We start from the raw sequence: 118416 nt of genomic DNA, 5'->3' as shown, positions 1-118416 counted from the left end.
AATAAATTGACTTTATAACGTATTATAATGGGCCAACCCAAGTAACCTTCTCTGAATTACCAAGGGGCCCAGCATAATGCATTGTTAACGTGGAGTGATTTTCTAAAAGTCATCTCACCATTTTATCTATGCATTATTCAGGGCCAACGCAACTCTTCCTATTTCTTATTTATGTAGTAAGAACAGGTTCTGGATAGCTCTATAATAGGTTACACAGACAATAGGCACAAAACTGATATTAGAAGCTATGCAAATGTAGCTAATGAACAATAGTTTACAATTATAAGAAAAATAATAACATGTCCAGAGCTTCACCAATAAGGTGAGGTGCTTTCATCTATCATATAAAAAAATAAGAATGAAAAAACAGGTGCTGCACTGGAATATTACTAAAATATGACTATGAAATACATTAAAGGCCAGAGAGATGGCCATAGCAGGCAAATATATAAAGAAAACCTATTTCACATATGTAGAGAGACACTGCCATTTATACAGAAAACATGGTTTATTTATGGAGGTGGTTGGCTTGCTGGAGGAACAGGATTCCATGTTGCATCTTTTTACAATAGCAGAATCTCTCTCCTAATGATTACATACATAGAGCTGTCATGTGCTAAATTGGTTAATATATCGCCCTTTGAAGAAACAACAGTTAGTTGGAGCTTATACATGTTCTGTTATTGACAAAGCTCAGAAGAGAATTTGGATACACAGATTTGTGTGAGGTTAAGGATGTAAAATAGTCAAAATAGGTTATCTTTACATTTCGATTTTTACCCTCGTCAGGAAGGACAAAACTGTCCATTTGAAATCAGTAGAAAATTCTCAAGAGGAATCCAGGGTCAATAATGTATCAGCATTACTGTCATGTGTCATCTATAAAATGTCAAAGACTAAGAGAAGCTCTATAACCAGACTAGAATTTATAGCACAAAACAACAGTTTCATTTACAAAGATTACATTTAAGGATAAGTACAATTTTATCAAAGAGTAGTAAGTTTCATAAGAATATGTATTTACACCTGTACAGCCTGGCACCATATATGTACGACACTGTGGGTTCGATATAACAACAAAGACGACAATGGTACACAAGGACAACCGCATTGGTAAAAACAGCCACCTACATATATTTAAAAAAAAACACAAATGTTTGGAGACCCCTTCCTCAGTATGTATGCCTTGCTTGTTTCAGGTAAACGTTTTATAAAATCCCATAGGAAAACAATTGGGGGGAAAAAATATTTCTTCAAAGAGATATAATTTTATCAAATCATTCTCGTAAACACCATTTTCTACTGCATTAATAAAATCCCAAGGGAAATTTCCTATTAATTCTAAAGATTCATTGCTGTATTCGCTGTAGTATGTCTGCCATATATTTCTTTCTAATATCATTTTATGTGTGAGCAATAGCCATACATATAAATTCCCTAAAACCATCTTTATTACATAAATAAAAATGGTCTATAAATAGAGCCAAAGATCACATTTTCTGATTATATGAGGCATTCATTCCTACGAGAAGTTTTGTTTTAACATTTTATATCTCTGTGTGTATATTGCAATAAACTTTTATGTTCTTAATTTGCAAACAGACATCTATAGAATTAATCAAATGTTCAAAAGCTTTGGACGGTAGAATATATCAAATGTCTATTTTATTAATTACAGTAATATAACAGTTTGTAAATATAATTACCATAAAATACTCATGGTTTAGTTAAACCAAGAGAGAGAAAGAAAGTTTATAACAGGAAAATAGGCGACGCTGCATTAGAATCATGTTCTATTTAGAGTGCCCCATAAAGAGGTTGCATTTAAACTGTGTTCTAGCTATTGTGCAATGATGTAGCTACGTTCAAGTGGTGTTCTAGGTGGTGTGTCTCCTGAGGAAGATGGATTTGAATGGTGTTCCAGGTAGCATAACTACTGACAAAGTGTCATGACTGCTGCTGACGGATCAGACAGGAGTCTCTGCACACGGACAGGAGCACTTGATTGCAGAAGGTTGTCTGCTGCAGCCTTGGACTTCTTTTCTGGCACAGAGCTAGGACAGTGTCATGCCCCTCTCACCCTTACCTGTTCTCCCCAGCTGTCCTCTGTCACTGCAGGCCTCCCAAAAGCTCCACAGAGTAGGCCGATGCCGCAGACTGTAGTAGCGGCATCTACCCGTTATCGTGGACTACCATTTTCTCTGATCGCCACTGCTCCTGACTAATTGGACTGTTCCTGTCATTGATTTGGACTATCCTATGCTCTTACAGTCCAAACCCAATCCTGACAGACAGGAACTGACAGTAGACTGGGAACTAGCAGACGCAAATAAGATCAGGCTACCCAAGGTAATACAGGACTAGGCCAAAACATGGTATCTAAGTTTTAGATACAGGCAAAAACAAGTACAGTCCTGGAGCAATAGGCAGGTAAACTCAATTTTAAAGTACTAAAGGAGCAAATGAGGTTATGTCCACGCTTAGCATAAGAACGATATTCAGATAGGCTGAGACAAGGTACAAAAAAATAAAGCCCAAAGGGAAGGGTCAGAAAACAGATACATTAATCTAAGGTAACCAGGAACCAGCATGATGATCCATTTAACATACCTCCCAACATTTAAAAATGTGAAAGAGGGACACTTTTTTAAAAAAATCTTGCGGAACTCACCTATATTAGCAATTGCACTTTAAAATATTGCGCTTGCATCGCCACTTAAAACACGCTTCATTTTTGTCAGCACATTCATGCATATTAAAAATAATCAATAACCAAAAATAACCACATTGAATTGAATTCCCATGAGGCTCAGCCAGACATACTACTTCCCTGATGCTGGCTGAGCATCATGGGAAGTGCAGCAACAGTAAAGCTGCAGATGCTAGCCGTGAACTAAAATCCCCATGATTCTCACCCAGCCAGGTGTCCACCATAATGCTGGCTGAGCATAATGGGAAGAGTAGTCCACAGGAGCAGAGATTTTTTTTTAATTAAAAAAGGCTAATGTTAGCCTCCCTCCCTGGTTCCCTACACACTGCCTTTACACACACCTGCCCATAAACACACATATACACATACACTGCCTTTACAAACACATATACACATACACTCCCCTTACACACACACACATATACACGTACACTGCCCTTATACACACACATATACACTCCCCTTATACACACACATATACACTCCCCTTACACACACACACACACACATATACACGTACACTGCCCTTATACACACACATATACACTGCCCTTACACACACATATACATGCCCACTGCCCTTACACGCACATATTCATGTGCACTGCCCTTACACACACACACACACATATATACACTGCCCTTACACACACATATACATGTACACTGCCATTACAGACACACACATATACACTGCCCTTACACACCAGCTGACAAATAACTATACTGCTCTTACACACACCGGCCCATACACATACACAAGCTTACAAACACATACATACACATACACCCCTTTCTCCCCATCTCTTATCTATTAAGTGAAGTGACAGACCTCACGCTCCCTAATGTTGAGCCGACTAAAGGGAGATTGCAATCTCCCAACTAGTCCTGCAGCTGCACCTAAGGTGAGTACGGATCTCGCCTCACCCTTCCTCTGCCCCTGCTAAGCGGGACAGAGGAAGGGATAGGTGGGACAGCAGGAAAGAGACCCAAAATCGGAATTTACAGTTGATAACAATAGTTTTTTTAGTTTACAATTTCATGTCATGGATGTACTTATCACACATTGATTCTTAATGAATAATTCCCCCAAAACACTTAAAGGATATGCATTTCAACCTTTGTCTGCTGTGTACTTTAATGTGACATGGTTATGTGTCTATATATAACAGTATCAACTCGAAATTGGGGGTAACTTAATAATGGTTGTGGGACCTTTATAATCAGCACAATTGGATCAAGACCAAGAGTAATGGTATTTTTTACAATTGAATTTCTCTTATATTCAGCCTATACAGAATTGTTTGTTTATGCAGATGTGAATTTATGAGCCAGACCCTATAATCATTACTGAATATGGTAAGAGCTATACAAAGATGTGGTGAATGTTGTTCACTAGCCTTCTCTTGTGGAGGTCTGCATTTTATTTAGAAGCATTATCTGGGTTGGCAGATAACATTCAATTAATACTGTAATATGATAGAACTTTTTGACATCTTGGAATGGCTGGGGGCTACTAAAAACATTGAGGACAACATCCAGCTGTGGACCACCAGTTAGAAACTGTATAGAACTGTATAAGTTAGGTATTAGGGGTTTTCTGATATATTACCTATATGACTCCCAGAGGAGTGAATATCTTTCCAAAGGTTTAGCATTTGATGAGATTATGTATGTATGGGGTCCTTTTTTGTTACACATATTGTATTCACTAAAAGTCAGTTATTAAACTTGCATGGAAAGCTGAGAATCCCAATGCTGAGTCAATGATCGGCAACACTGTTTTACTCATCTGATTATGAGTTGTTACTCAGTTTTAGACTTGGGTTTCCTGCTGACGCCCCGTGAAGGTTTAATAATGCTTTCTGAGAAGCTGATGTTAACCTCAGACTGGGCTGCAAAGAAATACACTGATGTCCATCAGTGAGGTTTTCGTTAACAGGAATTGGGTTGTGTGACCCAACAAAAAATTGTCACGTTCTTGGTTTCTAGATACATAGACAATTCATGTTGCAGAGTTTATATCTCAGTGAGAGAAATCATTGTAGATCCATGTTCATCCTGTGAAATATGAAAGTATAAAAACAATTCTCTCAATTTAGCATATAAACTCTGTAATGTGGAAAAACAAAGGAAATTCCATGTTACTTCATACTGCACTAAAATATTTCTCACTTATCACACCTTAGACGGTCTGAAGAAGTGATCAAGATATATTCTGTGAATACCTAAAATTGAAAAATAAAGCCCGGCACTCTTCCCACTACATGCATCCAGCATCCATTTCCATTATGGGATTTTTACCCTGATAACGTAGCAGATCACTAATCCCCTGCCCCCAGTGAGTTATGTTAATGTACTGTTACAGTGATTGTTATATGGAACCTGGTTATAAATATATTATTTTTTTTGTGTGTACAACTGAAATCCTTCCAAAAATCCTAAATGCAAAAAAAGTGAATTTGTTCTCTGTCCTTTAGTCTGCATTTTATCTCCCATCGCTCCCTGTGCTAGTCAGCTGCTAGCACTAATGTGCTTGGAAGTCAGCTGCTTCTGTGGGATTATCCATCAGCAAAAATAGAGAGAAATGTCTTTGTGGTGGGGGAGGATGCAGACGTGGTCACCTCTGCTGTCTCTCTGTCTGTGGAACACTGTGACCACTCCTGTGTGTGGAACGGATACCAGGAATCACAGCGTATGCTGTCACTGTGGTTTACTTGGTATATAAAACAAATGAATAATGCTAATGACTTCTGTTTAGTCAGATGTTTTAGGAACACAATTTGCTGATCTTCTAATCCGTGCTGTTTATCTTGAAACAGTGGTTTTTAAAAATCAAAAGGTTAAACCGGTGGGTTATCAAGTCACGGAAGATCCTACCCATTACATAGCTTTCTGTGAAAGCACATCTGTGCACATCTGCGTACAAACACATCAGTGCCATTTCAAACTAGATGTTTTACAATCTAAAAAGGACGTGCCACAAACCACCTATACTTGCAATTCATTGTTTGTTTAAAGGGCCTATTATAATTCCTTAGGTTTCCTCAAATTACAGCAAAACAGAATAATATGGTTTTGCTCATATTAATCCATAAAACCTCAGTTTATTGCATCTATATATTCTCCTCTTCGCATCATCCATCTTTAAAACCTTCTATTGTGTCATGTAACCTCCATAAGTTCGGTTTCTGCAACATATAACCTATGCTTATAAGTGCTCCCTTGCAATAAACCTTCCATATTACTTCACATAAGGCTACAGCCCCCTATTCCATATAATATTTGCCCAAAATACCTGATTTTGCCTAAATGCCCACCCTTATAACTCTTCTTACTTATCTATTCCTTTCATCATGTATTATTTTCTCATACCTTCTTCCTCCCTTTATTCTCCACTAACATCCAATTTTCCCTCCTAGTTTCTACAACTTTTTTCCATCACTTAACCTTAACCTTTCCACTTGTAGTCTGTACATTTTTTCCTTCAGCTTTACTTTCATTCCTAAACTATACGCCCTAGTAAACAAAACAAAAATGGTGCTCGGGTATGATGCTTAGGTTTCCAGTAGGAAAGAGGGCATATCTGATCCCCCATGCACTTCAACATCCTTTGGTGCTGCCAAGAACCAGAGCAGGGGGGCACCTGCTAGCCTGCCACACATTACAGATATTGCACACCCATTCCACACAAGAACTAAAGGCAACATTTAAACCCTGACTGGATCCTATCTATTATAGGCACCTGAATATTTGCCATTGGTATTTGTTCTTAGCCCCAAACACTGGCTCATTATTATAGTGTTTGGAAGCCGGAGACAAGTATCCACACACATGCATCACTGCATGTTCATCCACATGTTCAGTGCATTCGTCTTTGGAACCACTTTGTCATGCAGTGGAGACATGATAGGGGTGGTATGAATTAAATGGAATCCAGGGCAAAATGTGAAGTACATTTGGCTTAATGCCTCATAAGCAAAATGATTAGCTTTGTGAGGAATGTTCAGATTTTTTTTTAGGTGAAGGCAACAAGATGAGCGACTGGATGTGATGAGTGACTGGATGTGATGGATGAAGGAGGGAATGAACTTGGTCTGTTGGTTGGAAGGAGTTGTCAACAGTAATAGAGATGTCGGGAATTTTGGACAGAGGGGATGGAGGAATAACTATAACCTTGAAGATGTTGGGCTCCAAGTAATGGGACAGCATCCATGATGTAACACACACTCCCTCCAACACACCCTTACACATACACACTGCTGCTAACACACATTTACTCCAACATACACACTCCCTCACTCTTTACCACTTTACCTTGCCCAGAGCCTTCTTTCTAGATGCTTGCACACACACACTTGTACACACAAGCTTTTTACAAGGGTTCTTGCCTGTGCAAATTTTTAGAGTAATCTGGAATAACCAGAAGGGGGGGGGGGGTGGCAATTGTCTCCCTGCGACCCACTCCAGCTTCCCCTTGCATCTGACTGGGTATTTCATAGGATCATCCCAGAAGGACTTGATCAGGACATCAGTACAATGGGCAAGGACTGTTCTTTACACAAAGAAGTGTACAAAAATTATAATTCCTTACAAAAATTTAACATCTAAACTTTGCTAGATATGCATCTCTAGTATAATTGCTTTTTCTGTCCCCCACACTAGATTGTAGACCTTTTCCCTACAAATCTGTTGTAGGATCAATACTTGCAGCACTCACCAATCATTCCTGCTGTTTAGTTGTGTAAGGAAAGAGGGTAGAGGAAAGTACAGCATTTTTCATTTGCCGTATTTCTGGTAATGAAAATGAAATTGTTTTTCACTAAATATAGAAAATTAAGAAACATGAATCATACATTTCCATATGTTTAATTAAATAACATAAAGCTCAATTTAATGAAAATGTTAATTGAACTTCATCACATCAAAAATAAAATGATTATGCACTTTCAAAATGTGGTCCTCGCAGAATAACTGGCATTTGATGGCATATGTTAAATTCCTTTTAGACCAATTTACAAGAGAAGTGGAGACATAATTCAATAATAAACATCAACTTACATTTTAGGAAATAATTATTATCCCATGTGCTAAATTCATCTCACATTTTACATGCAGAATGTTTGCAGAACACTTCTTCGGTTCTAAATTGTTACGCGAATGAAAATGTATTTTTTAAATGTGATATCTTCAAAATTATGATGGATCATTAGAAAGACAAATGTTCTCTGTAATGCTATAAGATAATTAATGTGAACTGTACAGTGGTGAACATTTAAATGTTCAAATTATGCTGTATATCTTTTATCTGTCTCTTAAGTGTTTCTAACTATGCATAAATATAACTGCTTCCTATATCGGAACATTAACATGCCTATTTAACTCATGACAGATCTAGAAGAAGCATGATACCAATTTTATGTCAAAAGGTTATAGTATTTGGCAACAAAGGATGGTCTGGAGACATTATAGGGCCAGATGCATCCAGGCAACCACGACTAAGACCATGTGCTCAAAAGGGGGCTTCTATTGATGTACTTTTAGTGTTTTGTGGGGTATGACAACAGCTTCAACAGCTCAGATATCCCCTCATCTTTGATCCTGGAAGACAAGTATATAGCTAGAAGTGTTGGTGTTGTTTAAAAGGTCATCCTTCTGCTTTGTCCTTAGCATGATGATGTTTTCTTCTTTAATAACAACCTGGATAACCGTTTATCTCCCCATGCCTCATATCTACCCCCAACCGCGTCACTCAACACATGCCATAGAAATGCTCATTTCCCTATCGGGTTTAAAAAGCAATGAGGTATCATGTTCCATTCACAGGCATCAGTAGCCACTCTTGTGCTTAATAGTTATCAATATTACAGCCTTCTGACATATATTGTAACATTATTGAACAGATGTTCAGCTCAATGGTATACCAGAGGAAACTAATTTTAAACATTTTTAGTGTACTATTTACTATCAAGTGTACCACTTTACACTTGTGTGCTAAGGATTAGAGCCCCATCAATGCCTATGGGAAATAAAACATTTTTATTGACATTACAACTCAAGAATTGTGCTTGGCTTCAGTTTGGTGAATTAGCTACAGTCGAGACATTTATTAGAAAGCTGATCTAGCATTTTGGGGTAAGCACTGCTTATGATCCTTTTAATAGCCAATCATTTTACTAGGAATAATGAATAGAGGGTTCAAAGGGAAACTATCAAGACTAGATACTGACTTGTTTTCCATTCCATTTTATAGTAATATTATGTTTATTAGAGAAATGCTACATATAATTATGGGACTGCAAACGAATACCAGATCCAAGGATAAAAACAGCTTGTTTTCTGAAAGGGCAATTAAGTTCTCTATGAGCTATAAGAGTCCATTATATACAGAGAACATTATAAAAAAATATGTATTGGACTAAATGCTTGCCTTACTACACTACTACTAAGTCCACTCAAACTGTTGAAACGCTGGCTCTCTGAGGCATTCTTAAATAATATTAATGCAAGTGTTCACAATTGGCATGGGTCATTTGCTGCGTTCAGTGTGCCAGTGCAGATTATGTGCTCATCGCTTATTTTATGAACAGATGAATAAGGTATATGCTAAACTGAAAAATACTATTAATTTTTGCAAGCTTCCCTAAACCATTCATTCATTTCTTGCAATTTAAAGGTTGTGTTCCACTTACTCTGGTGAAACGTAACACTTTTTAAATGTGGCATTAGAAAAATTATGTCTTGTACTGATGAATACACAAACTGTTTCCAAAAATAATACTTTATTCATATTTTTTGCTACTAACACTTCATTGCAAGGTGATACAAAAGCAGGCACCGATAGAATGTTGCCATAGAAGCTTTAAAGGCTTCTTATATGTTTCTTAGTTTTTATGTGCTTCGGATAATAAAATGACAGCTCTGCCAATGTTGTTAATCTAAGTGAAACGCCACCTTTTAAGCTATGCAAACTGAAAATAACAATGTAGACTCTAGTGGTGGATTTAAGAAGGGAACACAGGTTCCAAGTATTTTATCGATGTCCACAACTACTAAACATTGTGCTGAGATGGAGAAAGCAAAAGGATAAGAACAGCTGTCGGCTTGCTGAGTGTGATGGAAGTTATAGCTGACGGCAGTTGGCGTACCAGAGGCTGCCTACTTACTGATCATTACTGTCTTTCTAACCACCTGTTGAGACCACAGTCTGTGACACAGAATCAGTGAGCTTAGTGGTTTCTCTGCAGACTAGCAAAGAGTATGCTTTGCTGACTTTAATGTCTGTATTTGTCCCACTTCAGCTCAAATCCTATGACTTCTTTAAAATAGCTGAGGCAGCTGGTCTGGTGGGGAGTTTAGAATTATAATGGGATATCTGTGAAGGTGGATGTGGGCAGTCTACGTGCCAGATGGCAAGAGACAGAAAATGTGTTTTGTTATAAATAGGCATTATAGAGCTTAATATTGCTACTGATTTCCTGATCATGATTATCATAACAATATAAAGTGTATCAGTGATGTATTTTGGGCAGTATCCTCAGCCAGCCCTAGGACCTCTCTTAGTGATATGCGCATGGTCCTCACAGGTATGTGCAATGAAAGGGAAATGGTACTATGGAGGCTGTGCTGGCTAGACAAAGACCGCCATAGCTTAAATGAGTTGCTGAAAATCAGCCCATCGAACATCAGTGCATCAGTGCCCCAGTTTTGTGACAGAGCAGCTGTTGGTCTCTCAAGATCTGCAGTGTATAACACATAGTAAAATACAACACTTATGGGATTTTCTCTTTAAGATGATACATTGTAAGGCCTGCAGAACAGGTACCGACCACATCCTTCATAACAGAGGTTATTTTACTTTTACACATTCAAATAACATATTATCTAAAACTAGCATGAATTACATACTGGATAAAATCACCTCTCCACAAGTATGCCCCACTCCTTTTACACGGAACGTCTCCTTTACCATGTCTCCATGTAATTTTAAACTAGTGCAGCTATTTCGGATTTTACCAAGTCAACCTTTTTTTTCCCTGGCAGACGCAGCTGCTGAATTCTATGGAATTTGGAAGAGGAAAAAAACCCTCAATCTTTCAAAAAAGACAATTTGTATTCAACAGACCTATTTATTTCTCTCTGCCACCCTTTAAAAACAGTAATTACCAGAAAATTATAGTGTTCTTTAAAAAAGAAAATGAATTAAAAAAGTGTGGTTCTTGCATACCTTAAATATTTTATTGGTTATTTGCCTGGAAAACCCAACATGTGTTCCTTCGTTCCATGAGGTGGGCCAAATAAGTGGTTTCAGTCAGTGTATTTTCCATCTTAGCATTGGTATAGTGCTGAGCCTACATGGAAACTTTTTTTTTTGTTAACTATACCATATACCACTGGATCGTTGCATTGCTAAGCACATGAAGACCATAATCATACAGGTGCTGTGTCCTTTTTTCATGTGCTCATCCTATACAATAATGCATAATGCATGTTTCTTATTATTTTTGCTCATAAGCAAAAATCTTATTTCTAAATTTAAAAATAAAAAGTAAAAATAAATTACTCTGTGTCAACATTTTTCTATATTAATATGTATTTTAATATTATTTGTTTTCCAATTTCCCTGGGGATATTTGGATTGCAAGTAAGCTTTATTGCAAGTAAGAGTCTTTATTTTATTATTATTTTCTTTATTTTTTTTTTCATTGTTTTCATTTTGCTTCCTGGGTCTCCAAGTCAGTTTGGTCTTCCTCTTTCTCAGTTTTGTCTTTCTCTGGGCAATGCCTACTTCCCACCCACTCCCCTTTTTTATTTCTCTATTTTACTGACTGCTGTCGTGGAGCAATCAGCCATGCAATGCTGTATGCTCCGTGGTTCGATCTCTGCCAAAATGTATCATAGTTTACATAGTTTTACATTTTTTTATTGTTGGAGAAGCTGCTGACTGGTCTGTGACTGATCTGCAGCGTTATCGTTACTCTAGAGGATGCCTGTGTGTAGAACTGTGAAACTGAGACTTGGGCTGGGAGGGGGAAGATGGCTGCAATTCAGCTTAGGAAACGATTGGCAGCTTCACTGCAGAAAAAACTTTCAGCAATCACTTACAGCAATAGCTGACAGAGGACCCTAAGGTGCTGCCACAAACTAGGTAGGGTGTTGGCGTCCTGGACACTGAAAGAGTTAATGCGCCAGGGTCGCCTTGTGTGCCTAATGAATAGGCCTGTGTGTCAGTGAGTCTGTTAACAGGTAAGCATAGCAAGCAAGAAATACACTAGTAATACACAGGACGCCATGCAAAGGTACTAATGGATGAGGAAAAAACAGGGGAGGTCAATGCTGAGGTCAGGACTGGCAGGAAAAATTAATTAATGAGAGAAAGTCCAAATAAAGGTCAGAAACGAGGAAGGCTGTCAGAACAATTTAAGAACGGTTTAAGGGAGCAGGGTCCTGAAACGTCCCACCCATTTCCCCTTTAAATGGGGGTGTATCCTGCCGCATCAGCAAAAACGCCCAGTGACGTCGGCAGGACCACACCCTGACAACAGCCAGTAGTCCTGGCAGCATCCTGCAAGGAGAGGCTCCGGTTAGTCAGACACTAAAAGTTCCTAGGTATGATAATACCACTACAACGTTGCAGGGGTTGCAGTTAAATAATGTCAATGTTTTGACCTGAATCTCTTGTGGGGATGGGTCATCAGCAACCAGAACTCGCTTGACCTGAAGAATCTGGGTGAAGGATTGCTTCCTAAGACTTCAGGCCAGTTCCTCCAATCTCTGAGCATTTGGTTGCACTCATCTACCCAATAAACTGGGGCTACCCCTGGTCCAACGTGCAGCTAGTCCCACCTTGCACATGGTTAGACGGGGAAGGGACCAGGGAGATTAGTAAACGAAGACAAACAAAGAAGATTCTTCGTGTTGTGTGTCTTCGTCTTCGTTTTGCTGTCGTCATGTTCGTATGTTCGGTATTCGGGTTGAACAATGAAAATGCACCCTTCGTGTTCGTTTTCATGTTCGCCCGAATATAATTATTATGCTTTATGTATTTATATGATTTAAAAATAAATCTCTACTTGTCCTGATGAAGACAATGTCTAATTTGACTGGGAAAAACAAGATATGGAAAATGAGGAATTACGGTTTTACAAACTAATGGTAAAAATGTAAAAAAAAAACCTTCAGTCTTTAAGGTCTAAAAAAGTTTGCATTATACAAGAATTCTTGTTTAAAGGGCAATAATTTGATTACATTGTCGTTGTTGGTAGGTAGGGATTAGCACAGAGGTGAGCCAAGGGTCATTGGCGTCTCCCCGTTGTAACTAAAAATACATGCGTGTAGTAATATGCAGACTTGATCTAACAACCACTCATCCTAACACCATACATTTACACATATACACATGAGGTCCTGTCTTCACTGCAGCTCGCACTCTCCATGTGAGCTGCCGTGCTGTTGCCACCATACTACTGCATTTGTTACATGACCGCACTGGGCACCTTGATTGATAGTTACTGGGCACCAACGTTAGCATGCCTCTGGACTAGTAGACAGTACTTTATAGTGTTCATTAATACTTTTGTTACCCATGCCGTTTCTAATACAGGGGTCAGGAAATTAGTTTGAAATCTAGGAGCCAGCCAAAACAAATGTTGGAGCCAGTTTTTTCCAACAATAGTTATTAACACATGCACAAACACATTTATACATGCAGTAAGATACATACATACTGTGAGGCTCTTAACCCCAGATAATTAGCATGGCAGATGATTAGCATGGCATTTGGGTACAGTTGCTATTCAGATCATACATATGGGTCCCTGGGGTGGAGCAATTGGAGAGCAGTGTGGGCAAATGCTCCGTTCCTCAGTTCAGTGGAAAATCCATGCCGGCTTTTCCAAGGGTTTAGAGGTCTGCAGAATCCAGTCCAGATTAATCATGTTCAGACCAGGATAAAAGGGATAAAAGCCAATAGCTTGAAAAATAACCAAACTTATTCCCAAAACATAGTTCAATAACCACAGGAATGTCATGTATTACTCAAGGAAGTACTATGCACTAGGCTCCCTCTATGATAGATATGAATCAGAAAATAACCACCTTAAATCAACGGTGTATTGTTATTTTGAAAAATGGTACTACAATCAAATTCTCGATCACGTCATACATTGATGCCCTCTGATTGTGGTACAACAGAGTCATGATGGACGGCTGGTTTTGTAGAGGTTGTGACAGCCCAGGTTTATTGTATGGTGTTTGGTACAGTATCCTGTCATGGGGATATCCTGGAGTCCTCTCTGTTCGTGGTGGGAGTAACTTTATGAGGTGGGACTTATGTCATATATAGGTGGGAGTTACGGCATATGCGGGCAGGACTTATGATGCATGAGGGTGAGGTTAGCCCCAAACACCTCAAATTATATGGGGGGGTGACTCTTGTAACCTGGAGATTTAGCGCCTTGACCCAGGGAACCCAGACTTTACCGAAGTCTCCAGGCACAACCCAGAGAGTTCCAGGTATGCTCATGGGTAGAGGCAGTCCTAATACTCAGTGGTGCACATGAAGACATGGTGCTCCCCTGACATGGTGGTATAGCAGTACAAACATTAATTTGATGATGTTAGTATATAGTAGTGTTTCTTTCATAGAACTAATTTTTTATATATGTAAAGTTCTGCCAAGGTCCTTTTATTTCATAGTTAAAAAATAAATCTTGTGGTCATTTTTACCTACAATAAGTGTTTGGATGGTTTTGTGTTTGAAATGTGCCCTGCTCCCAGTATGACATTTGTGGAAAATACGATCAGGTTTAACAAAAATAAATAATTTGCCACCCATGTCACCTATGCATGCCATTTAGCCACAGTAACTCATGGCATCTACCTAACATTCTTAAACATTACTCAGGGTAAGCATAATATTAGAAAAATGAAGTCATTGCTTTTTTAAAGATAAATATGGGTCAGACACAGAAACACAGCTGTCACAGCATACAGTCCTTTCCGGTCTGTCTGTATACACGTGTAGAAATGTACTGATTTTAGGCTGTTTCAGTTTTTTTGGGACTGACTTTTTCACAGCTGTTTGTGGTTACGCTTTGCATTCAGTTTGTACATTTGGGAACAGCAAAAAAGTACTCTCTGAAACCAAAAACAAAGAATTTTACTGACCCTCGTTCTGTACCATTTATTCACAGCCAAAGAATACTCATGTTCACAGCACAAACCAATGGTTTTTGTATATATGTCTAAGGCAGAGTTTATTAAATGTATATAAGGATATTTTTAGAATTTAAGAGGGGTCAGAAGACTATGTATCAAGCAACAACAAATCCAGACTCTTTTCTTCCCTGTTAATCCTCACCTTGCTTCACAGAACTAGGGAAAAAGTGGTAACTTCTGCCCGTTTAGTTGATATTATTAACAGAATTTAATTTAATTTCACCACTAGGAAATCTCGTGAGCTGTATTTTAAATAAAAAAACATTGGCAGATCTGCCAATAGCATCCTCTCACTCCCTCTCATATGTTCAGTGATTGTGTCTTTCTAAAATATTTAATACCGGTATTAAGCACAGTATAAAAACAGTGTATGGCCCTTTAAAGCTGCCTTCATTAATGTAAACCTGCCCAGGGGGATTGGGAGGTTGATGGCAATTTAGTCCTGTTAGACAATAGAGTAATTCCTCCTAGTTTACTGTTCAGGAATACATGTCATCTCCTATTATCTATTACTGTGCAAGATCTATTAGCCCACTGTGAGCGAAGAGAAGGTCAGAAGGGAGTTCAGCATTTGCCTTACTTGGCAGCTGCTCCGTGTGTAGTTAATACACATAAATATATGGATTTAGAAGGATAACAGTAAAAAGAACAGAACAACTTTTATGAAAGGATTGATCCAGTTGTTCAACAGGTGTTTCTCCGTTTCTTTACAAAAGAGGAATTTCTAATTAAAGGGCCACTTTTAGTCCAAACATATAAAAAAACGTTTAACTTATGTATTGACCGTGCCACTGTAATATAAATTGTGTAGAGCTTTAGAAAAAAGTATTTAGCCTGTGGCGGCTTCCGACACTACTCTTCTACCCTCTTCAGGCTGATACTGTTCAAGGGCTCAGAACACTAATCCTGGCCTTCTGGTGGTTATACATGTGCCTGCCATATTGAATTTGATCTATAGTGTTGTTCCTGTTTCTGACCGGCTTAAAAGGGTATGACCATTAGTAACTGTGACATGTCACCAAAAATGTTACCAGCCTTTTCTGCAATTCATTTTTGTGTAAATGTAGGTAAAACATAATATCTAATAAATATTGTTTTAATATTTTGCATGTAAAATGAAGCTAGCAAAAATAAAAGCAGAAAAAAACTTGCGGCCTGCAGACAAGAAAGTATCTTGCAGTGCAACGACTGAGATCTTAAGTGCCTAGTTTTTCACCCCAGTGTCGTGTGGTATATGTAATATTATGATATGCCCCATATTATATTTTGTGACAATTGCCAGGATGTGAATGGGACAGTTTTGGCTTGTAATAATGTCCCATTTTCCAACAACTCTGTACAAAGGCAGTGGCCAGGCCTCATATTAGCTTAGATATATGTGATGCCAAATATAAACAGAGTGTGACATCATAAAGGAATGTAGAGGAATCTGAAATAAATATCTTTTTTTTTAATTTTACATTATATTCAATAGGTGTCGATGTAGAGATAAAGTTTAAGACAAGAGGGACCCTTCTTTATAAGTGCTCTGTGGTCCCTAGCACTTTAATATAACCGTGTCAGAGGTCCCAGGATACTTCTTACCATTTGATAGAATACTCTGAGGAGAGCTCACTTTGAGGTAAAGTCTGCCCCACCTCCAATGCAGGTGTGACATGCACAAACAAATGCGAGATGGACAGCAAAGCTATTCTTCTTATGACTAAGCTAACCTGTGTGATCGCAAAGATATAATGAACACCCTGTTATCCACAGCATGTAATTAGCTTGAGGTTACAAGCCATTTACAAAGCAGCTTCTCTGGCAGAGAAAGGTATCACATTACTCACAAACATGAAATAGGCACCAAAAAAGTGAGTGACTTTATGTGTGCTGGACAACAAGCAATGCTCTATATATAATGAGTTATAATAGTGATGATCCAACAACAAATAGAGTTACATAGGTGTGGGCATCAGGCTGAGTCACTTTTGTTGACCCCATGCACATACACATATACCTAAAGGTGACCTGTCACTAACAAAAATAAACCCATATAGCAAAGTTTTCACATTAAAATATGGAATTTTACCTGTTCTCCCTTGAAGCAACCATGTTAACTTACTGTTCTAATGATCTGCATTATTATTAATCGTCATTACTATCTTTCCACTCTGTCATTCAGCACCCTCAAAGTTCAAGGACCACTTAGAAATCACTATCCCAGCCCTGGCTTTCCCCAATGCTCGGATGCCTCTGATGAAACGAGGCAGAATGCTGGCAATTAGTCATCCTATTGTGACTTTTGTCCCTGTTTACAATCTGATCCGATTAACATATAATAAAAAAAGTGTGCACAAAAAATGGTAGCTTTCTTCTCAGTTGATTACTGAAAATATAAACCTGTTTCACCCTTTTGTTTAAATCTCTGGTTGGCTATTTAAATAGCCAGAAGGCAATCAGTAGTTGCAGTTATATGTGATACATAAAGCTACGTTCTAGTTACGGGTCTGGATTGGGAGCGCCATTGTGTAACCCTTGTTGCAGGTTCAGACCTGCCATGTGGCCTATAGTAAAAGACAGCTCTTTTAGGCCTAGCATTGTTGAGGAATAATACTCGAAGGAGAGTCATAACCTCTCTAATATCTTCTTAATAGGTTCAAACACTTTGTTCTGTCTTTGAAGATGTGTTGATGTCAGAGCTGAGTCATACAATGGCTATGTAGATTGCAATGAATGGGTATACAAGTATGGTTGCCATTCCTGTCCAAGTATTTGGAAAAGGCAAAAAATAAGATGCAAAGAAGACTGACGCCAAGTAGCACCAGAGGCATTTTTACAATTTTTGTGTATGGACATACTCTCGGGTATAATACACACAAATTTGCCCCTTTTTCATGAGTCCTAAAAACGGATTACATATTATACCGAAAAAGAAAAAATCTACCTTTAAACCACGGTGAACACCATACCTGGGAACGTATGGGCTCCGACTTCCTGAAGCCTAACCTTGCAGGACGTGGCCAGGACTGCCCACTGATATCATTGGGCGCCCCGCTGACGTCAATAGGGCATTACCGCTGAGATTGGGAGAAAGACCCCCATTTAAAGGGGAAATGCGCAAAGAGGTGGGGCGGGTCATGACCACGCAATCCAGAGGATTCAGTTGTCGTCCCTTAAAACCAGGGAGTTTCCAGGTATAGTGATCAATCCCAGCAAGCAGGCTGAGTTTGAGTGTCGTAATATGATGTCATTTCCTTGTGTTCAGACGCAGGCAGCATGTAAGGAATATGAGAGAGAAAGAGAACAGACCTGTGACCAGCTGCTGGACCACAAAGGATGAGCCTACAAAGGTAGGTAAACTGGGAGGGGGTCCTAAATGCAGATGTGTGTGCGTTGCATGGGGTGAGTTTATAACTATAAGTGAGGATATGTAAATGTGTGCACACTTGAGATAGTAGAAATAACCAGTAAGTACACAAGTAGAAAATGTAATGTAAAGTCATACCTGCGTGTTATACACAGGTGTATGATACCTGAGATTTTACGGTAAAACTAAAAATATTTTTGGCATGATGTTTTCTACAATGATCTAGCACAGACCTGGGCAAAGCACGGCCCGCGGGCCACATCCGGCCCGCTGAATAGCTCGGACCGGCCCGCAAAGAGTGTCCTGGTGACTCACCAATGAGTCCGGTGTCCCCCCCCCCGCCCCGGTCACTTACCTTAAACTCCTGTGTTGGAAGCGTTTGTCTCGGGTGCCGGCGCTTTACGCTGGGCGCCGGCATATGACGTCAGACGCCGGCGATCAGCAGTGAAGCGCCGGCACCCGAGACAAACGCCTCACGCTTCCAACACAGGAGTTTAAGGTAAGTGACCGGGGCGGGGGGGGAGATCCTGAGAAGGGGGGGTTAGGGAGTTAGAGGGGAGATACTGAGAAGGGGGGGTTAGGGAGTTAGAGGGGAGATACTGAGAAGGGGGGTTAGGGAGGGAGGTCTTACTGTGTGTGTGTGTCTTACTGTGTTTGTGTGTGTGTGTCTTACTGTGTGTGTGTGTATCTTACTGTGTCTGTGTGTGTCTCACTGTGTCTGTGTGTGTCTTACTGTGTCTGTGTGTGTCTTACTGTGTCTGTGTGTGTCTCACTGTGTCTGTGTGTGTCTTACTGTGTCTGTGTGTGTCTCACTGTGTCTGTGTGTATCTTACTGTGTCTGTGTGTGTCTCACTGTGTCTGTGTGTGTCTTACTGTGTCTGTGTGTGTCTCACTGTGTCTGTGTGTGTCTCACTGTGTCTGTGTGTGTCTTACTGTGTCTGTGTGTGTCTTACTGCGTGTGTCTTACTGTGTTCATAGCTTATTCAGTTATTGTAATAAATATTTTAGCCCATTTTTTAGCTCAAAATATTTTTTCCTTTTTTTTCTCCTCTAAAATCTAGGTGCGTCTTATCAGCAGGTGCGTCTTATAGAGCGAAAAATACGGTATGCACTCCGAAGCCTTGTTCATTTTGTTCACTTCTGTGCTGTGCTAATAGTTATTCAGGCCTTACTTATTCAAGCACCTCTACCAATGACGTAGGCTTGAATAACTTTATTAAACAGCACATAAGTTAACAAAATGGACAAGGCTTCGGAGTTTGTAGTTTGTAGAGGTCTGGCCCTCTAAAACCATTCCAATTTCTCATGTGGCCCCATGGGAAAATTAATTGCCCACCCCTGATCTAGCAGATAAGATAAAGTGTAGAGGCCTGACGTTTTGTACATAGTTTGTTATCCATCTTAAGTTACGCATTTGTCTTCACCTAAGGGAATCTAATATTTCATAACGTTAGGAGATTTTGTTTAACTGCCATTTAAAGTAGAGCACTAGCAAAAATGCTGACAATGCAAAAAAGTCATATTCTAATCATTGGTTGTTATAGAAAACCTACACAGATGTGAAAAAATCCACACAGATGTTTAAAAATAAGAGCAGTGATATTTATGTTTCTGCTGATCAATCTTCGAAAGAGCCAATTTGAGATTAAATGAACATATTGTCCTCTAATGCTTTATCTGGCACTCACCACCCTTTCTTGTTGGCTGGAGTCCTTGCCAAAGTGACAAACACCATCATTAAGTGTTTCATCAGCTCCCCTGTCTTCACCTGATGCCACTTATATCTCCGACTTCTCCAGGGACCAAGACAAGCTGCTGAAAATCACAAGAGCACAAGACACAAAACGGCTTGTGGTAACCTGTTCCCTGCCAGAGCAGTCTAGAGTTCACAGAATCAAAACACGTGATTCAAAAACACCTCAAAATCTACATACCAAATAAATAGAGCTTGTATCAACAAGGTAGCATATGGATATCCCACAGTGAGTTAAAGAACACTATTTATTTATTTATTTATTTACAGCTTGTGTGAATATTTATAAGGTACTTTTGTTCCATAAAAGGACTAAAATATAACCCCAACGTAAACAGAGATTGTTTTTCACTTGTTCACAATTCTGGTGTGCTTCCGTTACACACAACCTCATGCAAATATGGAAGAAAAAAACGTATTAAAGCAAATACAATGCAAATGCACACTGTATGTTATACATAACAAAAGAAAAGGACACAAGAAATACAAAAAAACATAACAACTATAAGCAAAGCCTGACTGGAGCAGGAAACCAGCCCCTTGATCTTTAACTGGTCACTCGGCACAAGTAATCTCACAATTTAGTGTGAGAGCTGGTTACAGTTGCAGCCTCCAGACATGAAAGTGTCTTGAAGTGCAATGACTGATGCCCCACAAGGCAATCCCCACATAAGCTGTATTCACCAGTACAAGCCAAGAGCCCCAAACAAATCTGATGCTTGGACGTTACCTAGCTCATTTATCACTGAGAAAAAATATAGAGCATGACTTCTATTATTACATAGCGAGGTAGACACAGATGGTGGTACGGCATAACTCCTATCATTATATAGTGAGACAGACAGTGACGGTGGTACAGCATAATTCCCACCATCATCATTTGCAGTTTGTTGTTTTTTCACTCACACTGTCCCACTCTTACTCATCCTCACTCATTTTCACACTCTCTCACACATACACTCTCACATACCTTCATGCTCTTACACTCACTCTTTCACGCTCTCTCACTCTTACTTAGACACTAACTCTCTCTCAATGACTCCCTACCTTCTCTGCCATGCCCTTTCCGCGTCCCTGTCACCTTTTCCACAGCTCTGCTTCCTCTCTTGTCGCTTATTGTTCTTCTGTTTTCTTTTTTATCCACTTCTCACCATGTCTTCTTTCTTAGTCCGCTTCTCTGTGATCAGGCCTTCTGGAGCACTTTCGCAAATTGTGGAATATTATTGTGGTATTCAGTCCTGCTCCACAGGGCTACATGATATGACATCATATGCCAGCCCAGGCCCAGTACTTTACTACAGCTGCTGCACCTCTTTGACTGCCCATACTGCACAAAATCTATAATATTGGTGAAATTCAGTCCTGCTCCACGGGGCTGCATGTTCCTATCATCTGCTAGTTTCTGCCTAACCCTACTGCTACTGCTGTGGCACCTCTTTGACCATCCTTATTTTGGAGGAACCTTTTTTTATTATTAATGAACGGTGAGTTCAGAAGATGTCTACTTGAAACATTATTTGTTGGTTTGCTGTAGTGCAAAATGGCCAGAATATTACAATAATTTTTTATGCATACATGTAATGTTCCAAGTAAGACTCATGATGTTTCATTAAAATTACACTGTATGGCAAAAAGTGTAAAATTTGGTAAAACTGTGATATGTGACTAACGTTTTCACTGTTTTGCAAAAAACATTAATTTCAGTATCGAGCACATTCACTTACAAAAAGGAAACTTATTAGCACATCGTGTTACAATTAGATTCCGGGAAAGGTCATTATCATACATGCCCTATTACTTGATATGCTTGCAAATTAGCACTTAATTTTGATGAATATACCCTCACGGGGCTTAAAGGAACAGCAACAGTTAACATGAAAGAAAAATAGATCAGCAAGATTTTAGAAACAAAGCACAAAGCACAGTTTGGTGGTTCTGAGAACACATCTTAAAACCTGTAGACATTTTCGGATCCACAACCTCAGGTTTTATTTCTTTCAGCCACGTGTCTTGTAAAATAATAAAATCCTGCTATATCTAAATTTCTGGAAAATGTGCGTTAGATGCATTTTGCATTTTGTTGACATATGAGTATATATATATATGTGAGTTTGTGTGTGTATATGTAGGTTGTAGACTGACCGGTTAAATATAGAGAGAGAAGGGACGAGATAATTAGAAAGAGGAGAGATGAGGATATATAGTGGCAGCAGAAGCACATGTGTTCCATCAGAATTTGGCCTATATTTAGTCTGAACGGACCTTTGTTGGATAACAGCATACATATTGTGAATTAAAATGACAGCAATGTGGATCAGCATGGTTTAATTTCCATCATCATCTCTTTGTAATGAGCAACATTATTTAGCAGATGTGATTGCAAGTCACATGTTAGATTATGTGATTACTTTCTTTTGCACTTTATTATGAGAACTACGTGAAATCACTTCTACATGGCTTCACTGTGAATGACCCAATATGACTCACAACCAGCCACTTTAAAGCAAAGCTCTTAACTGCAAAGTACATCTCTGTAAAAGAAATATCAAACATAAAGCAGGAGAGTCTGCACCTTTTGAGCCAGGGTTCATGTATGGTCACTTGCCCCAACAACAAAAAGCTATTTTCTTTCTCTGTATACCCACATTACTCTGCCAGGCTTTAGCTCCTATGACGTGTGTACAGTACCAGTTCTAGTGCAGGGTCACATGACATCATGTCACCGTGCTGTAAAATGCCACACTTTACAACTTGGGCTGGCCCTGGTATAAGGCATGACAGTGGCTGATGTACACATGTACTGCAATTGTCCGCTAAAACATGGACAAAAAATGTAATATCCAGAGAACAATATTTATGTTTTGTATGTACGTAATCATACCTCCCAACATTTCGAAATGTGAGAGGGACAGTTTTTTTTTTTATCGTTCTCGTGCAACTCAAGCAATTGCACTTTACAATGTTGCACTTGCATCGCCACTTAAAAGATGCTTCATTTTTGTCAGCACAACATTTTGAACTGCACAGACGCCCACACCAACCCAGAAAAATCATGTTTCGGTTAACATATTCCTTTTCCAGATCCCACCCCCCTCTTTTCCTTCAGCTGCTAATTAAGCCGTGTTGGTTACAGCACATCACCTGGAATTTTAACACTGGATGCCTAACGTCCTCCATGGGTGGACTCCAGTTTACAAACTCCTTAGCTTGACTGCCAACCTGCTGCATGGGGCTTGCACGTTGGTTACCCCTTTTGTTTTTTGTCTCTATTGCACCTGGCATTATTTCTACCAATATACATTGTGGGGAGCTGCCCTGTAAAGTTCTGAAGCATTACTGCAGCTTGGATAACCCCACATACATCTGATATCTATGAGCCTAGATGTAATAGGCTCTACATTTCCATATGGGCTATATATGTTCTAGTATCCAAGTGATATTTGATGTGCTGTACTATGATGGTTCTTATTTCTCTTTGTGACATATGATCTCTTTAAAATAGGATCTTAAGTGCTTTGTTTTAAAGTCACCTACACTTCACATATATCATAGCGGTGTTTGAAGGGTCCACATGCCTGAGGAGTTTTTTTGCTACGTATCAAATGTGGTAGTGTAACTTGCTATGATACAGAGCGCCCACACATTCACACATACTTAAACAGAAAATTCTAAGATGCTGTGCTTTTTTAGATTTCATGGAATGACAATGGGAACTGCTTTCTAACTAAAGGTTTGTTTCATTGCTTGATACATTATTAAACATAGACAGTGAAACCCATGCTCCATAAAATAACACCGCAATAAGAGAGCGCCTCTCTGACTCACCGATTAGATAAATCAAGGCCTTAACATTCAGAACAGATGGAGTCCTCAGCTCAGCATCTCTGCAATGGTCCCAGAATATCTCCATGAGGGATTAGACAGATTCCAATTAAGGAAAGCAGCAAAGCAAAGGAAAGGAAATCAGAACTGGAATGTGAAAAGCCATATGTATGCTCTTTTTTTATATGGCTTTTTCTTACCATCCATGTTTGTATTAAAATCTGAGTGACACTAACTACTTTGTGGTTATTTTTAATGATGGAAATTACATATTTTTGATTCTATATTTTTTTCCTTTTTAACATAACTCCTACATTTATTAGAGTGCGCTCTTTGAAGCCAAAAAATACCTTGAAATTGTGCATACTGGAGTACTGGCATAGCTGTTCCCAAACTGATTTAAATAACATTATCCAGTAGGCAAGCAAAAGTATACGGACACCCCTCCTAATTATTGAGTTTAGGTGTTCTGGGACACCCATTGCTAAGTATATAAACTCAAGCACATAGGCAGGCACCACCATAGACAAACATTGGTAGTAAATTGGTTGTACTGAAGAGCTCAGTGACTTTAAACATGGCAGTGTCATAGAAAACCACCTATGCCACAAGTCACAAAATACCTGCCCTGTGAATTCTGCCCCGGGCCATTGTAAGTTGTGAAGTGGAAGCATGAAGCAGTAGACCACACACACTCACAGAGCAGGGTTGCCAAGTGCTGAAGCACAGAGTTCCAAACTGCTTCTAAAAGAATCATCAGCACAAACACTGTGCGTTGGGAGCTTCATGAAATGGGTTTCAATGGCCGAGCAGCTCCACACAAGACAAAGATCATAATGTGCACCTAAAACACATCACATCTCACTTACTCACACCTATCACACATAACACACACTCCCTTCATACCTATTACACATCACATATATCACACATAACACATGGCTCCCTCACACCTATCACATATAAAAACTCATCCCTTAGCACATATAACACTTGACACTTTACTTCCTCACAACTATTAATATAACTCACTCCCTCACATATCACTTCTGGTGGTGGGAACCTTACATCCTTACCTTACCCAAGGCCCTTCCTTGCCGCCTCAATACCCCCTCCCCGCTACCTGAGTCAGCGGGCCCCTGATGCCTACATACTTACATACACAGAGTGATATACTTACACACACACAGAAACATTCTCACACAGACATACACATGCTCATTAATAGACTTCTGCATTTGAATCTTTACGAATGTTTAATGAAAGTTGCTTGCTTTGTACATTTGTAGGAGTCTCCGATAACGAGGAGGGACCCCAACAAAACAAACTAAAACAACTGGCAAAACTGCCGAAATTTCATTGTTTCTTAAATTTCTTTGACCGCAATAGATGAGTCATCTCTCCCTCACACAATTTCTGATGTTCACGCAGATGTTCACTGGCTGCCAGAGAGATCCAGGTCCCCTGTAGCACTGTGGGGTCTTTTCATTTCTGGCAGCCAGTCAACATCTGCACAACAACCTCTACTGCTGCCCCGTACTTCCGCTTGGGCTTCTATGGAGGTCATGTCACACCAGTGCTCCATCATAGAAGCCTGGCAGAAGTGTCTCAGCGCATCGTGCAGGCGTCCACCAGCTGCCAGAGAGGAGGATCCAGGTCCCCTGCAGCACTGCGGGGGACCTGGATCTTAGACTTATAGTCAGGCCTCAAATATAAGACGAGGGGTATTTTCCAGAGCATTTGCTCTGAAAAAACCTTGTCTGATATACGATCAAATGTGGTACAATAAAGCATTCAGCATCAAATAAATCTAATAGGTGCTGCTTATTTGGTATTAGCAAATGCAAATTCCCCAGGAAACCATTAAGGACAGAGTGCAAGAGGTTACATACAACAAAACAAAAAAGGCTATAGTTAACCACTACAAAGCAAAAGATATCTATACAAAAAAAAACCTTCCTCATATCCACCCTTGCTTTATTAAATAAAAGTAAAAATCTCATGGAGGAGCATAATTAATATGCAAATGGCAAAAAACAATTTCAGTGCCTGTAAAAAAGGCTGTGCATTAATTTACCTCTACTGACAAGCACGGAATATATTATAATTTAGGGCAGGCGCTGTGTGTGTACACTACACGTTAATCCCCTTTCTCCTGTCATTTTTTTTTCTCTGCAGCAGAACGCTGTACTGATCTCCCCTCCTACTCACCAGTCCCTGTGAACAGAGATCAGAGGAGACCAGAAAACAGCTATGCCCTAACCCCCTTTCCCTCATCTCTTAACCTCTTCTTTCTACCCAACATCTATTCCCATTTCTTTCCACCATGTCTAACAATTCTCCTTCTCTTTCTTCCCTTCCTACTTCTTTCTTTGGGTTTTTCGTTTGCTGCATATTATGTTAAATTAAGACGAGTATCACTTTTTCTTGCAGCAGCTTTGGAGCAAGGATTTTAAATGTCCATAGGAGCAACTCTTTTGGTGGCCGGCAGGGGCCTCATGGAGTGCACCTGTACTTCATTGGTTGATGGCAGATGAGCCCCCTGCTGGCAACCAATAGTCGCTCGTACAGACTTTTAAAATCCTGGCGCCGCAACTTGGCTGGGAGAGAGCACTGTTCTTCCCGCTCCAAGAGTTAAAGGTCCATACAAACGACCAATAGAGTCGCTTGTATGGACCTTTAACTCTTGGAGCGGGGAGACCATGCTCTCCCCAGGCCAAGTTGCGCCATCAGGAGTTAAAGAACCGTGTGAGTGAGTCTATTGGTCGCCAAATTGATAACAGAGGAGGCCCCTGCAGGTGATCAATAGAGTCGCTTTCACGGCCCTTTAACTCCTGATGGTGAACTTAACCTGTCTCCCCGCTACAAGAGTTAAAGGTCTTTAACTCCTGATGGCGAACCTATGGAAATCCGTAGGTTCGCCGTGGTCGCATGGCCCTTTAACTCCTGATGCGGAACTTGGCCTGGGGAGACCATTGGTCTGTATGAGAGACTATATTGATCACCGGCAAGGAGCTCCTCTGTCATTGGTTGTTGCCAGAGGAGGCCCCTGCAGGCCACCAATAGAGTCATTCACACGGCCCTTTAACTCCTGAAGGCGAACATATGGATTCTGGCTCCCATTACCCCTGCAATGCTGCGTAGATAAGGTAGACTAGATGGCGAAGGGTGTCAGGGAGATTAGTAAACCAAGATGAAGACGAACACGAAGAATATAGTGATCTCATTGAGCTCTATTCAACTCATTCTGTCTCCCCTCATTATCATTATTATTATTTTACTGTATATAATTGACCAAGATCATGCAAGATAGAATAATCCATAGTTTTGCCAAAAATCACCTTTAATAAATCATCAAAAGTAAACATTTATCCAGTAGGAAATAGTAGAAGGAAGATATTAATGTTCAGCTACTTGACCAATAGGTACAATGGTTTTTGGTGGGCTGTAGACTTTTGGCAAACTTTTTAAAATATAGAGCATTTTTCTGCTTTGTTACCATACTGCCAATAGGTACTACTATATATTAGGCAAATAATATTCAATTTAGTGGTGGAAATACAATAATACAATGCCTTGGTGAATGAAACAACACTTTTTGTCATAAAATATTTTAATAGAACTTTTATAGCAATAACTAATTTGATACACAGAAACTTGAAACAAACAGAAGTAAAGACAGGTAGTGTATATTATAAAGATATATACGCATTAAAAATATGGATGACCCCAGGGCTCTGTGTCCAAAGTTGTCCACATATGTCATGTTTACATCAGTATCACAAACTTACATTGGTCTTACCGGTCAGGGAGTAGCAATGTATCCCATCATTACTACAGAGAGCATATAATTTACATGACACCTCTGTATCAGTGTGTTCTTTAAGGGTTTGTAGCCAAAAGAGTTCCAGAAAGGTGAGAAATACATTGCACTTTGACAGTAAGTAGTACTCATACACAAGTTGCGTCTCTGTGATGCTGATTCCTTTTTAATGCAGGCACTATTAGTATAAAGGTAGTAAACAACTGGTACTGAGGCACAATATCGATCGCAGCCGAGTTGTAAGAATGCTTTTTATTCCTGCTTTGTATAAGATGAATTATAATAAGGAACAATGTACTCACCATTTATAGTAAAGTGGTGCAACCAGTATGCTTTCCTTACTCTACTAGTTGTACTGCATAAAATGCAAGCACTTTAGAGAGGTTTAATATTTTCTTTTCAGTCTGTGATCTTGTGTTAATCAAAAGTTCTCCATATAGAATGTTACATATGAAAAATGGTATGTTAAACGTCGGAAAAAGCTACACATTCACATTGACATAATGTCACATCCACAAATCACACTTTGTATTCATTGGACCTTTTTTTTTTAGAACCTGGATTTTAAACCTACACCCACGAAGGGTTCATTAAATTGATTGGGGTTAACTCATATTTAATGAATAAACTCAAAGGTGGGCTGTATACCTAAGGGCCTACAGAAAGAGGTCTGCAATGATTTTATAGGTTCCTAATATAAGTAAATTACATTTTTAAAATAATTGATATTGCCTTAGTTGGTGTATTAATTGCCTTACATTTCAATCTAGATAACTAATGCCAAACATGGCTCAACAAGGCAACTAGAGGTGAAGCATTTAGTACCATCATGTTCAGAACAATAAATTGGAGGGACTTAAATGCATAAGCTAGAAATTATTTGTATTTGTGATAAATCTTGGGCATTGCAAATTGGAGTAATAGGTGACCTGACCATTTACTGGTTAACGCCATACTATGCTGGAGTCCTCACTAATTTCAGTGAACACTAAATTAAGGTGCTCATGTTAGACTTAAAGTACAGCTGAGAAACGTATTGCTGTACTTCTTAAAGTATGAGTTTATGGGACAGTTGCATTTTCAACTCACAAATTTTATGATGCTTTATGAAGGACCATACTTGTGTACTTAATTTGTCGACTCGACTTCTCAATTGTAAGTCCACCCCTCTCTCAGCATTTCAAGATAGCTGGAGGTATGGGAATTTCCCCGTATTAATTGATTTGTTTCATTGCATTTCTCCTGGAAACTTTTGATTTAGTGTTTTTTTTTATCACAGTTTCTTAAATTGGATATTTTATTCCACTTATGTTACCTTTTATGATTATAATTTATAACATGTAAGCAAATGTATGTATCAGGACAGGAACAGACACATTAAACTTGACGTGTCAAGCATAAGACAATGAAAGGCTGATGAACTTCCTAAAACTATTTTTCCTTGTATTTTAGATACATTGCATCAGCTACATCTAAAATTCTCATCTCTTTTGCAGATATTTGAATTAACAGCATGACACGCACTACATTTGTTGCACTTAAAAAAATTTAAATAGAACAATGATATAAAGGTTCATAAAATACTATGTACTAAAAGCCACATCACAATTAACCACTTTGCTATAGGTGTAACAATCCCCAACCTGAAGGAACAGAGGATGCACCTCTTATCTGCTGCAGTGCTGCTACAGCATTACCATTCCAGTAAAAGATAAGCCTAAATCCATGTACATATTTTGACTGTAAAAAACCTAAAAGATAAACAATGACACCTTGTCTAGAGAGAAATACTATGCTCATTAGATCCGCCTAGTTTTAATCTGTGATGTAAGAAGTATATTTTGTTATAATCTTTGTAAACTGTTACCCCAATCTATATTTATGTGCACTACTTTGACCTGTAAATTGCATAGTCCATAAAACTTAGGAAGGCATTGTGGATGCCAACAAAAAACGTGACCTTGGCAGCTTGAAAAATTGTTGATTCTCCTTCATTCATGAGTTGTTACATCTTCCTAGTTCATCTTCAGTTTGTGCCTTTAGAAATAGCAGGTAACATCACACCGGTACCATTTTGGTATACATTAAAAGAGAGCTAACGCTAATCATCGATACGGTATTAAGTACACAGAAAAATTAAAGAAATACTGTTGTGAGACGAACACAAGTGTCTGGTGACATTTAGATGAATGATATAAAATGTATGCAAGGAGATTGCCAGAGGTATAGATAATATGCAAAGCAGACGTTTGCCTACCGGCTTCTAAAGTGCATGGAAACTTTTAGCAGGTTTAAATGTAGTGTTACTAGTCTTGGCAGGTAAGTGGCATTGCAGAGTGTATAGCACTAGAAGGATATGTATTTCTTCACAAAGTCTATTCACCTAATGTCCAACTCGATGCTTACCCTGCAAGCCACACTTGTGAAACCTTTGTACGAGTTTGTACTGAGGATATTTCATGAGAGTTGTTTATAAAGCATTATTTGGATCTTAACTGTTCGTGCCGCATGTGTCCAAGCCATTGCCCAAGTCAGGCAACATTAGGATCATCTACATGCTTCATGTCCACCCTGTAAAGGTACTTTCTTTTGCTTGCATATATATTGAAGGCATTGTGACCTTAGAAAGTAGCTGCTGCATTGGACAGGTGTAACATGACCTGACAAATGATTAATAAGGTAACCACCAGACCAGATGAAGGAACTCTTATTTTACTACCATTGCCTGCTACATTTAGCTTTTTCTGTGAAGTCTTGGGTGTACTCTGGGTAGGAAGCCTGGGTACTTTTAAGGTGGGTTGTAGTTCCTTGGAAACCTCTGATCTCGACTTTGCATCTGAAACAGATAAAATGTAATCTTTATTATTAAAGAACTATAACAAATTATGAACATGTTAATTTTTCATGCATCATATGTAAAAATGAAGTAGTAGTAGCCAGTGGTCCTTAGTTGTCTCTTGCATGTTAACTTCACAATAACACATACATAAATCACACTTTCTCTGTGTCCAAGGCCAGGATAACAGAATGTTATGTCATGCCTGTCCCTTCCCATAACAACAGCTACAGTCACATCACCCTATATCCACATTATTTGGATGCTCTTAAAATCATGGGGTATTGCACCCCTTTTGCCCACTTTGTACACTGTCTAATTTGGGTACTCCACATGTTTGTTGAGAATGCTGCCAGCTAAAGAGAATATTTGTAACGGAATGTTATGACTAAAGGATGTACATATCTGGTGTCTGTATTGGGTTATCAAGAATTATTTAGCCAAACAATGAAAATACTCATGGCAACAAAAAATAATGAGGGGAGTAAAACAGAATGATTATGGTTACTTAATGTAAAGCTTTTAACAGTTACTTTGACAAGACTGGAACATGGGCAATGTGGGTGTTTTTTTATGTTTACAGATGCTTGTGTCTGTGAATATAGTGAATCCTGATAAGACACTAACACCCTCCTTGTGGTGGATACTGTTTGAATACTGCAAAACAAGAAAACCTTTTGCACTACAATTAAAGAGAAATGGGAATACATTCCAGAGGAGCCATCAGAGCGGTGACAGACACCCACATAAAGCTTTCCATCAATGTCACTTTCATGGGCAGGCATTTCATAGCCTCATCTTCTCTGTTCTCTTGGGATGGCTGGTCAATCCCTCAGCCCCCTCTCTCTCTATGATTCATAGCTATTTATCATCTTCACCCTGCATGTGCTTGTACTTTCTATGTACACCTATAGCTGTGTTATTGCTTTTTGATTAAAAACCCATACTTGTGATTGGAATATACACAGGGAATATGATAGGCTGAACAGAGTAAAGGGTCATGTCCTATACTATTCATCTAAGTAGCAGAGCAACACATTTTGCCATGTGAAACTACGTACCCCTTTTTTTTCTAAACCTTAGGAGACTATTTTAGCCTTTAACCTCCTCATACCTGCCATAAGTTGTGAATTATGTGTATTACATCCACAGAGAAAATAGCTTAAATCAAGTAATTTTTAAAGTGCTCTTAGTTCTCTCTCTGACTTTTCAACTATGTTAAAATGTTCAGTGAATGGAGATCATACAAGTAATACTGAAAAAAAGTGTTTCTTCTGACTTTAGGATTGGGTCACTGTTTCTAAGTTGTAGGATGCAATAATGTGCGAGCCACTGGTACATTAAGATACAAACAACCCAATGTAGATTGTGATGAATAATGTAGATTAATTGTAAGCGTACAGGGGTGAAGATGAGAAAGGAGAGTACATTGAGTGGATATGAACAGTGTATAGAAATTATCTGAATTCTCTTGGTACGTTTACTGCCTGCAGTCCAGCTATTTCATGGGGAGCAAATGTGTTCTATGCATTCTATCCAGAGACTGATCTCGACAGACTACGCAACCAGACACTCAAACTACCCCCCCCGAAACACACACATCAGCTAACATACCCAGACACACACACGTAAAATAACCCAGACATACACATACATTAACATAACCACACACACACTAACAAAGAAGGCCCTCCTCACCGGTTTTTGTAAATCAAATTATGTTATACACTATTTGGGTCCTGTCTACCCATTGTACAGAGCAACAGAATGATGGAGCTGTTAAACAATAAATAATAATAATACCCATATACACATTAACATATCCAGACACACACAGAACAGATGTTAGTTACAGCTTTCAAATCACATTTTTCAATATTTTTATTTTCAAATGTTAATGGCATTACAGTGAATTTAAAGTTACTGTTCCACCTACTCTGCTGAATGTAACACTTAATATTCAAATGCTGTCCAAAGATTTTCTATTCATGGAAAATTGCCTCCTTCAGAATTTTGCATTAGTCATTTAATTGTCATGTGATTTAATGGAAGGTCCTACTTAGTTTCTTAAAAAGATTATGTGTTTTATATGTGCTTAAATATTCAGAGGATAGAATAAAATAACAACTCAATGGTTTAAGGAGCAGATGCATTAATGATAAAACAATTGTCCAAGGAACCAGGAAGAAAACTAGGCTTTTTACCAGTGAGGAGTGTTAATTTTCGGGAGCAGCAAGATCTGTAGGGTATTTATATATTATTATTTTTTACCATTCACCCATCTGTGGAGGTGTTCTCTTTTCTTTCTATATTGCTATTTTTACCAGTGACCAGAATCTCTAGACCTTGCTACAGAGCCTCAACTTTGCTTGAAAGTTTTTATTGATTTTTTTGAGAAAAATTTGCTCAGGTATACAAAACAAAATATAGTGCCACCGCCTTGGCAATATGTTCCATGACCTCATTGTCATTGTTCAACTTGATAAAGACCTCATTGTGAGGTCGAAACGTTGTTGTCCGTTTCCTTCAATAAATCTGTCTGATGGAACCCTTGAGTGCCTGGAGCCTTTTTCTATTTTGATTTCCATGACTTATAACGTCTTCTGCATGGTTTACTCGGACTGAAAATGTAAGAGCAGCCTGTAATCTGTTGGACCATTTTCATGCCCTGCTCTTCAGTTTTGAATTCTGAAATTACTTCCCCATAAATACAAACAGCCCAATGAGCATATTTCAATCTTTATCACGCTTCATATAACAGTTTCACAGATTTTATACCTTTTTTTTTTTTTAATTTGTATTCGTTCACAGATACTGCTAATATATACATTGAGTCGACATATGTACGTCACTGCATAGATGATAGCATATACATTCTATAGAGTACAAAGGAAGCATAACCTGTTGAGATGAGTTTGTGGTGAAGTACCCATACCAGCTGTGAACATCAACAGCAATTTTCCTTACTTTTTATTCAGCCAATACAAACAATAAACTTTCAATCAATCAATCAATACGTTATTTTAATAATTTACTGCTTTAAAATTAGGTTCTACTGAATAACATGGGTATGGGTCATATCGCCAGCTTAGGACCCATGGTAAATCACCTCTGAATTATATCAAAACTCAGAAGTCCCCCTTGCAGCGCTTATCAACAGATCACAGAGAAATCAATTGGGAAGGGATAACTGTAAATGTTATGTTGTGTGCAGGACTTCCCCTCTTATTTTTTTTCATTGACTGTTGATTTGAATGCTTTTATTTTTTCATCTTTTGATTAATGCCTTTCTGATGAGGCCTTGCCCTTGGTTTAACCGAAGTAGCATTTTTCATAGTTATAGTGTTTCAAGTTTTAGCAATGATTTCAAAGATGATGCCTGACAAGAGAGGGTTGTGTTATTATAACGTTTAACAGCCTCGACTGCTCCCATATTAACAACCTTGATGAATTTAAAAGCTCAAGCAATATGGTTTAACTCTTTCAAAATGTACATTACTAATTGGTTCAGATAGGTGTAATCATTTTCTTACTTTGGAAACATCTTGCTAACCACTGTGGTCTTAAGAGCGTCTTCTACCTACTCTCCTGAATGATAATATAAACACTTTTATAACTAAATGCAATTACATTAGAAGCATCATTCCTAGTAGTATTGAGACCTTTTCCAAAAATGATTATTTAATCATGTAACATTTTACTTCAATCGTAATTTTGGCAGCAACATTTAATTGTCACGTGGCACAAAAGTAGGTACTGATAGTTTATTTCTGTGTTGTTTTACAGGATTAGACGTTAAGTAGAAAGGACTAAATCTGCTTAACGTCTATTTGCCTAACATACTAAAGAGTGCAAGCAGTGCTCTGTCTAAATAGCACATGGCTGTTATTTAAGTTTTATTGAAAGTGTTTAGAGCATCATTTCAGATGGTTTAGCATTAGTTTACCATTGGGATGCATAGCTGTAATTGGATGTAAATGGTGTTTTATTTGAGTGCAATGAAAGCTGGACCATTTCTAGACCAAATGGCACCCCAGCCAAGAATAATCTTTGGCACCTCCATCCCAATTGTTTTTCCCTTTTAGATACCGTTATGGTTGTAAACAAGTATTCTGTGTTTACACAATAAAATGTGATCTATTAGAAAGGAGATAAATCAGGGGAGGTAAGAGGGGAGCCGGGAATTTGCCCTTAGTAACTTGACACAGGGCCACTTCAATCGTAAGAATATGCAACTCCAGGCGCCCCCATCATTCAGGCTTCCCATGCAACGCCCCATAATACTTGGTGCCAAGACCAGCCCTGAATCAAAAGCTATAATACACAGTGGTAGGGTTTATTTGCTCTTAACGCAAGTTGGTAGGAATCAATGAAAAGCAAACCTGCAGCAGTTGTTCAAATACACTTCATCCTTGTCTAATCCCAGACTTGTTATAGGTTTTGAACTCATGAAAATCCATACTGTCAACAAATACGCCTATAGTTTGGAGTTCAGACCATGGCCTGGGCGTATAATGCAGGAAGTCAGCAGGCAGGTTTGAACAGATTTCTGAAATGTTTATCCAAAATTCCTGTGCCTTTAGCTAAGCTAATTTATATTAAACTGATAACTGATAAGTGTATGTCGCTTTAGGCGCTGACCGTGCTATGAAATGGGAAGTAATTATGTTAAAAATAGTTTGTGCAGTTTTTCATGCCTTATACTAAGCAGCAGAAAATATCTTGCTCCACAAAATTATTCTTATATAAGGGCCTGTACCACAATATTATTATTATAAAAGGGCCTGCGCCACAATATTGTTATTATATAAGGACCTGTTCCAAGTACTCTGCTGACTTGTTTTTATCTAGCATTAGAAACGTCATTCGTAGTAGTGCTGTATTCCTACACCCTTTGCAAAAATAAATCAGGTTTAATTTTGCCTCACTGTTTTTTTGGAAACAGGACACAAAACTAGCGAAAGAAAATATAAATGTTGTAGTGTGTAGTTTGTATTGATTAAAACTTTAGAAGAAAAAACAAAATGCCAAAAGCTGGTTATCTTAACTTGCTAAAAATGCAACTAATGGCTTAACTAAATGCATCTTAAATACGCCTAAACATTAAATATTTTAGATCATTAAACTAATTTTAATATTAGACAAATATAGCCAAAGTAAACACAACATGCAGTTTTTAAATGATAAAAAAAAGACGCCATGCTAAAGTAGAATATCCAGCCATCAGCTCATGACTTCAAGCTCAAGCACAGTTGGCTTATGCAGCAGCACAATGATCTGAAGCACACAAGCAAGTCCACCTCTGAATGGCTGAAGAGAAACAAAATGAAGGTTTTGGGCCTAGTCAAAGTCCTGACTTGAATATAATTACGATCTTGTGGCATGACCTTAAAAAGGCAGCTTATGCACAAAAACCCTCCAACATGGCTGAATTAGTACAATTCTGCCAAAGCAATTTCTCCAAAGCAATGTAAAAGACGTATTGCCAGTTATAGAAAATGTTTCATTGCAGTTGTTGCAAGGCAAGGGTAGCGCAACCAGTTATAACTTTAGTTTACTTTTTGACACAAGTAATATAGATTTTATCTATTTTCTGCATTTTGTGTTTACTTGCATTGGTTTTGTGTTATATTTTAATTACCTGGATGAAACATTTTATGTGACCAATAAGAAAAAACAGAAATAACCAGGAAGTGGGCACATACATTTTTCACAGCACTGTAGTTCTTAGGGGGATGGCTAGAGGTAGGGATGCCACATTGGCCATCATTTCAAGGACATATATAATATATATTTTACAAGTTGCAGGCCACCACATTTAAAATGCTAACATGAAACATGTTGTGTATGTTTGCCTTGGAAAAATAGTGGGGCAACCCTAAATTAGTTTTTTTTGTGGGCTCATCATATTTGGTATATACAAAAGCACATTCTAATATAAAACAGTCAACATGCAATAGGATAAATCACCTTCAATGTGCACACAAATGCCTTTGACTTTGTATAGAAAAAGGATTGCTATACAAATATCATATGCAATATTGTACATTAAACACCTAATATCTACAATGTATACATTTAATGACAAAATATTTTTTAGTTACTAGATGTATCCATCATGATATTATTAAAGCAGAGTGGAAGTATCCCTTTTGGCAGGGATTTATCAGCCTGGAATGGCATTGGTGTATTAAGTAGGGAGAAGTGATGTTTCGTTACAATTACTCCAAGGAGCAGTTTATGAGCACCTAGTTAAAATGACCACATCATCCAAACCATGACATTGTATTTTATATATAACTCAGTAATACTTTCCTTTTTGGGTCTTATCTAGATTTTGCAACACCAATAGGGAAAGCAATAACTCTCAAGGATAGCAGCAGGGGTATAAAGAGTTAAATATTCTTCGCAGATAAGCCAAACACCTCTTTATTAGGCATTGTGTCTGTCACTGCCAGCTTGTAATTGCCTTTAGTTTAGCAAATATTCAGTACACATCGCCTTTTCTTCACACCAATGTCTTCAGTCAGCCAACCAGAACTGCAGCTCTATCACTGCTGACAGTTATTGACGTGGGCTTTGATTGGACTCCGTACTCTTGTGAATATTTAGAAAGAAAATACTGATCATCAAACACCCATCTGATCAAGAGCAGCTCTGGAAACAGATCTTGCATGAAAACAGACGCACTGTGCTCTGCACGAAGGCTAGAAATGTTTTTTGTTCATGCCAAACATACAGAATCATCAATGACAGGGTTCAACCTGAAGCTGACACAAATTCTTCCAGTTCTGTAGAGATTTTTCTGAATTTTGGAGTGTCTCCACGCCTGTTCAAGCTAAAATAGCTGTTACAACTTGTGAGAGCACTCAGATGTCTACACAGTACCATAATCATCAAGATACGTTGGATCCAGAATTTAATGCTTAGTCCACTCATGTCACTGACGTATAATTATCAATTTAATAATACATATTTATAGCATAATAGTATTTTTCATCTAACGGTGCTACAAATTAAAGAGATTTTTACATATTTTGACAATGCTAATATTGCCCGGTCTGGTTTTGTGCTCCTGCTTGTCACCTCACAGCACGCCATACAATGGCATATTAGTGTTACTTTTGCCAATTTTGTTGTACATTTCTGTTTAATCCAACGTCTACAGGAGGAGAATGAGTCACTGCCTGGATCAGTAACAAAATGAAGGGGATCCAGCTGGCAACCAGCAAACAACATGGATAACTGGAAAGTACCATGGCCCATCATCAGAGGTTAAAGGCCTCAGACCAACAGCATACAGCTCTTTAATGGAAAACCACCCATGATGCATTACAGGACTAATGTCTCAAATATTTTTTTTTCCCCAGTAGAAATGATAATAGAAATCTCGGGACTGAAAAAAGCACTGTGGGCCGCTCCTTAACAGTGAATCTCTAACGTTAAGAACATTACCTTTCAAAAACAAGTCACACAAGCTTTTTAAAGACCTCAGAAATCCTTTCTTGAAATGTAAAGACAAATTCCAATAATATAAAATAAACAATGAAATTACTGATGTAACCTTTGGTTAGAGGATCACTTTTTATTTTTTTTACAAAATTGCACTTATTTGCTCCATATCATACCTACCCATGGGTAGATGCACATTCACACCTGCACAATGAAACAGTTCATGCAACTGGAGCATTCTATCCTTAACATAACACAAGGCCAGTGACATAATACAAAATATCCCCTTAAGGACAATGGGCGGTCCCTAAACCCATTGAAAACAATAGATTTTGAGCCCGTACATGTACGGGCTTTGTCATTAAGGGGATATTGTTATTGTTAAGGACAGACTGAACCAGTTGCATGGATAAGTAAATGGTTGTACTGTATTAGTCTCTATCACGTCTGCTACAAGGCAATTCTTAATTTTAAAATGAAATCTAATCCTAATTTTACACAATCGGCTACCATCCTTCCCTTTGTTTAACCCATTTTTTTATTGAAATGATTCAATTATCTCCCTTAGCACTTTATTTGTTCCAAGCTATAGATGTTGTGGTCTCTTTAGTCACCAGTCATTAAAATTCTGGAAACATTTTACTTCTTTGAACCTCTTCCAGGTTCGTTGTCTATATATTTCTACAGGTGGGGCCTCCAATATTAAACAAAGCTCTCCAGGTGTGGTCTGTTCATAGATCTATTAAGGAAAATGACCAGCTACCTATGCCACTTATTCCACTCACGCAATGTGTCAATCTACCTGCCCGTATCCTCCAGAGGCAGACTAAACTGCTCGCTGCTGGAGGAGCAGGGCCAGCTGGGGGGAGGGGTCACTGATGGGAATGTGCTCCCTTGCAAAGTGTGCATGATGTCATATCTTGACACTCAGCATTGAAGTTTGCAAGGGAGCACTGAAATGAAGGTCTGTAGGATATGACTGATGAAGAAGAGAAAGAGAGAGAGTGAGAGAGGGAGAGGGAGGAAAGAAAGTGAGTGGACGGAAGAGAGTGAAGAGAGTAAAGGAAGAATGTGAAGACAATAATAAAAAAGTTAGAATAAAAGAAGATGAGATAAAAGAAATGGCATGAAAAGAGTAAAAGAAGAGAGAAAAAGAAAATAAAGAGAAAACGAAGATAGATTCTGTGTGTGTTTTAAAAGTGTTTGTGAGGGCAATTCATATAGTAGGGCAAGCGTGTCTGTGTAAGAGTGAGTAACTGTGTGCCTGTAGGCGCATGCATGAATCCATATGTGTGTATGTATATTGGCAGGCATGTGTGTATGTGGGCAGGTGTGTGTGCATGTCTTTATCTTGCCAGTCAATTATTATTTATGTTTTGAGCCTATGTTTTTAGCCTAGGGGAGCTATTTAGATCTGTGTCTATTCTTGCTTTCAACTATATTCATACGGAATGTGCCTGCTTCAGTGACAAATAAATGTCTGAATCCTCAATTAAAAATGTGAAAGGCTAATATGAAGGATTCTTAACATATATTACATTATTTGACCATAATTAATTTATTTTTTTTAATTGAAAGACGTACAGGGTTTACCCTGGAATCTTGAGATTAAGCCCTGCTTCCCCAGGTCTCTGGGCTATGCCCACTCACCTGCTCATATTCTGCCTACTCCTGTCCCACTTTCCTGGACTCCCTGCCCAGCTCTCTTCCACTAAATGCTGTCTGGGGTTACCCACACCTCTACTCTGAAGAGTGAGAGTTCTGGATAGCCTATCCTGGAAAGTTCTCATATATTCTACACTTCAAGTGAAGGAACCCTAATAGTTTAAAAAATTATATTTATAATATAATGTAAATCTATGAATTTTGTGCACAACATATTTTTACAACAGGAAAGAATGGGCAAAATAGATGAGCTGTCATTCTATGTATCTATGACCAGATGTCCCTATTTTCTGATGTACCATGACAGTTCTTTTCTTGGGTTTTCTATTTTCCTCTTAACTGTCCCCTGGAAATCTAAATTATATACTTCAAAAGCTTTTTTTTTTGCTTTCAATGCCTTTTAAAAGTATTTACTACATGTAACACTACCCTAAAAAAGAAACATCAGTGATATACCGATACACACTTGTCAAAGGAAAAGAGCAAACATTTTGAAACACATCAGTTGCTAAAGTTGAATTCATTCAGTACAATAACTGCATAGTAAACTGTACATTTTGTGCTCATCTGGCAAGATGGTATATGATAACCAGAGATGGATATTGATTAGAAGGTAGCACATCTGAGAGTTCCACATGCCATTAAAAAGGTTCTTCATTTGTGAAATGAAATTATTTTGATGTTAAATAAGCATTAATGCACCTTTATCTAGTCATCCTGCTCATACAGAGTAAATGCTTTTTGCGGGGTTCTGTGTTAAAGAGGGGTATTATAACACATTAAGGGGAAGAATAGCTATAACAGCTAAATTTGCATGATATGCCATATAGGCAACAGATCATTTGTGCGCCTGTGCTCACTAATCTCTAAAGTGATTAGGGAGCACTAAAGCAGAGGCCTGGAGTGACAGACCTCGCGCTCTCACAACAGGATGAGAAAGATAAGTGATGGGCAGAAAGGGGTGTAAGGGCAGTGTATGTGTATATATGTGTGTGCTTGTAAGCTTGTGTGTGTATGGGCAGGTGTGTGTAAGAGCAGTGTGGTATCTGTGTGTTTGTAAGCTGGTGTGTGTATATGTGTGGTTATGGCCAGGTATGTGTAAAGGCAGCGTATATGGGCAGTCGTGTGTAAAGGCAGTGTATGTGTGTATTTATGGGCAGGTGTGTGTAAAGGCAGTGTAAATAAAACAACCTCTGTAAAAAACAAAATACCCAGGGGGCACAATTTTCCATTCTTCCCTCGGGGCGCAAAAGGAACTAGCTACGGCTCTGCTTGACTATCCCTGGAGGATAGTGGCCATGTGTCCACTAAATAAAATACATCATGTTTATATACTTTAATAATGTATGTGTTATACATGCAGCTAGCATGAGAAAATCAAAACATGGCCTGAAGCTTTTATGGGAACTGGAAGAAGGTAGATTGAGTAAATCAGGTAGTTATTGTCTTCTGTCACATTTAATGTTTCAACAAAGGTATGATCTAGTCAGCAGCACACAGTAAGTCAAGTTTATCCATCAGCACTTGTAGAGATGTGGCTCTGTAATATGTGAAGTAATGACTGCAGCCAAATGAAACTGGCCCCAGACTGAAGACCACCTCCTTATCAAGGGCCCTGCTGCTAAAGAGCTCAGAAAGCTGGCTAATGAACATTATCGGATTAAATTCCCATCTATCACTGTAATGCTATTGATCCACTGCCTGAGCTGGTTATTGTTTCCACACCTGCAGTTATAAGGCAATATTGGATTATGCACTGTGATTGTCTCCATCAGAGACATACAGCAGTGCGGCAGGATATATGTAACTTGCTTACTATTTACAGCTTTGCTTTACACTGTTCACTTGGAATTAGAAAACACATACATACACACACATATACACAGTGCCCTCTACTAATATTGGCACCCTTGCTAAATATGAACAAAGAAGGCTGGGAAAATAGTCTTTATTGTTTAAATCTTTAATCTAGCCTTCAAAAAAATAAACAAAAATAGTCTGCTCTCAAGAATATTAAACAATTGCAAACACATCAAAGATTTATCAAAAACATGTTAAATATGTGTGTGGCACAATTATTGGCACCCCTATGAATTCATATGAGAGAAATATATTTCAAATATATTCTGGACAATTGTTCAATCATGACCTCCTGTTTAGTGGGATATACACTAAATATTAAGTAACACACAGGCCAAATTCCCTTAGTCATTCACCACAATCGGTAAGACCAAGGAATATAGCTGTGATGTGTGGAAAAAGGTTGTTGAGCTTCACAAGGAGGATTGGAGGTGGCAATAAGAAAATAGCAAAATCAAAAGTGACCAAAAAATCTCCAAAGATCACAGATGGAGAATTGCAGAAGTTAGTTGCATCTTGGGGTCAGAAAGTCTTCAAAACTACAATATGACATCACCTACATCTACTCTCATCAGCCTTTTAATCTCAGCAGCAAACTCAACCATCTAGAGATAGACAATAAACACCTCAGGTGGGTTTGGCGCACACAGAGTGTGTTTTAGGGCTGTTTTTCTGGAAACATTCCTCAGAGATTTTGGTCCATATGGACATGATGGCTTCACACAGTTGCTGCATATTAGTTGGCTGCACATCCATGATGCGAATCTCCAATTCCACCACATACCAAAAGTGCTCTATTATATTGAGATCTGGTGACTGTGGAGGCCATTGGAGTACAGTGAACTCAATGTCATGTTCAAGAAACCAGTTTGAGATGATGTGAGCTTTGTGACATGGTGCATTATCTTGCTGGAAGTAGCCACTGTGGTCATAAAGGGGTGGACATGGTTAGCAACAATGTAGGCTCTCGCGTTTAAATGGTTTGGTACTAAGGGGCCCAAAGTGTGCCAAGAAAATATCCCCCACATCATTACACCACCACCAGTCTGAACAGTTGATACAAGGCAGGGTGGATCCATGCTTTCATGTTGTTTACGCAAAAGTCTGACCCTGCCATCTGAATGTCGCAGCTGGAGTCGAGACTCATCAGACCAGGCAACGTTCTTCCAGTATTCCATTGTCCAATTTTGGTGAGCCTGTACAAATAGTAGCCTCAGTTTCCTGTTTTTAGCTGACAGGAGTGGCACCTGGTGTTGTCTTCTGCTGCTGTAGCCGATCTGCTTCAAGGTTCGACATGTTGTGTGTTCAGAGATGGTATCCTGCTTGTAACGAGTGATTATTTGAGTTACTGTTCTGTCATCTCAAACCAGTCTGCCCATTCTCCTCTGACATCAACAAGGCATTTACGTCCACACAACTGCCACTCACTGGATATTTTCTCTTCTTCGGACCACTCTCTGTAAACCGTATAGATGGTTGTGCATAGATCAGCAGTTTCTGAAATACTCAGACCAGCCTGTCTGGCTCCAACAACCGTGCCACATTCAAAGTCACTTAAATCCCCTATCTTCCCCATTCTGATGTTTGAACTTCGGCAAGTTGTCTTGACCACATCTACAAGCCTATATGCATTGAGTTGCTGCCATGTGATTGGCTGATTAGCTATTTGTGTTAACAAGCAATTGAACAGGTGTACCTTATAAAGTGGCCAGTGAGTGTATATATATGTAACATAGTTGCAAGCACATACACCTCTGTAAACATCTAAAAACAGTCAAAGGCTCAACACATTTCTCTCCTGGAGTGTCCAAATCACTAAAAGCTTTTTTTTAAGTCACATACAAACCTTTATATTTTATATAAGAGGATTTGAACATACATTACAAAATGTGAAGCATATTTAAATGGTATGGGAATAATTCCCTTGAGGAGGTATACGCTTGTTAGAACAGACAGGACAATAAATACAACTTAGAATCACCCAGAATCATATTGCACTGTAGACAGTAAGATCAGTAAATCAGAAATTTTGAACCAAAAACAACACAAGTTCTTTGATGTTCAATTAGTTTTTGCCTATATTGTACATAGTAACATAGTCATTTAGGTTGAAACTAGTCCTAAATCCATCAAGTTCAACCCTTCTACTTATCCTTCCTGCTTTTGATACAAAAGAAGGCAAAAACCCAATCGAGATAGTTTTGGAATTTTGCCACTTTGCATCAAGAAGCTCTACAATATTAGTGTTTTTTCAATTATTTATAGCCCTGTATGTTCTGCTTCTAAAAAAAAAATAAATATCCAAACCCTTTTTGAAGGCATCTATTGTATTTGATAGCGCCACCTAAATTAACAGTGAATTCCATACCTTTATTGCCCTTACTATAAAGAACTCCTTAGGAAAAAGCTAATATATTAAATATATTCTTCTCTGGTCCAGATGGCATTCACCCCCGCGTTCTAAGGGAGTTAAGTAATGTAATAGACAGACCCCTATTTCAAATATTCAAGGACTCTATAGTGATAGGGTCTGTTCCCCAGGACTGGCGCATAGCAAATGTTGTGCCAATATTCAAAAAGGGGGCAAAAAGTGACCCGGGGAATTATAGGCCTGTTAGTTTAACCTCTGTTGTATGTAAACTGTGTAAACTAAGAGATGCTATTTTGGAGTATCTCATTGAAAATAAATGTATGACTCCATATCAGCATGGGTTTACAAGGGATCGGTCCTGTCAAACTAACCTGATCAGCTTTTATGAGGAGGTGAGCTCAAAACTGGATCGGGGTGAATCGCTGGATGTCGTATATCTTGATTTTTCCAAAGCATTTGATACGGTGCCACATAAAAGGCTGGTACATAAAATGAGAATGCTTGGGCTGGGGGAAAATGTGTGTATGTGGGTAAGTAACTGGCTCAGTTATAGGAAACAGAGGTTGGTTATTAATGGTACATACTCTGAGTTGGGTGACTGTTACTAGTGGGGTACCACAGGGGTCAGTTGTGGGTCCTATTCTTTTTAATATATTTATTAATGACCTTGTAGAGGGATTTTATAGTAAAGTATCAATCTTTGCAGACGATACTAAGCTCTGTAACGTGGTTAACACAATAGAGGACAGTGCACGGTTACAAATGGATCTGGATAGGTTGGAGGCTTGGGCTGGTATGTGGCAGATGAGGTTCAACACAGATAAATGTAAGGTTATGCACATGGGGAAGAAAAATCCAGGCTGGGAATATGTATTATATGGGAAAACACTGGAGACGAATGACATGGAAAAGGACTTAGGAGTTTTAGTTAACAGTAAATTTACCTGTAGCGACCAGTGTCAGGCAGCTGCTGCTAAGGCAAATAAAATCATGGGGTGCATCAAAAGGGGCATAGATGCCCACGACAAGGAAATAATTCTACCACTGTACAAGTCACTAGTCAGACCACACATGGAATACTGTGTACAGTACTGGGCACCAGTGTACAAGAAAGATATAGTGGAGCTGGAGAGGGTTCAAACACAGGCAACCAGAGTAATAAGGGGGACTTAATAACTATGTATAAATATATAAGGGGACAGTACTGAGATCACTCCCAGGACCTATGTATACCCAGGACTGTATCTATAACAAGGGGACATCCTCTACGGCTAGAGGAAAGAAGGTTTCTACACCAGCACAGACTCTGGTGTCTGGTACTCTACAGTTTTGTAGAGTACATGGATGCAACTTTTGAAGTCTCTATTCATAACTAATATCCCAGTCCCCTTATTTTGTAGCGCTCCTTTGCACTTTTCTAGTTCTTTAATGTATAAAGAACTAGAAAGATAGATGCACACAATTGCATGGCATATTCAAGGTGAGATCTTACAACTGACTTGTAAAGAGCCAAGATAATATCCTCCTCCCATGACTCAATAACCCGTTTTGTACATTCCAATATCTTCAGCCTTTACAGCTGCTGACTGGCATTGCACACTGTTGCTAAATCTGTTGTCTATGATTATTCCACAAATCATTCTCATTAGTAGTTTTTCCTGGAAAATGCCATTTAAAGCATATGTTGCAAAGTTATTATTATTATTTATTTTATATAGCGCCATCCAATTCCGTAGCGCTGTACAATGGGTGGACAAGCAGTATGTAACATAACAATTTGACTTACAGAGACAACAGGTGAGGAGGGCCCTGCTCAAACGAGTTTACAATCTAGAGGGATTTAGGGTGAAGAAATAAGGGCAGGGAGAAAGACGGATAGGCCAAGGGAGGGCATTCCAGAATATAGGTGCAGCCCTTGAAGTACGATCAGAGAGATAGGAAGTGAACCAGGAGAGAGCAGTGTCACGAAGACCAAGAGCATGAAGAGTTTGGAAGAAGAAGAGGGTCCACAGTGTCAAAAGCAGCAGAAAGGTCCAGTAGGATTAGCATGAAGTAGTGGCCCTTGGATTTAGCAGTGAGTAGGTCATTTGTAACTTTAGTAAGGGACAGTCTCAGTAGAGTGTCAAGGGCGAAAACCAGATTGAAGAGGGTCAAGTAGGGAGTTGGAATCAAGAAACATATCTAATTGGGTATAAACAATTACCGTATTTGCTCGATTATAAGACGAATGGGACAGATCCAGTAGTAAGGGAGGGATTGAAGATGTTAGCTAGAGTAGAGACACGAGTACATGAAAGAGATTGGGTGAGATGGGAAGGGATCAAGGGGGCTAGTGGAGGGACAAGAGGAAAGAAGAAGAGAACGTACCTCCTCTTCAGTGACAGAAGATAATTGATGCAATGTAGTGAAGGGAGAAGAGGTCAGTGGGTGGAAGGGCGCATAGTCAGAGGGAGGGTCAGACGGCGGTGACTGTACAGATATGTCATATTTTATTATTGAAATATGTGGAAAAGTCAGAGGCATTAAGGTTAGTGGAAGGGATAGTAGGGATAGGTCGAAGAAGGGAATTGAAAGTGCTAAAGAGTAGTTTAGGGTTATGTGACAGGGAGGAGAAGTAGGTTTCTTTAGCAAGGTTAAGATCGGAGGAACATAGCATAAATGCAGGGTGTCACCAGGCTCCCTAGAGGCACTAGCTGCAGCTGCGCTAGCTGTGACCACTGTAGTTATACCAATGGCTCAGTATTGTCTTAAAGAGAACTTTTTGTTATACTGACAATATAAGTAAACCAATATAATACTGTAAGTAACCCTCACACATTTTACCCCTATGGTATCTGCTTAAACATAGGAGTGGCCACTAGATCTCAAGTACATGTTAACATTTTCCATTTCCTTCCAACATCAAATAATCAAGGTCATGCATTATCTTCAAGACACTAGGTTCAGGACGGACAGAGACTAGAAAATTGGTTTCAGTATGCCTTTTTGTTTGGAATAAAAGACCATGATGAGAAAATGTGTACAGGCTGAACAAAGCCAAGTTGTGGGCTGGAGAGCATGACCTGACAACCATGTCAAATAGATCAGGGCTAATTCTTTGTGAAGAAAGGAACGGTCCTTGGCCAAAAAGAGGGGGTCTGCAGTTAAGTAAAAGAACAGAAATTAAACAAATGGGGCCTTGTATATGGGTCCTATACATGAATGGACAAGCGCACAACTCAGGACGGACAATGAAATAATTCATAATTCCTCACAGTGTACACATATCCTGCTCTGTGTTTTTGGATTAAACGCCCAAATTCACTAGACCAGTCAGCTTGAGCTACACATCTCCTTTATTGTGTTCACAGCTTGGTGGAAAACACTGTAAAATGCAATGCTAATGTCAGAAATTAAGATCTAGATTGCAATTTATCACCATTAATCCTCTAATCTAGTGTATCACAGTATTCTACATTATTAAAGGTTACAGTAATTTTTACAGAAAAAGCAGAAATGTGTTTTTGTATTAAATTGTGTAAATAAAATATATTCTTCTAAATGCTTTACTAGGTTATATCAATAACCATCTATTGGTGGCTTAAGCCTCACCAGTAGCCACACCTCTAAACACACCGTCAACATACTCCTTGCTACTTACTACCCTAATTCCACCAACTGGACACAGGATCTCCCACCACATAAGACCATTACAAGAGAAAATTAAATACTAAATTTTGGTTAGCAATGTGTGTGACGGAACCCTCCATCACTGGGCCCACTGGAGCGGCCTGAGAGCCAGTCTCCTCCCTAACGACTATGGGCCCTGGCTTTGTAAAGACTTCTGTATCTATCCCCAGAAGCATCACTTGCTGAGGGGATTATCTCTGGCAGACAGCCAGGTTCTGCAACCAGGGAGTGACCGCCATTGTTTCAGTTTAATGTCAGACTCCCCTCACCCCATGGTGCATTAATGTGTTGTATAAGTCAGCCCCACCCCCCCAGTTCCACCACTACAGACATTTACCCCGGCTACCAAACCTTGTAACTGATTTCGGCCAGGAATAGATAGTGGAGGTTGGGGCCCTTTTATATTGTTCATTTCTTTTACTGACCCTGTTGTCTCTGGGAGGCAGATTAAGGGGGTGGTTTGTATCCCAATATCTTGTTTTATATTAATGTGTGCTTTGCTGCCTATATCCAGCCCTTTGTGTGAAAAATAAAGCAGTCTTCATTTTGGTTATTACCTACACTGAGTCTCGGCTAGTGACTGGGAAACCGGAGAAATAGTGTGTTGTCCCAGGATAAGGGAGCACAAGTCAGTGGAGGTAGTCGCTATCCAGCTCTGTGACAACGTGTTAATATTTCGCTTCTCTGCCTTTTGGATAAGATCAAGTGGGTATAGGAAAAGCTTGGTCCTCTGGCCTTAGGCCTGGTACAGCATGAGAAATCAAGGTTTGCTAATCGACCAGTATTAGAGACAATTGGTTAATAGCTGTGAGCTATTAAAGGGTTAGTATTTAAATAAACACAGGTCTAGCTCACTTCTCAGGTATGATCATAGTCAAGAAATCAGTAAATACACAGCACACCCAAAGAGAGTACCACAGAACTGTCTCACTACACAGACTATGATTTAGTTGGTATCTGCCTTAAAGACCAGTCTATAAACAAAATGTGAACCCACTTGGCCAGACATCTAAGGTACATCGGGGAATGGAAAAAAGGGAAAAAATACAATGATGACCTCTTTAAGTCAAGGATGACTCAGGATGCTTAAGTTATAGTCCTGTCAATGGGTTATTACATTGGGATATATTCAAACTATAATTGAGTTATTGCTTTAAATCTGAGCAAATGAAATGATTATCACGCAAACATTTTTATATTTTAATTTTCCTTGACATTTACTTGACATTTAGAGTAGGTTTCAAGTTGCGAGAATTCATTATTAAGCACAAGAGGAAAATAAAAGAACAAAATATGAAGCTATATTCCACAGCAAATTACTTATTATTAATACTAAATTCACGTTTTACATTATATAATATTTCATTTGAAAGCTAAATAATTCTGTTTGTATTGAGGGGTCTTCTCAGAGGACATGTGCACTGGGCTTATCATGTGCAGTGCACACCATGGAAGGATAGTAGGGGAGGGCTGGTCCAGGGGAGGGGGGCAGTGGGGTAATCTCTACTTTGGCCTTTCTAAAATTGTTCACAAAAAGAGACGGTCCTACCTAGACTGGGCCACTCCAGATCGAACCAGCCCTATGAGAACAATTTTGGACTACCTCAGAAAGGCAAGAATGAAGCGAGTCAAGTAACCTAATTTTACGTAATGCTAAGTAGCCAGAGAAAAAGCTGCAGGTGTGAGAGAGAGAGGGTAAGGGAGGTAGTATGCACATATGTATGCATGACTGTATGTATGTTAGAGTGAGTCTATGTATAAGTGTGTTTGCGTGTGTGCATGCATGTCTATGTGTAAGTGTGTGTGTGAGTATAAGTGTGTATGTTTGTGTATAAGTGTGTGAGCATGAATGTGTATCTGTGAATGTGAGCATGAATGTGTATGTGTAAGTGCCTGTGAGAGGGAGTATGTGTTAGCATGATGTTGTAAGTATATGTTTGTGCAAATGTATGTAAAAAAATGTGTGTAAAAATGTATGCCAGCGCGTTTCAGTTAAAGGAGGAGGCAAGGGGCTAATGGGGCCCTGGCTTTACCACATACTAGATACACCCTCTCTATATAAAATTAAATAAAATATAATAATGCTTTTATTATGTATGATTATCCTTTACTTATTAAGCACTAACATATTCCATAGCACTGTACAATTTAAAGTTTAAGTGGTTAACAAATACATAACAAACATACATTTACACATATAGAACAAGAGTTGAGGATCCTGTTTGCAAGCTTGCCATATAGCCTTTACGGCACTTTTGTACAATGTTCCAGGAAATAATGGTGGGATTATGAGGGTCCCCGCTCATAAACCTACAATCTGAAAAGCTATCACTATGAACGAATGCAAATGTGTATGCAGATCACTCCATAATTAGCACGCTACCTCTTGTGCTTGCCAGAAACAAATTAGCTAAACTTGAACCAGTAATGATACCTGATCTAAAATCAGGCATTAAGACACAAGCAATGTTTACCTCTGGTTTCTTCCTCTCCAGACCCTTGACAGCCATCTTCATCATCACAATCTCCACTAGGACCTGAATCTTCTGGTCTCTCCCCCCCTCCACTGCCCTCTCCAAACCGCCATCTCTTTGGTTTCATCTTCTTATCATTGCCCACCTGCAAAGTTAACAATGCACATTTCAACACTGGCATGTAGCTGAAGTTGTTTAAAAAAATCTACAAAGTTTCAGCATTCACACAGATAATTGTATGTGTTTATAAATTGTTCTAATGAATGTAACAGCGCTGCGGAATCGGCCAGCGCTTTATAAATAAATGTAATGTATAATTCACAATTTTTTAAAGAACCATCAAACTGAGTGATTCACGAAATAGAGATTTGTTTCAAGCTAAATCCAGGGACATTTCTGTGCAGATATATGGATAAACATTAATTCTTGGGTTGAGACAGAATATGGATGTGTGGACAAGAAATGACTTCTTATCAGGCTTTGCCCATGTTACTAGGCTTAAATACATCATTTCCTTACACTGCCATACTATGTAAAGGATATGTTAAGTAAAATTATTTGGCTGTGGAAGGGGAACTATGTTTTCATTTATTTTTCAATATAAACAGAGAAGTATAGCAAAATAATGAAACAAAAGTTTATAAGATGATAGTATATGTATCAATAATTGATGAACAGGTCACATAATCATTTAAGACAAACATCATTTGATCCAGATTACTGTATCCTCGAAAATGTATGCTGTTTTGTAGAATAATCAAAATCAAACACGTATTTTAGAAAATATATAAAATCATAGCATATTCTTTAAACCCTCCCCAATCCTATGTCAAAATATCTAAATCAAGGTCAACCTACATCTCAGAGCAAGTTGAAGGATTTTTATCTCCATGATTTCTATGTGTCTACAGCAGTAACAAATGGTTTGCTTTTCTTTGTACAAGGTCCGACTATATTCTTATTAAAAAAGCAGCCAAATTTTGAAAAATCCCCATGAGTGTTATACTTTTTTGCTTGAATGTCTCAAGCCATGCAATTCAAAATCTTAAAAAAAAGCTGAGTGTGAAAAAGTCCATTATTCAAGGTTAGTTTTTTATCTATTGGTTTATTTTTCTCATGGCCAAATTAATGATACATAATGATTTTGGTAGATATCACTGGTAATTAGATACTCAGGGACAGGGTTAGCCCTTACCTACAGAGTTATTATTATAATTTCATGGTTTTTATAGTGCTGTTATATTGCACAGCACTATACAATGAGTAAATAGGATCTAGCAAATAGTGTATAACATAACAATTCTCACTTACAGAAACAGAAAGGTAAAGAGTTCCCTTCCCAAAGGAGCTTACAATCTAGAGTTCTGAAGCCTCTTCTGATTGGCTGAGTTGTTCCACACGGAGCTCATTGTAAGCTGCAGCCAGCACCAGGTAAGAAACCCAATGTGTGTATGATATGTGTGTATGTCACCGTGGTTATCTGTTTGTGTTACTTTGGGTGTGTAATTTCTGATAATAGAAGGGGTTAATTGTCTTAAACTGCTCATGTCTGCCAATGGAGAGGGTTTATTATCTGAGACTGCTCATGTTTAAGTAATGGAAGGATTTAATTGAGACTTCTCATGTCTGGCAATGAAGAGGGTTAATTGTCTGAGACTGCTTATGTCTGGTAATAACTATATGTATATTATAATATAAATATGTTATTAAATCTGAAATCAGCGTGGTTCCCAAGGATTCCTAATTGATATAATATAAAATGTATTTGTGCAAATGTATGTGTATGTGAGATATACATATAATATACATATCTGTGTAATTTAATCCACACAATACTGTGCCTTTGAATGGCAGAAATAAAATGTGGTCACCCTATCCCTCACTAGTAGACGGGTCACTAGTCTACAGCAACCCTTCGATGACGTCTTTGTCCTCAGATGGCTATCTTTGCGCCCAGTTTGTCTACATGACCTTTGTGCCCAAATTGCTTGTCTACAATGACATATTTGCCCCCAAACAGCTTGTCTGCGCCATCTCTGCTACCAAAAAACATGAATAGAAGAGAAAATCTTAGTGGTGTGGAGGGATGATCATCTGGGAAGGGGGCCCCAGACCATTTGTTCTGTAAGGGACCCCAAAACATCTGATGGTGGCCCTATGTACATAGAGACTAAAGAAGTTTGTTCATGATCAAAGTTGCCTTAGTTATATCCTTTCGTGAGATGCCTGGAAGTAGAACCCATTTAGAAGGCTCCACAGTGGCTTGATCATGATTCAATAATTTCCTTTATAATTATAAATTAGTGTCCAGAGGGCTAACCCAGTCCAAAGCAGAAAAATCATATATTTGTAGTCTTATCTAATAAGATAGATAAGACAGACCAAACTGCTTTTGAAAAAAGGGGAAACTTATGGATAAACTGTGGACACGAATCATCAGACTGTCCCTTGAAATCAGTGATATACTGTATGGCCATCCTACATAATTCCAAATACTAGGTGCGCTCTCTAGTCCACAAAAGCTGTAACGTACAAGGAATTATGTTTGTTTTTGATAACAATGGAGATGTATATGAGAAGATTGTGGCATTACACACATGCTTAGTTACTGTTTTCTGTTAATGTATTCTATAGGTGAACATGTAATTTAAAACATCAAGTGGTGCTTTTGTACAAAATGTGATTATTGTGCAAAGTTGGAAAAGTAGTCTTTTCACCATAGAAATCAATGCATTGTTCTTGCAACCATTGTTTACTATGGCAGCAAGTCTTCTAAACGCTTCACTGCATATTTTTGGTTCATAATTCCTTGTGAGAGTTAAATTAGATATTTACCAAAAGGCCAAGTGATATCAATTTCAAGCTCCGCGGTCACCAGACGTCATACAATTGGTTAGATACACGAGAAAAACAAAACAGCCATGCCATCCCAACTGTTCAAAGTGCAGTCTTTTTCTAGGGTTTGGCTGTTTTAAAAAAAAAAAATGTACCGTATTGGCTCGAATATAGGCCGCACTTTTTTCTTAAAAACTTAAAGTGGGGGTGCGGCCTATATTCGGGGTCTAGCGCCCGATGCAGCGGGGTTTGGATACAGATCCCCCGCAGCGGTGCAGGGGACCTGCATCCTAATCCCCGATAAGCTCAGACAGCCTCCCCTGCCAGCACTTCCCACGGGGGGGGGGGGGGGGTGCCGGCAAGGGAGGTTGTCTAAGTGCATCGATGCGTTTTACCTCTGCCCCCCCCAACTTACCGGAGCAGACTCCCGGGTGTCTTGCGGGGCCGGCGGGGGACATCTACGCAATACGCGTATACAACTTCCGGTGCCGGCACATCCAGTCCCGGCACCGGAAGTTGTATACGCGTATTGCGTAGATGTCCCCCGCCGGCCCCGCAAGACACCCGGGAGTCTGCTCCGGTAAGTGAGGAGGACAGTGGTAGCATATCTCGGGCAGGGAGGAGGACAGTGGTAGCATATCTCGGGCAGGGAGGAGGACAGTGGCAGCATATCTCGGGGGGGGGAGGACAGTGGGAGCATATCTCGGGGGGGGGAGACAGAGTGGCAGCATATCTTGGGGGGGGGGGACAGAGTGGCAGCATGTTTTTTTGGTGCTTTTTTAAAGAAAAAAACTTTTTCTTTAAAAAAGCACCAAACTTTTAGGGTGCGGCCTATATACGGGGGCGGCCTATATCCGAGCCAATACGGTAATTTCATTTTATTACTTCTTATGTTTGAATCAAAGTGAACATCATTACCATCTTTCAAATCTTGTATTCAAATCTATTCCTATGTGTTGCGGGAAAACGAATTTCACGTATTTTCGTATTTTTCTACCGCAAGACATGCTAGAAGACATTAATTTGAGTAGTTCTATAAAACAGCCACACACATCTATAATAGCAGATTATTTGGCAGGTGTCCAAGGATCATAAAACCATGCCCTTAAATAGAATACAATCTCTCCATCCTGAAACATCTGAAAGCTATTTTATCATTTTTTTTGTTTTAAATAAATATTGGTTTGGTTTTTAGATTTTGAAAATATTTAAGTTAGCCATAATAATTTGACCAAAAAAAATAGATCTTTGTGGTGCTGATTTAGACAGATCATGAGAGTATGATGGTTTGTTGCAGATGAATTATGGGAGAGAGAGAAGGCATTTCCTGAATCATTCTTTTTATGTGGCTACATGAGCATCATTTGTGTGATGAATGTTTAAGAAAGACCAGATGTCATTAATGTCATTGACCTCAAGCTAGCTACATTGTGTATCATTGAAATCCCTGGAGCTTGTGTCAGATCAGTGAGTTGTATGGACCTGATGCTTTTACATAGCTGCTAAAAAATTCATGTCGCGTCTGGAGATTAAATAAAATCAGTAATCAGTACAGTATTGTCCATTGCATGTGACATTTGAATTTATGTAGGTATCATTTCGCGATCTCTCTGTGATTAGATGCAACAAAAAGGCTTCCTTTGAAGTTCACCCTAAATTAACAGCATTTTACACAGAATTGAAGGCACATGTACCAGCTTTTCCTCTGTCAGCTTCGTGGTAAATGGCATGGGCAGTGATTACTCAGAGGTCAAGTCACGCAACCCAAGGGAAAAAGCTTTTCACTAATTCAACAGAGCATGATTATGCTCCAACAATACACACAGCTTCAATTCCTTGGTCCCATCTCAGAATGTGTCATGCCAGCAAAAAATATTATATAAGATGACCACCCAGAATAACAAATACCCCACATGAAAAAGGGAATTAGAACTCTCCAAACTTAGTATATGCAGTAAAACTGTCAACTGAAAACTGAAAAAAATATATTTTTTCATACTAAAAGCAATATTTGAGTATCAGTATCACTGTATTTCATAATGATATACAATGTATTTGCGAACTCAAATGATAACATTCATCAAAAGTTTTGACAATGCCCTAGAGCTGACACCTTTATAAATATCGCACGGTATACATGGAACTAGAAGTGCACATGAGAAGGTATTATGGAATCCACTGCAACTTATTATGCATTAACTAGTTTTTTTATATAATCACACATTAATTTCATGGGTATGGGCACAAATGTATTTTATACCTCATAATTTATAGTAAAAAATATATACTTGGCACCTTTCTGTACAGATGTACAACTGGATGAATACTTGGACAAACCTAATATTCGGGGATATAATCTTTAATTATGGGGAAACAGCTTATTGATCCAAGGAGAAATCTGACTGCCATTTTGGGGTCAAGAAGGAATTTTTTCCCTGGTTAGTGCAAAATTGGAAAGAGCCAAACTGGGGTTTTTTGCCTTCTTTTGGATCAACAGCAACAAATTAACAGATATAGGAAAGGCTGAACTTGATGGACGCATGTCTTTTTTCAGCCTATCTAACTATGTAATCACAGCGTGAATTACCCAAAATATTATTCCTTACATTTGGATATGGGTTTCCTCAGAGCCATTGTCATATAAAGATATTCAAGTAAAAGGCCACATATGCAGCTTGTGACAGAACCTTGTAGCTAATAACGAATTATTAGCTAAAAGGCTGGTACTGCCAAAACCTTTAATTTTGAAGAACATCTTACAAGGCAACTTCCAGCCTGTTTTAACCCCTTAAAGGGTGCCATTCCAACAAGCAGTGTATCTTTTGATATTCTTTAACCTGTAACCTCCAATAAATTACTTGCAAACACAAGCCGCCCAGCGCTAGTACAACAATTACCTTTCTCAACTGCAGGAGGAAGCGTGGCTGTCTCGCTCCACTGAATGTTAATTGTGCACCACGCTCCTGGAATAATTATTTGCATCTCAGGACCCTGTTACCAGGGATCATTTCACTTTGGGATTAAATATCTCAAGTTTAACAAACTGACAGCTTTTCAGCAGCAGTGCAAATGTACAATAAAAGATAAGATAATGCGCCCATCAAGAATCTGAATTGTGTCACCAGCTTTTTTTCATAAGTGCATTTACTGGAGAATAAGGCTGTCACATCTTGTTCACCATCTAACTGCTTCTGGCCTCTAAACCTGACGAGTTTGAGCTGAAGTTTCTTAATTCAATTTCTCTGTTGCTGTGTATTTGGCATTTAACCATGTAGTGCAGAAAAGAAGGAACAAACGTAGTTTATGATATTATACAGCCTACATAATGTCAGGACAGAATGTGGGTAAGCAGATGTGATATTAATTTATGTCACGCTTCGCATACATTAGGTAACGGAATGGTAATAGCGGCTACAATGCATAAATATAGAATCTTTCTGATATTCCATATTACTCATAGATTATTTGAAAAGTGATAATAAAAAAACACAATACTATATTTACTGCAGATTTTTATTTTTATTATGGGCAATATATTTCAGTGTGATCAGCACAAGAGAGATCAGAGGGAGGAGAGGGAGGAGAGGGAGCTCAACAAGCAGGGCCCCAAAAGATAATTTTTTTTTAATTTATTTTTTTAAATATGCCCTCCGTTGAGTGAACCATGTCGATAACAGACATTGAAGTGTTCCTACTCCAGTTATTTAAGCAACTCCTTCCGGATTCAACTGGACGTTGAAAACGGAGAGGGCACTAAGCCAAAACCGACTGAAAGGCCTAGGGATGCTATAGTCAAATTGCACGACTATAAAATGAAGGAAAGAATGATGCAAGCTGCAAGACTGTCTACTCCAACACTCAACATAAATGTTTTTTGCTGATCTCTCTTTGAGAACGGTCCAGACATTTAAAAGGATAGTGTATAGCCACGTGTATCCAGCTGGCGGCAGCACAAATGTCACTTATTGGCCTTAAAGTGTCAGGGTCAATTTTAATCCCTGTCTGTATGCAGGTACAAATGTATTATTTGTAAGGCTCATAAATATACAAAAATTAACTTCTTTTTTTTTTTTTAAGGATGACAAGAATAAACAAAACAAACCAATAGCTATATTGGTATATATAATGTCTCAATCATGAATATTAAAAGTAATTTATCATTAATTCTCTAGTTTCATAGTAGGTCCCGTGGGAAAAATAAAAAGGTGATTTAGGCCTAAGCAAACGTAACTAGCAGTATTACAGCATGGTTGCTGGGTAAAGTGAATGTGTGACCAGAAAGTTCCCAGTAACTCTAATTACACCCAATTTCCACATCATAAAGATGTAGGTTTTTGTTTATCAAGGCAAATTGCTACTCAAATCACATAAGTATTGATATTGGATTTGACTAATTATCCTGCTAATTTGTCTGGTGACCGATTGACATTTAATATCAGTAAATGAGAAACTCTTTGTGCTTCTAATCAGTTTAGTTTACTGATGCATATAATAATAAGGGTAACACTACATTCCTTTAACTAACAGTCTGAAGAGATACAATGTTATTATGCCCTTTTAAAATGTATCTCATGAATTCATTTCAAAGAAATGTTAGTTATGAAATAGTTTTACAAATTATCCAAACAAATTACTTTTTTCTGCTGCTTCACAGATTATTTTTTTTAAACATGAAATTTTCAAATTCTATTTCAGAGCCAGATTATATTGATTACAAAAATATTGTGTAATCTCGAGGGATCTGTTGGAAATTTGTACTGCTATTTAAGCGTCATTGTGTACAGAAAAAAACAAAAACTTGATATTCCCTGATGTTTTACCCACACTGTCCGCAAAAAGAGTCATCTACAACAATACATACAGAAGCAGGGAAAGAACAGAATGATGGGCTGCTTAAAAGATGAGAGGACTTTTCTTCACTTTCTTCAGACCTCTGTTTCAGTGCTCCCTTCCAGTAAGCGTGGCTTGAGTGCTGAGCGCTGGACTATAGCATCATATAGTGCTATAGTGCACTGAAGCAGAGGTCCAAATGGACAGACCTCGTGTTCCCCTTATTTTCGGCAGGCTAGAGTAAGATCAATGATCCCAGCCGGCCCTGCTGATACCCGCAACTGCCAATTTATCAAGACCTGCTCCCAAATTTCCGGACTGTCCTAGGTAAAAAGGACAGGCGGAAACTATGGGTCTGTAGTTATATAACTATGTGTGTGGGTGGCCTATTAACAGCAGTACAAGCCTTTGATATGTTGCTAAAATTAATTATGGCGCCTTTCTAAGCATTTTAGGTCCCTAATGAACAATCCAGCTAGTCAGTTGCTAATAATTAACATTCTTCACATTTTTTGTAATTAACTCATAATTAGGTTATGTAAAAGCATGGTACATGCGCTTTAAGTACTATTCTGGCATGTGCTAACCTATTGCCAGGCAATACATCTAAATAATTCATAGTAGGATGTACATTGTAGAATTCATGCTATATGCATGCAATAATATGCATTGGTATCCATGTAAATGTACTCCAAGATGTATTTTACATGAAGCTAGAACTGCAATATTCCTTTAAGAGTGAAAAGATAAGTGACAGAACTGAAAGATGAAGAAAACTAATAGCCAGGCCTGTTCACTGTTGTCTCTGAATTGTTAAAATTAGGAATTTGTCACGTCTCAGGATTAGGATCTTTATAAATTGTCAGCATCGTGTGATTAAACTATCTTACTTATGGGACTTGAAAAGCTACAAGATAATTTGTGAAAACAATGGTACTACCAAGAGTATGGTCTTTCAGGATGGCTTAAAACTAAAGATGGATAAGGGTCAAGACGCCATTGGTGGAGTAATTCCTAGCAGGGCTCTCTCCACCTAATGTATTGGCTTGTCTTAGTCTGTCAATTCTTGTCTTGTCATACCCCTTCAATAAATGTATTGTATTAAGCACTGTGTAAACTGTTGGCGCTATATAAATAAAAGATAATAATAATAATGTAAAAATTTTCTTGTATAGGAAATGTCTTAATATGGTCAAATTCCTCGTGTAGGGCAGATCTGGCGCTGTTTTATCCATGTCATAAAAGCAAACAATAGAAGGATGGCTAAATTGCCTAACAACAATGAATACTCTAAACTAGCCCTTTTCAGGTAATGTGACAGAGGAAAGCAGGCTTATGATCTTGCTAGGTTAAACTTAAATTAATCAGGTCAGAATCTATTTCAATAAATCAGTAAAATATCATGAGAGCCATATTGCCATACTACAATGCTGAGGATTAAATCACACAAGCTACATATATTTTAGTTGGATGTTGAATAGTTGAGGGGGGCTGGTTACAGGTTAGCCACCCCTGAAAATGATTGTTAATATTGGCTATTTTGGAGTAGATCTAAAAACAAAGATCTAACAAAGATCTAACAAACGGAATGATTTTTTTGTTCAAATAATAATATGGGAGGGGCAAACTCAGGTGAGGTAAAAATCAGACCGTGCTTAAGACTAAAGTGAGCCTGATAACTCAGTTAAGCATATCACTAATAATAGTTATTGAATGAAGACCAGTTTTAGTACCTGATTTAGAGACAATGTAAAAAAAAACAAACATTTAAAGACAAAGGGTTTTAACAAAGTACGGGATGGAAGTTTATTCCAAAGGAGGAGACATGTTAAAACAAGAGGGTCAGAGGCTTATATGTAATGTAAGGAAGGTTCACTTTAATGAAGGTGGTAAGGAAATTTAACCATGCATGGGATAGACATATGGCTATCCTGAATCCGAGACAAAACCAAGGACAGATTAAGCTCTGAGCGATCAGGGAAAAAAGGCAGACTGGATGGGCCGAATGTTTTTTTATCTGCTGTGAAATTCTGTATTTCCAATGATGGCATGCTATTAATGGGTTAAAATCTTGAAGAGTCTTCGGAGTCATCTCAGTAGATAACTCCCAGTCATGTGTATATCTGCCCAGCAGTGTAAAGACAAAAATGGGTTGGAATAGAGCATTATAAGCAATGAGCCAGCATGTGGAATCACATCAGTATCCTGCAGTAGACGTGACTTATGAGCTCACACTGTGCACACTGAACTGTTTGCTCCTTCCTATCCCTTCAATCAATGTGCACAGCGGTAACAAAATAACTTCTATCTCACGTAAATAAATTGCCTGCTTTTGCTAAATTATTGTGGAGAGCAAATAAATATACAGTGTGCTACATTATGGGAAATGAGCTTATCTAAATAGTCTGAAACCTGTTGTTTCCACCCACAGAAAAAAAGAAAAATGACAAATGTCACAGTTAATCTGTGTTCACAATATGGAACATAGCTGTATGCATAAATCTTGTATTAAAACTGTTTGAATAATTATCTGTTTTATATCATTTGCATAAATCTTTTTTGGTGTAGATTTGATAGAAATCATTAATCATTGTCTCATCTGTTTTCACTTTTTGTTGTGTTGAGAAAAACATAGGTATAAGTGAACTTTTTAAAAATGCTTTTGATCTTTAAATGCACGAATGTCTATGCATAAATGTACGTGAGTATGAATGTCTATGTATAAGTGTTTATTAACATGAATCTGTATGTGAAAGTGTTTGGATGTATTAGCAAGAATGTGTAAGTGTTTGTGTGTGAGCTTACGGTTACCAAATAGAAAAATAACTTATCGTTTAGTGGCTTATTTTTTTGAGACATGGATAAGTGATTTAACCTCTTAGTTTAGGAGGTGAATTTTGCAGTCTGAGATTTGAGATTTAACTGATTGTGGCGATGAGTGTGACAGGGTACAATGGGGTCAGGAGAGTTATGTATTAATAGTCTTCAAAGAAGTTTGTCTCAACATTGCTGGGCAGATTGTGACCAGAAAGTGGTGTGTGTTGTGAAAATCGTCTAATATGTTAGTAAGTGACTGAGCAGAGGGACAGCGCATTCAATATAGCTTGTTCCGAAAATCTAATCTGTATTGAATCTCTATGTATAGGTGCGTGTGAGCATGCATGTCTATGTATAAGTGTATGTGAGCATTAACATATGCATAAATATATGTGAGCATGAATGTCTATGTATAAGCGTTTATTAACATGAATCTGTATGTTTGTGTGTTAGCATGGATGTGTACGTGTTGTGTTTTTGTGTGAGCTTGAATGTGTGTGTGTGTGTATATATATATATATATATATATATTTATTTATACTGATGTAAGAGGGAGTGTGTGTGTTAGAATGAGTGTGTGCACTCACAAGCTGTTTTGGGGCAATAATGGCACAGACAATCTGTTTGGGGGCAAAGATGGCACCAGCAGAGTGTTTGGGGGTTAGGATGGCACAGATAAGCTGCTTGGGGACATGTTGCACTATGGGACATGTTGCTTGGTGAAACGGTGTTGTCCGGAGGCATTTTTTGCACCAGGGCCCTGTGGTTTCAAGTTACGCCTCTGCTTACAAACTAAGAATCAGAGCATATCATGAAATAGCCCTTTGTAGATTGCTTAAGGGAGGGTCAGGGCTCAGATCATTTATTACAGACAGAAACAGCCCCTTCATTCAGGTATCACAGACCAAAAAACACTATAAACTAATAATGTTTGTATTTTGTTTTTGTATTATTTTTTTTCCTAGGTTTTTTTTTTTAAAGAACCAAAGTACAGGCAGATACTTCTCCATCATGTAATACCATCAAGGAGGCATCTGTTTGGCCCCAAACATATTCAATGACACCAAACAAACAGCCAAAGTCATAAAGAAGTATCTTCGCAGTAAAGAAGGAATCCTGGAGGTGATGGTATGGCCCTCACAGAGCCTTGATCTCAACATCATCTAGTCTGTCTGGGATTGTATGAAGGGAAATAAACAACTCCACTGCCTAAATTCACAGAAGAACTGTGGTTAGGTCTCCAACCTACTTCCCAAGTTACCGTAACCTAGATTTTTGCATCACATCTAAATGTATGATACTGTAACGTGGATTCATGCATAACACCTAAACCCGTGATTCTATAACCTGGGTTCCTGTATCTCGACCACACCTGTCGTAACATAACATGGATTACCTTTGCCATTTCTGTACCTGTTAACAAAATATCATGGTGCCACGTAAACCTCTGGAAAATGTTTGTGGGATTGTAGCTTGACAATAGCTGGTGAGCTACTGGCTTTATACCCAGAATCTTAATTATTGGGAAACACACAAAGCTCGAGTGCTTATTTTGTAAAGTTAGTTTAAGTATGTGCTAACCTCTTGATCTGTTGACAAAAAAAGCTCTCTGGCGCTAACATCAGAGTTCAGGCAGCTGCTATGTTCCTGAAACAAACACTGATGCAGCAAGAGATGATTGAAAGTCAGTCATGCAAGACATGAGTCACTAACAACTGAATCTAACAAGTAGGAACAAAGATTTTCTGTCCATTATTTGAATAAAAACATAGAATTCCAAAGACATCCTTCCTCCTGACTGCAACCAGCTGATCAAACAGGGAGAAGAATCTTTAACAAGTTAAAGCAGATCCCACACTACAAAAATGTGGATTAGTATATATCTGGCACACTAACTATAACAGAAAAGATTCACTAAATATAATGCAACAGCTAAAGATCATTTTAGATAAAATGTGGAGCATGTATGAAATCATTCTGCTAAAGACATATTTTCTGAGCAGTATGTAGAGACAGTAGCTTTAAGGCAGGCTCAGTTACAGGGTGGAGACACGATTCAGAATACACACCATTAAAGGGCGAGGAGAACACTGATTAAATTGAAGAGAAAGGGAGAAAAGGGAGGCAGAATACAGGCACCTACATTTAAAACTATTTAATATTTGAGAAGGTAGATGTGAGAGGATGCTTTTTTTTTCTTTTAAAGAAAATATTATGTCATGGGTTTAACAGGAAAATGATTCTCAATCAACTTCAACCTTTACAACGGATTAACAATTGTATTCAGTCAGATCTAATTAGTTTTCTTTTTCAGTTACATTTTTTTCCAAATAGGGACAAGGGGATTTCCTACATGGAAATTAAAATAAATCACTGAGGGGTATACTCATAAAAAGCTAGATGTGCAAATTAATGGCCTTCTGCTCCAACAAATATTCAATCATAAAGTGCCCAAAATCCAATTGTTTGCCGATAACTAATCAAATCAGGGAAAAAAGACCCAATGGGTCTATTGAAGTTCACTTGAAACTTCTTAAAGTTGTTCAACAGGGCATGAACAAGATACAACTCACACTTTAATACATTGTAGATTTCTGTTGCTATTGATTTGAAGCACAAATGGCTTATGTTACAAATGCAGCTGTGTGCCAAGTATCACACTAATACAATACAATATATAACACTATATACAATCTACAATATAATTTTGTCTGAAAATAATATAACATTCAGTATAAAATGACTTTATACTATGTTTAACCCAAACTGGCCATTATAATATCACACATATTCTGAAACGTTTGCAGCAATATAGAGGTATACAGGGATATTCTGAATCAAAAGGTACAAAAATATGGATGGGAAATAAAGATTAAACAATCATATACATAAATGTATTCACATCCACTTGCTGGAACACATTAGCCATATGAAATCTGAAAAGAAGTCACAATTTTACACTTTGATCTCGGAGAAGAAATTCATATAAATTATGATCAAAAGATATTTATAGAAACAGAAGAAAACATCAAGGTCTTACTCACTATTCTGTTTAATCCTTTCCCTGGGAGTAGATGTGTATTCAGTATAGACCCCAGGCAGACTATCACCAGAATCACTACACATGCACAGAACACAGCCTGCTGGGACTACCTGAAATACACAATGTTCTTCCAGCAGAAATCACTTATGTATTTATATAGTTCATCCAATGCCTCATTATAAACCTAGTTATACCACAGGGGGATTATTATACCCTTTGACAATCTCTGGAATTAAATGTATTTTTGCCCTGAAAAACACTGCTCAGGGATGAGGGTGATTTGAAACTGATAACAAGCTTAAGAATACCAAATACAAAAATGACTTATCGTTTAGTGGTTTCTTTTTTTGAAACATGGATAAGTGATTTAACCTCTTTCAGTAGGGTGAAATGATCCCTTAAAAAGTGATCTTTTTTAAATAAATATGGGATTAAGAAAATATTAGATGAGCTACTGTGATTTTTTGTTGCAAACTATTAGATTTTTGCAAGGTAGCAACATTTGAGAATTTCAGAAGTGACTGGCTTTTTGGTTGTTTGTCCAACCTGGTAGAAAAGTCAGTTTTTTATGTTTGGGATTTAACTGATTGTGCCTGTGAGTGTGGGAGGGTACAATGGGGTCAGGAGAGTTATGATTTAATAGACCTGAAAGAAGTTTTCTAAAGATTGTTGGGTTTGGAGCATACTAAAAGGTTAGTAAGTGACTGAGCAGTATGTGTGAGCATGCATGTCTATGTATAAGTATATGTGAGCATGCGTGTCTATATATACAGTAAGTGTATGTGACCATAGATGGAACATGGATGTGGATGTATAAGTGTGTTCGAGCATGGAGATCCTCTTGGAAACTTGTTTATTTTTTTAATGGACACCGCCATCTTCAAAATCTCTCGCAGTGGCTCTTGTGACCGCTCTCCTGGGTTTTCAGTGTGTTGCTGAATGCCTTGCTATCGTTGATCACCTCCTAAGCTTTTTTAAATCAGGCGTCCGTGGACACACAATGTATGGTGGATGTTGATGTCTGGGGGAGGGACCACACAGAGCCCCCGCTACTGATCTTGGTGTTTCTGAATGCCTCGACATTGAGGCCTTACAGCAACACCGTTTATGTGACGAAAGCGATCGTGATACAATGTATGGTGGACGTTGATGACTGGGGGAGGGGCTATGCGTGGCCCCTGCTGTCAATCTGGGTGTTGTTGTAATGCCTCGATGACGTGCCAGGGAGGTCAGTTGTTGCCATAGGGGTGTTTTTCCGTGATGCGCCTGGCATGTTAATTGTTGTGAAGGGGTTAAACATTAGCATATTCACCATCCCAGGGAGCTGTAAAATCAATGGACATCTCAGTCCTTCTAAACGGAGAAACTTGCCACATTCATATTGAATATTGAAGAAGTTTAAACCACAGCTAGTTTGCAAACTCTCCTGACGACTCTCATTTTTTCAATTAGTGAATGGAAAAAGATAATATAAAGGCTAAAGATGTCCATACCTGTATGAAGTGACGTAGTTTGTCAATGACTTGGCTGATGACTGCATTGGGTCCTCTCACCTTAACCTCTGGGTTACTGACTTGCGCTTTAAGTTCATTGGAGACAACAATATTTGTATAGCTAAAATAGAAAAAATAAAAGAGGTTCAAACATGGACAACAGCCAACCAACCAATGAAAAAGTGGTGTGCATAGTTTTCCCAGGGTAAACCCCTCTGTTTACTTGGAGGTCAACAGCAGAACCTCTCTGATCAGAAAGGGGCCCCTGGGCCTGAGTTTTTATAGACATGGGTCCTTAGCTGAGTTTGATGTGAGTGAGATGGCGCTAAAGAAAACATTGTTCATCCAAAATATTTCTTTGACAGGCATAGAACATATTAAAACAAGAAAATGCAGCATATCTCCCATACTCTGTATCTTTCTCTCCTATTACTCATTAGGATTTGATGGATCATGACCTGGACATGGCAGGTCTGAGACTAGCATCACAAACCAAAACAACGAGGAGTGCTCAGTGAAGCGTAATTTATACATTACAATGAAAACAGGTGAGAAGCAAAGCTTTTCGGACTGATCTCTATGTGGAAACTAAATACATCTGCTAACACAGGAGATAGTACGGCTTAACGATTTCAGTGTTGCAAGGGCAAGCAATACACTGCTTTGTGTCTTAGTAACTTCATGGTTTACAGTAACAAAAGGATAATACCGACACTGATCTGGGTCATTACTAAACCTGTGTGCCAGAGGATTGAGCTGTGCATTGATTCGATCCAGAGAACCCAAAGGATTCATGCATCATGTTCATATATTCTGAATATCATTAAAGAATCTAGAATGTTATGGTACTACCAACGGATCAATGCTGGAAGAGGGCAGAAGGACCAGCTCAGACAAACAGTGTAGTAAATTGGCCTCCTTTCCCAGTGAAGAGCATCCTGTTGTGATCAATTGTATTAATTTAAAATCTATAATTAGTTCAATGTGGAATTGAGACGGTGCGCCCTGACAGCCCTATTATTCATGAGGTCACTTGGAGGTAAAACAGATGCGTTCTCACTCATTCCACATACACACTACACATGAACTAATGTAAATATATTACTGTGGCTGTCTGACCCACACAACCTCCACTGCAGTGATTAAATATATACAGGAGGATTGTTTTGAATAGATACATAGGACATATGTAACTGTGTTATATTGTATGCATGAATTCTTTGGCCATAATGAGTGTATGGTAGGTAGGTTGCTGGCTTGTATGCAGGTAGATGAACCAGTTCTGTGCATCAGATCCCTCTGTAGTGTTTACCTCCGGACTGCATTTTTCCCCATAGACTGATCATTTTAATTAAAGAGGCTTTACATTTTTAAACCTTGATTTTAAAATACAAGTGAGGGTTGGGTCACTATCCAGCTATGTAACTCATCCCTCTAAATCTTAATATAGTTATACAGACCACACAACCAGACTAACTATCCTGATTCAATCAGGCATAGAAAACTGTAATATATTTCACATATAATTCAACTGAGCCCAACGACTCTGTACTGTATGTTTTCATCACTGTAATCATATAAACTACAGAATAATAGCACCATATACTATAGCTTATACAGTTGCAGAGATGAAGACATACTTATGGAACACATTATTTTCTGGGTTATCAGTAGCTCGTGAGTAAGGTAGCATGAAATGAGTATCTCACAATATGATGAATGTGGGTTGGAGCTGGTAAACGGATTACAGACCTCGAATACATCTAGATATCAGGTCTATAATCACTATTATCTCTAATATACATTTTGTTTCTAAAAAATGCACAGCCTAAAGCTATAATTGCAGTAAACCACTTAGCTCTCCCTCTCTTTATTTTTTTTTTTTTTAGAGGGGATATCACATGATCTATACAGTGATCTGTTAATCCATATCTCCCCACTTTGTATTATGCCAAAACCTTCAAAACAGAGGAGGGGAGCTAATCTCTTTAGCACCCTGGCAGATGATTTTTTAAAAGACTAATAGTTGGGAGCAGGTTATTCCCTCATTAAGAGCAAGTTGCCACTACAGAACCAGCAACCTTTACTCACTCACAAGGTTCCCAGACATAGCTAATGTTGCAATAGAAAATATTTATCGATTGAAGAAGAGCGGACTCTTAATGTGCAGTAATTTACTGCCTGCCTGATCCTGCTGAGCACAGCATTCCCCCGAAATAGCAGCACATTATAAACCCAGCATCGTCATTGGCATCTACTGAAAATTGTCCCTTAATGCCTGGTGCAAGGACTTTTCTGTAGGAAAAAACGCAAAATTATAGGCACAATGTACTAGTTGTTTAACCTTTTGCCTGCCAGAATGACAACACTTGACTATTGTGCTTCAACATTGTCTTTTATGATCTCTCTATTGATCTGCCTGTCTTCCTGACTACATTTTGCAATCCCTATCAAGTAGTAACCTTTCTTCGACACGTACATATTGCATGGGGGTCATGTGTGTTGCACAGTAATTGTCTATTTTTTGTTTATATCCACATCAATAAATATACCAGTAGGTGTATAACCATATCTATAACACCACTGAAACAGGCCCAATTCACTAAAACGTGAGCAGATTTCACATGAGCTCATTAAGTGAAGGGGTTGCTTCCTGGTGTAGGAATTCAATAGCATACATGCTATTTTCGCTAGTGTCCATCAGAGCATTTTAAAGACAATAGTTTGAAACCTATCATTACAACTACCTTATACACAACATATTTTCCAGAATTCTTTTAAAGTTTTTGACGATACCCAGATTTATCCTTAAGAAAGAAAGACTTTAGGTGGCAGAAATAGTTTAAGCATAAAAGTGCTTAGCCCCACTCTGTAGATCTTTATACAAGGTCGGTCACAATTGAATTGAGTTGCCCTTTCATTTCAAATTTCGGGTAAACGTTGTAACCAGCATTCCCCAGCTGAAAATAAAATGTTCTAATCACTTGAGATCGCCCTATTAAGATCTTAGATACAAACCCAGTAGCTGTGAAATCCAGGCATTCTCAATAGAATAATTCTATTTCTTACATGAATGGGATTTAAAAAGCTGAACCAATAAAAACGCACTCAAGATTTACCTACATTGCATTAGATGCATACCAACGACCTTCAGCCATTACAAGAAAAGTAGAAAACCAGCTATACAGATTCTGAATAACAAAGATATTATAGTAAAATGTAGGATGTGCATGGAGAATCACGTTACCTGCTGGCTATTTTAGGTCTCAATGACCTTCAGCTTGTGTATTTTCTATGACATGTATTTTGTAATATGTTCATATGCAATTAAGGTACATCTACTACATATTTAATTTTAATATGTATCACTTTAAAATTGAAAGTTTTTATTTATAAAATTATGTTATATATATAAAATTATTATAAAATTATGTATAATTGTCAGTTATAACAAATCAGCCTACACAACAGAGAGAGGAGGACCAACGCATATTTCATGACAGGTGCTGTTGGCATCCTGTATACCATGCTACATTCAAGGTTCCGATGCTTAATCTCTCCAAAGTTACATGAAAAAGAAAAAAAAAATGTCATTGCGTATTCTATGCCAAGCAGTGAAATGAAAAATCTGGTCAGTAATTTCTCTGTAACAAGCACACTCAATGTCACTGTTGTATGGATGTATTCTATAAATTAAATGACAGAGACTTAGAATGTGAATGCGGATTGCAGCAGTATGGCTTGCCCTGTCTACCCATTATCCTGTTTGCATTAAAAATTTACACTAGGTTCCAGTACATTCCAGCTGGGCATTACAAATTAGTAAGGCTTATTACTATAAAAAGTATTTTGAATTTCCACACTGCTTTAACATCTTCAGTGTTTGTTGCTAGCTTTTAAATAGCTTCTGAGGAGAATGATATATAACTAGACATTTTATATATTACCCGATTCTCACATTTTGCATGTATATATGTAAATATATATATATCAGTGTGCATATATGAGGACTGCGTATACTATATGGCTAAAATAAGTAAGAGCATGGAAGAAACATGTTATAGGCTAATAATGTTTATCAAACACTAAAAAATTAAATAAAACATACATTGTTGTTGTTTGGGTAAAGTAGAATTTTTGTAAAAATTTAGATTTCTGTTTTATTAGTTTTTTCTCCATATATCATTTTGTAATACTTTTCTAATAAAAAGGAAAATTTATGTGTTAACCAAACACTATTCATATGCTTCCAGAACAGCACAGTTGCCGGCAGCAATAGTTAAAATTATTACAGATATCTAATTTAAGTTCTTTGCAATATCAGTGTAATGTATTGGGGCCTGTGAGTGCATAATAACAATTGTTATAAAGTACTTTGCTCTAAATTGTGAGGTGTAACGGTATAGGGAAAAGTGCAGTGACACAAAAATCAACTATTTCAATCACATTCACAGTCCAAGAGTTAACCGACACAGCTCTGGTTTTTTTTTTTAATGTTTGCACTGTGTATTTTTGAAATAGAAGAGCCGTACGACAAAATATTGAGGAGACAATGGATTTTGTGGTTTAATTACCTCCGCTGTATTTTTAATGGAATTGCGGCTCTTCATAGAGCACCTCAGTGTGTATTCAAATAAAACATGCAGCGATGCAATCACTGACTGATAAATAAATAATTATATTAATCACAGATTAAAGTCTCACAACAAAATTGGAGGTCATAAGATGAAGTGTGCAGGGCTTTCTGTATGGCTGTATTGTTGCAACGCAAATCTCCATGACCTCTTTGGAATGCCTCTTTGGGTAATGAAGTTGAGAAATCCTGGTCTGGCCCTGTCCTTCAGTCACCTGAATGCAAGTAAGTAATGAAAGTAATGGTATGTGTGTGTGTGTGTTACTTTGTGTATAAGTGTTTTACTGTGTGTGTATGTTACAATGTGTGAGTATGTTACTGTGTGTGTACGTATGTTTAGCGTGTGAGTATGTGTGTGTAAGTTTGTTACCAGTGGCGGAACTACCAGGGTCGCAATCTTACACGAGCCGCACCTCAAGCCCTGCTACTTACTTGTGGGAGGGTCTTCTGGACTGCACAGAGGAAGCGGAGTTCACGTGACATCCTACTTCCTCTGTGCTTTAGCAGAGAAGGCAGAGGGAGGCCGCGCCCCCTGCTGAAGTCTGTGAGCGGCATCGAGGAGCTGCAGTGCAGGTAAGGGGGTGGGGAGGGTGTTTGAATGAGTGTGTGTGATTGAGGTAATGAATCTGTGAATTAATGATTATATGAATAAATGAGTGTGTGTGTGTGTGTGTGTGTGTGTGTGATAGCATGGATGTGTAAGTGCTGGAACCTAGGCATGATGGGACTGTGATTGCTGTTAGCAATCACACTCCTATCATGGCAAGTCAGCCAGTACATGCTGAAACCTGGCCAGCTGCCCCCCTTGTGTAGTGATGCTGCCAGCAGTATGGGGTCTGCACTTACAGCCACCCTGTACCAGCATGTACTGGCTGACTTGGCATAATAGGAGTGTGATTGCTAACAGCAATCACAGTCCCATAATGCCTAGGTTCCAGCATTTACTGGATGGATGTGTAAGTGCTGGAACCTAGGCATGATGGGACTGTGATTGCTGTTAGCAATCACACTCCTATCATGCCAAGTCAGCCAGTACATGCTGAAACTTGGCTAGCTGCCCCCCTTGTGTATTGATGCTGCCAGCAGTATGGGGTCTGCACATCACTTACAGCCACCCTGTACCAGCGTGTATTGGCTGACTTGGCATGATAGGAGTGTGATTGCTAACAGCAATCACAGTCCCATCATGCCTAGGTTCCAGCATTTACTGGATGGATGTGTAAGTGCTGGAACCTAGGCATGATGGGACTGTGACTACTGTTAGCAATCGCACTCCTATCATGCCAAGTCAGCCAGTACATGCTGAAACCTAGCTAGCTGCCCCCCTTGTGTAGTGATGCTGCCAGCAGTATGGGGTCTGCACATCACTTACAGCCACCCTGTACCAGCATGTACTGGCTGACTTGGCATGATAGGAGTGTGATTGCTAACAGCAATCAGAGCGAGCACAGTCCCATCATGCCTAGGTACCAGCATTTACTGGTTGCCTGGGTATGATAGGAGTGTGATTGCTGTTAGCAATCACACTCCTATCATGCCAAGTCATATTGCTAATTTTGTCCAATTGTGTGTTACCTACTTTTATTAAACATGTGAGTTTTTATTATTATTTTTAAAGGTGGGGGTCATTTTCGGTTTTGGCTAAGTGAACCCTGAATGTTTTGGTCCAGAATTTTCATTTTAGTTCATCCCTACAATAAATCTAGGGAATCCTGAATTTGTAGTCACAAAACTTTCAAGGCCCAGAAATCAGTGAGAGGAAGAGTAAAGGTTTTGTGTTATTTACTTTATTTTAATCTGCATATTTTATTAAAGGCCATATTTTTTGTCACAGTGAAAAATGAGTGCGGCCCGCGCACGTATACAATTCTGATGAAGTGGCCCACTGCAGAAAAAACTTGGACACCCCTGGCATATGCCCTTTGTACATGCGCCCCTTTTTCTTTGATTTTTTTACAGATATGATTCAATATGTAAATTGAATTTGTTGAATTAGTTGAAAAAAAATTGTTGGGTAAAAATCATGTTTTTTGGGGGGGGTGTGAGGGGGGGTGGGGGGGCCCTTAACAGATTCTCGCACCCGGGCCTTGAGGCGTCTAGTTACGCCCCTGTTTGTTACTTTGTATGTAAGTATGCTTCTGAACTCCCCTTAGAAAAATGGTAGAGCTGTGTATGTGTGTAAGTATGTCATTGTGTGTGGTATCGTGTTAGTGTGTATGTATGTTAAAGTTTGTATGTGTGTGCATTAGTGTGTATTATAAAATGTTAAGACACAGACACCATGTAGAAATGGCTGTTTCTATTTGCTAATATTTTTTTTTCATTTGCCTCTCAGACCAAGTGTCAAGACCCGGTCCAGCAGGTTGGGTAGGAGCCCAGTTGCAGAGGATACCAGGGGCTCTGTCTGTACCCCTTGATGCATCATGACTGGTAAGTAGGTACAGACAGGCACACAACAGACAGAAAGCAGGAATGAAATCAAAGAATAAAGCGGAACTGTAGCGAGGACAGGGGAACTGTTGCGAAGACAGGGGAACTGTAGCGAAGACAGGAGAACTGTAGCGAGGACAGGGGAACTGTAGCGAGGACAGGGGAACTGTAGCGAGGACAGGGGAAACCAGAGTGGCAGGGCACATGGCTTGGAAACAGCTGGACAGGTAGGTTAGTCTGGGACACACCAGGATCTGGTAAACAAAGCAGGATTGTGAACGTAGCCAAGGTCATATACATAGGGGATCAGAACGAAGTACACAGAGCTTTAGCTGCAAGCAGACTAACAGGAACCAAAACCCAAAAATGCAAAGGCCCAGACTGAAGGGCAGAGCATGTATAAAAGGGCAGGGATAAACTCCGGTAAAGTGGCTCAGCTGTCCCAAGTAATTAGAAAGGTGTGCTCCCGAGAGGGAAGAGAGGCCACTAGTGGCTGCGGGTAGACATGACAATGAATAATTATGGCATAGTCCAGGCTGGCAGGGTGGAACCCTGACAACAAGTGGTTGATAAATATGGTTGGCTTTGTCAAGAACAATTTCAGTGCAAAGGTATAAAAATTGAGAAATAATTATAAGAATTTAATTAAATTCTCACAACAAAATTGGAGGTCATAAGATGAAGTGTGCAGGGCTTTCTGTATGACTGTATTGTTGCAACGCAAATCTCCATGACCTCTTTGTAATGCCTCTTTGGGTAATAAAGTTGAGAAATCCTGGTCTGGCCCTGTCCTTCAGTCACCTGAATGCAAGTAAGTAATGAAAGTAATGGTAGACATGACAATGAATAATTATGGCATAGTCCAGGCTGGCAGGGTGGAACCCTGACAACAAGTAGCATGATAAATATGGTTGGCTTTGTCAAGAACAATTTCAGTGCAAAGGTATAAAAATTGAGAAATAATTATGAGAATTTAATTAGTTTTATTGAAATTGCACGTTATTGTAGGGGCCAAAAGGTTCTTCTTGCAGCCAGTTTCTGTTTTTCTATGTAGTTTCCCAAAGAATTAGTTCTTAAATTTAAAACATTTAAGTATTACCTACTGAAGGCCCTTTAGATCATAGCCAAATTGTGTTAGGTAATAGAAATAGGTACACATTTTATGTATGCATGGATATAATTAAACTGTTAAATTGAAATCCAGACAGGAGTAATTTCCTCTTCTGACCTTCCTCTCTTCTAACTCTTCTTAACGACTGTCTTTCAGGAATTGCATCCCATTACCTAAAGCTCAACATCTGCAAGACTGAGCTCATGGTAATCCCGCCATCCCTTCTCTCCACAATTCCTGACATATCTCTGTTGACAACTCCACTATCCAACCGACAGACCAGGTTTGGTGCCTTGGTTTCCCCTTTGACTCTGCTACGTTCTTCATCCCCCACATCCAGTCACTCTCCAAATTCTGCTGCCTTCACCTGAAAATCATGTCCCCAATCTGCCCATATGTCACATAAGAAACAAGAAAAATATTAATCCACTCCCTCGTGATATCCCATCTGGACTATTGCAGCTCCCTACTAGCTGGTCTCCCCCCTCTCCTGCCTTTCACCACTCCAAACCATCCTTAACACTGTCACCGTTCTTCATCTGCCACTCCACATTTAAATAAATGTAATGTACCCGATTTTCATAAATATCATCATGTGTGTGAGTGTGCAATGAGTTAAATGAAGCACCTTTCTCAGCTTTTACATGTGCTAAATTAATCGGATAACAGTTAATTTAAAGCTAAAATTTTAGGCATGGATTACTGGATGTTAAGGATGTTTGCACTTTAATTGCCCTACTGTTCACATACATATTAAAAGTATTGTCTGTATACAGGTGAATGATAATAGCATTTACTTACATACAGTACTTACATACTTAGACTCTGATGATCATAATACAGGAGCACCCTCTCCTGGTCATACAAAAACATGCAGGAGTAAAAATCCTGACAGAGGGTGTGTTACTGTGTTACATGGAGCTGTAGGTAGTCGCAAAAGGACTACTATTTAAAATTAAACAGAAAGGATGGCAATATTTTAGTAAGATGTTTTAAAAAAAAAAAAAAATACCCAGCAACTATTTATGTGCAGACTTAAAAAAACAAAACAAAAAATTCACAGTGCACTGATGCTATACAAGATCATGTCAACCCCAACGGCAGTAACTTAAACAAGATCTGAAGCATTGTAGGGCAGTAGGGCACACTGGGCTAATGCCTGCAGTACTTGTTAGTCTGGGGGTCTATTTTAAATTGAGCAGATGTTTTGGTCACCTGATCTGCTTTAAATTACTGGATGTTTTTAGTTGTTTATCTGACTTCAGCTGTATAGGAATGTAATGGTATGTAAGTAAGAGAGATACAACACTATTTAGGGCTAACTGCCCGATTTGTTAAGATCATGACCATACAATTTTTTTATTTTAAAAGGCACATGGCATATGGCATACAGTCATGCTGCATACATTCCCTATTGTCATATTCCCGTTTATCACAAAAAAGATATAATTCACATTATCAAGCATTGTCAAGAGTAACACAGAATTTGATGGCAGATAAGAACAATTAGTCCCATCTAGACTGCCCATTTTTCATGATGTAATGACTCAGTCCTTGATCCTATCTTCGATTTAGGGTAGAGTTATGCCTATCCTGTGCATGCTTAAAATTCCCTCACTGTATTAGCCCTTACAACGTGATTGGAGGCTGTTTCATTTATCAACAACCACCTTCTTGGTAAAAGAAAACAAATTTACATTACATCTAAAGCTTCACCAGTATTTCTCCAGGAACAAATGATCTACTACTGATGGGGTACTAGCACTAGTGTACTCACGCTATGCTTGCATTTGTTTACAGCATCTACATTCAAATAGCTGTTGCCTCAATTTACACAACAATACGGCAGAGATGGGAAAAAACTTCCTAGTCGAGCAATTAGTAGGCCAAGAATTTCGGTCCCATGGTAACCACAGGAACTCATCGTTGTGCTGTGAAGGACATTAATGTGGTTCATGAGAAAGTGAATGGATTGTCATGCAGAAAGAAAATATAAGACAATACACCACTATATCGAACAACTTGTTTCCCATCCGCATTCAACAATTTTACTACATAAGCCAGGCATGGGGTGAAATGTACAAACAGTGCCCCTTAAGGCTTTTAGTATACTGATACAAAGAATCACTTTAATCCTGGGGAGATATAAAATAGCAAGGCAGTATAGATCCTGAGGTATCTGACATAATTTACCAGCTTAGACCTGGGGTATCTGATACAATAAGGGCTATGTACTGTACAAACAATTACAGAGGCACAAAGTTTGAAAGGTTTTCTCTTAAACATATCAACAAATATATTACTCCTAACAGTAGAACGATATAATTGGTTGCTGTGGTGATAAGACCACTTTTCAAAATTCGTACCAAATCCATAGTATATAATAGGCTTGAGCGCCAGCAAAGTCTCTGTGTTTGTCTTCGTGTTCGGGAAAAAATATTTTCCATTCCTGTGTTCATTTCGGGGCAAATATTTGCATACGTTCTTCATATTTCTTTTCCTCTTCCTTTATTTATGTTTTTCTAGCCTAGTGTAGCAGGGGTTAAAACGGGGATTCACAGGGGAGAAAAATTAGATCCCCACACTTTGTTACAGTGTTATACATTTCTTTGATTCATAGGTGTACTTCTGGCACTTTTATGAATATATGAATAATCAAGTGATGTCCCTCATTCATAAAAAAAACCTATGAAGGAAACAATTGTATAATACTGTAACAGTTAGCGGTAAAGAATTAATGGGAAAGGGCAGCTGTTCTTCATTGGTTGATTCCAGATGAGCCCCCTGCCAGCGACCAATAGAGTCGCCTGCCAACACTAGCAGGTTTCTCAAAGTAATGTACAGTGAAGCCATGGGACTAAACCCACAACTCTCCTCTCAACTATCCCTTTAGTGGGCAGACGCTATTGACCACTTTCAGCTATGCTGATAAAAGCTTAAACACATTAACCATTCCCAGCCAGACTGATACAAACTCAAACATCAGCCATGGTGAAAAAAAAAAAATCACACTGACTACTTCCAGCCACACTAACGCAAATGACTACTGACACACTGACTACTTCCAGCCACACTAAATTTTTATGTCGACAGCATTACCACATCTCACCTTCATTCTGTGAAAATCACTTTACCCAAATCTATAATATAACTGAATACATACATATTCCTCAGAACCACATTTCATAAAACTAGTATGTATTTATGTGAATAATCTGAGCATTGCATTGTAATCATATTTCTTTCATAGCAGAAGAAAAGATTTAAAGGGATATTATCCTTTCCTGGCTAGATACATGTCAAATGTAAATCCAGTTCATGTGATCTTGCAAATCTTATGTTTATCAGCTAGTTTATACTCTCACTGGTCACTTTATTAGGTACACCTGTTCAATTGCTTGTTAACACAAATAACTAATCAGCCAATCATATGGCAGCAACTCAATGCATTTAGGCATGTGGGCGTGGTCAAGACAACTTGCTGAAGTTCAAATCGAGCAACAGAATGGGGAAGAAAGGGGATTTAAGTGACTTTGATGTTGGTGCCAGACGGGCTGGTCTGAGTATTTCAGAAACTGTTGATCTACAAGGATTTTCAGGCACAATCATCTCTAGGGTTTACAGAGAATGGTCTGAAAAACAGAAAATATCCAGTGAGCAGCAGTTGTGTGGAAGAAAATGCCTTGTTGATATCAGAGGTCAGAGGGGAATGAGCAGACTGGTTCGAGATGACACAAAGGCAACAGTCACTCAAATAACCAAGCAAGGTCAGCAGAATACCATGTCTGAAAGCACAACACGTCCAACCTTGAAGCAGATGGGCTACAGCAGCAGAAGATCACATTGGGTGCCACTTCTCTCAGCTTAGAACAGGAAACTGAGGCTACAATTTGCACAGGGTCACCAAAATTGGACAATGGAATACTGTTAGAACATTGCCTGGTCTAATGAGTCTCCATTCCAGTTGCGACATTCAGATGGCAGGGTCAGACTTTGGTGTAAACAACATTAAAGCAAGGATCCATCCTGCCTTGTATCAACGATTCAGGCTGCTGGTGGTGTAATGGTGTAGGGGGATTTTCTTGGCACATATTGGGCCCCTTAGTACCAATTGAACATTGTTCATTCGCAACAGCCTAGTTGAGTATTGTTGATGACCATGTCCATCCCTTTATGACCACTGTGTAACCATCTTCTGATAATGCACCATGTCACAAAACTCACATCATCTCAAACTGGTTTCTTGAACACGACAATGAGTTCATTTAACTCCAATGGCCTCCACAGTCACCAGATCTCAATACAATAGAGCATCTTTGGGATGTGGTGGAATGGAAAATTTGCATCATGGCAGCTGACAAATCTGCAGCAACTCCGTGATGCCATCATGTCCATAAGGACCAAAATCTCTGAGGAATGTTCCAGCACCTTGTAGAAAGTATTTAATGAAGAATGAAGGTAGTTCAGAAGGCAAAAGGGGGTACCTGGTACTAGCAATGTGTACCTAATAAAGTGGCCAGTGAGTGTTAATACTTTCAACAGCAGCTGTTGTAATGCCCTCTGCGTCATCAATGAAGAAAACGTTCTAAACATTGTTTTGCACTGTGGCGCAAAAACTGTTAAATTCCAAAGACACAAGTTAAAGAATCACCCCCAAAGCAAAGCAACTATCTTGTCTGCAGTCTGCCTCTAGCATGCTGGCTGTTACCACTGCTAGATAGAGGAACTTGGCCAACCATGTATCTCTGAGGCTTCTGACTGTACTGAGCAGGTGGCTGACCTCCAGACTAGACCATGGGCAGGCAATTGTAACGGGTTCACCAAGAAAGCTGTAGTCACTCCCAGAGATCACCCAGATGTATCCTCCTATTGTCCCTGAAATCCCTTCCAGCACCAGTCAGCATGCACAATTTCGAACCCTGCCATGTGTACCCAATAAGTAGACACAACTACCTTCAATTGAGTACAGCAAGAATGAACATGTATACAACCCAACCTTTAATTCCCCTGACAGTAATTCTATTGATGTGATTAGTTGAACAATGGATTCCTACCTGTGCTATCCTTGTTTGGCAGCCAGGCTGGAGCCATCTCTGAGTGCCTTGGGGGCCCTGTAGGACAGGTCATTCTGTCAATATCTCCCCTTTAAAAAGAAGGCTGAACTGGGGCCAGACCCCAACTGAACCTGCAACGTTTAGTCAGGGAGCACAGCCCCGTCGCGCCTAGAGTTGTGGATGCACGGGAGCTGGCAAGAGCCACCTATCCCACTAACCAGTACTGGGGTGCACTTGAAGACTGGGGAGTTCGGGTCCCAGGCGAGGACAACAGTCCTACTCACCAGGGCAGGGAGACAGGGTCCCATAATCTCTGGGTAGCAGGCTTGCTTTCAGTCCTCCCCAGAGGCCCCAGTGATCGACAGTTCCCTCACACACTCCATCACAGCAATCAACCAAGATTTTTGCTATCCTGGGTGGCCAGTCCAGCCTTAATATCAGGGCAGCCCTCACTGAACAGGGATTTGCTATAATGAACAGCGGTTCACTGATGCAGCATATGAGATTGCTGGTCATGGCACCACATCTGATGTAGGCAAAATCAAATAATCTGTCAGCCAAGCACACCCAAGTGTATGTGAAATGTGGTCAATAATGCAACACTAACTGAAAGCGTATTATAATTACGGATATCCTGCCCTAGATGGCAGTGTTTGATGCTTATGAACAACGGTCCAGAAACAGTATTTTTTTTTTTTAAGATACATCGCTTTTTGAAGAAAAAAAAATCTTAGATTCCTAACATGTAATAAATTTATGTACACATAATGATTCCTATATTTCTACAATTCTAGTGTTTTTCCAAACAAACCAACCTCCACCATCTTTAAGTGTCACACTATGAGCATCTATAGTTCTAATATATATATATATAAATACATATATATATATATATATATATATACATATATATATATATATATATATATATATATATATATATATATACACATACACATAAAGCCCAAGCAATATTCTTACACATTTAATAAAAAATAGATAAGTAGATAAATAAAAAATAGATAAAGTCAACTATACTAAAGCAAGAACGAGACTGTTAGTCAAAATATATAAATTACAACTATAAGGGAGCTTGAGCGGTTCCGCATGTCCACCAGTGAAATAGAGTTTAATACTCAGGATGTTCTAGTTGAAGTTACTAGTAGAGACAATAGGTTGCTGCTTATTTTATTGCATTATCTCGACAGGACAGAGAGACATTTGTCATCCGTCCAACCACCAGCTGGAACCTTGGTGTGACCTCTGGACATTCTGGGTGGCTGTTGTTCCCTCTGACCTTGTTTGTTTTGCTAGTTATATATATTGGTGTTGTGTTTTCTCTGTTACAAACTAAACTACTGGAAAAGCATTTGCATCACACATAAGTGTATTCCTTAATATGGTTCACTGAAAGTGTTTGAAGTAGTCATTACTGTGTAACAGTTACACTTTTTCTAACAGAAAAAAATGTCCAAAACAGAGGTTAAAACAAACGGATTGTACATAGACCATCTGCATAGACCATCTCATATAAATTTAATTGCTCATACTATAGATTAATACATAAATTATTAGGAAACCAAATAATTCTCTAGTACAGGGAAGTCTATGAATATAACTCTCAGTATACACATTGATAAGGAAATAAATGACCTGTTTTACCCATGAAGCGTTTCTATTTGAAATAGATAGTATTGAAAGAGCTGTACTTTGTTGATCTGATTAGACCAGTAAAATTATCCATGGGTGGTTAATGGTAAATGTAGGCTATGAGCACAGAGCATGTAATGGTGTAAGCAGGTGGAATTTCCCAATAAAAAGCACTTGATCTGCCATAAGGAACTGATGTGAAATTATATACGTTGTATATAAGGACCCGTTAGTCAAACATTTAATAACGTGGGCTACAGTTTCACTCTACAGTTTCCAAGTGGTTTGCTATAGCAGGTGAGCATTCAAGTCCTAGAGTTCCCACAGTCAAATACTCAGTTGCACTGAAGCTGTTCCCTGATGAGTCGACTGCCCAAACCGTTGATGGCCTGAACAATGAATAGTTGGTGCTGAGTAAAGGATTTTCAAAAAAACTAAACAAACTTTCTTCTGAGATGATTCTGCAATTTGCAAAGGAATATCTTTATCCTAACATACTTATACTTTGAGGAAATCAAACTCTGCAAACTTCCCATAGGTTAGTTGTGAAATTAGGTTAGTATGAAATAAATGAAATACTAAAACAATCCAGTAATTACCTTTCCACTACATCTTCTCCATTCCAGCAGGTGGACCCATCTCTGACTGCTAAATCCCCATCACACAAACGCTCTGCCAGGGATGCATAAAACGTCCTTGACAATTTCATATACTTGATAAATTCCCTGAAACCAAAATAGGATTAGAAAAAAAAGTAATCTTAATCAGAGCGTGACATAGAGTAGACCATGAAACAGCTTCAACTGTATCTCCCCGGTTATAACTTTTAGAAGTTTTCTGGAACTACATGATTAAATTAAATCTCAATGATGAAACTGAGATGATTTTTCACAAAACATGTTTTTAGCTAAGCATTTGTTTTGAATAAGGCAGAAATTATTCGACAAGCAACACAGGTGCTAGCTCAGTAGCTTTAAACTAGTGGGCAGGTAGTAATGTCCAATGAACGCCCAGCTGTAATGTAATTTCTACGTTTACTTTGCAACTGGCCATGTTAACTTTCAGGTTCTTCTAAAATTCCAGTTGTACAGTGATGCATACCTGGGGTTGAAATGTTCAAGTAATGTAGCATACATCTCTAAGACCTGAACGTAGGCCAGAATTGAGTTTAACAAAGAAGCCTGTGGTGGTCAGAAAATCACCCAATCTCATTGGGTGATTATTGTTGTGAGGGATCATTGCAATTCCAATGTAGTTATAATATTATTGTTAAAAGGCATTAAATGATTATGCCTTTTAACATGCAACAGATTGGTGTGATGTAGTACAAGCTTTGTAAAAGTTAAAAGTGCTCCTAAATGTGTTGTAAAGTATAACTTATTGGTCTTAAAATTACATATTTTCATCAATTTTGGTGTATAATCTAAAATTTCTTTGTAGAAGTTGATTCTGTAGTAATTCAGTCTCAGATCTCAAACCACGCATCTTTCCATACAACATTCTCAAGGAGCTCAGTTCACAGCAACCCTGGAAGACTGGAGTTGCAAGGACCAAATGTGTAAAATAATATATATTTATGTTAAATTAAATACACATGTTGATATCGCACAGCTGGATCTGCCGTTCCATTAACAGTTTGAAATGTGGCAGCCAAACTAAATGTTATCTTACAGCAGGCGTTTGGGGTGTACTAACATTCCGAAAGGAGAAGTGGAAACGGGGCCAATGGGAGATGCACAAATGGAAAGCAAACAGCAAGCATGTGTTTGTCTTACCGAGAGATTCTTTTCAAACTGCGAGGTCTGTCATTCTTTGAAGACTTCAGAGGTAGAGAGCTGTAGAGCCCAAAGTCAAGTAACAAGCACCAACCAGAAGAAAATAATGAAGAGGGAAGCAGGAGATCAGGCAAAGGAGTAGAAGAAAGAAAGGAAAACATCACACAATTGATTAAATGAAAGTGTTTTCTGCACATGCAAAGATAAAAAAGGTCTACTCTGACCAGAAAAGGACCCATAGCAGGGGTGTTTCATGCACAAAGCTTTTTACAGTACACCCTTGTAGAATGTTATCACTCTAAGGGGAAATATAAAAGGTAAATAAGTAAAAAAAAAGCAGTTGTCATGCATTTATATATATATATTATATCCAGGAAAATACATCACATGATAAAACAGGATGTTACTTGAGTCATGGTGAACCTGCACTACCTTCTCATTTGAACAGGAGATGGAAGTTTTGTTACTGGAGGATGATCAACATCCTCATCCACATGGAGTTTGACCTTTGAAGCCTGATTGTTGGGACTCTCCTGCAGCTCCCCACATACCTTCTCCACCTATAATGTGAAGTAAACATAACACAATTATTAACTGAAAACTACAAGAACAAAGGAAACCGAGATATATAGATACAATGTAAATTTACATGAAAAAATCAGGATAAGCACCATGATCTAGTCTAGGAGCACAGTGAAAGACCTACAGAGAAAGAACACAGGTTGGTCAATCAACATAACTGGGGACATCCCAGGGTTCTCCCCTGGAGCTCGTCCTCTTCTACTCCTTATGGGAGACAGGAAATGGGTGTGTCCTTGTGAAGTAGGTGGAGCTAGCCACATGTAGGGCAAAGGTAGACCCAAAATAATTGAAAGTAAATTGGGACAGGACTGGGGCAATTAGTGGGTGGATCTGGGTGGGGGTGGACAGGACCAAACCCAAGTATGTCAATCACCCACCTTTACTTTAAATACGTTTCATGTTCTCAAGACACATATGCATTTTATGAGATAGCGACCAGAACATGTAATGTGCCACCTTGCAGTGCAATTTAAATTGTGTAAATTAATTCCCTTAAGTGAGTTTCTACAAGTTAGAAAAATTACTGCGCAATAATATGTCAAGTGTATAGGTGTTATACAAAAAGGAGCAATCTGGTCACCTTAGTCTGAACTCTTAATTTTTGGTTTTTCCCTTATCAAACATTTGTCTATAGCATTTTGTCAGGAGAACAGCTTAGATTCAAGCTGTATGTTGGGGACTTGGTGTTCAATTGTTTTATTCTTCCACTGAAGCCGAAAACATAGTGATTAATCAGTGCGAGACATGCAAGAATCCCATAGTTTTGAAGCTTTTAGCACATACACATTGAACTCTATAAATGGTTGAAAAAGGGAGTCCTTATTAAAACCTATTAGTGCTGATGAGGGTAGGATAAGCTGAAAACCCTCAATGGCTTAATAAACATTACTGGAATCCCTCGAGCATAAAAGCTCTCGTTGTCTATTCATAAGCTAGAGCCTTCCACAAAGGTACAAAGCTTCTTGTCTAACTGTGTCATTCTTACATTGTATTCATATCCACTTTCATCCACTACCAACATGTCACCAGTTTCCATTTTTGTATTAGTGATAGCATGGAAAACATTTTCTGCAATGGTTATACATGAAATTGAATAAAAAAAATAATGTTAGGTCCCAAATAATGTTATGTCTTAAATGTTATTGTTGATATAAGGCTGGTCTCTGGTAAATTAAAATCAAACCCATGGTAACCTAAAGAACAAAAGAGCATACTTGGGAACTTCCTTGAGTATACCACCTTAAGCTCTCCCTCCTCTGGGGTGGCTTTGTGCAGGGGCAGGGGTAACCTTAGAGAACCTTTAGTGGAAAGGAACTGGGTAGGGAGGTGGAAACCCAACGCAACGGTGCGTTGGGAGGAGAAAAGGTGCATAGGGAGAAGACAGAATGCCTGGAATGCCAGAGAAACAGAGCTTCACACCCAAAGAGTACCGAGGTATGAACTGACCCACAGGCTTATATCATAGAACCCTACAACACTGTTATCAATACACAATTAGTGTGTGTGCTATTTATCTTGTGCTGGTAGCAGAGTCACACACTGTTGGCTGCACATCTGTGCAATGGGCTGTTTAGGGTAGATCACAAATCTCCCTTGTAACAATTTACACTATTGAGGTCTGTCACTAGCTGGCAGAGGTATATACACTGCTCAAAATAATAAAGGGAACACTTAAACAACTCGAAGTCAATCACACTTCTGTGAAATCACACTGTCCACTCAGGAAGCAACACTGATGGACAATCAATTTCACATGCTGTTGTGCAAATGGAACAGACAACAGGTGGAAATTATAGGCAATTAGCAAGACACCCCCAATAAAGGAGTGGTTCTGCAGGTGGTGACCACAGACCACTTCTCAGTTCCTATGCTTCCTGGCTGATGTTTTGGTCACTTTTGAATGCTGGCGGTGCTTTCACTCTAGTGGTAGCATGAGACGGAGTCTACAACCCACACAAGTGGCTCAGGTAGTGCAGCTCATCCAGGATGGCACATCAATGCGAGCTGTGGCAAGAAGGTTTGCTGTGTCTGTCAGCGTAGTGTCCAGAGCATGGAGGCGCTACCAGGAGACAGGCCAGTACATCAGGAGACGTGGAGGAGGCCGTAGGAGCGCAACAACTCAGCAGCAGGACCGCTACCTCCGCCTTTGTGCAAGGAGGAGCAGGAGGGGCACTGCAAGAGCCCTGCAAAATGACCTCCAGCAGGCCACAAATGTGCATGTGTCCACTCAAACGGTCAGAAACAGACTCCATGAGGGTGGTATGAGGGCCCGACGTCCACAGGTGGGGGTTGTGCTTACAGCCCAACACCATGCAGGACGTTTGGCATTTGCCAGAGAACACCAGGATTGGCATATTCGCCACTGGCACCCTGTGCTCTTCACAGATGAAAGCAGGTTCACACTGAGCACATGTGACAGACGTGGCAGAGTCTGGAGACGCCGTGGAGAATGTTCTGCTGCCTGCAACATCCTCCAACATGACCGGTTTGGCGGTGGGTCAGTAATGGTGTGGGGTGGCATTTCTTGGGGGGGCCCCACAACCCTCCATGTGCTTGCCAGAGGTAGCCTGACTGCCATTAGGTACCGAGATGAGAACCTCAGACCCCTTGTGAGACCATATGCTGGTGCGGTTGGCCCTGGGTTCCTCCTAATGCAAGACAATGCTAGACCTCATGTGGCTGGAGTGTGTCAGCAGTTCCTGCAAGAGGAAGGCATTGATGCTATGGACTGGCCCGCCCGCTGCCCAGACCTGAATCTGATTGAGCACATCTGGGACATCATGTCTCGCTCCATCCACCAATGCCACGTTGCACCACAGACTGTCCAGGAGTTGGCGGATGCTTTAGTCCACGTCTGGGAGGACATCCCTCAGGAGACCATCCGCAACCTCATCAGGAGAATGCCCAGGCGTTGTAGGGAGGTCATACGGGCACGTGGAGGCCACACACACTACTGAGCCTCATTGTGACTTGTTTTAAGGACATTACATCAAAGTTGGATCAGCCTGTAGTGTGGTTTTCCATTTTGATTGTGTGACTCCATATCCAGACCTCCATGGGTTGATAAATTTGATTTCCATTGAGGATTTTTGTGTGATTTTGTTGTCAGCACATTCAACTATGTAAAGACGAAACTATGTCATACGATTAGTTCATTCATTCAGATCTAGGATGTGTAATCTTAGTGTTCCCTTTATTATTTTGAGCAGTGTAGTAGCTAGTATCCAGCACAATGTATTCTTCTGAGGACAAAGAGGAGGAAGGTCTTAAGTGGTGGCTGGGGAGCTGATCGTCAGGCCTGCAGCACTGCCCAACCTAAATCTAGGCACCTCGCATCTATGACAGACTTGCTCTTATAGTGATGGTTGCACTGCGCACTGATGTTCAACAGGGTGAACATAATGTACAGACATGCTATTCCTCCATCAGTGTATAACAAATATGAAAAAAAAGTAAAATCAGACAACTACAGGTATTTACCATATTTGCTTGATTATAAGACGAGGATATACGTCTTATAATCGGGGTCGTCTTATATCAGACCTCAAATAGGTCTGACTATGAGACGACTAAGATCCAGATCCCCCGCAGCTGCAGGGGACCTGGATCCTCCTGTCTCCCCCCCGCCCCAGATTTGGGGGGTCGTCTTATAATGAGGGTCGTCTTATAATCAAGCAAATACGGTAATTAGGGACGGATATAGATTTCTTATAAGCCTTTCTTACTATGCAGCTTTTTCTGAACTTTCTAAATTGGTGGTATTATTTTGTTTCTCCTTTCTCTTTCACGGGTCAACACAGGAATGCGTGTTCTAATTTAGATGTCTTTGGGGAGTTTTTTGCTGTGGTTTAGTGGTCTAGGATCACAAAACTGACCTGCAAAAGTATAAGATTTTGAAAAAAATAAGTATAAGAAGGGATTTTACCAGAAGCATTTGCAGACTATTTATGGAGCCTTTTAACAAACAATATTTGCCAAAGCAAAGTGGTATTTTTTCCTTTCTGCCACATGCTATTAGTGGTTTGTTTTAGAAGTATTTGCACATAAAATATCAACAACATCTCGAACTATCTTTAGTTTAGTTATTCCTCATACGTGTGGTATGAGATCTAGAAAGCAAAAATCGAACAATGGAAATACCATGAGTGCAGCAGGTGCATTGGGGTCAGGGGCGGGCTGGGCCGGGGGGCAGGTGCGCAATTGCCCCCCAGGCCGCCCGAAATCTAATCTAAACGCCCGCTGGGTGCTGATGCCGCCGGCCGGCCGGCCGGCGCTACTTTAATACTTTTTTTTTTTAATTTAATATGGCAAGCCGGATCGGCTATTAAATGGGAAAAAAATAGTATTAAAGCAGCGCCGGCCGGTGGCATCAGCACCCAGCGGCCGTATGCGATGGCCGCCAAGTGATGGGAGCAGCGTGAGGGGTTAAAGCTCCGCCCCCTCGCAGTCACCTTTCACCCCTCACGCTGCTCCCATCACTATGCGGCCATCAGATTGTTGGAAATCGAATCTAAACGGCCGCTGGGTGCTGATGCTGCCGGCTGGAGCTACTTTAATACTTTATTTATTTATTTTTAATATGGCAAGCCGATCCGGCATATTAAATAAATTTAAAAAAAAGGGTTTAAAGTAGCTCCGGCAGGTGGCATCAGCACCCAGCGGCCGTTTAGATAAGTTTCCAGCAGTCTGATGGCCGCATAGTGATGGGAGCAGCGTGAGGGGTGAAAGGTGAGTGCGAGGGGGCGGAGCCACTTCACTTGACTTGCCCCCCAGGCCTTAGGCTGCCAGTCCTCCCCTGATTGGGGTATAGTGCCATTAATGCTCTGAATGCAAGGGGTCTGGAAACATTTCTCACACAGAAGACCCCACATTTTTCTCGATCACTATATTTAGGCAACAACCTAATTATTGTTACCTAGGGACACATATGTATGTGTGTGTGTGGAAGAGTGGAAGCTGTTATAGCTACAAAAGGGGACCAACTACATATTAATGTCTATGCATTTAGAATGCAATGTGTATGTATGTAAGAGAAAGAGAAACGTTTCTGTACCTCTCTATTCCACCAATCAGGTGAAAGGGTGAGTTTCTCCCTTTTGGGCAAAATTTTTGCCCTTTTGTGGAAGTTCACCAGAAGGTCAGGTTCAGAAGCAGACAAAGAAAGAAGACACCAAGAGCAGCAGAAAAAGAAATAAGACAGAAGAACAAGAAGATGCAAAAGAAGAGGTGGGGCAAGGAGACAGGACACATAAGCAGTTGGCGGAGAAGGTAGGCGGATATTCAGAGACCATGTGTAATAGAGAGTGAATGAGAGTGTGAGAGAATATGAGAGAGTGAGTGTGTGGGAGAGCATTAGTGAGAATGAGAGAGTGAATGAGGGTAAGCGATAACGAAATTTTGTTTCTGAAATGTAAAAAAAAACCACAGAATTTTGTCCAAACTGAAAGTGCAGGAAACACATTTTGTTGTCCAAAAACAAATGAACCAAAATTAAAAAAAAAAATTGTCGGAATCGTTTTTGGTACATCTACACAAGTCTAGTATATATATATGTGAGTATTAAACTTAGCTGGCAGACATTGTTGTTATTTCAAGTAACTACATTTAACTACTGTAATCGGGAACCAGACAAGTGATCAGATCAGTTGCCAGTACAAAGGGACTGTTAGTTTTGTTTACTGTTGTCATAGTCAACTTTACTAAGCTACTCGCATCATGCACCAACCCCAGGAATCATAAAGTATAGGGATATCAGACATGTGAATCGTTCATTGTGCCTGCAAACTCCTGCTTTAGTGAATAAATCTCAATGTCATTGCTACACCTTGAAGGTAAAGTAATCTAAAAGCAGTGCTTGTCTACTCTTGATATTTAAAAGTTTGCAATGACTTGCACACATCATAGTTGCTCCTTGTAGCTGCCACCTATCGCAAGGAAATCAGGGGATTAGTTAAAGAGAGAAGGAACACAAATGCAAATGCTTGAGGGCAAATATGAAGAACAATTGCTGAGCTTATAATGACCTAGTGAGATATAAAGCATTTTCAATTGTTTGTGGCAGGGACCCTACTGTAGAGGTTTTTCAAGACCAAATTAGCATCAGACAGTCCTGAATATATTTTATGAGTGGTTAATTCTTCAACCAAACCACAAAGTACTTTAGTTATCTTACTCTATTAAAAGAACCTCATATGAAATGAGAGAATGGGAGATTGTGCTTAAATTTAGTTTGGCAGGTTACTGATAGAGGGAGATGAAACAGGACTCTATTATATAATACTTTCCCTTTCTAACATATTTGCAAAACTCTGCGTGCAGTGCTGGCACTCTATAAATACTACTCTATCACATTAAATAAATATATTTTGTACTTATTATATAAACACTTGAAATTGGCTTTGCTTCTGTCAGCTTGGTTTTCAGTCATTTATTCAGACGGCTGGGTTCTCTGCCCAGTCTCCCATTCGCAGAATGTATTTGCTGAAAACCCTATTTATTATTCATATCCTAAACTGACAGTGCCAAGCTGTATTTCGGGCAGAATACCAGCTCCAGTAATAAAGGCAGTCCTAGAAACAATAGGTGAATGTAAAAGCATTCTTTAAACTAGTGGTGGTAAGTACCAACACCTAGGAAAGCCACAACGTGAATATTGCAAGTGAGGTTTAATGACTAATCCTTACAAAGATCAGGGATAATAAACAAAACAGAGATTAATATGAAACATGCTTTATTTCATTAAAACCCACCAATAAGTAATCATGATGCATTGAAGTTACAGAGGCTAATATAATATAAGAAATTAAACATGCATGGTGTAGGCATAAAGCTATACTGAATCTAAAACAAGACCATTTCATTGGAGAACATCAGTGCGTAGTACTGTTCTTCTCATAAAATTAATACATTTTCTGTATTTTGTGTCCGAGTGTTTATGTGCATGAATGTGTCAAGTGGGTTTTAGGGGAGCATGGCCTTAAGTATTTGTATGACTATGTTTGTTGTAAAAAAAAAAAAAGGAAAAAACTCTTCCTAATAAAAAGTATTAAAAAAAAAAGAATACATCTTTGATCTGCAATATTATAGACTATCTGGGGCGGAAGGCTCCAAGGGATTTCAGAAGGGTATTTTGTTCTCTTATATCATCATATACTGTTTACTGCATGTTTTATTGGGATGTGTATGGAACAAAACATGAGGCATGTGTTTTACATTGAAACCCTATGTAGAAGTAAGTAGGAAATCCATATTTTCGTGCAGATTTTGATTTACAAAAAAGCTTCACACTAGCTGCATTTATTGCATTCAATCCTATGCCTTTTTCTGTAGGCATTTGAGACCTGTTTCATTAGGTTTTATAGGATGTCCCTGCTGAGATTTTATGCTGTTGTATTCACCTTGATCATGCTAACTTGGAAGGCTGCCAAAACTCTTTATTGTTTATCTGGGGACCATCTGTTGCCTTTCTATGTGTTCCTGGATCTGAAGAAGGCTGCCCAGCATGAGTTTGTAAAGAGAACTAATACTTAAGAAAAAGTATTTTTGGAAAGATAGCGCAGTCTTTTATTTCATGTCATCATATCTAAAATGTAACCAGTTCATCCAACTGTTGTGACCCTAGTGAGAATCAACACTTTATATGTAGCCTCTTATATAAGAAGGACATCAGTGAGTGTCCAAAATATGTGTTTTTAAATTGGGTCTCGCTAAAGCAGAGTTTTCTGTTAATAATTATGGACAATCAGGCTTTCATTAATGTGAACAAGCAATCAAATTTGCTAGAATTTCTCAGCATATTAAACCTTGCAGACCTGCTTGTTACGTTATGCCAAGGTAATTTTTTCAGGTGGCAGAATACATTTTCTGAAAACTTTCTCTTGGTTGAGTGGCAGTCAAATTATGCAGATTTTTCTATTAAACACCTCTGGCATTCTGCATGTAATTTGGTTGAAGTGATCCCCATGATGACTACCGTAATGGTTCGTTAGGCTCCTAACATGTGACAGTGGACCATTTATTTGTTATACGTCCTTTGCATTATTGTACAAGTCATGGTGTTAAATATCCATTCTGCCTACAGTGTAACATATGGGACACTTTTAAGCCAAAAACATAGAAACTCAGATGGTGAGTGTATCAACTATGAGATAGGAACTGGGTGTCATTTTTCTGTCCTGCACATTAGGAATTCTAAAGTGAAAACAGATGGCCGGGCATATGAGCTAGCTTAGGGGTTTAGTTCGTCCTATTGTATTTTTATAGACAGACACAGAAAGCTGACTTTGCAGATTTGCTTTCTCAGCATCCCTAAATTGTGGATAACATAATAGCAAACAGTATACCTAAAATTATTTTTTAACTCTTAACATTCCAACTCGTAACATTCCAACATGATGAATGATATACTACACAGAAACTCAAAATTTGAGAGCAGATTAGAACCAATCCAGCCAGCCAATTCTTACTTTTATTATTTTACCTATAAGGCCTCAATCTTTACTTGGTCTATTGAATTCATGTTTATATTTCCTCATTAAGTTAACTATTTTGGCAATCCACTATATACTCAGAGAAGAAATATTTTTTACATTATAGCTAAAGCTCTGATTCCATAATTGTAGACTATGGCTTCTTGTCCAATCGTTTCTATGCTCTTGAAATACTGTGAGATATCATGTACCTATTAGACTTGTATTTTGGAGCACATACTTAGTAGGGTCATATTAGGCATGTGTACAAAACGAGAGGTTATATGTAAAGTTTTCCTTTAAGTTTAGTCCTTAGGTCTGCACATTTGTAATGAGGGATGTTGGGTAATTATTAAATATTATTTCAACAGTTTGACAGGGTAGTTACATTATACTGCCTGAATAAGAGTGCAATTTTCTTCCAAAGTTTCTCAGATGTAATACAAGTAAAAAAATAGGCTCTTTGTGTCAAGAGCAATTAAAGGTCGTAATTCTAGGTCAGCTGTTATTGTCCACCTGCTGTTTTACAGATACAGTGTAGCTTGAGTAACAATTATCCTTATCGAGACAAATGGCTGCACAATGAGGAATTTAGGGAGACAACTTGACAATGACAATAAACTGATATCCAATTTCGTAGCATAGTTACTAAGGAAAATTTATAAAAAAAATCCCAGGCTGCATTGTGACAAACCACCATATACCCTAGTTTTCTTATCACACTACTAATATTTTTAAATTATCTCTCCAAATTGACTCAAAAGGTCCCCCAACATAAGACCTTCATCATACTGTGTCTAGAAAAGTAGTCAAGCAAGAAAATTAAAATTGTATTAGTACCTAGTAGTAAGGTCCTATAGAGTCTTTGTGTTAGAGGGACATTATCACTGCTTGGTACTAGCTTTAAGATTATGGTGAACAATTAAATTTTTTCCTGTAATTTCCAGACTCCCCTTTTCATGAGTTCTATTGAATCCATGGTAGCAGATCATCAGCTTAGCCCAACATTTTTTTTTTTTGGGGGGGGGGAGTAGATGCCACATATGTGGAAACAATCGCAAACAAAAGTGGGAGGGAGTAATATAAGTCACAAGCCGGAACTGGTATATTTGAATGTCGCCCTTATTCATTATAAGAGACACCCCCTGTACCTCTAACAATATTAATCCATTCATTCCTCAAAGGAAGTCTTGACTGCCAAGTAAATTATTAACTGTGATGTAGGGTTCTTCAACCCAGAGATGTTGCCACCCTTATCCAAATAAGGGACTTCTGTTTGTGTAATCCTGAGACAAGATATGCACAGCTGCTCCTATAATCAAAGGTTACACTGTTCTGCATCAAAACTGCAGGGTACTAACTCAGAAGTTTTAACACACAAAAAAATACCACAACACTTTTGACATGAATTGCTAACTGCATTTCCAGGGTTTGAATTATCTGCACACACCTGTTCGTGAACAATAGAGGGATTACTCAAGAAGTTGAGAGCTAAAACCAGCAGTTCTTTCACATTTTGAGAAATGAGTTGGCACCAACAAGCAAGCTTACCTTCCTTAAAAACATCAAAATTGCTGAGTTTAGCTTGGGTTTTCACAGATCATAATTAAGGTATATAAGCTATAATAGATAACCTGCCCCACAGAGCCTAAATAAACATGAAAGCTTTTCATGAAAATTGAATATGATTAGGTCTTTCAATCGACTTATTAACTGTTAATTTGTTGTAGGATCAGATTTGAATGTGTGAATACAGAGCAGTTTAACCTGATTAAACAATTGCATGTTGTCCCAGTCCAGTGTATTTACTAAATTCATTATGCACTGAGCTTCTCCTGCAAGAATGGCTAAGATACATTTTAAGCACTCAACCAACATTAACTATGCATTATGCAGGTCTGGCTTTGTCATTGTTGCAGGAGAAATGGTCGTATCCAGGAGCCAAAATATTCAATTATCTTGCAAAGTCTGGTTTAGTAAGGCCCTTCATAGATGTGAATATGATTAGGCCTTTTGGTGTACTTTTTGACCATCATTTTACTGTTACTGTATATATATGCACTTTGCTCCAGGCTCTTCCCATTCTTACTCTGCCACTAGATACTAAATCTAAATGGAATGCTACAGGAAATGCACTGCTCTGTCACCCAGATTACAGGAATATATTATAAAGTTACAATAGCGGTTAAAAGAGTGTACCAATCTATTCAAAATGAAAAGCTAACTTACCATAGATGTAAGATTGTGACTTTGTGTCTCTGCATACTCAATGGATACTTTGATCATGTCCCTAATCCCCAAAAGTGCCAACTCCAGGTCATGTGATCCAGACATTTGTCCAGCCAGGTGCTCCAGCAAAGCTATGAAGTCCCTCCAAGGGGCATCAAGTTCTGCAAAGCTTGCAAGACATCCCCTCATAACATTGAGACAGTAACCCACACAAGGGCGGATAAGAGTAAGGCCTTGACAGTGAGGACAGTACTGCATCCTCACCAGGGCACGGGTGCACTCCCTTGTCATCCCAGCATGTTCCGTGCTATTTATTATGTGAACTGCCATGCTTAGTGATTGCTTCATCTTTCTGCTGGCCCAGAGGGATTTGGACAATACTGTCACCATCTCCTGGAAGCTGGGTCCAAATGGATTAATGTCCTGTCGCGTCAGGCGGAGGCACTCCAAATATTCTTCTGACAAAGTACCTTTCCCAGGATTTAAAAGGTGATTATAGACCAACGGAAAAAGTGCATCAAAAAATCGTGAAACAGCATTGTCCACTGGCATCTCCTCACCCAGGATATTGAGAGAGATGTCTGTAAATAGCTCTCTCACTGGATCCTGCACGTCCTGTGCCAATGTCCGGTAAGTGGTGCCAAACAAAGACATGGTATGGTTTGTGGCACTGTCAATTAGAAAGGTGAATGTCTCTGAGAAAAAGAAATGGAAATAAAGTTATATGATAACAACAAGGAAGATCAATGAACATTTTTCCATAGGACATATAGCTCTGTGGGTATCATTGAATTGGATGTCAAGGGAGTTTTACATCATTGTGAGCAAACCACATTTTAAACGTGTAACTGGTTTAGTATATTCAGGATGCATGCAATAAGGTAAGGACTTACCTTATCTACTACCTGGAAAAATATCTTAAATACTATAAAAATACTGTAGCCATTGTGTATTTGTAAATTCCTTTGGTCAAACAGTTGTGGATCCTGGTTGTTCTGCTGAGGATAAAGTTTCTCATGATGATGAAACTGTGCATAGGAAACTGTGGGGGAGATCATGCTGGGAACTACCAGCCTGGGGTGTAGATGGAAAGAATACCAATTGCATTTTACATTTTGGAAAATTACATGGTGTCTTCTCGTTTGTGTTGTTTTTTCAGTCTCTCGTGTACTTTTAAAATAATATCCCTCAAGTTAGGTAAAAGGGATATAATACATCCATACTTTTTCTCATTCAGGCTCGCAGAGTTAGGTAATTAAGTAATGATAGCCCTTACATCTTTTATCTTTTCCCCTTTAGTGGCATTTGTGTAACCCCAAAGGAAGACTGACCACTGATATAGGTGGCCTCTAAGGGTCCTTCTCAAAAGATATACTGGTGCCCTGACTGGTTGGATCCCCTTATTGGATCACACAATCTCCAGTGGCTTCAGCTCATGGGCTTTTTGTTTGTGCCCGAAAGTTGGTTTAGCTTACATTAGCTACTTCAAGATAAGGCTGAATTCAGGCCCTTCAGCTATTAAATATTCTGTTAAAAACATTTCACATACACTTCCTCTCTTTTGAATTCTGTTCTGCTCATAAAAATGTCTACTTCTAAACTCTCTGTTGTCTATGATACAAACAGCTTGTGTCCAGGGGAAACCCATAGTGAAGAACAGATGTCTGATCTCCATGTGCTATATGAGCTTTCTGTAGAAAATCACTGAGAGATACTTTAAGAATTCCTGTGGGCCTATACATTATATAAAAGCTGGTCCTACAATCACATAAATGTCTGACCTACTACTCACATTTAAATTACATTACTTTCTAATATTTTGCCAAATGTCATTTTAAAATGTTAGCATCAATAATCTTGGCATGGTCTGCTAAACAAGATGACCTAGGGAAGCACATTTATATCCAAACATTAAAATTTACAGATTCTCCCGGAAACCAGAAAAAGCTGCACATGCACCTGGTAACTAATGATTTGTCACATCTAAAACTGAATACTGAGAACTCGCTACCTGACAAGACTTGGTCTTTAAAAGCAAAACATTTTCTGAACAAAAAGTTGCTTCTTATTAACACAGAGGGAGTAGGCACCATAGAGAGAATGTTCTGCTAATACCAGAAAGCTTAGCTCTGCATTGTTGTCCATGGTCTTCTAAACTCAAGAGCAACTACATGACACAGAAGTAAAGAAGTTGTTCTCAAAACCTATATTATATAAAAAAAAGAGTGGTTCAAAGTAAAGTGTATTATACAAGGGGAGCTAAAATCACAATATGTGTGTAGGATGATTTACTCACCTTCTATATGGACAACTTAGAAAATGCATGCATAAAGGGGTGTCAGAAAAAAAGAATCACATAAAACTCTGAAAACCCTAGGACCAGTTCTTTTTGTGGAAATTCATAGTTAGACTATGAGTCAAACTATTTGCATGGATGTTAGAATGTGTCTCCATTTCTTGCCTTCTCTATTATACATGTCATTCACAATAATGAGCTTCTAAGAGCTATATATTAGCATAGCTGAACAATATTTACCACCAACTCTGAATTGTAACAAACTGACCATACATGTGGTTATGAAATATGGACTTTATTCATTAACAGAATCATTTTCTTTACTGAGTTAAGTTTTTTCCAGAATCCCTTTATAAGCATATGCAATGTTTAGACGCCTCTTGGTTTACTGGAGGTGCATTCTGCAACAAAAGTGCTCAAATTGACTTCAAGCAGCCAACACCGGTGGGAAATACAGACAGTAGACAGGGTGGTGTGCTTTATCTTTATTAGTGGGGCTGTATGGGACATTATACTGTATTTTTAAATAGTATCCTTCAGGCCAAATGTACATGTTCAATGATCAGTCTTTTTAAGATAAATAAAAGCTAATCATTCATGATGATGTAAGTCCACTGGCCAGTTATCCTCAGAATGGTTTATAATTTATGGGAATGATACTAAACAGCCAAATTTCTAAAGTCCATTTATCAATAATAATTGCACAAGCCAATTACAGTTGGCCTTCGGTCAGCAAATATAAGACAGACCAATTACAGATTACAGTCATTGGATTGGATTGTTCACTCAGATCAATTGATCATTGGTTGGTACTATACAGACAAGTTGTTTTAATTTAGCTGATAACCAGAGTTCTTTCAGAGTTAAACTAAAGCAGATAAAGTCCCAAGTCTATATGGTATACATCCACCAGTCCATAAGACACTAAGCATAGAAATAAGATAATAGCTATTATTTCTCTTGACTGGCCTGGTGGCATAAAGCCAAAGTAGTACCTATATTTAAGAAGATATTCAAAATTTTAAACATCAATAGTCTGGGTCAACCCTTATTTGTGAAGGACTGGTCACACCAGGCTAACTTAATTGTGTTCTACTAATAAATGCTTGCCAGATGACAAAACTTGAATGGCATGATATTCTACTGCAATAAGGATTTTTCCAAATGTGGGGACGGGAAATAATCTTGAAGAATGCAATGTTATGCATTTTTGAAAATAATATAAATGTGCAAAATATATTCCAAATCAGGTTACATTAGTGAAAACATTAAACAAGAAGCCGTTGAGAAAATTTATAGACAAAAATTAGCAACAGTGTTTCTAAATCACTCAGAGATTGCAAGGGCCAGTGAGATATTGTTATGTCTCTAATAATATTGGCCTCTAAAAAGGAATTGTAAGCCCTTACTTTGAGTATGTAATGCCTTTCTCGGTACCTGCTCTTAAAAATTACAGTATGGAACTTGAGTGCAGATACAGGCTAGAAAAATTAATAAAATATGGTTCATTTCCAAAACTTTTTTTTTTACCAAAAAGGGCTGCACAGAGAATAAGAGTTCATCCACTGATACCTGAGGAACAGAGTTTACCCCTGTGTCAGTATAAATGGTTCTTTACAATAAGAACAATAAAGGTGCTCACATCACTACCTACAGATGTTGTACTATTAAATTTAACTGAATTGGGCTTCATGTTTTTATTTTAGCAAAGTCGAATATACAGGAATATGCTATTAAAGGCATTAATTATAGCTTGTTGATCCAGTGAGAAACCAAATCGACAATTTGAGTCAGGAAGCAACTTGCTCCCCTTTTGAGGCACAATTGGAAATTGCTTCAATGTAAAATGTCTGCTTTTTCATTTTTTTTCTAAATTTAATGGACTTGATTGTTTTCTTTTTTAACCTAAATTACTATGTTACTATTGCTTACTGCATTCCACGTAGTTATAAAATATTGAACCCAGAGGAACAGCCACAACAAGAGGAGAACCAGAGTTGTCCTGTGTTACTGGAATGTGGCAGATTCCACAAAATTAGTGCTGCAAAGGCTTATCACGTAAAATGCTTTATTCCAGAACCTTCCATGACTGTAAGAGGATGGACTGGCCATCTTGCAAATTGGACAAATGCCTCTTGGGCTCTTGCAGTTTTCATGGGTCACTGGCCTTTACTACCATTCACCCTGCAGATCTATTCTTTTATAGAGGCTGGATATAAATAGCCGCACATACTGGCTAGGCTGATTTAAATCACCAGCCTGGCCCTCATGGAAAACCAGAAGACATTCAAATAGCTGGTAGTAACAGGATGAATAAAAAGTAATGTATGCAATCATATGGTACAAACCTGTAGATATGGAAAGTGTGTTTTTACAAACAGACTCAAAGTGGCTCAAAAGTGTCTGTAGGGAACTTCAATAGAGGGTGAAGTGTGAACAGTGCCAGAGTTTACCTACAAATGCGGAGACCCTGAACTCTTGAGCCATGTTTTTAATGTGAATCAAATATGTGCATATGTTAGAAAACAAAGAACTAGTAAAAGGGCCCTTGTGCGATAAGACTGTTTACTTCTGTGGCCCCACACTTATTCCTCTATGCACATACAGATAAGTGTCTGCTAATTCTGCTCCAAAGCTTCTGAGTGAGCCACCTGCTGCCCAATACAGTAGTGCTGGCATAATATGGGAGCACAGCAGCTTTTGCTTGGGAATGAATTCTGATTAACGGTTTAATAAAAACATATTATGTTGTCTTATATAATAAAAAATGGATTTTCCAAATAGTTGCTTTAATAGCTTTTCCAGGGTTTGTAGTGATGGCTTAGCTATGCTGGAATCTTGGCGTTGGCTGAATTCCCTGCAACATCTTGTAATGATTATGGATTCTGAAACCTCACCCCTCTAACAATGAGCTCCACTGAGGGCTGTCAGCAGTTTCTCACTTAAACAAGGAAATTGTTGGCAAGTCTACCAAAAAAAGCACTCCGCCGGTTGAAATTAGAAACTAGTTACATGTTTCTGAAACCAAATCCCTGATCTGACCCTTTGGGATCAAACATCTGCTGATTCAGAGAAAGCAATGTTTTAACAGGGGAAAATCCCAGACATGATCAGACAGCGGCAAGCAGCCCTTAATCAAATGCACGTCTTCAAAGACTGTCAAAGCGAAGACACAATTAAGCTGCATTAATTGGATGACGTTCCTGGCCTCCACAAAGTCATCTTCAGTTTCTGCTTCATTTCTTGTAGCTATTCAGCAAAGAAACAAAGCACTTTTGTTTGCAATTGGCCATATTTAGGACACCAGAGAAAACTATAATATTAAAGAATCCCGGTCTGAGGCAATTAAAAAGGTCCTGGACATCTATATATAACATATCAATACATAAGAACCTCCAAAATTACATGGAAAAAGGGAAATAAAAATATATCAAACATATTGTGACTACACCTTACTTTTAGCTCAGTATGCAAATTTGTAGTATATACTATACACAGTGCTGTTTAAAAATCAGTAATCATGCAATTCTAAATAATTGGAGGGGGAATCTAATAATTTTAGAATATCCAGAATAAGAGATCTTATATATATATGATCGTTACACTTGAGCTCAATTGAAAAAATAATAATTAACACTTAACAGACTTAAAATGATTTAAGAAACTTCTCATATAATATGTACTGTACATATTATAGATGAGTTGACCAAAAGCCAATGTTCTGAACCAGTCAGTTAGGTAGACACGCAATGCTTATGTTTAAAGAAATACCCTTTAATGCATATGACAGCTCAGGGTCACCTTTAAATTAATTTTTTTGTCCCTTGTAAATGTATTGAGGGATTTATTAGAATCACATCTATGTTTTTTCACTGCAGTTCTACCGCAGCTGTCTGCATTGCAGTTGATGTATTCGGCCAAGAAGAGTGTCTCCTGTGCATTAGTGTGCATGAGTGGCCACTCAACGCCAGCCCGCTCTAGCTTACCTCATGTGAGATTTCCAGGGGTCTAACAAACCTCCCTGTGTGCATGTGGAGAAAGTCTCATTTTCAGACTCCAATAACTAGATAGTTCACTAATTTGCATTCTGTAAAATGCATTAAATTAAATTAAAATAGTCTCCGACATGCACAAAAATACAATTGTGGGACGTAAATTGTTCTTTAACAAGCGCATTAAAATTAAAAATAATATAAATAAAAATAAGAAATACTAGTACAGAAGGAGTAGAGGGCACTGCTCTTGTCAGTTTACAATATTCACAATATGATAGACCTCTAAACATTCACTAAAGCAAGGCATAAAGAGAATTCTGGTAGAAATATTACAATGTTCTTGAAGAATCGGGAATAAAGAACAAAGCAAAGTAGGTAGTTTAAGAAAATAACATGGACCAAAGTAGATAAGTGCACAATACTTGCAGAGAGTCATTGGAGTTATATCCTATCGTTACCCTAAAAACAGAATGGCTGATATGCATTATACCGGACTGGCTTATGGATGTTGCAGGGTATATAAATATCTCCAACCATACCCTTACAACAGCCACCTCCTTCTGGCTGCAGCGGAAGGAGACGTCAACCCGCTGCCCCGGCAATACAGCAGGAAATTAGAAAGCACCGGTAAGTGTGTGTGTGTGTGCGCGCGTGTGTGTTAAATGGGGACATAGGGCATTTCTGGAATGCCTTATACCCCTATATGCCACTCTGGCACTTAGGGGGTTAAAAGGCATATTATGGGGCAGAGTGGCATATAGGGAGGTATAAGGCATTTCAGGAGGCAGAGTGGCGTTAAGGGGGCATTTAATAGAGCACTCTGCCTCCTGAAATGCCTTATACCTCCCTATATGCCACTCTGCCCCATAATATGCCTTTTAACCCCCTAAATGCCAGAGTGGCATATAGGGGTATAAGGCATTTCTGGAGGCAGAGTGGCACATAGGGGGTCAAAAGGCATACCATGGGGCACAGTGGCATATAGGGGGTTACAAGGCATATCATGGGCCACAGTGCCATATTGGTGTGGCAAGCCTGGGGGCAGATGTGCGTAACTGGGGGACAGGTTGGAAAATACAAGGAAATAAAAACAAAAAAAAATATTTTTCTCAATCATAGCTTTTATTTAAAAAAATAGTTTACATGAATTAGCATTTACTGGTAAAACTTTTTTCCTTTAGGGTCGTCTTATATTCAGGCTTTTTCTTTTTTTCCTAAGTTAATATTCAGATTTTGGGGGGTCGTCTTATAATCAGGGTCGTCTTATAATCGAGCAAATACGGTATTAAATATTTGTCTATCATTAACACTATTTGGGGGTCAGCTTGAATATTCCCATAATAAAAAGTATTCATTTATGTCAATGGTATATTGAATGGAAAATTAACTCAGTCTGATCTCTGTTGTCCAATATTACAGCTCTGGCCGGGCTAATATATAATGAGAAAGAAGAGAGATGGAAACATATAATGAAAACCTTCTAGCAGCTAGTAAAAAAATGGCTGTCACAAGGAATGTTGATTTGAATTACAGGTTTACATGTAAACTGTAAACACCACTGCATGTGTTTATTAAGCACAGTGAACTGTATGTAAAGAATGGCATTTATATATATATATAATAACCAAAGAGTAGGATGTTAAATTTTAGGTGTGATGGTGAGTACATACCTATATTTCAGGTGAACTCTTGTGTGTACAAACAGGAGCAAAAGGTCCCACACTAAATAATATACTCAAAGTTTAGTTGGACTGTTAAAGTGTTGCCCAAACAGGAGGGGCAATTGTGTCATGGGCTTTATATGTTACAGTATGTTATAGAGCTGGGCAAAAATCATGACTTTTTTCTTATGGAGTTAACGAGAATATAAATCTCATGCCACTGTAATGCTGACATCTGTAGGTCACAAACTATGAATTTGTGCTCACTGACATTAGGGCACATGCAAAGGCTCGATTTATTATTCTCTGAAATATCATGTGTGATATGACATAGATGTCATGGCGCACATGAAGCAACTAGCGACAGAAATTGCATGTGGAAACACTTTTCCATGGGACGGAATGTTTTATTTTCCTGCCTCTAGATTTTCCTGCTTCACAAAACTTGTTTTCAAAGCTACATGGCAATATTTTGTATAGTAAAAGCAGACAGTAGTTCCAAGTAACCTCAACCAAAAATGGTAAGAGACATTGCTTAGTTATATAAACTGCAAGGCTTTACTTAATTTCAGTGAATAATTTCAATTTGTAGGGGAAATACCAGCATGGTATGAATGGAAGTACACAAAATTTTTAATTTCTTGCCACCCTAGATTTTGAGTTGTAACCAGGCTGACTGATTTCTGGGTTTCTTAGACCTCCTATGCACTCACTGTAGAGGAGATGGGATTGTGTGACATCAGAAGAAAGCACAAAAATGTATCTCTTTCCTGTGTGGATATTCTCCTTGATTTGTCTGGGAGGGAGACTGCAGACTACTCTGCGGTTGTGTCTGGCAGTGAAGTGTTAATCTCTGCTTTGCAGCCCTGTCTGGCAGTGAAGTGTTAATCCCTGCTCTGCAGTCCTGTCTGGCAGTGAAGTGTTAATCCCTGCTCTGCAGTCCTGTCTGGCAGTGAATTGTTAATCTCTGCTCTGCAGTCCTGCCTGGCAGTGAAGTGTTAATCTCTGCTCTACAGTCCTGCCTGGCAGTGAAGTGTTAATCTCTGCTCTGCAGTCCTGCCTGGCAGTGAAGCGTTAATCTCTGCTCTGCAGTCCTGTTTGGCAGTGAAGTGTTAATCCCTGCTCTACAGTCCTGTTTGGCAGTGAAGTTTTAATCTCTGCTCTGCAGTCCTGTTTGGCAGTGAAGTGTTAATCTCTGCTTTGCAGTCCTGCCTGGCAGTGAAGTGTGAATCTCTGCTCTGCAGTCCTGTTTGGCAGTGAAGTGTTAATCTCTGCTGTGCAGTCCTGTCTGGCAGTGAAGTGTTAATCTCTGCTCTGCAGTCCTGTCTGGCATTGAAGTGTTAATCTCTGCTCTGCAGTGCTCTTACAGTGAAGGTTTTAGTTATTCTTTTGCAGACACCCTTGAAGCAAGGTGTTGACCATTGCTGGATAAGCCTGTCTAATCAGACATCCTTACAAATGTTCTCTCTCATGTTTAACTATAAGGTTAAATAAGGCATTTTGAGCTGCATCAGACTACTTTATTATATCATAGATGCTATAAAGTTCAGGAAAACAACCAAATGGAAACATTTGATAACAGTCTGTTTAAACAAACCTATATTAAAATGAAATGAATATTTACTGCAGACTTCTATACCCTTCAGTATGGTCATTTACTGAGCCCTCACCTTGGAAAGCAGACATGTGTGCAACTATCATGTACTTCAGCTCAAAGTTCAGAGCCTGGATGTTATGGGTCAGCTCTCTCTTCACCGCGGCCTGGTAGCTTTCCTCCATCTTCCGGGTGCAGCAGGTAGAAGCCTTGTTCTGGCAGATCTGGAGGTCAGACTCTATTACAAAGAAAAGTGACCAAGCTGGAAGTTAAAAATGTGAATTCATACAATTTATAAATATTATAAAAAGACTACTGGACATCTCAAAATATGTGCACATTCTGAAAGTGATGTTATTATAATATAAAGATCATGAGCCCATCTTACTGTTCATTAGCCTGGATATTGATGTGTTAGCCAAATTTAAAATACAGTAAAGTTTTAGCATTAATATATATATCGCTGGATATAGATATAGATATATATTATATATATATATATATAAACACTGGAGGGCAGCATAGAGCAGCTGGAAAGCATACCACTGTTTATTCTTGTGCTTTCTAGGTTCTGTAGCGTTTTAGTCTTAATCTGATTATTTTTTCAGACCAAACACTATGAAAGAAACTATTACAGTATATTGGAACAGTCAGCTTTTATTATTATTTAATCTCAATGGCTGCTAACGCTGCAAATTCAACAAATAAAGAACCTCAAAAAATGGCATTGATTACACAAAATTAATTACATCATTATTCACTACACCAGTACTGGTTGTGTCTTTCTCCTCTGCACAATACGAAATGTTCTTCTGAAGCAAAGCTCTATCAATGGTGAGTGAGGTGATAAGTTACAATGATCGGAAAAAGAGACCCCCAAAAGGTCTCTGTGAGTTCCCAAAGGTTACTTAACCTAATGGTTATTAATGATCTTAATTTTCACAGGCCCAATAAAAATTATGAATTTAACTAAAGACTTCTAATTAACACTGTGCCAGACACAACTAATAAGGACTACCTTACACCTTAGAGGAAAGGGAAAATTGATAAGATAAGATCAAAGATTTTTTCTACATTGTTAAAATGGAGGGACTGATAAAGAGGGATTGAAATTGTACAATGTTCACTTCTGTTAAATATGGCCGTGTCCATGTATATGTGTGTATATATATATATATATATATATATATATATATATATATAAACCCAATTTCCAAGAATGATCAGCAGTGTCTCCAACCTATTACCCCTTCCCTCTGTAACTAATGCCTGCAAACGTGGCTGGCACAATTCCACCTTTAATTTACTTTGTAAACGGAGCATTGTGTCATATAGATCAGATAACTAAGGTTTATTCTGAGCTGTGTAGTGACCAGGTTAAAATTCACCACCAGCCCCATTCAATGATCTCAAAGTCGGCTCTATCAATCAGTTGGACAGACTAAGATGACAGTCGGCAGAGAAATCGAGCTTTCATCCATACCTTATTTCAAGTAAAGGTTGCAGCAGATCTATAACTGTCTATATGACAAGGCTGAGCTAAGAGACAGACACATGGAATTACAAGCTTACAATTCCTGGCTGAAATTAGCTCTTCGGTATTTCCCTACTGACAATCATACCTAATTTATGCCTTAATATTGTTTACTGCAATTACATTGTTGTTATATATATGTCTGTATGAGCTTCTATAAAGTAATACTACAGATCTGCACTATAATGACGGAAACATTCTCAACTGAAACAACTCAGAGGTGTCAAAATATGACCACACTTCACAGAACTTCACTCTAAATAGCTGTTAACGGTAGAGCTTTTTATGAGCCAATGGATGATCAAAGTCATGAATTACTTACCAGAAAGCATGCCACAATATGTTTTATGTGTCGGGTGCAATACAGTACCATACTGTAAATAAAGTTATGTATTAGTGTTTACATATTAAACATCATCTTAGCTTTCTTTTTTCCGCTTCTACATGCCTATTCCTCCCAAAAATGTTATTTCTTACCTATTGTTAAGTTACTGATAATAGTTAATTTTTGATGCAGCTCGGGTAGGTGAGAAGAAGGGAGAGAATTTCAAAACGGGAAATAGATTAGATAATGTGGGCCCTGCCGCATGCTGCCGCTGGTCTCAAAAATATCGATAATAACTGGTAAAATGATTCATAAGAGCAAATTTTATTTAATATGTTTGTTATGCTAAATACTGCTGACAGTAGTTCTTGAACTATTTGAGTTAGCCCAAGGCATAACAGCCACAGAACACTGCGCTTTACTAAAACCACCCATGTTCTCATACTCGGAAAAGATTGTTTATCAGTTGGAGCCAGGAATAATAGAAATCAACAATAGTAGTTGAAAGGGCCAGGAATAAAATGCACAATTTAAGAGTTCAAGATGTTTTTCACTGCAATGGTTTATTTAAATTTTTCCAAAAAGCACTCTTGACATTCAACCAAAAGTTACATAAGTGATATTTAGCATCAGAGTATGAATTCCTCTCGGTTTGTATATTCAACAGAATGGAATAAACTAAGTCGAACGTCATTTAGCAATAAACTTGTAATCTTCCGAATTTTGTTTAAAGATTGAGATCCTTAACAGTTCTTATGTAATCTTTCCCTAAATCATTACCAGGTCAACACAATTTACTCCGTGGGCTGTTTAGTCTTTTTTATATTGTGTCATATATAACAAGCTCCAGTAAAAATACAAAAATGGGGGGGGGGTTATTAGGCGATGTGGCTAATCAGAGCATTACCTCAACTAGATATAATTGCAAAAACAGGCATTTCTGTTAAAATAATTGGGACTACTAGAAATTACAAAGTAATAATTCAAGTATCCTAATCAATTGCTATAATAATGTCTTTGATATTTGAGGATAATGTTTCCTTATCACACAATAACAGATTCAATAGTGTGACATTTTGTAGTTATTTCTTATTTTACACGGAAGCTGGCATTTTTACAGAATTATTTCCAGAAAAAAAATGTAAACTATATAAAGCTAAACAGCAGGTTCAGGAAAAAAGGAAAAACTATTGTGAAAATGGTTATTTGCAATTTTAGCCATTTTTTTTCCTCCTGTGATTGTAAATTCCTACCATTGTGTATTTTTCAATATTTAAAATAAAATTATTTTCAAAAAAAAAAAAAGGGCAACCATAGAAGGTCTTGGTACAACAGTTTTATAATTACTGCCCCATTGTATGAAAATGACACACACAGCCATATAGAACTTATAGTCTTAAGAAGATTCAATTTGCCTTTCTTCTTAAAGTGATACCACAAGGCCAATAACAACAACTTAACTTGCAGTCATATGTTATATAATATGATACTGACACGATTAAAAATGTATCACTCTCAAAGCATACAACTGCTACCCTACTATTTTACAATATCAATAGATAACATGATATGCATGTTGTAATGCATGATTTCATTTCTATCCTACACTGGTGTGGTATTAAGTGTCTCCTTGAATGTTATACTAACTTCCCTAAGTGATCTGGAAACCAGATACACGTAATAACATGTTTTTCTATACATATTATTTATAATTACATCTTATTGACATTTTTTGTACTTAATAGTATTTACCAACTAACAGTTTCTTGGACCAGTCTTTGATGACTTTGCAAGCATGCAACTAAGGTGTGCTGGGGGGGGGGCACCAAAGTTATCTATGGAGGAATTAGCATTGTTTTAGGGTTGTTAGGCTCCCCCAAATAGTTGTATACACAGTATCAATCACATTATGTGATTCCCAAAGGATACATCACTTTAATATCAGTTACATCACTGACTCTTGCAGTGGCACAACACTATGCTCCACTTCCAAGTAATATATCGCTAATGATAAAGTATACTATTGCTTTCCTACTGTAATACAGCATTATGTGTAATCCCAAGTGATTACCCATCATTGATGAATTATTACAGGTCATATTATCCATGCAATATTTATTTTCTGGTTTTGGTCTAGTATGCTTAATTTTAAATGCACCCAATGTGTTATTCTTGCTAGAGCTCATTACTCTGCTTGACCTTCTGGCCATTGTTCTTTGGCTTGTTACTTGGTTAACCTGATTATCTCCTGCTCCTCTGCAACCCTTGTTAACCCTTTGTGATCCTGTGACCTTCTGGACTGATTATTAACATTTGTTTTTTTGACTACCTGCTACTGGGTCCTTACACACTCATGCTAATACTCATGCTAACACACACATACCCGCTCATGCTAACACTTACACATACGCACTCATGCTAACACATGCACATTCACTGTAACATACATGCTTGCATACATACTCACTCTTTATCATCTCACTGTCTTCCTCCCTTCCCTCACCTCCTTACCTTCCCAGAGGCTTATTTGCCTCACAGTATGTGCATGCAGCTGTGCTTTTATCTGCCTGGGTATGCATGTTTGGGTATGCATGTTTGCGTGTGCCTGCTTGGGTATGCATGTTTGTATGTGACTGCCTGCCTGGTTATTCATGTTTGTATGTGACTGCCTGCCTGGGTATGCATATTTGTGTGCCTGCCTGCCTGGGTATGCATGTTTCTGTGTGCCATCCTGTCTGGGTATGTATGTTAGTGTGTGCCTGTCTGTCTGGGTATGTATCTTAGTGTGTGCCTGTCTGCCTGGGTATGTATGTTAGTGTGTGCCTGTCTGGGTATTTTAGTGTGTTAACATGTTTCTGAGTATGTTATAATGGGTGTCTGGACATGTTAGCATGTATATCAGAGTATCTTAGTGTGTAAACATGTAGCTTTGGGTATATTAGTGAAAGTGTGTCTGTATGTTAGCCTGTGTCTGGGTATGTTTGTGTGTGTGTGTCTGGGTGCGTATGTTAGAGTCAAGTGTCTAGTTGTGTCTAGAGTGCCACAGGACCCTGGGGCAACCACCGATCATTGACCTCCCTGCTGCTTTCCATGACCCGGGTTACCTGGGTTACCGGGCCCCTGAGTGCTGTGCACCCGTGGCCCCTACCTTAGCGGAAAATCCTTTTAGCGCCAAAACTTCCGTAGAACCCCGACCACAGAGGAGGGACTACTTTTTTGCTTATGCAGAAAGTAAAGAAGTACTATAATATGCATTCTTTGCTGGTGAGGCTGTATGGGACATTAGATTGTTCCTTTAACTCCTCCTCTGGCCACCTCCACCGGAATTAGGAAGTGTAAGCAGAAATCATACTTCTTGTATACTCTCACTGCATTCTCATGTTTGGGATCCAGAACAAAGACGTAACAAGGAAAAACATAAATTGAATTTGAAAAGCATGAAAGACTCCTCAGGTTCTCAAAATATATACCAGAGTTAGACCAAAAAGGTTTCTCTGCACAACACAATTTTTTCTATGATAAGGTGGTAAATGAAAGGGGTTAGCAGAAGTGACAGGGGTTATAGAGTTAAGTAGAGGACAGTCATGGGGCTATCAAAAGGCCATGGACCAAGTTTTGGGTTTTGGAACAGAAAAACAATAGACAGACAGAAGGCCATTGTTATCTGCTGACAAATTCTTTGCTTCTATGGTACATCTTTGTCTGGGGTATCAGACTGTTAAGAATGGTGAGTGGTGTATGGAATACAAACTTACTGTAGATAAACGTTATTTGTGCTTTTCAAAATAGTATATAATAATAATATACAGAATGCCTTATATGTGTTGCAGATTCTACTATCAGTTAAATATTTAATGAGTGGCAGTAATTTGTTGGTGCTATAATCAGTTAATAGCATGCATGTATTGCAGGATATCTGACTAAACTAATCTTTAACAATAAGGTGTATGAGGCCAGTCGCCACTTCCTATTGTAGATATGGTCCTGCTAAACTTTCTTCTGAGCCCTTTCCAGTTCAAAAGGTCGGAGACATGGGACATTTTTTTGGATGTGACAGCACATTTATTTATAAGTCTGGAGCCAGTAAGTGACATCAGGGCGGCAGTCTGTGACATACAGAACAAATGGAGACTCATCGCTATGTCCTCATGTAACAGCAAAAACAAAAGATTTACAGTATTCAGGAAATATTTCCCACCTCATCTTTGACTAGTTACCTGAATCATCAATTATTGTCACTACCTAAAGCATTTGTTATTTATATATTGTAAGCATAACATGAAGATACAGATTGTATTTGCTTATAAAGCACAATTATTTTCACAGTACTGTACAACTTGTATACTTTCAGTAGTATGCTGTTCCAACGACTAAGTTTGACACATCTTTCCAGGTGCTTCTGTAATAAATGTCACCTACAGTCTTTATCATTGATCCCTAAATTGGAGAAATTAAATGCAGATAAATACAGCACTAATACATAATTGTTAACTTACACATATCCCCTTATTAATATCATGGACATGTGCATTCGGCTACAAAGGTTACCAAGTTTACAAATGAGCTCCTAACACTTGAACTGCCCCTAAACACATTCACAAATTTTATAGAGTAAAGATTTCTACACTGATGCCACTAAGTAGGGGTGTTTCACAAAACAGAGATTTCAGGTGATTTAAGCGCTTTTACTCACTACTGTGCATTATGAGGAACTGTGGAGCTTCTTGCAAGGAGGGCCGAGCTAGACCTGCATAATGCATGGTTTAGACGATAAACTGACTATAGAAATTTCCCCATATTACCTTTGTATTATCCAGAGCCAACTCAGCCCTTCATATAGGTGAAACACACTGGGGTTAGTATTTTATAATGAATATGGGGGTCAGGGGATTACCCTACCCCTGGTTTAGTGAATACACCCCATAAACAGACCACACTAAATAACTTTGTGAGAGGAATTTATCAATTTATCTTTGCATTATGTAGGGACAACTGACCACTTTTCGCAGAAGAAAAGGTCTCAGTTGGGCTGTTCATAATGTATGCCCATATGATGTGTACCAACTCAAAAGCTCACATTACAGATGATGCTCATATTGTAGTTACAAACTTTCATTAAAATGTTTTGTATTGAAGACACATTTTCACTAGACCCCATCACAGAGTTGCTTATTCTGCAGTCAGAAATATCAGTATATAGCCATAAACAGTGCTGACACACAATGTCACAACACAGGCTGTTCACGGTGCCACCATATGACCTTTCTATATTGCACTTTATCAATCTACAGTATATAATGAACTACAACTGTCTCAATGTATACACTGCATGTAATGTGCACTGAATGTATCAAGGAATAGTGTCAGCATAACCTCAGATGCACATTTAGGGGTATGCTCATTAGATTGGGCATTTGCAGGCGAGTGTGTGTGAGGTGAAGGCCTTCCTGTAGGAATGGCCCAGCTGACCCTGCATAATGCATATTAGCGAGATGACTTTCAAGAAATCTCAAAACTATGTGCGTAGTAATAATAATAATAATATATTTCATATGTTTCATATGTTTCCTAGTTATGTGAATAAACCCTTTAATATCACTATATACAATGTTTTCACATGTAATAACTACTGTACAATTTCATGCAATTTAAAACAAATCTCATTGTGCAAATCCAGTTAACATGTAATCTCAGTATGTACAAATAATAATACACACAATCCACTGATATGAAAGTTTACACAGTATACAAAGTGACATTCAGTCCAGAGGAACTCTAGCTCTGCACATGCAAGTCTTGGTATTCAAACTGATCATGTGAAAAAAATGCCCTACATATGGTGCATGTTCACATATAATCTTACAGCCTGGTGCATTAAAGCCTTATCTCAATAACCTTAATTGCTTGCTTTGCAACAACATGTAATCTTATTACAGGATCACTGTCTGTATTAACTATTAACACAAATACACCTTGCTCATACTCGCTCATCTTTCCTGATTGTTTCTAAAACTGGTAAAACTTTAAGCAAAATTGTAAGCGCTCTTTCTAAATAAGCTGAAACCAAGACCCCAAATATTAACTCTTTAATGACCCATCATGAAAACTCTATGTATTGGCTCATCAAGTGTGTTAACCAAGTAACTATGTCCTAATGAAAGTTTTGGCTTAAAGATACACTTAATTGAGTAACATGGATTCAAACAGGGATATCAGCCATGCGCATACAATAAGGAGTCCGATATCATCAGATCAATGTCGGGTATGAGTGAGTCAGCTGCAGACTATAAGACCCTAATATTTCTGCCCTGAGAGTTCCCAGGTATGTTATCTCCCAGAAAAGATGTTCATTTAATAAGTGTTATTATGTTTTAATACAGGTGCTGTGTTAGGGGGCGATCACTGTTACTTTGGGCTCTTTGAGGAGGTCCATAGAGATGACTTAAGCACAGAAATCATGTCAGATCTGGGTAGTCTGCACTCACCCTCCAGCGGTACCTCCGGTACAAGTCGTGCTCTCCCGACCTGCTGCAGCTGGAAAGCGGCACGGACCTCATGGCAACTCGGGGACCGCAGGGAAAACATCGGTGTCACAAGGTGAAGGACCAAGATGATGGGTAAAAACAACCGGGGCATCTCACCAAACAGAGGGGCAAATGCAGAGCTCTGCCCTAGGTGTCACCCTCTACAGTGCATCTATATCCACTTGTTATCGGCACTTAGACACAGCATGTCCAACAAACACATGAATTTCCTATAGAGGGGAGAGCAGGACCTTTACATCCACAACCCTACACAACGGAGAGGGCATTCTGCAAACACACAACCTGACAGCCCCTTCTCTCTCTTCTCATAATCTACAGGCTGTGTCCAGCTCTGATCATCTCTTCTTACTCACAACTGTCCAGCCTGGTGTCTGTCAGTGACACAGCAGTGTGTTCCCCTTATACACTGTTACCTCCCTCTGTGTGTCACAGATGTATGGGGCAAATAACAATTGCCTCACTGCTGGCTTCTATCTCCCATATAGGTTTGTCTGTCAGCTTCTCTCTCTCTCTCAGATAAACCCCATACCGACAGCTCCCTCCTCCCAACTTCATGCAGTTCTCCTCTCTCACTCCATGCCTCCCTCCAATGTTCTTCTCAGCCCCTCCTTCCTCCTCTCTTACTCTCCACTCATCCCCCATCCCATCATGGCAATTTAACCCCCCTCTTCCCAGCCAGCCCTTTCATTATTGGGCTTCATCAATCCCAGTGTTATGGTTTGTCTGGACACCACATGGTGTAAGGTCAGGGTAGTTTTGTAAGGAAATTATGTTTTGACATTTTACTCATCTTGCTGATGCACAGCTGCACTAAACTTAAGTGCTTCACAATATCAGAATGCTAATACTTCATCATTAAAACAAGACCACGAGAAACATTGATCGTTTGGTGTTAAAAAAGAGCAATCCTCTGGAAATACCTAATTTACATTTTCATGCTGATGTACATTTTCTTGCAGTAACGATCTGCTATAGGTATCTGCTAAAGTGACAGTGTTGTCAATTGACCTAATTCTGATTATTGTCAATAGTATGAAATCTAACCTCGTGCATAGGGGTCTCCTACATTGAAATCGTATTTAACAATAAATGATGCAAAGACTCAACAAATGACATTTGTGGAATTTTGCAATTAGAGAGAGCTTTTGAAATGTATGTTTCATAAAAAACAAACAAACACAACTTAGCCTTCCCGGGCTAGTGTGGAAGAACAAGCCTGAATATTATGCTTATATTTGCACTTGATGATTTGACAAAAAGTCCTAAAATTGAGCTCACAAAGTTGTACCATTGCTACTTTTTGTTCCCTGGAACAATTGTAGGAATGTGTCTAGGATCCACAGCCACCATCTGGCCAACAATTTAAGGAGTCATATCTTTAAAAAAAAAAAAAAAGATACATTAATAACCCACATGGGTTTCATTGTAGGAAAACACTCTTGGTATCTACAAAACAATCTATGCTTGCTGCAGCGTTCCTTGTCTTTATTTTTTTATTGAAAAAAAAGAAATCCACTCCTTTTAACCTCAAGTGATGACCTAGCATGGCAATTATTGCTCTCAGAATGAAAAGCTCTCCAGAGATTTTTAGGTACTGGACCTTGAATATATTTTTTTACTGCTGTCATATCTCTTTATAGATGAATATATTTAAGTGCACACAAGCCAAGAATGCATAACCTCTACTTAGGAATGAATTTTTTTTATCCATTTCCAGTTCCATTTTAATAAAATCCATCCAAAGAATTTGCAATCTTTTACAAGGTAAATGCAAATCATACTAATATTATAATTAAATATATTTGAACCTAAAACAATAAAAGATTGGGTCCTATTTTGCCATAGAATTAAAACTGCATTTTCACAGTGGCTGGAACAGTGATTACCTGAATAGAAGGGGTCCTTTGGAAATAGAAACACAGAATCAGGGGTAGGCACCAACATTGTTCTTGATAGACATTTACTGGAGTCTTTGGTGGACAATTTTATTATGTTCTACAGACCTTAACAAACCTTGCCATGGACACTGGTGTCCTTGTACAGACACTTTGCCTATCCCAGCATAGAAACAGATAAGAGACATTCAGCTCACCTAGTCTACCTATTTATGTGGATGTGAAGCACCAGTCCTTTATCAATTCTTGTTCTTTTCTTAGATTAAGGATATCTTTATGTCTATCCCATGCGTGTTCAAATTCCTTCTATGACTTCTAATGGGGGGCTATTCCATTTATCTACCACCCTCTCAGTAAAATCAATTTATCAATTTAACATTTTAAGACCCCACTTACTAAGAAATATCAGGAGCACTTATGGTAATAAAACACAGATAATTCAAACAAGAGAGCCATGCAGCATAAAAGTCAACAGCAGTTAGGTATAGGGGGCATATGAGATATTGAGCCCTCCAGATAATTTACATTCACTGCAAGACTGCTTTGTAGACTGTGCTTAGACAGAAACAAACATTTGATTCTCTCCCAAACCTTAAAAAAAAATTGTCTTTTTTGTTTATACTGCATGTTACATATATATATATATATATATTAGTGAAATAATTTTTTTTCTAATATTTTCTTAAAGGGCGTGGCTGCTTTTAAAGATCTTTGTTTTCAGGTACATAGTTAAACTTTAATTAGTTGTCTCTTAGATGTTTTTTGTTTTATTTGCCATCCTGCACCTGTCTGCTTACTCCAGACTGGTTGTTTAATGCAATGTTTTAGAGCATTGTGATATATTTAACAACTTAGGCATGAATAAAAAAAAAAAAGGAACTAAGTGTGTGCCCAAAATACCCTTAACACTGGTCATATGACAACTAATTTTAAATAAATCACTAGAAAAGTGAGAACAGTCAGAAGTAAAACAAAATACGGACTATTCCTATGATGTGCTGATTAATGCAGAAATGTGTCCTTTTCTGTTTTGTTTTGGTTTGGTTTTTTTTACATGGCATTCAATATATTTTGTAGATATGTTACCACATCACACTATACATTATAGAGATTTGTGAGTATTTCTGTCTAAAGTTGTTAAGCTTTGAATCAATTCAGTAATTTACTGAGGCAGGGGGTTTATTCACTAAAGCCAGAGTTGACAAGAGATTTTGTAGGAGAGTTATGGTTTCACCTCCTTGACCTCACTATACACTATGGACCATCTCCAGAGAGCTCCTGGTGCTGGCAGAACTTGGGTGGCCTTGTGCAATGTTTTGTTAAATCAATGAGTTTCTCCAACGTCTCTTCATATATTGAATTACACATTATACAGGGCCAGCTCATCCCTTCTTGCTGGATACAAACTTGTTGTCCCTTCCCAATAAATAAAAAAAGGAAGGAAAAAACAAACTTTCAAAATAAACTGCAAAAAGCAGGGCTGTGAAGGGGTTGAAATTTGGTGGGCGTGGAAGGTGACTTGGGGTCTATGGAGGGGTGAAATTGGGGCTCCAAAGTGGTGGAAATATGTTGGCTGTAGAGGACAGCATTTAGTTTATAGCAAAGCAGGAAGGCAGAAGTGAGTGTCGATATGGGTAAAGGATAGTTAGTGTATTCGTACGGGTAAGGAAGATGGTGTTAAGACTTGTCTACAAAGTTGCATACAAACTGTGTGGTTTCCTGCATCACTATTGCAGGAAGGACCCCCTTGCAGAATGTCTCTGACCCAAGCAGTCTGAAAGAGAACAGAGCAACATAGGCAAGAATGTGAGCATGAGGGCCCAGATTCCAGAAATAAGCTACCAAGGGTAGGCAATATGACTATAGTGATGATGGAGGCTCCCCATCTTATAATGCAGATCATTCTACAATTAGGTCATTGTACACAATGTAAAGAGTTGTGCCACAAAGCCTAGGTAGAAACAATGTTTTACAGCAGTATTTTTAACCCCTTCCAACTTTACTGCAAAAATGGTGCCAATTAATACAAGTTTGGAACTCTGGAGCCATAAGGCTAATTCCTAGGTCTGTGGTAGAGCACTACAGGACACCATATTATGCTTCCTTTCTTTTAGTTCTAGAGGGATAACCTTGAGTCACTTGTACAGAATTGTGTGATAAAATATTCCCTTCATGGTAATTTTGTTGACCAAGAATCAATTTCATCTTTAAAAACATTTCTCTTCACAGACCCATAACAAATGTTCCAAGGAGAAAAAATAATCACACATCTTGATAATATTTTAGAGATCTCAGTTATGGTTTTGTCTAAGTGGAACAGTACCTTTTCATTGCAGCTGGGTTTTGTTCTGATACGTTTTTCTCTGGGATTTACGATGCACTGGAAAGCAGGTTAGTGAAAACATATTTTCAGGATAAATAAAAGAACAAAGAACAAACAATCACTTAAATCCACAGTAAAATCTGTCCTCCCAAAATTTTATTCTGAAACAAATGCTGCTCACCCAACCTTCAAGACTACCTTACTACCAATTCCACTTCTCCACATGACCTTTACTACAAGCAAATCATCTTAACCCAATCAGTATCTCACCTTCAACTTTATTCTTCTTCAACCCCCTAATAGATTATAATCCCACAATAACAAAGCCCTAATTTCCTACTATACTAGCACATCTCAATGTGTGTTAATGTTGTTATCCATTTTAACCTTAATGTTACATTTTACTTCTCCTGTAAAAGTGCTAGAGAATTAGCTGTTTAATGAGATGTTAATTAAAATTCAGGACCAGATTTTAAAACCATAGGAAATATCCATTTTAGTTCCTATAGCCACCCAAAATATAAAACTGATGGTCAAAATAGCTCTTACTCTTACCATTTTTACTGCTTAGTAAATATGCCCATATTTTGTAAATAGAATAGTGTTCACTAGTGTTACCATGAGGCTGAATATAACAATTATAAACAGTTGTTTCAAAATTGAATGAGTTGGCTGAAACTAATATTATTAGTTTTATGAATAGCTTCTAATATTCATTAAGTTATCAGAATGGTTTGTTTATTTTGTTATGTAATCAGTTATAGCCCGCGTTCAAAATACAAGCCTCAATAAAATTATACAGTGGGCCACACTGTACATTTTTATTATCTTACATAAAACCTCATTTTCTGCATATATGAAAGAGTTTTTGTAACAAAATATATACGTAAACGTTCCCACCCCTTGAGGTAAAGCAATATATTTAACACTGTGTATTTTCCCCCAACAGCAATAATAGATGATCAGTTGTCCTTGTAATTTCCTGCTATTAAGCACAAGTAAATCTGATGTACAATGTAAAATTACGTACTCAGGAGCCAAAAACATCACATATATTTTTAAATAACTCATATATTCCCAATATACAAAATATTACCATTACCATATTATGTATTGATTTATATAGCATTATCAGGTTCCTATACATACCAGCTGTGGGACTGCCATGATTTTGGGCACTGTCCCTCTAATCTGGTTGGGGAACAGTAAATCTCCCTTGACCCTCAAGTTCTAACCTTAATCACAGATCCCATGTGGCCTTAACACTGCACATTGAAGTTGTGCTAAGGGATATGATATCATATCCCAGCACTCTGCCTCAATGCCACACAACAAACTGAGATACTGGAAGTCAGTGATGGTGAAAGTTTTTGGGCCCGAGTGCCCAATTTTTCTGCATGAAAGCAAGTTGCAGACCTCAAAGTGCCACACGCATATTAAACATGGAAAGGAAGTTTTTTTCGGTGCAAAATTACTATACACAACCGTGTGCATCAATTTGCCCATATACATTATGTTTGTTTTTTAAGCATAGAAACATAGAATGTGTCAGCAGATAACTATTTGGTCCAATTGCCCAAGCAGGAAAACACATGAAAAGAGTCTATTTGTGAAAAGGATTTTATTAAATAACATTAGCATTTGCACTAAAGTGATATCAGTGTATAACAAAAATAAATGGAGCCTTACAATTCACATTACTTGTCCTGCATAAACTGACAACTCTTCTACATGAGGATCAAGAACTTTCCAGTACTACATTTTTTAGCAATATTACTCTCTTCATATTGGCTTCAATGAGTTTTCAGCAGAAAACAGGTATGATTGAAGTCACAGCTAGTGATCATAAGCATAGATGATGATCCCTCTATAAAATAATTTCAAGTGAGGTAGAATTTATCCTCCTTCAGGAAAAAAAAGGAAAGAAAATAAACAAAAGTTTATATTTGAAAAATGAAATATATAAATAGTATAAAAAGAAAACAGTATTATCTTAGCTTTATAAAAAGTCTGAACGCAACAACAACAAAAAAAGCAACAAAAATAAAAACTGCACATTGCATGAGATACCATTGATTATTTATGAGGATTCAACTGAGCATACACTACCGTTCAAAACTTTAGGCATTTTCATGGAAAACAAGGACAAAAGGTTTTGTAATGATCAATTAGCCATTTAAACTTAAACTTAGATTTGCTAACACAATGTGCCATTGGAACACAAGAGTGATGGGAGTGATAAAGGGCCGCTGTACATGTATAAAGATATTCCAATAAACGTCAGCTCTGTATTTCTGATCCATTTCATGTTATTTTAATGGACAAAATTGTATTTTCTTTCACAAAAAAGGGTACCTAACCAAATAAAGAAATACTAAGAAAAAATTGCAGTGTGTTTTTTCCATGTCTCTCTTTTTCAATACGTTATTCTTTATAACTGGGCTCTCAAAATGAAAAGAGTATTAAAAGAAAAAAATCCTAGAAAAGAAATCTGCCAAGAAGGGGTTAAATGGCGCAAAAAAGGTGCCAGAAGTAAACTTTTAGGAGCCATGGCTATCGAGCTACCATAATTTATCTAGCTCTGAGGCTCCTGCAGTTCATCATTCTTGCTCATTATTATAGCTGCAGAGCTTCACAAGAAGAAATAAAGAATGGAATTTTTCACTTCTCTAGGGTTTACCTCCCCAAAAATATTTTGAGGTCAGACCTATCCATTAAAATAAAGAATGCTTGCATTTTATGAATGATAAATTTAGCAGAACTGGTGCATTACTGTAGTATAAAACCACAAATAATTCCCAGATGTTTTATACACAACCACTGTTGGGCTGACCTTAGGTAAATTCTCATTAGCTCCATAGATACATCTCATAACAAACCAATGAGATCAGGATCAGCAAACAGTTATTCCCCCAAATGAGTGTTTAATGTCCTGCTAACCACACATTTTCTCCTTTTTTTTCAATCCATGAATTGTACCATGGCCGGGGGTGCAATTGGGTCATGGAATTGTTTGTGTCCAAGAATGCCTTAGTAACCGGCCCTGGAGATCTGCTGTAATTGTACTGCAGAGAACAGCCCATTGTGAGTTGTTTACTTAATGAGCAAACACCAGAACCGCTTTGCAAACCAATCTATCCTCTGATTATTGCTACCATTAAAACTTTTCTTTAGAATTTGTTACACCCATACTATATACACATATACATACATGTGTTCTAATGAGGAGTCATAGGATGTATTATTAAATCCACAACAGATTAAAGAACACATTTTAAAAAATACATTTACATTT

The 118416-nt window shown here is 38.5% G+C and overlaps 1 protein-coding gene across 1 annotated transcript; it reads right to left on the bottom strand.

The window, feature by feature from the left end:
- Positions 1 to 30297: 30297 nt before the first annotated feature.
- On the bottom strand, positions 30298 to 110943 carry LOC149288224 (glypican-5-like). Its single transcript, XM_089491976.1, has 10 exons — positions 110844 to 110943; positions 102576 to 102737; positions 92954 to 93648; positions 82107 to 82234; positions 81675 to 81734; positions 80499 to 80624; positions 65020 to 65142; positions 55883 to 55901; positions 50004 to 50130; positions 30298 to 30512 (listed from the first exon to the last, which is right to left on the bottom strand). Exons 1-10 carry the CDS (start codon positions 110941 to 110943, stop codon positions 30298 to 30300), a joined length of 1755 nt encoding a protein of 584 aa, XP_089348102.1.
- Positions 110944 to 118416: the final 7473 nt, after the last annotated feature.

Source organism: Sceloporus occidentalis, unplaced genomic scaffold (assembly GCF_023333645.1).
Source record: "Sceloporus occidentalis isolate IW3139 unplaced genomic scaffold, rSceOcc1.0.p SCAF_53, whole genome shotgun sequence".
In the NCBI taxonomy this organism is placed as follows: Eukaryota; Metazoa; Chordata; class Lepidosauria; order Squamata; family Phrynosomatidae; genus Sceloporus; species Sceloporus occidentalis.
Note: the sequence above shows the minus strand (reverse complement) of the source record. Positions and strands in the feature narration are given on the sequence as shown.

Coding starts and splice junctions, on each gene's coding strand:
- LOC149288224 (XM_089491976.1), bottom strand. CDS start 110,943: ATGTTTTCCCTGCGGTCCCCGAGTTGCCATGAGGTCCGTGCCGCTTTC. Junction 82,235..92,953: donor GTCACAATCTTACATCTATG/GTAAGTTAGCTT, acceptor TTCACATTATAG/GTGGAGAAGGTATGTGGGGA. Junction 65,143..80,498: donor GGAGAAGATGTAGTGGAAAG/GTAATTACTGGA, acceptor TTTCTATTTTAG/CTATACAAATATTGTTGTCT.